General features: G+C 58.6%; 1 protein-coding gene across 1 annotated transcript; it reads left to right on the top strand.

Annotated features, from left to right (window-relative positions):
* Positions 1-4,806: 4,806 nt before the first annotated feature.
* NFATC1 (nuclear factor of activated T cells 1) lies at positions 4,807-101,733 on the top strand. Its single transcript, XM_065890548.1, has 10 exons — positions 4,807-5,041; positions 13,849-14,926; positions 30,647-30,806; positions 44,467-44,669; positions 46,514-46,686; positions 48,340-48,480; positions 56,283-56,338; positions 60,795-60,927; positions 72,070-72,735; positions 101,329-101,733. Exons 1-10 carry the CDS (start codon positions 4,951-4,953, stop codon positions 101,376-101,378), a joined length of 2,751 nt encoding a protein of 916 aa, XP_065746620.1. The 5' UTR covers positions 4,807-4,950; the 3' UTR covers positions 101,379-101,733.
* Positions 101,734-126,452: the final 24,719 nt, after the last annotated feature.

Below are 126,452 nucleotides of genomic sequence, written 5' to 3'. Positions count from 1 at the left end.
TGGGGCGCGCGGCGCTGAGCCCGGGCCGGCGCGCGTCCGCCGGGGGAGAGGCGTCCTTCCTCGGGAGACCCGGCCCCGCGCGGCGGCGCAAGACGCCCGCTCCTCCTCCCGCTCCTCCCGCCGCCGCCGCCGCCGCCGCCGCCGCCGCCGCGTGGATGCCAAGTACCAGTTTTCCAGTCCCTTCCAAGTTTCCACTCGGCCCTCCGGCTGCAGTCTGCGGGAGCGGAGAAACTTTGGGGCCCTCTGCGCCCGCCGGCGGCACCATGAAGTCGGCAGAGGAAGGTAAGCCGGAGCGGCCGCAGACCCCCGCCGCGGCCCCCGGGGGCCCCCGGTCCCGCGCCCTGAGCCCGGCGCCCGTGCGGCCCGCGCCCGTCCGACCCACGCCCGGCGGGGTCCCGGCCCGCGGAGGGGCGAGCAGGCCGGTCCAGGGTCCGCGCGCAGGGAGGGGCGCGGGCGGCCGGGCGCGCGGCGGGCGCGCTGCACAGATTGGGAAGCGGTGTCCCCCTGGTGTTTCCCCAGAGCAGCCCTGATTTCGTGCGCGCCTTCTTGCCAATAGGTGTCTCCTCTTCTCTAGCGCTGAGTGCGCGCACTTGGCCTTCGCTGGTGCAGCCTCGCGGCTGCTCCGGCTATAGAAACTCAGTTCAAATGCAGGCGGCTGGGGGACGGGGCGAGGTTAGGGCCGTCAGAACCACGAAGGAAGGACACTTTGGAAAGCAGCGAGGTTTCTCTGGGAAAGAGGGATGGCCGGTTTCTTCCCCCGTGGGGCAAGGCCCCAGGAAGACCAGCCGTACAGTGAGTTTGCGGGGGGGGGGGGCGGTGTTCTGCGCCCCTCCACGAGCTCAGTCGGTGGCAGATTCCTTCCAGGCGCTGGGCCCCGCGAACCGCTTCGTGTGGCGCTGCCCCGCCAGTGGCTCGACCCGCAGGACTAAAAGCCATCAAAGGAGCGGTCGGGCACAGCCCCTGATTCAAGACAGTTTGCAGCCTTAGAGACTTGAGAGTTCCAACCGTAGATGTTCCAGGACAGTTGGGAAAGAGACCGCCGAGTTTCAAGCTACTTGTTCATAGTCACGAAGATGGCATAAGTGTCTGCCCTGCCCTGAAGGCTGGTGATGGCGAGGCCGCCACTACTGACGGTGCGCTTGCGGCCCTCCCGCGTGCGGTCTTAGGTCCACAGTCCCCTCACCCGCACCCTCTCAACACCCCTCCCACCCCTGACCAAAGCAGCCCAGAGTTCCTACGGCGTTCCTGAAGGTGTCTGAAGATAGCCTCCGAAAGGGGTGAGAGCATCCTCGTCAGGGACCACGATGGAAGCTGGAGACACCTTTCCGAACGCCGTATCAACCCTGAAGTACTCTGTCTAAACTATTTTAAGAAAACTGCCTAGCCTGCCAGCGCACGATGAGTGCTTATACTTCGTAGGGCAGACACCGCCGTGGGGAGTGCTAGGAAGTAAATGCTGCTGTCTCCTGCACGATCTAATAAATGTGACGGCCCCTCTTGCATTACAACTGCACTTTTCAAAGACTGCCGGCTCGGGAGAACTTCCTTCTCTTTAGCAAACGTGAGCTCGAGACCATACATTCAATATAAGAACATCGGTATGGGGTCAGTGTCTTGATGTCTTATGTTATTTCTACGTATTTTCATCAAGGGAGGAAGATGTATCTCACGTTTCTCACCATTTCATCCCAGTTTAGAATATGTTGAAATGTAAACAGCAGGTAACGTTTACAGGACAAGCTCTTACTGTTAAAAAAGTTTTAAAAGTTGTCGAGATTTTGATTTTACATCCTTGACACTTATTTCAAAGTTTATTATCACTGCTTTTTAAAAATGTGGGTCTTTCAAAGTTTAGGTTTCTTTACTTCAACAGTCGGTGGTCTGTCTGCGATAGAGCATCTTTTTTCTCTTACGAGAGGAAAAGGCATCTATGGGGGCGGTGGTTATCTTTCAGGTCTCCAGCTTAAGAAAATACGTTTGAAGGTGTCCCTGCTAAGAGGCAGCACGCCAGGCAAGATGATGGCCTTTCACTAAACAGATATTGGTGTATTTATAAGGACCGCAGAATTAGGCTAAACAGAAAGTATGATCTAATCCTTCACATAGCCAGGCACAGGGTGAGAGGCAGGGCCTGCAGGTCCACGCCTGCCGTGCTGAGGCCCCCCCCCGCAGGCCCAGCTGGGCTTTGGTGGCCCATGTGAGAATCTCAGGGATTCCCTCCAGTGTAGTGAGCGTGCGGTCAAAGCTCGCTGGGCACTGCTGTTTGGGAAGGCCCTGTGCTCCTTCTTCTGTGTGCGCAACGCAGAGAGATGCAGGCCTCGTAGGTACGCCCACCCACCCATCGGGAGGTCGTTCCACACAGAGTGCCCGGGGCTCTCCAGAACGGAACGAAGCCCGCGCTGTTCTCCTGCCACTTAACTTCGTGGCGTTGTTTCCTAATCCAGATTAGAAAAGGCCCTGCTGCTCTGTCACACCCAGGGCTGGAGTTCTGGGCCCGGTGCACACCGGCAGCCTCTGACAGGAAGCGCCAGCTAAACGTTTCCATCAAGACGGGAGTGTCTGCTGAATTAGCAGATAGCTCCAAACCATTTACAAGACGAAAGGCACGGGGGTGCAGGGAAGAGGAGCAGTCAAAACACGGCCACCCTATCCGGTTACCTCGGTGGGGGATCTGCAAGTAGGTGGGGATCAGCTCGGCCTTAGGATAAAGCAGACCCAAGTCCTGACCCCAGGGGCTCGGGTGCACCCGGAAGGGTAAACCCACTTTCTCCTGGACAGAACAGTTGAGCGAGAAGTTTTAGTCTAAACAGATGGTAGAGGCTGTTGTTTGTGTGTACATTTTTGGTGGGGGTGAGAAGGTGGCTGAACTTAAAAAAAAAAAAAAAAACCCGAAAAGAGAGAAAATGAAATGTTGTGGCTTCTGAACGGAAAACAGAACTTCCATTTGCCTGAAGGTCAGCAAAAAAAGCAAACTAAAACAAAACAGTCCTCCAACATACATCGCAAAGATAGAACTATTATTAGAAACTAAATCAGGCCAAAGTGAACTATAGTTTATCACTGGAGAAAACCAGCGATTTGGAAAGGGTCATGAGAGGGAAAAGGTTTGGGGGAGGGGTCACGTGATTCCCAGGTTATCTGCTTCCGAAAAAAGCAATCCCCACGGGGCCAGAGGGCCTGCGGGGCAGAGAGCAGGACTCGTTTGATTAGCAGCGGAGTTGCAGAAACGCAGAAACGGACACTTGTGCACCCTCCTCCTTTCCCACTCGACCCCCCCCCCCCCCCCCCGCGCGCGGGTCATCCTCAGCCTCTCACACCGCCGTCTTGGCCACCATTCCCTTGCTCTTCCAGATGCTGGTGTCACAGGGTGCCAAGATTCTCGGGCAGTTAGAACAAACACCTGGGAGAAAGTCCTGGGGAGAGGTGGTGCTCAGGCGGGCCTAGCTTCTTATACTGCTGTTGTGCGGACGGGCTGCTCTGTGTCCCGGCCTTGGGTTTCACACCCCCGCCCCCCCCCCCCCCCCCGGGAGCTCTCCCTCAACCTGGGAAAGTTTTGGAGTCACTCACGGGCGGCTGGCAGGCTACTTGTGCGCACACAGGCGTGTGCACGCGTGTTTCAGGAATCTGAGGGACTAACGTGAACGGGGTCCCAAAAAGGAAGGGGTGCCAGCTGGGCATCAGCCTGCGAGTGGAAGGCCGCGTAAAGCAGCCTGGCCTCAAGGTGCGAAGGAGAGCGCGCTCCCAGCCCCGACCAACCTCCCACCTTCCTCTTTCGGGCTCTGGGGGCTGGAAAGCGGTGTTCCCTGTGTTCGTTGCTCTTCCGCAGCGGGTTGGGGAAGAAAGCTGCTGCTTTGAAAGCGAGCCCTGCGGTCCAGGGAACTCTACTCCGGGCCCTGGCTGCGGGGCTTCGGCTGGACGTGCGCGTTGTAGACTCGGAAACAACCGAGACGGGCTGATCCTCGTCCTACGAGGGGCCAGGCAGCTGGGAGGCCCCTCTAGGCACGTTCAGTAGGTTGGTGCGGCGTCAGCAGCAACTCGGGACGCAGGTATTGATCTTCGCGACCCGCTGCCTCCGGGTGCAGCCAGCCGGCACCGCTAGCGGTGCCCGCCTCCCCGGAGTGAGGCTGCAGGCGGGCGGGGGTCCACCGCCGGCTCCCGTCCTCGTCCGCCCCCAGCCTCTGCCCACCCGGCTCCGGCCGCAGGGGCGCTCGGGCGGCGGGGCGGACGGAGGTGGCCGGACCGACCCCGTGTCCCTCCCCCCAGTCCCCGGCGCACGCGTATCCCCCCGAGTGCGGACCCGGGGGGCACTCGGGGGTCTCGCTCGCGCGGAGGGGCGGACCCCGAGAGCCTCCTGGGGGCCCCGGGCGCGGGCGTGGGCGCCGGGAGCCGGGACACCAGTGAAAGGCGTGCGCTCCAGCTCGCGGGGAGAGTTTATTTAAAACTCGGAAGCCGGCGGCCGGCAAGCTGCTTGTTTATGTAAACCCGGAAACAGCGGGGGGAGGGGCGCGGCGGGGGAGGGCCGGGGGGAGGGGCGCGAGCGGGAGTCACGTTACCCGAGGACGCGCGGCCGAGCGCAGGGCGCAGCCGAGCCCCGGGCGCCTCGACCACAGGTGCCCGCGGCCGGGGCCCCGACCCTGGACCCCGACCGGACCCCCTCCAGGCCCCTAACCCCGACCCCGACCCCAACCTGGCATCCCGACCCCGACCCCGACCCCGGACCCCAGCCTGACTCCAGTCCAGCACCCCGACCCAGGCCTTGACTCCAGACACCGGACCCCGCCCGACTCCAGCTTAGATCCCGACCCCGGACCCCGACCCGGGACCCCAACCAGGTCCCCGACCCCCGACCAGACCCGAACCCCGAATCCGATCCCACCCCTGACCTCCGACCCCGACCCCGGACCCCTGACCTCGGACCCCGACCCTCTGATCTCTGACCCCCGACCCAACATGACGGGGCTGGAGGAGGACCAGGAGTTCGACTTTGATTTCCTCTTCGAGTTTAACCAGAGCGACGAGGGCGCCGCCGCGGCCACCGCAGGTGGGTCCGCGCGGGGCCGGGGCGCAGGGAGGGGGCGCGGGGCCGGGCGGGCCGGATCCGTGGCGGGAGGGGCGGGCCCGGAGGCGCGCCGCGGCTCCCGCCCCTCTGCCCCGGGGCGCCCCCCAGTCTCCCTTCCCCGACCCCCCGCGGCGCCAGGGGCGGGGGCAGCGCCCATAGCCTCCCCAGCGGGTCCAGTTGAGGGGCGAGCGGGGTAGCGAGGGAGGCCCCTTTGGAGTAGGCAGATCCCCCGGCCAAGTGTGCTAGGCTAGGGGCCGCACTCCAGCTGAGCCCTGAGCGCATTCCCGCTGGAGGGGCCTCCTCTTTAGGGCGGGGCGCCGCTCCCGCCAGGGGACCGTGTGCCAGGCCCTGGACTTGGACGTCCCGGCGGGGCGGGGGCCACGAGCTCCCCGAGTCTGCCCGCCCGCTCCCTGTGCCCTCAGCGCTGAAGCCTCCCTTCCCCACCCCACCCCGCCACCAGGAAAAGTTCCAATGGAACTAGCCTCCGGTACCTCGGACCACCACGTTCCCCGGGCCTTGCCTTTCTTTCGTTTTCTCTTCTCGGTCAAAAGTAAAGGTTCTACTTAAACAGAAGATAAAGGAACCCTCCAGCCCCCTGGGGTGTGTCTCCTGGATAAGAGTAAGCCCTTGAATGATCACGTCCCCTTTCACTGGAAGACCCAGTCTGTGCCTCGGGTCGCCCTGCGTGGAGGGAACCGAGAGCCCCCTCCTTGCAGCCTGGCTCTCCCCGACCTGTCTTTCTGCCCCCTGTCGGCCCTCTTTCTGTGTCTGTCTTCAAGATGTTCTCTCTGTCCCTGCCCACGTGGCGGTGAAGTGGTGAAGCTGAGCCCAGCACACTTGGCACTGGCGGGCGCCCGTCTCTGCAATGACTGTATAATATTTTCCTTATCATTCACTGCCCCTCTTTTAAAAGTGCAACGTCCTGCTCGTTTTTGTTTTTGTTTTTGTTTTTTTTCCGGTACGTGGGCCTCTCACTGTTGTGGCCTCTCCCGTTGCGGAGCACAGGCTCCGGACACGCAGGCTCAGCGGCCATGGCTCATGGTCTCAGCCACTCCACGGCATGTGGGATCTTCCCGGACCGGGGCACGAACCCGTGTCCCCTGCATCGGCAGGCGGACTCTCGACCACTGCGCCACCAGGGAAGCCCCCTGCTCGTTTTTTTAGAAAGTAAATGTTCCAACCAGGCCAAGGCTGCTTGGATCTGTCCTCCCTAAACGTCTTCTCTTTTCCACTTCCTCGGCTGTGCCATCTCCAGGCCTTTGGGTCAGGGGGTGACAAGGCAGGCGCGGGTGGGAGAGCGAGGCAATTGTCTGAACAGATCTGGGGCCGGAAGTGGAGAAACAGGCCCTGAAGGCCTTCTGCACTTGCTGGGGTTCGGCTGTCTGTGCGCAGGTCCTGGCGGGGCTTCCTGGGTTGTTTCCAGCAGAAGACTTTCTCCCTTGGTATCCAACCCCCTTTTCAGTCTATTTAGCAAATATCTTTGATGAGAGGCTTGGTGATGTGTGGACCACACTCCTGACCTCTTCAGGGTGTGAAAGCCAGTCCAGGACAGGGACTGCCACGCTCGTCCTGTGTCCTCAGGGGCTCTGCTGCCCGCTGGGTGCCTGGGAAGCTCCCAGAGTTGGGGAAGGCCTCACGGCCTCCCCTGTCTCTGCACGTCTGCTCCCCGCCGACGGCAAGCTGAGCAACACTCTCAAGGTGCGTTTTCAGCCTCACTGCCAAGCATACAGCCCCCACCCCAACCTCCAGGGACCACAGTCCCATTAAAGCCTCCTGCAGGAAGGCCTCTGGGGTGCTGGCAGCTGGGGCCCAGCGTTCACCAGGCTTTGGGGGAAGGGCAGCTGGAGAGAGCTCTGGGCAGAGATGGAAAGGGCTCCTTCCCCTTGTCATGGTGTCAGGAAGAAGTTGATAGAAAACATTCCTTCTTATCTATTTATGTGAGAAACACTCATACTTTTTTCTTTTTTATTAAGACTTTTTGAGAACAGTGTTAGCTTCACGACAGAACTGGGTGGAAGGTTTAGAGATTTCCCCCTCCTCCCACAGGGACGGTCTCCCCCACTATCAACATCCCTACCAGATGGTAGCTTTGTTACAGTCGATGAACCTACACTGACACATCATCACCTAAAGTCTGTAGTTTACATAGGGTTCACTCTGGGTGTTGTACATTCTATGGGTTTGGACAGATGTGTAATGACACGTGTCCACCATCATGGGGTCATACGGAGTGTTTTCACTGCCGTAAACATCCTCTGTGCTCCCCCTGTATCTCCCCCCCTCCCCCAGCCCCCGGCACCACTGATCTGCTCCCCGGGTCCACAGTTTTGTCTTTTCCAGAATGTCCCGTAGTTGGACACACAGTGCTCAGCCGTGTCAGATGGGCTTTTTCCACTTAGCAACACGCGTTTACGTCTCCTGCATGTCTCTTCGTGACTTGCTGGCTCTAGTGCTAAATAATATTCCCTTGTCTGGATGGACCCCGATTTATTTATCCATTCACCTTACCAAAGGACATCTTGGTTGCTTCTGAGTTTTGGCAATTATGAATAAAGTACTTTCTTCTTGTTCTTATTAGTTACTGACATTATATTGTAACTATTAATTATTAAGTTCATGATTACATTGTTATGTTAAATTCTTCAGCTCTTAATGGGTGACGGGAGTGACTTCACATTATTTCCGGAATGAACCTGGATAGAAATAAATGAATGAATGACTAATTCTGAGATCGATTGTGAAGCGAGCTGACGCAGAGCCTTAGAGATGATACTAAACCAAAAGTGGGCACTTTCTCAAAAGGACACGGCCAGCCCTGACCTTGGGGTCCCTCGTCCCTGTCACGATTTTCTCTGAGTTGAGAGCGGCATCTTCTCACCTGTCACCCTGTCACTCCCGCCTCCTCTTGCGCTGGGAAGCGTGGCACCCGGGTGTTCGAGGGACCATGGGTCCTGGGGTTCTTTCTTTCCAGAGCGCTCGGCAGGTGCGGATAGACAGTCAGCCACCATTTGTTGGGAGAAAGAAAAGAGAATTTTAAAGATAATCTGCCCTGGGCTGGGCTGGGCAGGGTGTTGCTTGCCCTCCCGGGGCGCTCCCGGCCCCTCTAGGGAGGAGGCTGGGCGGTGGGCTTCCGTCTCTGGGGAGCAGGCAGAGGGCCTCCTGCTTCTCTCTGGGTCTCAGGAAATAGCTGCTCTGCTGTCAGCCGGGCGGCGGGCGTGGCCCTGCTTCCCGCCCGCCCGGGGCTCCTGTTTTCTAAGTTATTTTGGCCGCCGGGCTGGGGACTGTTGCCCTGGCAACTGAGGAGGAAATGGGCCTGGCCTCGGCCTCCTGGCCTCGAGGGCAGGTCCCTCGCCGCCACCTTGACTGTGCAAGACGGCGTTTCACGGCTCCCGTGTGAAAGGGGGCATCTTCTGATGACGTGAAGACTTGGGGGCGTTTTTATTCTCAGTTCCCTCCTCAGCGGTGGTGATGGTGACGGCGAGGACGCCCCAGAGGCCCGCGTGTCTGCGCAGGAGGGCGCGGGGCCCGGCACCCAGAGCGCAGGCGGCCCCTTGGCCTCTTAGCACAGGTGACTGCCCTTGCACCTTCAGCTCAGCGGCCCCAAAGTTCCAGAGATGTTTCCACCAGCGGGCTGCTTTGTCCCAGAGGACGTTTTAATTCTCTGTGATGTTTGTCAGAGGAAGGCCACAGCGACTCATGGCCACGGGGTGTTTTTAATTCCTTAAACTCGGGGCCTGGGAAGGTGAAGACCTAAGGCAGTGAGGCTGGGGCGTCGGAGCCCATCCCCGTCAGGATGCAGGGGGCCCCTGTGAGGACGACTGCTTGTTGCCTCTGGAAGTCATCTCCCTGGCAGGCAGTGGGGTGACCGGTGCCCTCAGAGCTGTGTCTGTCTGTCACCCACGGGCCTGTCTCCTGCCCTGCCCAGTAAACAGCTCCCGACAGAAAGGTCCTGGCGTGGAGCGTCTCTTTTGTTTTGTGTTTTGTTTTGTTTCCACTACCTGCGGAGTATAATCTTGCCGCGAGGGCAGTGCCCACGGCTGGGGAGAGGAGGCCTGGCGGGGCGTTTGGAGGCCTGGCTGCCAGGCTGCTTCCAGTTCTATTTCTAGCTTCGTGTCCTACGGCTCAACCCCAGCAAATGCTGAAGGGGGTGTTCCGTACAATGAAAAACAAAGTCGCCATGACGGGCTTCCTCTCAGGGTCTGTGACGGACGGGGGACGCGGGCAGGGGCAAGGTGGCTCCCCCTGTCTCTGGTGAGACGGCCGCCGTGTGCGGGGTGAGGGCGCAGCCAGCAGTGCGCTCTGCGTCCCCCTTGAGGCCCCGGACGGCGCTGGGCAGGGGTCTGAGCGCTCGGGCACCTGCCGAGATGCAGTCGGCCGTGGTGGAAGGACACGGATCGACTTCTTCGGGCTTGTGCAGAGATGACGCGTTTGTGTGGTTCTGAAATACACGAGCTTTCAGAATGAGAGGAAATACTTCCGCCCCCTCTGGCCTTTTGAACGAGCTGAGGATGGAGCTCGCAGTGGGCGCTGGACCCACTGGGAGCTGATGCGCGGTCCGCGGGCTCCAGGCGCCCCTACTCCCCACGCTGGCGTCCATCTCTGCGCCTGCCCCCGCCGGGGACCTGGAGGCGGCATGGCTTCGGAGATGAGCCGCGCTTTCATGGACGTCCACTATATTAAGCCGTCTCGAATAAGCTCTCCCCAATATTTGCTTGGACGCCTGCGCTGTAAGGTGCTGAATCTCCTGGGCAGGCAGCCAGGCTCTGGAGGCAGCAGCAGAAACTGGGAGTCATGGGTGCGGAGCTCCCCAGTGGCCGCCGATGTGCCAGGCATCAGCCTGAGCGTCTCAGGGCTGTCGGGAAAGTCACTGGAAATGTGTTCATTCCAGGTAAATGTAATCCCTTTGAGTAGTTAAAGAATTCAGATTTGAATTACGGTTTAGGTAGGAAATTGAGTGGAAGCTGGGAGGGATGAGGGGAGGGGAGAGATGCCCCCCCTCAACCCCGGCAGGAAGGCAGGCCCTGGGCAGGCCGGGACCTACCTGTCCACGTTTTGTCCGAAAAGGGAGAACTTCTCTCACCAGACTGTGGCTGAGGTCAGAATCAAGTTCAGGCGCTTAAGGCTTTTGCTGTGTAATTCCTTTAATTAAGGAAAACTCACGCTTAGGTGGTCTTTTTTGTGTTTTAATAAAGGCTTATAAAGTCTTATGTTTTTCTCTTCCTCGTTGCATCGCGCTTATTGACAGACTTTGGTTAAATAAAGGCCCCCCTTCGGAATGCCCTGGGAGTCAGCGGACCCCCTGTTCCCCATCTCCCTCGGGGGGCCGGGGGCAGGGGCGGGCGCGCTCTCAGATCCCCGCCATGACTCGGGCTCGGGACCACGAATGTGGCTGAGTCCCGTGGGCAGGTGGTGGGGAGGCCCCACGCTGATTGCTAGGATTTTTTTGAATTCTTGGAATTACCTTCCTGCCAGCAAATGGTAGTTCAGTGATGGGATCAGCTGTATCTTTTAAAATAAATGACAGATTTGCATAATATTCTCTAGCTGGGCGGGAAGTATGGGATCTGTCCACTAACCCCCCTGCAAGGCCCCCCAAGGCCTCCGGGTGCTGGGGAAGGGGCCTGGCAGGCCCGTTGAGGGTGTGTGCGGACCCGGGCCTGGGCTCTGTGCACAGTTTGTATGTTTGCCGTCGTGTCCTGCCTGGGCTTCCCTCCTGGAGTCGTGACTTGTCTTTAAAATGAAGTCCGTTCTTCGTCGAATGCCGGATGGCCTGTGCACTTCACGTGGAGGAAAGGGCTCAAAGCACACGGTGACCACAGAAGCGAGGGTGCAGGCCTGGGGCACCTTCACTGCTCCCAGGATCGGCCGGTTCTGGGGCCCTCTTTCAGCTGGGGGGGGGGGGGCTGGCGCGTTGTCCCCTTGCGGACAGAACGTCAGGGAGGCACGGGGCTCGTGCCGCATCATGGCTGCTGCCCGGGGCTCTTTGTCCGCAGGAGCTGGGATGGGCCTCCTCCGTGGGCCGGGGAAGGCGCGCGTCCAGGCTGGTTCAGGCCGGCGAGTACCCTCTGGTGTCAGGGTGCAGGCAGAGGCGGGGCCCATGTGTTGGGCTGCGGGCCTGCGGGGGAGTCAGGGCGGGCGGGGTGAAGACCCCACTCGCTGAGGTGGAGCTGGAGAGCCGGTTATGAGAAGCCGCCTGAGAAATGCCAGAAATGCTGGTTCCGATGCTTTAGCTCACATGGCACCTGGATGGTGGGGGGCGGAGGGTGGGGCAGGGAGCCAGGGTCTCTGTAACTCACACTTGACCTTGGAACACGTCAAACGTAATACAGCTACTTGCTGAAGTGTCGTTACTGGAATTCCTGCCCTGGACGTATGGAATACGATTGGTTCATGTTCTGCTTACTGACCACGCAGCCCTCATCACAATCACACAACAGGTGGTGCTGGACACTCCAGCCCGTCCAGCCTGCTTTTGGTCGACATCTGACTTACCTGAAGCCACACAGGTACTGGGAACGGTTTTTTGTTTCTCAAGCTGGCAGTTCTGGTTAGAATGGTTTGGAAAGTGTTGGGCCAGCGGTGAAGGGAGACCCTCTTAGTGGGAGGTCTGTGGATGTGGCTGTAATGTCCGTGTAACGTACCACCGCGCTGTGGCCTGAAGGGGACCTTGGTTCTGCCCGGCGCATCGGCCAGGTGCCTCTGGGAAGAAACACACAGCAGCATTTAGGCTCCCACGGTAACTGAGAGAAGACTGATTCCGTGTTGACACCACTGCCGCCCCTGATGGGTCCTGCCCTCGCAGAGACGCCGGGGCCTCCTGTGGGATCCGCACCAGCCCGCTGCCGGGGTCCCTCTGGACAGCACTGGCCCGGCCTCCTCTGCGTCCAGGACCTCCGCTCACCCAGGCACAGGGTGGGGCTGAGGCAGGGGTGTCCGCACCTGTCCCGAGGGGTCACCGCGTGGCGGGCGGGGCCTCAGCGGCCTGGCCTGCAGCCCCCGTGCCCCCTCCTTCTGAGCAGTCTTGACTGTCTCCTCTGGCCATGCCTTTCCAGGCTTATTAACCTCCTGTGTGATTTTTGCAAAGACTGTCCTCCGATTTTTAACATTCTAGTACGGTTTTGGTGCTAAATGTGTCCGTGGGCCTGCGAGGGTGTTGGTGTGAGCGGGGGACCCGGCAGTCGAGGGGAGCTTCGCCCAGCAGCCCCAGGTGGGTCGGGCGCTGGCGTCGGGGTCCGGCCCCTGGTCGCGCCGCCCGTCCTTCCCTCTCGGGCTGAGGGGGTGACGAGGCTTGCAGGGGGCATATCCGCGGACCCGCCTGGCCCCCCTCCGCCCAGGCGCCGCCTCCCACTCAGAGCTTCTGGTTCCCTCCGCTGCAGTTTCGCTTCTCTCCCCCTCACGGCTCAGTCTCTCCCTGGGGCCGTTTGCAATCTGGACGACACTGATGCTTTCTCCCTAGAAGCCAGCCCGGCCTTGACCCCCGGGGCCTGTGTTCCCTCTGGGCCACTCTTCTGGGGAGCGGCAGAGAGCAGGGTTTTATGGGGCAGGGGGTTCAGAGTGTAAAAGCCAGAGCTTCTCGATAGCAAAGACGTAAGGGTCTGGGTTACCGGAGGGAGGTTGTACGCTCCTTCTGAAATAAGCCATAATGGAAATAGATATCCCCCTACTGGGGGAGCTGGACCCACTTCTGTTAACAAATCCGATGGGATGTGAACCTGTACTTTGAGGCCCTTGATTCTCTGGGGTCCGCCCAGGTGGGTTTCTGAAGCCCAGCGGAAGGGCGGCACTGTCAGTGGATGAAGCGTCTCCGGGCTGGTGCGCTTGGCCCGGGAGGTGGTGTAGGGTTTCCACGAGCAGCTCCATTATTCAGAGACCTGGGGAGCCTCAGCTCTAGGCACACGATAATGAGGTACCCACATGTTACAAAAGGTCTGTTCAAATTGGAAATGCAGACGTGTGGCTTTGCTGCTAAAAATGACTAATTATACTAGTAGTGACTTTTTTAAAACATATTTTACTGAGGCTATAATCAATATCTGATGATTTAATGTACGGCTGTACCTCAATATCGTCTGCTTCGTTTTTCCTGTAAAAGAAGGATTCTTAGGCCATGAGCCACCATCAGAAGGTACACGAGAGATCCCGGAACCGATGTGTTCGTCCAAAACCCTTGGGGTGTTTTCTCTGTCGCTGGCGATGAGTCTGTCACAGCGTCTTTAAACGTCCAGGCCCCCGTGTCTAAAACCCGCCCGCCCGTCTCTTGGTTGGACAGATGGAGCACCGTTGTGGACCAGGCACAGGCCTGGGCCCTGGAGGCAGGGGTGGACCAGGGTAGACCTGGGCGGGCCCGACGCTGCCCTCAGAGGCATGGGTTCTGCGGGTGCAGGACGTGATGGGGGAGATGGTGAACGTGAGGAACAGAAAGAAAGTGGGGGAGGGTGACACGCCTGTTGGGCTGGGGGCTGCGACTGGGGTAGGGCAGGTGGGAGATGTGATTTTTGAGAAAAAGCAGAAAAAAGTAAGGGGACCGGCGCTGCGGCTCTGCGGGAAGGATGTTTGCGCAGAGGGAAGCCCCGGTGGGCGCGTGTCCAAGTGAGAGGGCGGTGGCTGGAGTGGAGAAAGGAGGGGCCCGGGAGGGGCGCAGGGACCCTGCTGGAGCAGCAGTAGCGAGCCCATCTCGGAGGCCAGGCCCGCGGGGTGAGGGGTGAGGCCGGTCCCGGATCGCGGGGTCCCTGAGCATGTGGGTGGCGGTTCCGTGGCCAGCGCCTCATCCGTCTCCCCCTCCCTTCCAGAGCACTACAGTTACGTCACCTCCGGCATCGGCTCTGGCCTGCCCCTCTCCTCCGCCCACCCCTCGCTGCCAGCCCCGTGCCACGGCCTGCAGACCTCGGCCCCGGGCGTCTCCACCGCAGGCTACGGGGCCGCCCTGGACGGCGGGCCCTCGAGCTACTTCCTCTCCTCCGGCGGAGTCAGGCCCAACGGGGCCCCGGCCCTGGAGAGCCCTCGCATCGAGATCACCTCCTACCTGGGGCTGCACCACGGCAACGGCCAGTTCTTCCATGACGCGGACGCGGAAGACGTCCTTCCCAGCTCCAAGCGGTCCCCGTCCACGGCCACCCTGAACCTGCCCAGCCTGGAGGCCTACCGCGACCCCTCGTGCCTGAGCCCGGCCAGCAGCCTGTCGTCCCGCAGCTGCAACTCCGAGGCCTCGTCCTACGAGTCCAGCTTCTCGTACCCGTACGCGTCCCCGCAGACGTCCCCGTGGCAGTCCCCCTGCGTGTCCCCCAAGACCACAGACCCCGAGGAGGGCTTCCCCCGTGGCCTGGGGGCCTGCGGCCTGCTCGGGTCCCCGAGGCACTCGCCCTCCACGTCGCCGCGCACCAGCGTCACTGAGGAGAGCTGGCTGGGGGCCCGCACGTCCAGGCCCTCGTCCCCCTGCAACAAGCGGAAGTACGGCCTCAATGGCCGGCAGCTGTCCTGCTCCCCCCACCCCTCGCCCACGCCGTCCCCGCAAGGATCGCCACGGGTCAGCGTCACCGACGACACCTGGCTGGGCAACACCACGCAGTACACCAGCTCGGCCATCGTGGCCGCCATCAACGCCCTGAGCACCGACGGCAGCCTGGACCTGGGCGACGGCGTCCCCGTCAAGGCCCGCAAGACCGCCCTGGACCACTCGCCCTCAGTGGCGCTCAAGGTGGAGCCAGCCGGGGAGGACCTGGGGGCCACGCCGCCCACGTCTGATTTCCCACCCGAGGAGTTCCCATCCTCCCAGCACATCCGCAAGGGCGCCTTCTGCGACCAGTACCTGTCGGTACCGCAGCACCTGTACCCGTGGGCCCGGCCGAGGTCCCCGACGTCCTACACCAGGTAAGCGGGTCCAGGCAGGCGTGGGCCGCGGCAGCGGGTTCCCGAGGCCCGGGTGCCGGCAGGGCTGGTTCCTTCCGAGGCTCAGGGAGGATCTCCCGCTCTCCACGCCGGGTCTGCTGCTGTCCTGGCGTACCTCTGCCTTCACACCCCTCGGCCTTCTCCCGGCCTGTGTCTGTGTCCGAATCTCCCTCTGTCGGGACCCAGTCGTGTTGGTCGAGGGACCACCCCGAAGACCTCACCTTCACGAATTCTCTCCTTTTTAAAGGCCTGTCTCCAGGTGAGGTCATATCCGAGGTGCTGGAGGCGGCAGCGGGGTCAGACCTTTGGGGATAGGAGTCAGCCCGTCACAAGGGTTTACCGACACGTGGGCTCAGTTTTTGTTTTGTTTCCTATAAAACCAAGTGACGCCCGTGTCTGTGTTTTTGGCTTCCCTGCTCACACCTAACTGCCGTCACTGCACTGTCGGTGCAGATGGGACCTCGGCTCCGCGATTCCCCGGAGTAGCGCGCCCGCACCAGCCCCGCCCGCCGGCGTTTGGAAACAGCGCAGCCTTCTCCTCCCAGGAGGCGGGCTGCCTGGCGGGAGCCTCAGCTCCTCCGAGCGTCGGGGCTGCCGGTGCTCTGTTGGGTCCACTTACTCAGCCCGGGGTTTTTATTTTTAACTAAACAGCTTTCCCAACAGGTGGGCCGCTAATGACCCCTGGCAGAGTGCTTTCTGCTCCAGGATTTTTATCAGGCGTAGACTGTGCACACGGGCCTTCCCAGGAGGTGCACGGCCTTTGCCGTGGGGGCTGCGGGGGCCTCTCCAGGAAGAGGCGTGTGTGACAGGCATGCAGGCTTCTGCCTGTAGACTCAGGTATTCGAGGCTCAGTGTTTTCTTGTCCCTGCTCCCTTTTTTGGTCCGGCGGCAAGACTGCATGGTAGGGCCCAGTGCCTTCCAGCCGTTGTGCCCGTTAGATGAGGAGAGCAAATCGGTAGGGTTTCATTTGTTTCAGAATTTTCTCTGTTGTGCTCAGACCCTCTTTTTCTCCACGACTAAAGCACATGAGTTAGTTAGAGCGCCAGTGGGTAATGTAGTTCCAGGCGCCAAATGAGCACAGCTGAACCTTTTTGGAAGTTTGTGGCAAAGAAACAGTATGAGAGATGAACGTTTCTAAAGCGTCGGACGGTGAATACTTCCTTTCTGGTGGCACATTTAGGAGTCGAGAGGTAGAGAAGCAAGGATTACCGTGGACTGGGAATCAGAACCTGGATTTAATTCATAAATGTGGGAATTTTAAAAACCCATTTGGAGGCATTTTAAAATATAAAAACTGTTTATGCAAGGTGTCCTCTCTTTATAATTATTACTTAAGAAGAAGAAGGTTTTGAAGCTCACCTGCTCAAGCACACAGGCCCACACACAGTTTAGGACCTTCTCATTTTCATGGACCGTGACGGGGCGTCAGTTAACCCACATCATCACTGCAGGTGCAAAGGTAGCTACCGTGTCTCCAGGAGCTGCTGTGACCAAACCCCACAGACGGGGCGGCTTAAACAGCAGGCCTTTATCCCTCAGGGTTCTGGGGCCTGGAGTCTACGATCCAGGCACCGGCGTTGAAGTCCTTGGACCAGGACCACCCAGGGGCCTTGCCCTACCTTCACGGCCCCTGTAAAGACCCCACATCCAAGCGCGGTGGCCTTCTGAGGTCCTGGGGTTAGGACTCCAACCTGGGACTTTTGGAGGGACCAGCTCAGCCTGTGACCCCCGGTGGCAGATGGGGTGGCTTCCTCAGGACCTCAGCAACGGGGAACCTGCGGGAACGCGGGTGTTTCTGGGGGGTCGTCCTGCGTCAGGACGCAGAGCTGCTGCCTGCTGTCTGCTCCGGGGTCTCGGTGATGATTCCCTGGTTGAGTGCCCTGCTCCATTTATCTCTTGGTCCCAGAGCTCCGGGTGAGGTGTGACGCCCCCGGCGTTGCTGTGAGTTCACGCCAACAAACGCTGTGAAGGCACCACACTTCCCCCCGAGGGTCTGAAGTCAACTTTTCCCTCTGTTTTGGTTCCACATCAAAATATGTTTCCTGGTCCCTGGCGATGTGTTTCCGTGTGGTCCCGTCAGCTGGTGCAGGGGGTGGGCGGCTGGAGGCCACGGGAGAAGAGAGAGGTCGAGGCACTCACCTGCCGGGAAGGTGGCCAGACTTCCTGCCCACGGGGTCTCGGGCTGCCCAGCTGGGGTGCCCAGTGCTGCCAGGCTCCGACGTCTGGGGTGGACGGCTTATCGGGGCAGATCCACTTCCCAGCCTGTGGTGCGGCACCTCTGGGCACTTCTGCTCCTGTCTTGCCAGTGAAAGGACCTTTTTAACGAGAAGCGTGCAGTGTTATTCTCTTCCCAAGGAATTTGGGGGCCGTGGGCTCACCGCCCTTTTGGGGTCTTTTTGTCTGTGCAGCATGCGTGGCTCGCCCTGTGTGCAGAGCCTTCTGATGGGCCCACGGGGTCACGGAATGATGCTAACTTCTTTCCACGGAAGGTTTGTGAAACCAACAACAGTGTTGGATAGAAGTTCATGGGTTTTAACTAAGAGTTTAGACTTATTTTAGAGCCTCAGAGAATGACGCTTCTGCTCTTAAAGCTTTTGGGAAACGCAGGCGGCTAGTTTTAGGTGTCCCCTGCGCTCACGTCCGACAGGCCATGAGCCTCTTCAGGAAGGGGACGGTCTTCCCACCTCGCTTCTTTCTGCGGACGAGAAAGCGATTCCGCCAAGGATGGTGCCACGCGGCTCCCACGATCGGCCGTGGCAGTGAGGGTGGAGGTGACCGGCCGATTCCCGCTCCCGGTGGATTGCTTCTCCGTGGTGGCTTTCAGAGGACGTTGTATTGTCCCAAAGGAGCTAAAGTTTAAACGTCCGTTGGTTCAAGCGAACGTACTTGAGCGTCTGCCCTGGGCGAGGGTCCATATCCAGGGTCCTCGCTGTGTGTGTCCAGTGAACTTGTGTTTCCTTTAGAATAGGCTCGGGGAAAGCCCCAACTTTTGAGGTCTTAATGTCTCTGTTTGTGCCCGGCATAACCTCTGGATTTGCCTTTAAAGGGGCAAAGTTACACGAGGAATGTATAATACTTAAAAGGAAACTAGTTTTGGGCGTGCGGAGCATTTTAAGGTGAGTCTTTTGTGACATCAACAGCACACGTGTTGAATTAAACTCCTGTAGACAGACTTTGCTTTTGTGATTTGAGTACTTAAAGAGTAGACTTTCTTCAGGGGCGAGGGCACGCGATGAACAGGGTTACTTGGGGCTACTGGGTTCAGTGACCCGAGGGGCTGCGTGTCCAAATCAGTATTTCAGACGGGGTTTCTTTTAGGTTGTTGGGTCCGATCGATGATTTTAATAGCATCCATAACCTTTCTGCTGTGTCTAACTGTTAGTTTCCAAAAGTCCCATGAAACTACTGCTGACTCTGACTGCATTTTATAAGTTGTTTGAATATTTCAGAGCGTATCCTAATTTGGAATAAGATTAAATGAAGCTGGAGGCTGGTAACAAATCCAACTACACGTCGTCCCGCTGGGGCACCCCTGGCCCCGGCCCGTCTGCACTCGGTGGTCTCCATCGGGCCAGCCCACTCGGGCTTTTGGACCAGTCAGTCACTTCTGGGTTATTTTCTCTTTTCTGACCTGGCAAAGGATCCCCAGCCACATCATCTGAAGATCACAAGAGGAAGCTCACTGGGGACTCCCCTGGTGGTCCAGCGGTTAAGACTCTGCGCCTCCACTGCAGGGGGCTCAGGTTCAATTCCTGGTTGGGGAACTAAGATCCCATATGTGGCACGGCCGGAAAGTTAAAAAAATTTTTTTAAAGATTACCAAAAAAAAAAAAGGAAGCTCACTGATAGTGAGCTTTAAAAAGAAGACAGTTTGTGGGGAGGTCTCTGCACGGTCCCCCTGAGCACTTGCTTACAAGACCCAGCGCCAGGGTCACGTGTTCAGGCCCCACTAATAAGGGGTAGAGCTGGACTCACGCCGTGATTAGCTCACCCCAGAGGCGCCCCTGGCTGGGCCCCTGCTCCCCGTAGCCCTGACGAGTTTTCCCTCTAATCGGGGGGCGTTGGGGAGCCTGGGACCTTTCTCTGACGTCCGCGTCCTGCTCCCAGGATGCTGGTGGCGCTCGGGGAGGGTGGGAGCCCCGCAGTCAGAGGTCCTCACGAGGCCAGAGGCTGACCTTGGCCACAGGCCTGCAGAGGCTCCTGCAGGTGAATTTGGAGTCTGAGTGCAGGACCCGGGCTGTGTGTTTCTGCAGTTGTGCTTTCTTGCCGCAGGACTATGTGGTCTCAGAGGCCCAAACCCTCATCCCCGCGGGGCAGGCTCTTTCTGGTTTCCCAGAGTTCAGAGCTGACGCCAGAAAAGGTGCTCTGTGTACTGACTTCCAACTGGAAAAATTAGCCTTGCAGGTTCAGCTGTGATTTGTGGATTTGTGGCAGAGGGAGAGGCTTCTGCTCCACCTTTAGGGCCCTTCCCCTAAGGTGTACATGGAGGATGTAGGCCCTGATTTCTTTTTTTTTTGCGGTACGCGGGCCTCTCACTGCTGTGGCCTCTCCCGCTGCGGAGCACAGGCTCCGGACGCGCAGGCTCAGCGGCCGTGGCTCACGGGCCCAGCCACTCCGTGGCATGTTGGGATCCTCCCAGACCGGGGCACGAACCCGCGTCCCCTGCATCGGCAGGCGGACTCTCAACCACTGCGCCACCAGGGAAGCCCTGATTTCTCTTTTTGATGTTGTTCTATGAATGTCTATTTTTAGCCATGAAAAGGAGAAAGAGGATCTCAAGTACTTCTGCGTTCCTGGAGAGGATAAAATAATTTGAATCTTTGTGGCTTTACACACAGATGTTTAAGTCTAGCCATTGAGATCTACCATGTTGGCTGATTTTGTAGATAATCCGAATGCCCGCAGAGTTTCGGCTACGAAACCGGTCAGCTCCTGGCCTGGTCCTGCTCCCGCCGGGCCGTCCACCCATGTGCGTGTGAAGGCGGGGCTGCTGCGCTCAGGGGTCTCCTATCCCGGGGCCCCTTCCCGGGTCTCCAATCTTGAGATTTTCCAAACCGTGAGGAGACTCGACCAGGAGCAAGTGTCCAGTGACGACACGCACGAGTGACCACAGACACAACAGAATTGCTTTCTGCTCAGACATTTTCCCCCGAGGAGAGTGTGGGGTGCTCGTCGGGGACCCCGGGCACCTGCAGCACACCTGGGCCGGGCCTCCGGGGAAACGAGGGAACAGTCCTGCCGGAGACTGAAATGTAATTGTGAGGCAGCTTTAAAACTCGGCCTTCCGTGAAAATTAATGAGCAAAATTGTATTTATATGTCATGATGGGCTTTGCTTTCTAAATAAATGCTTCTAAAATACCTTCTGGGGCTTCCCTGGTGGCGCAGTGGTTGGGAGTCCGCCTGCCGATGCAGGGGACGCGGGTTCGTGCCCCGGTCCGGGAAGATCCCACGTGCCGCGGAGCGGCTGGGCCCGTGAGCCAAGGCCGCTGAGCCTGCGCGTCCGGAGCAACGGGAGAGGCCACAACAGCGAGAGGCCCGCGTACCGCAAAAAAATAAAATAATAAAATAAAATACCTTCTGGAAGCTGGGGCTTGACCCACAGCATTGAGCTAGCTGGTTTTCGGTAAAGAAAGCGGCCCACATGTTGTTTTTCCCTCTGAGGTTTCCCGTCCAGGTTCGTCTGTGCTCTGAGCGCCCAACAGGCACCGGCTGCGAAAGCCCTCACGGCTGGAGCACGGAAGCGGTGCGTTAATTACGCGCTGCGTTCCAGTGCTCTCAGCGACGGTGCCTTTGTCACTCTGGCCACGTTGTTTTACAGGCTTGTTGAGGTGGACGGTTCTGTCCTCTCCCTGCTCAGGCTTCATGTAGCGGGCTGCTTCCAGTATCTGACCGTTCTGCTCAAGCCTTGGAAGCCCCGGGGCCCCTGGGAACGCCTGATTTTCTTCCGGGAGTCACTTCCCACAGGCGAGCGTAGCCACCTGCAGGGCAATCACACCGTGATGATGCCTGTTTCCCCTGAGCCCAGAGCTCTGCAGGGCTGTCGGGACGTGCGTGCACTGTGGCCTCAGCATCCCTACCCGGGGACCTGGGCTCGGGGCCAGCGAGCTCACGGGAGGCGTGGTTGGGTCTCACTTTACAGATGGGGAAACTGAGGCACTTGGAAATTGCTAGACACAAAACGAAAGACAAAAGGTTGCAAGGCTCCAGTTGCCGAGTCTGGGGGTGCGGGACGTGTGTGGTCACTGCAGGGCTCGAGGCTGGGAGGATCCAGTGATGGCTGTGAGTCCCCCACTGCGGGGGCACGTCTCGGGGCTGGACATGCACCTGTAGGTGGTACTGGCGTCCCACTGTTTTATTTCAAGTCGGATGTTACGGGGGGTGGGGGGAGGCGGAGTCCGGGGTGCTGCGGTCACTCGCTCTTGGTGTCCAGAGAGCACGGCAACGGGCGTAACGCCCAGCGGGCTGTGCCTGTTGGGCACGGGGTCTCCTCTGGCCTGACCACAGGCTGAGCTCTGTTTCAGCGAGACCCTCGCTGGGGCCGTGATCTTCTCTAGTCCTCAGGGAGCAACGTGCCTGATGCAGGTACATTCCTGTAGATGATCTAAGAAGCTTATTTATTACGTCCTGAGCCCCTGAAGTCTGTTTTAAACTTAGAGTTTGGAAATGGAATGGTTACTAGTTCATGACTGTCCAGGTTTTCCTGTGGGTCCCCTATTAAAACAGATTAAGGGTGAACTCTGGGAGCTGCCCCCTGACGGTCCTGGCATCTCTGGGTAGAAATCAAATCCCAGTGTCAGTTTCATGGCTTATTTATGCCCCATCCTACACTAGCTTGGCGATTCTGTTTCTCGGTTTTTATAAGCAGTGTGGCAGGTATCATCTGAGCTTTCTCAAGCTCTGTAATGACTGGTTAGCAGCAGGCTCTAGCGGCATCTGAAAAGGCATTTGGGGCCCAGGAGCAGTCACAAACTCGCTGGCATCAGCCCCCTGTAACAAACATGAGGGTCAGTGGAGAAGCAGAAGGACCACCTAGAGCTCAGCTTCCCACGGGGGTCCTCACCAAGTAAACATTCCTCCACCCACCCACCCACCCTTCTTTCCATCCACCCATCTATCCACCCATCTACCCAGACATCCATCCACCCATCCAAGGCATGGGCCCTCCCTGTGCCCTTTGTTCCACTCCAATAGTGGACGTGAGGGAAAGGCGGCGTCCTCCCTTGTCTAGACAGTTCTGGTCCCCGGGGACGGAGGAGCTGGGTGCAAATGCAGTTGTCTAGTCTTGGGTCAGGAGGAGAAGCCCCAGTAGTTTGAGAAATTCCTCCAAAGTAGCTTATTTTCCACCTCAGCTGGATTTCTGGACAAGAGCTCTTTGTGTCCCACTGGGCTGCCCCCACATTGAGTTGTAGAAGCATCTGGTGTTCTTAGACATGTCTTCTCTCGGGAGAGGTTTTAGGAGTTGGAGGGCGTGTTTTCCTGGAGAACAGAGGGCCGGCTCTGTAAGAGGAGGGCTCCGCAGCGATGCTGCCCTCTCGCGAGCCGAGGAGGAGACCCCAGGTGGCTGTCCGCCCGGGAGAGGGGCCAGGTCCAGTCTGCCTGGGGGTCCTGGAGGCTGCCTGGCTCCCCCCGTGCAGGTGCAGGGCGGTGGGAACTGTCGGGATGCAAGTCTGGACGGCAGGGCCTGAGAGGCTTACGTGAAACTGGCCTGTTTTGGGGGGGGTGGCGTGGGGATGAGTGGTGCAGAGTAAGGATGACGGCAGTTTTCCGGAAAGCTGGAAGGAAGTCTTAGCCCCTTGGACTTCTCCACGACCTGTTCGGTGGAGCCACTGAAAGCAACGCATTCTTACGAAATTCCTGAATTGATCATTACGAAAACAAAAAGAATCTCTCCACGGTGGCCTTGCTGTCCTTGTTCTGAAAGTGCCAGGTCCATGACTGAGTTTGAATTGGATTTCTGAGCAGACCTGGGCCTGGCAGAGCCTCCGAGAGGGTGGAGAGCAAGCAGGTGGCCCTTCCTGGGCTGCCCGCCTCCCAGCACGCACCAGGCGCTACACCCCGTCCGTGCCCCCAGTCCCCGGGGCGTGGGGACAAGTTGGGGACCGGCCGGGAACAAGTCAGGGCCGAGGTGGCAGCAAGGAGGCATCTGGCACTGGTGTGACCCAGACAGGGCCTCTTGCGGGGGGGGGGATCCTGGGCCTCAGGACAGGTCACTGGCCGCAGAATCTCGGGGTACGGGGGCGCTGCCTACAGCACCCGACGGGGGGCTCCCTCCTCTCGCCTCACCCGCCTCCTTGCATTGTACTGCCCGGCTCTATCTCTCGGGCCCCTGTTCACCCACCAACGTCTTTGTAAAAGCACTTTTCCAGCCTCCAGGAGTGGTCAGGGCATCTCCTCCAGGCCACCATCCTCCTCGTGGCCAGTCCTGTCCCCGAGTCCCCTCAGTGCCATCTGAGTGACAGTGCAGAGGAAGCCGGTCCCAACAGCTGGGGGTGACCACCCAGGACCCCCGGGGCGTGAGTTCCTGTCTGAGGCCCGCCCCCCAGTCCCATCCCTTCCAGACCCATCAGACGTGCGAGGCCAGCCCCGAAGGACTTTGGCCTTTCGTGGATCACAGCCAGCCCCTCCCCAAGGGCTGTTCCCTGGGAGGGTAGGTGGGTGGGTGAGGATGCCACCCACGGCCCGCGAACCTCTGGGGGGTCATCAGCGGAGAGGTCGGCTTCTCCAGGGCGCCCTCCAGGAAGGCCGACCTTTCTGGCATGGGAGGAGCTTTCTCACCCATGCCTCTCGGGGGCCCCGGGGGGAGCCGGGTGGACCTTGGGGCGAGGTGTGTGGTCCCGGCCAAGCCTTGGCCCGCGGAGCCTTTGGCGGCCCGGAGACCCTGCTTGATTAAACAGCCAAGAACTGAGCTGATAACCTTTTTTAAAATTAGAGGGGAAAAGACAAAACAAAGCTAGTAAGTTAGGCGGCCATGGGCTCCCGACCCTGGGAAGACGTGTTACTTTAAAGTTGGGGTGATGTCCCTCCCCTTCTGCTCTGGTTCTCTCTCTCATTCGGGCGGACTTCAGTCCTGCCAAGTTCCGAGTTTGTAGCTTCAGCTCTTTTAGAAACAGAAGAGTCCTGAAAGCTTTTACAGTTTTCTTCTAAGTGATAATTCCATGTGAGCCTTAGGTCTCAGAAAATTCAGAATTGAAAGGATTCTACCCAAACCATCTGAACCAAAGAGCAGCCACCCTTCCCGGGTGTCTACACGGAAGGAGAACTCCACAGCACAGGGGCTTTGCTGAGGCTCTCGTATGCGGCACCTTGCGGTGGGATGTCCAGTGCACGGTGGTTCTCTGACGTTGAGTGGACAAGGCCTTTTTTCCGGGAGAAGGTTCCAGAAGGGCTCCAGGCTCGAGTGCGGCCAGTTTAGGGAAGTCGCTGCCTCTGACTCAGTCTCCGAGCTCGCCAGGGCGAGAACAGGAAGGTGAGAAAGTAGACGATTTGGGGAGTTTACAGTCCACATCCTTCAGGGTGGAGACTCTTCAATGCCGATAAACAGAGGGAAGTGAATCCCTGACAGCTCCCGGCCCTGGAACGTCACCGTGGTAGCTTGAGTGCCTGTGTCTCAGCTTTGCTCTTTCGCTCTGTATCACAGAAAACCAAACTGTACACGAGTCAGAGACTAGTCGTGGGCCGCCACGCCCACACCCAACTGACTGATTACTTGTGGTCCTCTTGCCTCACCTCATCACCCACACCCGTTACTTGGCGGTAAATCCCAGACCTCGTGAAGTCTTACCCATCGATATTCAGCGTGTCTTTCAGAGATGGGGGCTCAGTTTTAGAAACGAATCATGACACAGGTAGATACCGTACCCGACACTGATACGTGATTTAAGAGAATCCCTTGGTATCACCGAGCAAGTGTCCAGACTCCCCTGACGTACTTTCTCCGAGGTGGTCGGATTCCAACTCCGGGCCTCCCGACCGGCTCAGGTGCAGAAATCTCTGTTTCCCGCACTCAGCTGCGGGGGGCTCGGCAGGCCCCAGTCCGGGGCGCCTGACGCACTCCTCTGTCCCTGGCGTTCGCGGTTTTTCCTTGAATTGCTGCAGAATCGGGGCCTTGCTGGGGTCTGGCTCCGAGTTTTGGCGAAGTGGTGCGTGCCGTTCCCTCAGAGGCGGGTTCTGGCGTCTCCGTGGTGGTAGCAGTGGCCGATGAAGTGGTTTAAATGGAGAGGTCTGGGGTGAGCAGGTCCGGCCCGAGCCCCGCCCCGCTGGCCATCAGGAGCACAGAGGGGTGGCGGGGACTGACCGAGGCTCTCCGGAGCCCTGAGCCCTGCGATGACCTTGGTTTCGAATCAGTGCGAATGGCCTCCGTCCGTCTGTGTCCCCGCGGTCAGCCGTGCTCCAAGCCGGGTCTCCTGTGCTGGAGAAACATGTCATTGGCAGGCTGCACCCGCGGAGACTGGCAGGTCGGCTGGTGTCCCTGGGTCCTGCTCAGGGGCGGGCTTGGTTGGTATCGAGGCGTGTGCAGGCGGTCGGTGGTGCCGAGGTCAGGGCTGCGGTCTCATAAACACCTGCTCCGGGGCGGCACAGCTTTTGCTGAAGCGCGGGAGGCTGTCTGTGAAATCCTTTGTGTGCTGGAAAGACTGCCCCGGACTCGCAGGTACCCAGGGAAGCCCCGAGCAGGTGACCACAGTGGCCGGGCAGGGAGGAGGGGCCCCGGGAAGCTGGGGCAGGGCCTGGATGGGGGCGGGAGACACGGGCTGAGAGAAGTTCGGGTTCGTCTCGGGCTCTGCATGCCCGTGGGGAGGTGGGCTCCAGGCTCCAGGCCGTGAACTAAGCGTCAGAAAAGATCCTTCACCCTTTCCCCGCATGAAGGAAGCACAGAGATTCAATAGGACACGAAAGGCTTTCTGGTGGGAAGTGGATGGTGGCAGCAGCTCCAAGAGCAGGGGATTCAGATTGGGGCCCAGGGGGCTCCCCGATGGAGGTTGCGTGACTCCCTTCCTTGTGTCACACGAGCCGGCGTCTCCAGCCTGGAGGCCAGGCCAAGCCAGGCCGCTTAACACCTACTCACAGTGGGGCTCCTGGTGGCTCGGGGGGGCCGTGGGCCTGGTCCACCCCTCGGCCCTGGGGGCGGGGTGATGGTGCCAGTGGTAACGGGTGGAAACCGCAGGCACTCAGCGCCGACGCGGCACCAGCGTCGCTCCTCGGTGGGCGGGGGGGTGGGGGCGTGAGACGCGGCCTCCAGCCTCTTCTTTAAACGGGAGCAAAAGGAACGTGATTCAGGTCCTTACGTACCAAGTGCACAACAGCCATTTAGAAAAGCCTTCTATTTGCAAGAATTCCAGACTCACAGAGAGTTGCAGAGAGATCTGTGTCCTCTTCAGCCAGTGTCCCCAGCAACGACAAGTTGATATTAAGGACAGTGGCCGTCATCCCGGAGTGGCCTTTGGAGACCCCGAAGGAGCCAGAGTTGGGGTGTGGGAGGCCTGGAGTCCCACGTTGCCATTAGTCAAATGCGTGTAAGAGGTCAGGGGACGTTTGAGAGGCCTGGAGGCTTTCAGAGATGTTACCACTGGGGGTTCAGAGTGTCTCAGTTTATCGTTACCACGTGATGGGTGCGTGTTACAGGAAGATGCAGCCTCAGAGCGCCCTTCCCTGTGTGGTTTGGCAAAGATTAAATCCATCGGGCCCTGTGTTGGCGAGGCCGTGCAGAGGACCTGACCCCCGGGAGGTGTCAGGAGCCCCAAGTGTTCATGCTCTTTGACGGAGGCTGTGGATCTGTGCTGAGGAAATGACCAGAAAGGCCACCAGGATCTCACGCTGGATGTTCACACCTCTGGTACTGATAAGAGCAACAAATTGGGAGCAACCCACAGGTCCACCCACAGAGCACTGCTCAGTCATCTCCAGGGCAAGATGTGACGCTGAGATCAAACCATTTTTGAACAATGTGCAAAAATGCTCAACATGTGATCTTTACGTTCAAAAAGGCAGGGTATCACACTATGTATTTTATTTTGTTAAGATCTATCCCTTTTGTGTAAAAATACTTACAGATATACGCCCAGCTGTGGAGGCAGTTTCTCTGGTTGATTATGAGATACATACGTGTGTGTGTGGAGAGAATGAAAAGTAGCTTCTGTTTGTACAGATCAGCGGGATCTTAGATTCGAATTTAACCGCGTGTTGTCTTGGCTGCCCTGAGTGTGGCTTTTTAAAAAATCCAGTGAAGTTGGAGGTGAGTTTAAAGTTATTCAGCAGCCCTGGGCTGAGGCCATGAGAGAACTCTCCTGACGTGGTCCCCGTGGCGGCTCCTCTCCGGGTCATTGGTGACCCCCAGGAATGACGCTCGGCTGCGGGGCCCGTGAGGGGGTTGGGCTGGGACAGCGCAGCCATGAATCACCGTCCTCGCAGCCGGGGCCGCTGCGTCTTGGAACGTTCCTTCCAGTCTTAGGCCTTTTCTCTGAATCAGAGATACATTTACATTTTTTGTGGAGTTGCCAAACTCATGCTGAAAATTTCCAACCCCAAACAATAATTTAAATTGTCTGTATTACAGTATTTATTTTGTGGACCATTCTAACTCGAAACTGTGCTCACGCTGTGTTGCTGGCTTTGTCCGTGATTCAGGAGCCAATCATTTCCCCAGATCTATTCCTCTGTGGTGTTCAAGTGCAGGGCGGCTCAGAAGATGCTTGCCCTGCGCAGACGGCGAGGGATTGCACTTTCCATCCTTCCTTTGCTTCTCTTTCCGTCGCACACTCTCGTTTTTTAATTTCCTGGGAGTCAGATGAACCTAACTTTTATTTTGTTTTTCATTTGTTTCTTTTCTGTTTATAGCAGAGGACAGTGTTTTCACTTAGATCAACAGTATGTCTAAGATAACAGAACAGATTAGTACGTTGGATATTCTAAACGGAGACGTGGTCCGCTCCCTCCGGGCGGGGTGTGCTGAGCTGGGCAGTTTGTCTGGGGGTCGGGGCAGCTCCTGTAAGATGCTAGTTACCGAGGGCCGGCCTCGCGCTCGAAGCCCGTGGCTCGCTGGTCCTTCGTCCTGGCGGTGTGGCCGCATGTGTCGCTGACAACACGTCAAGAAAGCGCTTCTGAGCACCACAGCCCGGGAGACCGCTAAACGCATCGCGGAGCTTCGCCCACCGGGAAAACTCCCATTCGATTCTGCTTAGCGTTTCTCAGAAGCCACTGGCATTGGGGGGGCGGCGCTTCTCCGCCCAGCCCGTGACTTGGGCGCTTCCCTTGTCTGGGCATCTCGGAATCTCCGCGCACACACATGTCCGCCCCATTCTTCTTGGTCACATCGTCTTGAGTTTTCCGAGGCTGTACTTAGTGAGAACCGGGGGGCGGGGGGCATCTTGTTGCCATGGAGTCAAAATGTAGACAGCAGACGGGGGCCTGGCGGGTGGGCGATGAGCATCCCACCCGCCTGCGGTCTCGCTTCCTGAAGAAATCTGGGTTTAGGCTGGCCGTTGAATAGAGGGTTTTCAAGTGCAAGTTGGCCCTGGAATCGGACACGTAGTCTGGAGGAGGGGCTTCCCAGGGTTGGAAGGCCTCCCATGCAGACGGTGATTTTAGGGCCCAGCAGGGTGGACACGGGGGCTGAGGCACACACTCCAAAGCGGCCTCCGTGCCTGCACGGAGGTCCTGGCCCCTGGGGGGCGCTGGTCTTCCCCACCTCCACTGGTGTCTGACTGTCGGACACGCCCACTTCACTGGCGTCTGACTGTTGGACACGCCCACTTCACTGTATCTGTGGCGGATTCCAGTTAGGGTTTTACATTTCTCGCTGCGTCTACACAGATGCGGCCTCTTCTCACGTTCGAGCCTTTGATTTGCTGCTCGAAGGTCGAGCTCAGACCCACTGGGAGGCCCGTCCGCCCGGGTGGCATCGGGGCTGGCGGTGTCCCTGGGACCCAGTGAAGACTGTATAGTGGGATGTGGTGTGCGCGGCCTGCGTCCCGCCAGGCTCTCAGCAGCGCCGTGTGCTCTCAGAGGAGCCAGCGGGCGGGGCTGCAGAGCCCGAGGGTGGACAGGGTGCCCGCAAAGCGGATTCAGCGGTAACTGACGTGCGTGGCGAGATGATTCCGTTTCTACCGTCACTGGAAAACCACGAATGCCCCGAAATATACTGTCCTTTCCAGGAGTATTTTGCCCGTGTTTTAGAAATTGCATGTTTGATTCCAGTTCAAGCTGATTTCTGGGCTTTTTCTCCTTTCAAAAAGTACCTTTATTCTATCTATTGTTTTGTGTTTTAAAAATCACCCTGATTCATAGTCTGAGATGAGGCGGAGAAGCTGGGGGACGTTTCGGGGAAGCAGTGGACCGACTCCTTCCAGGCTGAGACGCCACGAGCACTGCGTCCGTGTGTCTGGGCCTCTAAACAAAACCCACCCTTCCCAGCCACCTGTTCCAAACAAGCCGCCGGCACGCACGGTCTCTCTGCTGCGTGCACGGAAACGGACGCATCAGCGACAGGCGGAGCGGGGCGAGGGGACAGTGGCGCCCAGACGGCGGAGACTCTGGGAGCGAGGGCACCTTCAGCGCTGTGTGTGGAGGGCGAGACCTGGGCGCCTCCCGTCCACCTCTGCGGGGGCAGGGCGTCCTCACACTGCTCCCGCTCTGCAGCCCTCCTGGCCGGCCCGGGGTTGGCTTCCAGACACCTCTGAGGTCTGACGAGCAGCATCTCTGTTGGGTCAGGTTCTGCATCCGAGAGGGGAGGGGGAGGGGCTGTCACCGTGGGGACCAAGAGCCGCCACCCCCCTCACTGGGCTCTCGTTGTAGAAAGGCAGTGGGTGGACCAGACCCCAGCTCCTGTGAGGGCCTGGCGGCCTCTGCCTGTGGACTGTGTCTTTTGGGGGGGTCAGCCTTTTGTCCTTTTACAGGGCAGGACCCTGAAGCATGTTCTGTAGGGAGAGCAGGACCTTTGGCCTCACGTGGACCTGGTTTCAGGTGGCAAATGGCCTCCATCTCCCATCTGTACAGTGAGGCTGTCAGTGCCCCAGAGATCTGAGGTTGTCGTGGGCCTCGTGGACCCCTCAGGCAGGGCCCGGCTCACTCCACCTCCCCTCTTCAGCCTCCAAGTGACAAACCCACCTTGCAAATCTGCCTTGGGCCCCAGGGCCGCTCCCTTGGTTCTGTGGATCTTTGTCTGCAGCTCACTCGCGCCCTGGGTGGGCGGCTGCCCAGGTGTCGTGCACGGAGCACGGGATGTAGGGGGCTGGGCGAGATTGCCACAACCCCGCCATTTTATCAGGGGCCCGGCGGCACCCCCGACGGTTCACTCCTGCCCGCAAACAGCGCGCGTGGGACAGAGGGGATGGGAACCAGGCCGCCCAGTTCTGAGGCCAGGCTGATAGAACTGTGATTCTGAAAAGGTCTTCAATTCTGGAGCCTATCTTATTAGGGAGGTTAAATAATTTATAGGCCTATCGTGAAGGAAGGAAAATATTTTAAGGTCGTGTGGGAAAATGTTTCCATCTTATTCAGAAGCTCATCATGAAGGCCTGACAAGGCTCTGGGCGTCCATCACGACCGGGTTGCCGGTGGCTGTGTCAGGCCGTTATCCTTATCGATGGGAATTTCAGATACAAGCCCGGCAGGATGAGCTGCTTCTCAGGGCCCCAGGGTCTTAGGTGGGTCTGTGGTCTGCGGGAAGCCGCGGCATGAACGTTTAATGCTCTGTGTTCCATTTCAGCCCGTCTCTCCCTGCCCTCGACTGGCAGCTGCCGTCACACTCAGGACCGTACGAGCTGAGGATCGAGGTGCAGCCCAAGTCCCACCACAGAGCGCATTACGAGACGGAGGGGAGCCGGGGGGCCGTGAAGGCGTTGGCCGGAGGACACCCCAGCGTGCAGGTATCCACTTGGCTCTGACTCCAAGTCCTGTCCCTGCTGCAGGGGCAGCAGCTGGGGCTGGTTTAACCCAAAGGCCACTTTGCGGTAACAGCTAACAGCGCCTTTCATTTTCTGTCTTTTTTAAAAAAATATTCTTATCTCCCAACCAGTTTAGCTAAATAGCTTATACACAGTCAAGCCCCAGTTTTCTCCTCAATACATAGAGTGGTACAATGGTACAGTATACAGTGGTATAAAGGTACCAAGCTCTGCTTGCCTCTGGAGCTCACAGACCAGCTGTACTCATTACACCTGAGGCTCCTCTTCGGTGGAACTGCTTTGGGGGAGCAGGCGATACCCTGAAGATTGTGGGGGCGCGACCAGCCCGGCGGGGTTGGGAGGACTCCCCTGGACGGTGTTGCCAGCAAGCCTTTATTCAACGGGGAGGCAGGACGGCTGTAGCATTTGCTTGTGTCTCCTGGTGGGTAACTGAGGGGACCTCGGTACAGCCCGGCTATTGCTGTGTCCTGGTGGACAATGCCCTTTATCCCCATGTGTCCCTGAGCAGTCATGTTCCACTCAGAACAGACGGGAAAGAGGGAAGAGAGAAGCCAAGGGGAGACAGTGTGTCCAAGAAGATGCCCTGGGCCACCTTGAGGGTCCATCTCGCTGCCTGGATGGTGGCCAGTGGGCAGTGTGGCCTGGGGGCTGCTGTCTAGACCTCTTAGTAGACTTGACCTTGGTGCTATTTCGTTTTAAGGTGTCCTGGAATAGGAAAATTTAAAAGAAAAGAAATATACCTTTGAAATAAAAGTGCTTTATTTTTGAGGACCTTTTCTTTAACAAATCTGTAGAAGTAAGTGTTCAGGGTTATTAGAACCAAGGACTGAAGCTTCTGCTGAGAAGCGCCCCCTCGATTTCTAATCCAGCTGCGTTTTGTCCATCGTTCCTGCTGCAGACGTTCCACAGCGTACACCACACTCTGGGTGCCGTGCACGCCACACACAGACGGGCAGAGGACTCCTCCTGGCGCCCCTGCTCTGGGGAGAGTCAGAGAATCAAATCCAGGGGCCCTCTGCCCTCTCCAGCCCCGAGGGGAATGGAGCCCACCTCTGCCCAGCCCTCTGCTCAGAAATAACCCCATCCCCCAGATCACGGATGGGGACAGATGGGAAGAGCGTGCAGCCCTGCTCTGCCCGCAGCCGCTGTTCCCCTCCTGCGTTGGCCGTGGCCGCCCACCTCCTGGGGCTGCTTCCCCAAATGTGGCCACCATCCTTGTAGCACGTCTCCCCACGGCCGTCAACAGAGCCTCGACCGAGGTCTCCTTGGGCCACGTTAAGATTTGTCCAAAGCGAAGTCCGTCTGCACGGCAGCTGCCTCTGGTTTGGGGTTTTCAGAGGCTACTTTTAAAGACTCCATCCTTTCCTCTCTGAAGCCTTGGACCCTTTGAGGCAGTGGTTCCCAAAGTAAACCTCCCCAGGGTCCCTTAGAGATGCGATTCTCTGGCCCACGCGCCCCACTGGGCCCTGGGTCTGCTCACCAGCCCCAGCACTGGAGTGCCGGCTGGGACCCGCCACTTTTCTTCTCAGCTGGGGACAGGAGGAGTGGGGACCTGCCGTGGGGTGTCGGGGCCGGGGCAGCATCGGGGAGGGGCTGCTCCGGCCTCACGGGGAGCCGGCGGGGCTCTGTCGGTGTGGCTCCGGGTGCCACTCCCCGGCCTCACACACCCCGGGGGAGATGGGTGTACTTGGCGTCAGAGTCAACGTGTTCAGAGCTGGTGTCCAGGCCGCGCCTGCCATCCCAAACCTGTCGCTCCCCTCCAGCCCAGGAGGTAAAGGTGAGCTCGCGGGCAGGCTGTCCTGCAGGCGTTGGCATTTGGTCACACGTGTCTCCTCATCAGCCCAGCGTCTCCCATCAGACCCCTGTGATGTGATCTGTGACCGTCCCCTTGGACGTGAGCTTGCCCTCTTGCCCCGGAACTGCAGCCGTACGGCGCTGACAGAGACGGTTCTCCCCCGTCTAGCTACGCCCCTGCCTGTCTAGTCCGCTCCCCAACCCTGTCATTTAGGGAATGGTGCAAGCCGGAAGGGGAAGCAGCAGGGCACCCCGTGTTTGTATTTGATTCCATTTAGATAAATAAAAATAAAGCTTGCGAGGGCAGGAGGGCGCAGAGACAAGTGCCGGTCCGCCGACGCGGCAGTCAGGGCCTGGAGTGTGCGGGGTGACACTGGGGCGACGTCGGAGGCTGTGCGCTCGACGCCGGTTAATACCCACTTGGTATTGGTTGGCCGCTTGACTAGGGAAACGCAGAGCGGGCTCAGCAGTGCCCAGCGGCCCTTTCAGGTCCCCTCCCGGGCAGAGGCAGGTCGGATAATGCCTGCGCTTAGCCAAGTCCGTGAACGGTGTTTAAGTCCCTTCCTGCTACGGTTTCCACTGGAAGAAAGTACGTTGCTGCTGAATGGAAAAGACATTACAAAGGTGAGGAAGTAGGCTGTTCAATAAGGAGAAATGGAAATAAAGCAGCAGAGAAATAATGGCCCAAAGCCCCCGTTTCTTGTCAATTACATTGGCGAGGGGCGCTGGCCCTGGAGGGCAGGGAGCCTTGTGCCACGTGGACACTCCTGTCGTGACATGCAAAGCGCGGGGCTGAGGCCCTGAGCGAGGGCCGTCCCTGTCCTTGGCCTGGTGGCTGTGGCCCTGGGGACAAGGGTGTGCCCCGCCTCTTCTGGGAGCCCAAGGAGCCCACCCCCTGCAGGGTCCCAGCGCCGTGCTCCCGTTCCCACCGGGCAGGTGTCTTGGGCACAGGGCGGTGTTGATCTCTCAGTGTAGACGAGATGGAGAGGACTGAGACTTGTGGAGGAATTCTGAAACTTGAAACCCCATTGGAAATACCTTAAGAGTGAATCCTCCAGAATTATTTCGAGGTCAGTGATGGCAGGATGGGAGAGGCTGCTTCTGGGTTTAAGCAGAATGAAGGCCTCTCCCCCTGCCGCACAGCTGAACCGCCAGAGGAAACCAGGCCCAACAGAAATGTCAGCCTCTATCAGCATTCCTCCTGCAAGAGGGTTAGGACTGGAGAGTTCTCTGATCTGTCTGCAGTAGAGGGAGTCTGTGTGCAAGGTGAGGTGAGCAGGTACAAAGAGGGGCTTTGGGGTTTGTTTTCTTTTTCAGTTAGTGGAGCACAAACTGGATAAAAATAGAATTTGCACATAATTGTAAAACAGATGAAAACAGAAAGCTCTCTCAGTTGCCGTGAAAGCCCAGTAACCACAGAGTTTTATTCTGCGCTGTGAGTTATTTTAGCACATCCTCCGACACCAGCGGCTCCCCGGAGCTCGGCCACAGGCTGATCCACATGTTGGGGAGACAGCCACTCCCACTGGCCGTTCTGCGGTCAGCTGGTCAGAGGGAAGCCGGGTTTTGGTTCCGGGGCGTCCAGGCCGTCCCTCGGAGCCGCCGTCACATGGAGCTCAGAGGAGGCCAGCACCCGGGGCTTTTGCTGCCCTTCTAGGACAGCCAGCTCATCGACCTGCTTCTGCATCCCCAAGCTTGTCGTGAAGTCAGGGGCAGTGGCCTTGTGTAGGACAGAGGCCCTGCCAGGCCCAGGGAGGACTCCTGCATTTCCCGAGCATCCAAGACGCAGGGGGAGCTGCCTCCACCTCCGCGGCCCCTCCTCTGAGTCTAGGAGACGCGACGAAATGCAGAACCTTCCTTCCGGGCAGGGTCAGGCTGCAACTTCAGATGAGGAAAGGATCTTGCGTTCACGTGGTCTTGTCCCCGTTTGCATTTGGGGACACAGATGTGTACGGGGCTTGCCCAGCATCGTTCGGGGGCTGGTGCCGGGAGTGAGCGTTCCAGACCGTCCACCACCCAGACTCTCCAGAGTCCTTAACGGCCCTGGTGGGTGTGCCCGGCGGGCGCGTCTGGGCCCCCGAGGCTGCTGTGATGGCCCTATCGGGTGCTGGCTCCCCTTGCCCGCGGGCTGGAGCTGGGTGGGCGCGGGCCGTCCTCCTCGAGGCCCCCGGCTCCACCGGCGGGTGTGCGTGTGATGCGGCCACAGCGAGCACCAGGGGCCCCGGGTCTGCGCTGGCCTCTGCTGACTTTGTAATGATGGGACCAGGGAGGAAGGGAGTGTGGGTTTCCCTGAACTTTAAAATTGTACCTTTTCCCCTACTGCCAAAGGATTCAGACACACGTAGAATCCTCCCGGGCGGGAGTCGTCCAGCTGGGGGCAGGGTGGAGTGTCCTGGCTCCCAGCACCCAGGGCCCCTCTTGTCATCGGTCCAGACCTTCTGCCACCTGCGCCCCGCGTGTGTGTGTAAATCCGTGGGCCGCTCTCTGGTTTAAGATGCAGGAGCCCCGAGAGCTTCCGCCGGGGATGCAAAGGCCTCTTCCAGCGGTGCCAGCAGGACAGACCGACCCGGAGCAGTCAGAGCGGGTGCTTCACACCGTTGTTCTGTGTCTCCTGAGCTGCAGGGCTCACAGCGACTCTCCGGTGGGATGAGTGCGGGGCCCCTTCGCCCCAGGGGCCAGGTGTTCTGGGTGCGTCTGGGGGCCCTCCCTCCAGTCCAGTCTCCCAGCCCGTCCTGCTGGCACCCCGCCCCGCGTCCGCGCCCAGCGCCCGGACGGCAGCCGCAGCTGGTTCCCTGCCGTTGCCGTCAGTGGGTCTGGGCTGAGGAGGGAGAGTCCCCCGCCTTCTCCCTGGGGAGGGAGAGCAGAGAGCCGTCGGGCTGCGTGGAGTTTGCCTTTCCAGTGTTTTTGCCGATAACTCAGAGTACGCGTCCCCAAAGGGGTCCCTGGGTTCCTGTGTTCCCTCTGCCTCCGAAGAGAAAGCTGCAGCTCTAGGAGGCCGTTTCCGTTCACTTCGTTTTTCTGCTTTTCTTTCCTGCTGTGTCCCCGGCTCCCTTCTACCCTCCTGGGCTGTTGACCAGGCCTGGCCGTCACTCTTCCCTGCCCGCTGCGCTGCATCCCTGGTCCCCTGTCCCGAGAGCAGAGGTCCCTTCCGGGAAGGTCCCCGGTTCCTGCCGCCCCGTGGGGGCTGGGGGAGTGAGCTGGGGGTCGTCACGATCTCTGACCCGGGGGTCAAAGGATGAAGCTCTGTTTACCCAGTTACCAAAATAACCTGCTCGATAGCATCTAGCCCGTCACACAGGAGGCCAGGCCTGTGTGAATAATTAATAGGTCGCAGAAACGTGAGACTCGGCGGGGGCCTGTCAATTCCTAAACAGCACTTTAGGTTTGTAATTTGTGTTCCTGTCAGTTATGAGTGACCAGTGTAACCCCTGTCAGGCCGGGTGACTGGCGGGGGGATGCGGGGACCACCCTGGCCCAGGCAGTGGGGACCGGGAGGCCGGGCTGGCCCGAGGGGCGTCCCGGCCCCGGCCTGGTGCCCTGCGTGGTGCAGGGGCCTCTCTTTAGGGTGGTCGGCTTTGAGGCTCACGTTTGCCCCCGTAGGCCAGGACAGGTATTTTTCTATTATGTAAGACGTTCGAGCTGGCACTGAGGAAGGAACACGCCAGGAACCAGTCATTCTTTCCAGATCGTTACAATCAGCCGGTCGGCTGTTATCACTTTTCATTTCCTGTAGCACCCCGCACCCCTGGGTCCAGAAGCATCAGCCTTTCAAGAAACAGGCTTCCTGGGGGTGGCTGAATGCTGCGGACACACAGCAGTGCTTTCTTTTATCTGGTGTCCACAGCACGTTCTGTTTTACCCAAAGCTTTGCTCCATTCTTTCTTACGGAAACTGGATTGAGACAGGATCGTTAACCTGGAAGCCAAGGTTTTCACAAAAGCCAGAGAAATAGATGCTAGTGGAAGAAATTCCTTGGGCCCAGTGAGGAGCTGAGGGTCAGAACTGCCCTATAGCAGCAGCCCTGCTCCAGCCCAGACCCCACCCCCTACCCCAGGAGCTGAGACAGCGCTCGGACGCAGGTCTGACCCTAGCCCGGACCCCGGTCGTCCGGCAGCCAAACACCGCTGACCTGCCCGTGGGGCGGATTAATCTTTCATGGGGCAGCTGGGCAGCGGACAGCTGCCCTCTGCTCTTCCAGCAGCGTCCGGGCAGGTGGCCGTTTCCCTCTGGGCCGGCCGCGCACACAGGCCTGGACGGTCTCACTCTTTGTAGACACACCTGTGTCGCGGGAGCCGCTGCCATTGTTCCCACGACACAGTGGGCTCTGCGGAAGCTCAGGGCACCGAGCGGGGGGTTTGCCATTTCTGTTCCCCCAAAGCAAAGAGGTGCCTGTGCCTGCGTGGTCTCGGTTAGGGTGTCCTGTCCCTGCGTGGTCTCGGTTAGGGTGTCCAGTGGAGTCGTACCGTGTCAGCACGAGAATACAGTGAAGTTGCCAGTGATAATAATAGGAAGGAGAGCTGGGATTTTGTTGCTGTCTGCTGACACACGGCACAGACACTCGATCTCAGGTACGGCACATTGGTTGTTAAACACCTGTTTTAGAGTTTCATTGGGCAGCAGAACTGAGGACAGCGCAGTTCAAGTTTTCCTGCAGCCGATACAGTCACTGGGGGATAAAGTCCGCGAGTAGCTCAGCAGTGGAAACCTTTTCAGAGCAATAAACAACACCGTCAGCCTCCAAAAATCTTCTAATTCAAGGGCTTTGGCTTCTGTGTTCCAGGCTGCGGGAATTCTAGAATAAAAGTCACCTCGGGCACAGAACCTCTGATGACTTTCCATAATTCTGCTGTGCTTTCTGCATTATCCCAGGGTGTTTTCCTGATGTCTTTTGAGGGCAGAGCCATGTGCCGGACCGTTTCAGTTCAGAGCTATGCGTCGGCACTGCGGCCCCATCGCAACTGTCAGAACATTCACACGTGGTGCAGGTGGGGAGAGGGGGGTGCCAGACGGTGTAACGGAGATAATGGTGAGAAACCACTGTCTTTGATAAAAATGACAAAATAGGAAAATCCGTGGCCCTGGCCGGCCCTCCCCTCTGACTGGGGGCTCCATGGTCTCCTGGGGGCCGCACCACGGGCGGCTGAGTCACAGATGCCCAGTACCCATGGCTGGGGGGTGGCCCGGTGGGAGATCCCCGCCTCGTTTGCTTCGGGACCGGGTCTCCCTCCCACTGGCAGCCCCCAGCCTGCTGCCCCGTGCAGAACCCTGTCCTTCGCCTTCGGGCCAAGCTCTCCCCAGGGAGGGTCTTCTGGGCGTCGTCCTCCTGGGGCACCGCCCAGCACAGGGACGTAGGGAGGTGCGCCCGCTGCGCGGCCTGCCCTCCGTGGGCAGAAGGAGGACGAGAGCCACGGAGGGCACGCCGGCCCGAGCTCTGGGGCCCAGTGTCTACGCCCGGCTCGCAGGTGGGTGGCTCCCGGCAGCGACCCCATGTCCAGGTCCTCCTGGGCACCCCTTCCTGCTGTGCTTTGCAGACTGCTCTGTCTCCGGGAGGCGCTCTGGATTTGGGGTGTGCTGGCTCCCTGAGCGCTGCCCCTGCCCCGCACGCAGCTGGGGAGCCGTGAGCACCCCGTCTGCACACTCGAGGGTGGGGCGGCCTGGCCTTGCCGAGCCGGACTTCCAGTCTCCTTCTCCTGCACGGGATGCTGGGCTCTGGCCAGCACAGGTGGCCAGCTCGGCCCTGCTGTGGGCCGGGCCCCGCCCAGCGGGACTCATGATCGTGCCGTGGCTGGCGGCGGTGGCCGTCCCCTCAGCAGCAGCTGGAGCCAGGGCAGGGCTGGCCCGACGGCAGGCCGGTGACCGTCGCGTGGGCATGTGGGTGTCTGGCGGGCAGCACCCTCAGCCCACACAGCGCCTCCGTCAGCCCTCGTCCGGGCCCTGCCCGAGGCCGCCCTTTGGGCGCTGGTGATAAACACCAAGGGCCAGGCCCTCTGCCTGCTCCGTATGCCTGGGGGGTGGCCACTGCCCCTGTCCGTCGTGCAGTGCTTCCAGTGAGTTCAGAGAGGCCGTCCCGGGGAAGGAGGGCTCGGGAGCACAGCCTTGGCCCTGCCCGCCTGAGGTCTGGTCTACTGTGAGCTGACCGCATGCCCTGGACCCGTCCTCCCTCCCGGGCCGGCGCGGGGTCGGGGGGGCAGGCGGCGCCCCTTGGGGAAAGCTCTCCTGTGGTTTTGGAGACCGAAAGCTCACACAACGCAGTCTCTTAAGTTAATCCAGTACTGGGAAAGTTGGGGTTGAAAGAAGTGGAGACAGCTTGAGCGCTGGATTCTCTCCTTCCTGCAGAGTCCCTCTGGGTGTTGTGTAAAGACGCACAGTTTACATCTGGGTTAAATGCGTGATTTCCCTTTAAATTGCCTGCTGCGCTGTGCGCAAGGATCTCTTGCTCGGTGTATGTTGGTCCCATCTCAAAACTTAGTGGAAAGTACTTTCCCTCAATTAACTGGTCCTTCGTACGACGCTCCTGCCACTGGGCTTGCGCTGTGGGAATTTGAGCACCGAGTAAATTTGGCGTCAGTCATTCCCTCTGCCCGTCATCCTGCCGAGCAAGTGCGAAGGTGAGCAGAGCAGCTAAAAACAAACATTTTTATGTGTAGGAAACTCACCAGGTCTTACACCTTGAAAATGGAATAGCACGTTTTGTTTAGTTTAGGTTGAAGCAAAGAGAGGTCATGGTTATGACAGGTAATTTTATTTTATTTTATTTTTGTGTGTGTGTGTGCGTTCAAAATACTGATTTATTTTAGGTGATGGGATGAAGGGTGATTGTTTCTTTTTTGCTTCTCTATCTACTTTTTTTTTTTTACATCTTTATTGGAGTATAATTGCTTTACAATGGTGTGTTAGTTTCTGCTTTATAACAAAGTGAATCAGTTATACATATACATATGTCCCCATATCCCCTCCCTCTTGCGTCTCCCTCCCTCCCACCCTCCCTATCCCACCCCTCCAGGTGGTCACAAAGCACCGAGCTGATCTCCCTGTGCTATGTGGCTGCTTCCCACTAGCTAGCTATTTTACGTTTGGTAGTGTATATACGTCCATGCTACTGTCTCACTTTGTCACAGCTTACCCTTCCCCCTCCCCATATCCTCAAGTCTGTTCTCTAGTAGGTCTGTGTCTTTATTCCTGTCTTACCCCTAGGTTCTTCATGACTTTTTTTTTTCTTAAATTCCATATATATGTGTTAGCATACGGTATTTGTCTTTCTCTTTCTGACTTACTTCACTCTGTATGACAGACTCTAGGTCCATCCACCTCACTACAAATAACTCAATTTCGTTTCTTTTTATGACTGAGTAATATTCCATTGTATATATGTGCCACATCTTCTTTATCCATTCATCTGATGATGGGCACTTAGGTTGTTTCCATCTCCTGGCTATTGTAAATAGAGCTGCAATGAACATTTTGGTACATGACTCTTTTTGAATTTCGGTTTTCTCAGGGTATATGCCCAGTAGTGGGATTGCTAGGTCATATGGTAGTTCTATTTGTTGTTTTTTAAGGAACCTCCATACTGTTCTCCATAGTGGCTGTACCAATTCACATTCCCACCAGCAGTGCAAGAGTGTTCTCTTTTCTCCACACCCTCTCCAGCATTTATTGTTTCTAGATTTTTTGATGATGGCCATTCTGACTGGTGTGAGATGATATCTCATTGTAGTTTTGATTTGCATTTCTCTAATGATTAATGATGTTGAGCATTCTTTCATGTGTTTGTTGGCAGTCTGTATATCTTCTTTGGAGAAAATATGACAGGTAATTTTATAAATATTATTTTGACAGATAGTAGAACGTGCCAGGGGCAGAAAACCCATGCAGTAGAATATGTGAAGTATTTAAATTACTTCTCTTAAAATGAACTTCATGTTTTCAATAATAGATGTTTATCTTCCAGGTTAGACCTTAAATATTCCCATTTTCACTGAAATGGCATGTTTTTAAAAAGGCAAAGTTACTCCCACAGTCCGCTGCATCCTACCAGCCGTCAGAGCAGGGCCCCAGTGTGAGTCCCGTGGGATTTGGAATTGTCATTTTCAAATCGTCTGACCCCGGCCAGGCCATGTGCCGGCCTGGGGGCTGGGAGGAATACGCCTTGGCCACACAAGAGACAGTCTTACCCAAAGACTCATTTACATATTCTTATATTAAATGTCACAAAATGGAATGCTAAGAGGCAGAATTTGTTTCTTCATCAGTCTCTGATTTTATTTTTACGTTTCCTGTTTTAAAAATGTAGGTCAAGTCTAGCACAGAGTACAGGTTTCTTAGGAGGTTCGTTAAATTGGCAAAAGACTGGACTCACGCTCCCCAGCAGGGAGAAGTTGGGTGGACCCGGCAAGCTGGTCTCGGTTCCCCCCTAACTGAACTCTGTGTGTGTAGAGATGCTCGTGTCCACACAGGAAAAAAACTCTTCAGTTCAGACAGGAGAGGCATCTTGTTTCTGCAGAATTAAGCCACGTGAGCAGGACCCACCTTGAAATGAGCATCAGGCACTGGGTGGCTCCTGGCAGGTTCTCTGTGTGGCGGCCTTAGAGCAGGAAAGGCTCTGCACTGGCCTCGAGAGGGGCACAGCAGGCCAGGAGGGCAGCGAGTGGGTGGGTGGGTCTCTCAGCAAACGTGACGCTTCCTCTAGTCCTCTGCTCACCACGGCCACTCGGGTTCAGCCGCAGGCCTGAGACCGACTCCCCTCCTCTGTGCACGCCCGTCAGACACTCATCTGGTCCATATGGGCCAGACACCTGTGGGTCAGTATGAAAGCTCGATTATTTTAATAGGAAAGAACCACTTTGACCATGAGCACATCCACGGGTGCTTGGGACCACGTCACAGATGAAAACGATAAAAATTGGGAGCCTGGCGCGTGGAACTCCTGCTGCCGCCGGGAAATAAGATCTTCCCAACCAACCACCGAATTCCAGAGCAAGTCTGGAGAGCGCGTGCGTGTGCGCGTGTGTCGGTGTGTGCTGCGTGTGCGTCCGTGCACACCTGTCCTACGTGGAGCTCCTGCTTGTCTCCAGAAAATCTCAAGGGTGACGTCCAGAGCCCCCGGGGGCCACTCCACAGCCTGTGACAAACACGGGCTGTTAAATATTAACCGGGTGCTACGGAATGCTCTGGAATGTCCACAGACACCGGACACCCGTGGTGAGCTCGTGTGGGAGCCTCAGAGCTGCTGGACATTCACCTGAAGCTGGAAATTCATTCATCGGGGGCTGCGGTCCAGCAGCGGTCAGTCCTGGCTCATGGCCTGCGGTGTCCTGTCCATAGTTGCGACACCATGCAGACCCTGTTGGCCGGGAGACGGGACGGGGCGGGGGAAGGAGCCGCTGACCCTGCGGGGGCCCCGCCCTAATAAGGCGCCACCTGGATCCCTCGTCTGGCCCGGCTGTCAGCCCCACCAGCGGCCTGGCGCCCAGGCACATCCTTCCCGGGGGCCCCAAGCGGGTGGCGCGCGGGCCCTGGCCCTCTGCTTGCTGAGTGCCCGTGAGGCTCCCGTGAACGGCCTGTCGTCGTTTGGGACTGTCTTTTGAGCTCTGTGAGGCTCCTGTGAACGGCCTGTCATTGGGACTGTCTCCTGAGCTCTGAAAATTTATAAGTGCTTCTTCAGCTCGTAATTAAGTGAAGTCAGCGCAGTAGCTGGTCTTTGTCAGCGCGGCTTTGATGAACGGTTCACTGCTGATTTGAACCACACTTGAAACAGCAGGCGCTCGCTTCTCTGGGTTGAAGAGACATTTGTTCCCAAACGCAGGGACGGAGGAGAGCTCGGGGAGGCCACAGTGCGGGGGGGGGGGGGGCGGGACGAGGCGGGCGCTGCTAACTGGATGTCGTAGAAGGAAATGGAAAACCAGCCAGAGCAGCATATAGTCAGTTCTCTGCATGGAAGACAGAGAGCGAGACACCTGGGCAGGGAAAGCGCTCAGCTCCCAGCACTGGACCTTCCAGCGGAATTCCGACTTACTCATCTGGACGGAGCTTCAGCTTCCATTCTAACGTCCCAACTTGGAAAAATGACCCGTAGAGACGGAAGCAGGATCTCGGTCACCGCGGTCAGCTGCAGCTGGACCGGAGGTTTCCCGTTTCTTCGGGTCACTGACACATGCCCCTCTTGTGCTCCCTCGGTCACCTGGCAGCCTGGCCCTTTGCGCTGTGCCCCGGCCCCCTCCGTGTCCTGAGCCAGTGCGGCTTGGAAGGTCTTGGTCATCCAGCCTGAGCTTCTTCCCCATGGGCTGTGAAGTGACCGTCAGGGCGCCTTCCCACAGGGCAGAGACGGAGCCCGGACGGGGCTCACGGGGCGCATGGACCCGACCACACCCCGCTGCGGGGCTGGTTCTTCCGTGGCTTCCACTCGGCCGCAGGGCTGGCAGGGGCTCGCGACCCCCTGAGAATCCCGCAGGGGAGCAGGCGGGTCGGGGGCCTCCAGGTGGCCTCGTTGGCACTGCCGTACCCGGGTCTCTGCTGCTGTGGAAGCAGTGACAGCACTCTCGGGGGCGGCACTAGTTCGGCCCGTCAGACTGTGTTACAATTGCTACCTGTTGTCAAAGCGGCTAAAATTAGTCCAGGGAGAGCATGACCACAACGCGAGAAGCAGCAGAGCTGTGCTGACTGAGCCTTTCTGCTCGTGGGGCTGCCCCTCTCGCGGGGGTCCTGCGTCGGGACCCTTGGGGGCTCTGGCTGGACACAGGTCGCCTGCCTCTGCAGGAGGAGGGGGTGAGCCCCAGGGGTCCTGTGGAATCTGGGCCTGGGCCTCGCCCTGAGATGCCTGCTTTCTTCAGGATTTGCCTCTTGAGTACGGTCAGCTGTGACCTGGACGGAGAAGGCGAGTCAAGTTCAGTTCTGAAAAGGACTCACCCCGAGGGAGGCAGCGGCTGGAGGTGCAGGGGCACGAGGAGGGCTCTGACCTGCGCCCCTGGTGGTCAGCCCGGGTGCGGCCAGTGTAGGTCCTGAAATGCGGGAGCAGCGCTCTCCCATGGGCTCCTGGTGCACGATGGGCTCCTTCCGGTTCCGGGGCCCGAGTCTCACTGGGTTTTGTGCCCACACACGATCTTGTCTTCGAGACCGTGCACCTAGCCGGCTGGCCCACACGATCGGAACGGCCACGCGCGGCCGCCCGTGTTGGGTCTGATGCTGGTGGCAGATGGACCACGACCTGGGGCTCCCCGCAGCCGGTCCAGGGGCGCCTGCAACGGGCACCAGGGCAGCCCGTAGCCCCCACCTGCCAAGCCGGGCCGAAAAGGGCTGATGCTGTTTGTATCTTGTCTGCAAGCATCCTGTTTGCTGGTTCGGACTGGACTGAGCAGGGGAAAGTGGATGGCGTCCTCTTGGGCGAGTGTCTGAATTCATCAGGGGAGGCTTGTGCGGACGGCTTGGCACTGGCCCAGCTTCGGGTGGGGCCCCACGAGCTGCTTGTGTCACCCGCGTGTGGGAAGAGGGGTGGCCTGAGGAGGAGGCAGTGGCCTGGAGAGACTGGCTCTGCTTCCCATCTGCCTCCTCCTGCGGGTCCCCGTCACTCTCCTGGGCACGGGGCACGTGTGCTCCTGGGATGCAGGTACATGCGTGCAGGTGTGCACTGCACGTCTGTGTGCGTGTGTCCCAGCGTGGGCAGCCGAGCGTTCAGAGCCGACTGTGGAGCAGAGGCCCCAGACTTTGGGGGCCGGGGGACCAGCCTCGGCCCGCGCACACTCCCCTCTGAAGCGGCCTCTGCACGGGGGGCACGGTGGGTCCGGGCGTGGTGTGGCACGGCGCTCACAGGCCTGTCCCCCTCTCTCCCCAGCTGCACGGCTACATGGAGAGCGAGCCGCTCACCCTGCAGCTGTTCATCGGGACAGCGGACGACCGGCTGCTGAGGCCCCACGCCTTCTACCAGGTGCACCGGATCACGGGCAAGACCGTCTCCACCACCAGCCACGAGGCCATCCTGTCCAACACCAAGGTCCTGGAAATCCCGCTGCTGCCGGAAAACAACATGCGAGCGATGTAAGCTGCATCTCGGGGGCTCGGGTGGCGCTTGCACGCCTGCGCGTCTCCCCACGTTTCCAGAGCTCAGGGGCCCTGGCGCCTTGGGCTTAACACCTCAGTACACGTTACAAATATTTATGGCGATGGATTTGTTTCTTCCTGGGGTCTCAGCCCCTGTGCATGCTGCCACTTCAAGCATCTCAGTTCCCAGCTGTCAGTACTTCCTCCGTGTGTGAACGTGGCACCCATGTATTTCTGTGACTGCACTGTGGAAGTTAGAGCAGTGGTCAAAAGGCAAACATTTAAACATTAAGAGGCCGGTATGTCTGAGTCGTATTTGCACTGAGGGTGTCTGCATCTCCGATGTAACCAGCTGGAACGTGCAGGTCAGATCTGACTCGGTAGTTTAGAGGTGAATTGGTTAACAAGCTGCAGGGCAATCTTCTCGTGTCCAAGTAGGGCTTGTGTTCGTGGCTTCCTGAACTGAGTGACTGCTACATGCATTTCACTCCTGAGCTGTGAATGCGGCAGAGAAAGGGGACACGGTTGTCCCACAGGACTTGCCTTCTCCTGGGGGCCTCTGGGGCGGGGGACATAAGGCAGGAACTCATTAGCACGGGGGGCCTGTTGGAGACTTCGGGGGCGAGTGTCTGTGGGGGGGCAGCACAGAAGCCGAGACTGACCCTGCAGGAAGGCAGCAAGTGCAGAGGCCCCAAGGCAGGAGTGATTCTGGGGCATCCGTGGGGCAGCGAGGAGCTCAGGGCTGTGGCGAGTGAGGGAGCGGGTGTGGAAGCCACATCCTGTAGAGCTTTGCGTGGGATTTGGATAAGTTGTTTGTAACTCATAAACCCTCTAAGTCAAAAACAAAGGGAGGGACTTCCCTGGTGGCGCAGCGGTTGAGAATCCACCTGCCAATGCAGGGGACACAGGTTCAAGCCCTGGTCCCGGAAGATCCCACATGCCGCGGAGCGACTAAGCCCGTGCGCCACAACTACTGAGCCTGTGAGCCACAACTGCTGAGCGCCCGTGCTTGCAACAAAAAAAAAAAAAAAAGAGAGAGATAAAAAAGGGAAGGCCTTCTCTCCATGTTGGCTTTTCGTGGATTTGGGGGAATTCATTCTAAATCCTTGGGTTTGCTTCAAGAGCTGTTATCACAGTTCCCTCGGACCAGGGCAGATGGTTTGAGAGAACTGCTGGTTCCTTCAGCAGCAGCCGTTCCTTCGGTGGCTGCATTTACCACAATACCAACCAACCCAGAGACGGTGTAGACACCACGGGACCGGGACTGGCCCCGGGCTCCAGGGCCAGGGCTTCCCTGCTGCTCCGGGCTGGGCTGTGGTCCTGACCTAGAGGCGTCATGCGGCCTCGTTTCCTTAGCTTCCGACAGAGGGAAAGGGCTGGTTTCCATCTGATGAATGACGCCTGGGTTGTTCTGCTGGAGTCTGGTGTTGAATGGAACTGTTAAGTTAAATGAAATTAAGTGAAATCATATGAGGCCCTAGAAAACTCAGGATCCTGAATTAAGGGGGACGCTGCCAGAATCTTAAGTGGAAGGAGGTTTTTGGAGCAGCCGGGGGAGCCTTCCCTTGGACGCCGCGTCCTGCTCTGGGGCATCCACGCGAGCCCAGGGCAGTGGGGCTGGGGCTTCTGGAGCCCTGAGCGTGTGGCAGCTCCTCCTGCTTGGGATCCGGGCTCCTGAGGCCGGGGCTGGCTCGTCTCCCGCTGCCTCGGCCCCAGCTCAGTTGACGGGTGGGTGTCTGGCCACCCCGGCCCCTGGGCAGGGCCGCAAAGACCCTTCGGTGAGCGGTCGCCCGGGCTGGGCCGGGGGTCCGGGGCTGAGCGTAGACTCTTGTTTCCGGAAGCATCGACTGCGCCGGGATCCTGAAGCTCAGAAACTCTGACATCGAGCTCCGCAAGGGGGAGACAGACATCGGGAGGAAGAACACGCGGGTGAGGCTGGTCTTCCGCGTCCACGTCCCGCAGCCCAACGGCCGGACGCTGTCGCTGCAGGTCGCCTCCAACCCCATCGAGTGCTGTGAGTTCCGCCCCACCCCACACCCCCGTCTCCAGGCTGAGCGGGGCCAGCCCCTGCCGCAGGTTTCCTCTCCGGTAGCACCCTGGTTCTCGTGCGCAGCCCCTGAGCTGTGCTCGTCCCACCACAACACCCACACCTTCCCGTGCAGTCACGGAAACCCCTGCACCCTGGCCAGGGCGCCCGCAGCTCCTGTGCGTGCGTGGTGTGAGGGCTGCCGCCGGCTCCCGGCACCTGCAGGAGGGCCTAAGAGGGAAAGGAGGCTTTGTCCCGAAGTACCGAGATGTTTGCCGTGACCGAATTTGACTTAATCCCCTCACGATTCAGGGAACTTGAGAAAGTGGCGTTTTGGCCTTGAAATCTGTTGGATTGAAGGGACCTAAATTTGCAAGCCTGCCCGTATGTAACTCAGGTCTCTGTCCCTGGTGGCCCTGGATTCACTGCCCTCGGTGTGCGTGGACGGGCCCCAGCGCTGAGACGCTTCTGGCTCGGATGCCCGTGACCGCGCAGCTCCTCCAGGAGCCGGGACCGCCGCGGCCTGGGGTCAGCTTCCTCTTGCAGTGACTCTGTTCGTTTTTGTTAGCGAGTCGGGTGACCGGTTCAGCTCCGCATGGAAACCCCGCAGTGCCCGCCCCTGACCCGGCATCCGGACCCGGGGCGGGGACCAGAGTCTCCACTGGCCACGGCCCCAGCGAGAGCCTTTCCACCCGCCCTCCTCCTTCTCTCATCTCTGAAGCACCGCCCCACCCCTCCGGTGTGGGCTGTCTCAGGACACCCCCCCCGACCTCGCGGCTCAGCCGCCCACCCGTCTCGGCAGGAACGTCCTGGCTCGGTTCCTCGGCCTCTGACCTGAGCGTCGGCCAGACCTCGGCGACGGGACGTCCTCCCCCGCAGCCCCTTCTCCTTCTCTGCTGTGTGGTCTTCACCTCCGTCCCAGCCCTCCCCCCTGCTGCTGCTGGACCCTCCCGTCCAGTCTCTAGAAGTCCATCTCCAGGCCGTGGGGTCTGCCACGGATGGCTCTGCCCCCCTGCCCCGAGGCCCCCGCCCCGTGAGGCGGAGCGGGACCCTCCCTCTCGGGTCCCCTGGCTGTTGGGTGACCGTGTCAGGACCCCTGGCTTGGCCTCACCACCTCTGCAGCCACACTTCTGCCTCCTCCTGCGTCTGGTCCTTTGCCCGTCCCGCCCTCCCAGACAGCCTGAGCTCGGCCACCTGTGGCCTGCCAGCCCCTGAGCCGGAGCCCGCTTCAGACGGGTCCCCACATCCCACCTCCTAGCTGGGGACGCCTGCTCTTCAGGCCGTGGCCTCCCCATCACCAGCAGGGCTCCCCACGGCTTCCCCGGGCCCTTCCCACTGGCAGTCAGTCTCCCTGGCAGAGCACGCCCACTCACACACACGCGTGTGCACACTCGTCACTGAGAGGTGAGCTGTCTCCACGTGGACAAGTCAGAGGCATGGCTGCCTTCCCGTGTCACTCTAACCTAGAGTAGGCTGTGAAGACACGGACCACGCGTGGTTACTCTTCTGTTCCGTGTACCAGGGACGGGTCGCTCTGCTCACCCAGGAACTCTTTGAAAGCAGGGTGTAGTGGCCGCCCCTGAGAGGGCCAAGCAGAGGGGCCTGGGCGTCTCACTCCCGTTGCTCTCCTGCCCCACACAGCCCAGCGCTCGGCCCAGGAGCTGCCCCTCGTGGAGAAGCAGAGCGCGGCCAGCGGCCCCGTCCTCGGTGGGAAGAGGATGGTCCTGTCCGGCCACAACTTTCTGCAGGACTCCAAGGTCATTTTCGTGGAGAAAGCACCAGGTATCTTCTTTAAAAACCAACATCGAGCCCTTGCTGTTTGGGCGCCGGTGGAGGTTGGCTGGCAGGAGGTGGGTGCGGGCGGCCACGGGCGCCGTGCGCAGTCCTGGGCCACTGCACGCGGTGCCGGCCGTAGAGGGGCTGCAGGCGCGGGGCCTCCAGGAGGCTGTGCTCTGCTGAGGGGCGGCCCGCGTCTGCCTGGCTAGCGGGTCCCTCCCTCGTGGGCTCCGACCAGCTCCTGCTGCCGGGCCTGCCCGTGCGGAGGCGTCTTCTCGTTTCTCAGAACCACAGACCGTCCGAGGCAGGCGCCTGGGCACGGAGCGGCCACGGTAGCTGAGCGGAGCCCCGCTGGGCCCGGAGACCTTGCTGTACCTCCGTGGCGCGCTTCAGGCCCTCGCCCTTGTCGGCACAGACCCTCGAGATGCAAAGGCAGATGCTGTTCCTTTAGTGACGGCGGCCCCTGGGCCGCTCCGTGTGTGTGTGCACGCCTGTGTGGACCCCTGCACGTGTGCTCGGGAAAGGGGGCTGCGGGTTGGAAGGGGAAGGGTCTCCTCCCTCTGGTGTCTGGGGAGCCAGGCAGTGAGCCTCTCGCCGTGCTGCAGGGGAGACGCAGGGGCGGCACAGCTCCTGCCCCGGGACGCCCGGCCCGACCACGTGGCCACGTGGCAATAGGGGAAGCGTGTGGACCTTCTGTCTCTCTCAAACTCCGGAGTTTGTTTTGGGGGCGGGTCCTTGCAGGGAGCTGGCCCCCAAGCGGGGGAGAGGCTCCTGTGGGGTCCGGGCCTGCTGCCTTATCCCTCGCCTTCTCTTTCCCAGTCACGGTCCCCCTCCCGAGCGCCGGGGCAGGGCTCGTGCTGAGTACCGCAAACCGCGGAGGCACTCAGCCTCCGTAATGGGGTTGATTTTGTACAGTTTGCAGGATACTTAAGTACTTCAATGAAAATGGGCTTAAAAAGTCTCACGTTTAACGCGTTCTGCCTGTACGATCGCGCGTGTGATTGGAAACTGTTTTAGAGGATGGAACAAACCCGACCGGTACAGTGGTAGGGGAGGGATCTGTGCTCCCGGAAAGCCCCCCTTTGGACCAGGTGGATTCGGAAACAGTGTAAGCTTCTGTGCTTTAGATGTGTGCCCACGCGTAGGGGGGGGCGGGGAGCCCAGGCCTGGTGCTGCGTCCTCACCGCGCCTTCACCGCGCACAGAGACGTCTGTGGCGGGAACCAGCCGGCGCCCCTCGCTGTTTCCTCGACCAGTCAGCCCCGACTTTGACCTTGGTGCCAGGATGGGACTGTGAGACGTCTCCTGACCCCCTCGGCTCGTCGTGGGTGCCCGTGGGGCTCCTAGGTTGGCGTGGCTTACCGTGGCCCGGTCACGGGGTCTTCACAGCGGCCACCCGCCTGCGGGCGGGAGCCGAGTCCTCGGATGTCTGGCCGTCGCCCTCACGTGGCCTCCGGGCCGCCCCGGCCCCGTGCAGGCCGAGCGCCGCCGTCGCTCGCCGTCACGTCGGGGCCCGTCCCCAGCCCGCTCGCTCCTGCGGCAGGTCTGCATCTGGCAGGCAGAAGGCGAGAAACCAGTAAGTGGGTGGAGGCCAGACGGCCCGTGAACACCGTGCGACAAGGGAGACGTGAAGACGCGGCTGTGCGTCCTGTCACGTCGTGCTTGTGTCCGAGCAGGGTTGTTGGCACGTCTGTGTGCGCACTTGTGCCAGTTCTGTGTTTGCAGGAGGGGCAGCTGTCCACACGCTTTCTGCCTCTGCCTTCATTCTAGCACAGCACGTGCCGACGCTGCCTGGCCGGCTGAACTGTCTCTGGGCTTCTCTTGGTTGATTTGCAGGGGGAGAAACCACTGAAGTCAATTTAGATTCCAAGCCTAATCCTCCTCTAGCTTGCGAGAGGCCGCCTGGTCTGCTTGAAGGTTCTTTCACCCCCAGCTTGGTGGCAGCAAGGCCGGCGCGCACAGTGAGCCTGGTCTCTGGAGCCGCTGGACGTGGGCAGTGGGCCCCGTGGCAGCCGCTGCAGGAGCAGGACTGTAGCTGCCGCGAACGTTGCCACGTCAGGCACCCGGGAAGCCGAGCTCCGCGTCACCATGTCCCCTCGGCGGCACTGGGCCGCGCTCGGAGCATCCTCAGTGTTTCAGGGTTCCTCCTGGCTGAGGCCCCGCCGTCACCCGTGTCCTCATCGTGGTGACTGAGCACGGTCCCCGCGGGAGGACGGCCCTCGGGATGTAGGAGCAAAGCCCCGTCTGTGGACGAGGGGCTCGTCACAAAGAGCCGTGGACCAGCCACGCTCAGCTCTGGCTGCATAAGGTGACAACTTTCCGGAACCGTCCTGTGATTCTCCTGAGGTCTTTGTGTCCAGCAAGAGGCTTCAGGGCCTGGCCTTCACGGTTGACAGCCGTGGCCTCCGTGTCAGATGACACCTCCCACGGTGGCCGTGTGTGTGCGTGGACACCGGCACAGGCTCACATAGGGGGCACGGCAGGTGCGGGACGCCACGGCAGGGCCACCTGCAGGAAGTGAGATGCTGTGCCCCGTCTCCCACTGAAGATCTGGGGGTCTCTCTTCAGACCTGTGCGCGGGGGACATCTCTGTACGCATGCGTGAGTGTTTGAAACAGCCTGACAAATACTTGAGAACACAGAGAGAGCGCCCACGTGGAGGGGAACTGCCGCTTCTGGAGACAGGAGAGAGGGAGGCTTCCGAGGTTCAGTTGCCGTGAACGTTATCGTTTCTTGATGCCGACGCTGAAAGTCCCCGCTGCGTGCAGCCCCGCCTGTTCTCTGCAATCCCCGGAAACTGTGTGGATCCTGTTTGGGCTGCTTCTGCGGCACGACAGACCTCACCAGAACTTGGCGGTTTCAACAAACAACAGTTTGCCGGCCCTCGCGTGTGGCGGACGCAGCCGTGGCCCCCGGGTCTCCTCCACAAGGCGCCGGGCACCCTCCGTGGGCTCCAGGCCTCCTCAAGGCCCAGACTCAGAGGGGCCGCACCGCACTGGGGCTCACCGGGTCCCAGCCTGCCCAGACTTGAAGGTAGGACACCCAGGGTGTAGACGGGGAGGGTCATTGGACACAGCGGGACCGCCCGCCACACGACTAGACCACCTCCTTGTCAAACCTCTTACTAAGGCCCCAGAGCCAACAGAGGCAGACCCCAGAAGAAAAGATTGCGTCCAGGGTCTCCTGAGACCTTAAAACGGAAGCAGGACTTGCTTCTTGCGGGGAAGCGTCTGGAGCCGGAGTCCACACTGAACTAGACGCAGACGTTGCCCGTTTTACGGAAGAGGATCGGAGTCGGGTCGTCATGGGGCCACCCCGGCTGGGTGGTGCCCGGCGGTCCTTTGGCTTTTGGGGTCTGGCCGCTGTGGTCGGCCTTTGCCGGGCGGCGTCTCGGGTAGGGCCTTGCGGGTCGGGGGTCACTCGCCGGTTGTCCAGCTGGCACTCAGGCTGCGGCCCCGCTGACCCAGGTGTTGGTCCCAGGGGTTCTGGAACTCGCACAGAACAGACCCCGCTGGCTGGTGCGCCGCTCACACCCAGAAGCCAAGACTTGGTGCGGGGGAGACGCCGTGTTCAGATGCTTCTGGCGCTGACCCAGGAAGGCGGGCGGGGAAGGTGCTGCGCGCCCACGAGGACGGCTGTGGTCGTGGGCGGCTGACCTCTGCGGGTGGGGTCTTAGGGTAGCCCTGGGCCGAGACGCCTCCGGGTGTGGGCTCGTGGGGCGGCGGGGGTGTGGGAGCTGCTGCCCCCTGGTAGCCCCAGCCTGCGACCTGCCTGGCACTGACCGTCCGGGAAACGGCCTGACCCCCAGTCAGCAGACAAGAGCAGCGGCTGGGCCCTTCTTGTCCTCAGAAGGCTCTTTCTCACGCTGCGGCCTCGGAATTCAGTGATCCTCCCATGCTTCTAAACTACACAGCATCTTGAACAGGCTTGGGAGGGATCACGCTACCCCGGCGCCTCTCCGCAGAGATGGGCAGACGGGCAGGGCCCTGTCAGGTGCGCAGGCTCTGTTGGCGTCAGGGGCTCGAGGGCCCTTCTCCTCCCGGCTCCGAGCTCTCCCCTTTGTCGGTGTCCCAGGACGCGCCCTAGCCCCTGTCCCCGGGGACCTCCCCTCCCTGCAGGGCTCTCCTCGTGGGTGTGCACGCGACAGGCTGGGGAGGGGAGTGGGCTACAGCTGCTGGAGCGCGCGGTGGGCTCAGCGTGACCTCTGCCCTCCCTGGCCTTCACGGCCCCGGCTGCACCTCTCCCTCCTCCCTCCAGGGCACGGCCACCTGCAGTGGAGGGTGCGGGGGTGTGAGGCCGGCTGTGAGCCTTGCGGGGGCTGCAGTAGCCAGAGTGGAGTCCTGTGCACGCGTGGGTGTCACCAGAGAGCCCCCTCGCCTTGGCCAGGCTCACTCGTCCCTTCCTCCGGGCACCTCCCCAGGAGGGCTCCAGAGAGTGGGCCCGGGTCCCTCCCGGGGAGGGGCAGCGGGGTGGGAGTGGGCACGGCGGGGGGAGCGGCTCCAGGCTCTGGCCTCTTCCGCCTCTTTCAGGACCATGTGTGGCGACGCCACGTGCGGCCGTGTGGGAGGATTCATTTTCCGTGTCAGCCACGTTGAGCTGTAACTCACAGACCGCACAACTCGCCCATCTAAAGTCCAAGGGCTTGGGTTGATTCAGAGCCCAGCACATATATCCCAGGACATTCTCCTCGCCCCAAAGAAGCTTCACCCGCTAGCCGTCACCCTTGTCCCCCCGCAGCCTGGCAGCCGAGGGCCGCTTTCTGTCTCCACGGACTTGCCTGCTCAGGGCGTCCTGTGGGCCCAGCTCCTCCACCCAGCGAGGTCCTTGAGGTCCATCCGCGGGAGCATCAGGACATCACCCTCTGAGGACCGGAGAGAGAATGTCCTGGTCATTGTTCGCCGTGCACGGCCGTCGGTGTCACGCGTGACCCTGCGGTGGCTCCGTGCGCGGGCTCCCGAGAGCACACGTGTGTTGCTCCCCTGGGCGCTCCTGGTGGGGGTGTCGGGCCTCAGAGGTGCCGCAGCGGCTGGACCTTCCCTCACTCTGGAGGTGCATCTGCTGGTCCGCGGGGCTCCGACGGCCGGAGTGTGCCACCACGTGTGGGTCAGAGGCGGCACCTCCGCCCCGGCCCTGCGGAGGGCCGGAAACAAGTGAGGCTGCTGGGGACCCTCGGGCCTCTGTCGGTGGCGCCCGCTCAGCCCTGTCCCATGGAGGCAGCTCCTCCCGAGGCGGCTGTGGCAGCCTCCTGGCCGTGGGTGGGGTGGGGAAGCCTTCCTGATGACTCACGCCGCAGGGAATTCCCTAATGATTCGGAATAGTTTTACTTCTGGGCTTGCGTGCAGTTTCCTGCTGAGAAAGCCAGCAAGTTCCTGATAAGGCTGGAACACAAAGGGCCGTTCAGGGCCGATCGCTTCCCTTCCTGGTAGAGGCTGAACTTGCGCAGGACGCCCAGCCGGGCCTGTGCAGAAGAGGCCGCCCAGAGGCCGCGTGGCCTCCCACCCGAGGGAGGCCAGGGCAGCTCTGGGGAGTCAGCAGCCAGTGGGGCTGCGGGTGCCGGTGGGGAGGGTCCCCGTGTGACGACAGAGCAGGCAGTCACCAGCCCTGGGCGGCTCCTCCTGTCTTGGCCCTGAGCAGGGCTGCGTGTGCACTTCTGACCAAGGAGACATTGGCCTCTAAGAGCTCACGCTGCGCTTGGGATCCCCAAGGCCGGCCCCTCGGCTGTGACTCAACCACAGAATAGAGACCTCGGGGCCAGAGCCCCCAGGGCCAGTGTGGCGGGGACACAGGGAGCCCTGGGCCTGTGAGTCGGGCTTTAGTGGTGTGGTTTGAGGGTCTGTACTTTCGGAAACCGTGCCGGTGGCCAGGCCCGGCTGGCTCGCAGACCTGGTGCGCACAGTGGGACCGCCGGCCCCCAGGCAGGCGCTGTGACAAGGACGGTGTCCCAAAGGCCCGGGAGGCCCTGGAGGGAAGAGACCCCTCCCGCCCTGCGTGTCCTCAGCGTGCACACCCCACCGCCCGCTCCACTCCATGCCTGTATTTCCCTTAATTTTTGTTCCACGGGTGAACCTGCAACGGCATTCCCGGGAGGCTGGTCTGGTCTCGGGCCCCTCCTGGAGGGCGGTGGTGGTAAGGTGGACGCCGGGTAATGCTGGGCGGCCTCAGTCTCCCCTCTCCTGATGGGAGGCCCGTCAGCCTCTGTCGACAAAAGACTGAGCGGCTGCCGACAGTTCAGGTTTTAGCGCTTAAAGCGGTTTTGGGAGAAAGGGACAAAGATAGGCTTTGTCATGAGAAAACTTGTTGATCTTAAAAGGCACCAAGGACACGGGAGCCTTGGTTACAGGAAGAGTAACTTCGATCTCCTCAAACCGGTGGGGGGCCCGACAGTACGTCCGCGTGCGCGGCAGGTCTGGGCTGCCTGCGGACAGCGGAGCAGCCCGCGTCCCGTAGCGCTTTGCAGAGGCGCTGGGATCCCCCCTCGTTTATCGGCCCAGAGTCAGGGCACGTCGTTCACCGAGTCCTGTTCTCACAGGGCTCTGGAGCGTTGGCTGCTTTGCAGAACTCCTGATGCCTTTAAGGGCGGTGGGTGTTCTTTCCGTTTCCTGTTATTTTTTCCTAGAGGAGAGATGGATGCGGGTCCCTCGGGCCTCCGGCCCATGTCTTATCACTGAGTGGGTCCATCTGGTGGATACTCAGCATGGGCACCTCCGCGTCCCGAGGGGCTGGTGTGGTCCTGGCACGTCCCAGCCTCTCTGTGACTCACATTTCCTCTCTGCTCCACCCTCCGCCCCTGCCCGGCCAGCACTGCCAGGGAGAAAAAGGAGATTTTGTCTAATTTATTTATAATTTAGGATTTGGAACACACACACATTTCTTCTTGGAAAACAGAGAATAAGCAGCAGCTCAGCCCATCCAGCTGTAATGGTTTGTCTGGGGAGCCGACTTTATACAAGATGCAGAGGAAGGAGGCCCCTGGAGAGCCTGACGTCTGTTAATTCAAAGTAACGGCCAAACGTGGTCCACAAACAGCGTGCCACCCCGAAGTGCTTCCCAGCTCCCAGAACAGGGCTCCGCTCCGTCACCCCGGAGGGCGGGCTTCCAGGCTTCGGCTCCCTCGAGGGCCTGGTCCGGGGACAATAAACCCTTTCTTTCACGGCACTGGAGCCTTTTCAGTTTTTTCAAACATGCAAACGCCACAGGGTGAGGTTAAAAATACCTTGTGTTGTGCATTTCTGTATCCTGATGCGCCAAAGCAGTCACAGGGCGGATTCTCTTGTTCACCCGGCAGTCCCCCTGAGCTGGGGCAGGACCCAAGGCTCCCGGGCCCCTGCTCCCGAGACACCGAGGGCTCTGTGGCCCCAGTCGCGAGGCCCCGCACCCCCCTGTATGCCGCAGGCCAGACTCAAGCCGGGTCCGAGTCCCCAGACAGCGCCCTTCTTACCCGGGTCATCCGCGCGCCTCCCGGGCTCGCTCCCCTTGGAGACCCGAGCATGGACCCCTCCCGGGGCTGGCGCCGGGAGTGCTCGCTGGCACGTGGCTCCTTCCTGCAGAGCGGGGGTCTCCAGGCCCCACCAGGTCCATGCTCTCGGGTTTGGGTTTGAGCTTCTCCCCAGGGCCTCGTGGCCTCTCTCCAGCCGGTCAGTCAGGTGTGGCATCCCAGTCTCACCAGCTGCTAGTGGGCCGGCCGGGCCAGGGTGGACCCTCTCATCAGAGGGTTCCCGCCCCGAGTCCCGTCTGCTTGCATCCAGGTGTGATTTCGGGGCGGTGCCCGGTCAGGACAGAGTAACGGACTTCTCGCGCCCTTTCTTGCAGACGGCCACCACATCTGGGAGATGGAGGCGAAAATCGACGGAGCCCTGTGCAAGCCGGTGAGTGCGGCTGGTGGCCATGGGTGGCGCTCTCTGGGCGGGGCTTTTTATCGGCGGCTCCTGGCCCAAGGCACGTGGCTTCTCCTTTGTTAAAACGAACCACTGATGAACATAACAGACAGAGCGAGGAACAGAAATGGTTGGGAAATGCCTCCCGACATAAGCGCTCTCGGGATTTGCAGCACGGGCACGACTCGGACGTGGGGCCACCAGAGAGGACAGGGCGCCTCGTGCGCTGCAGGCCCCCCACCAGGAAGACCAGGAGGCACTCATACCCCCGGGGCCTGCTGTCCCCTCTGGCTGCCATTGTCACCAGGGCCCCAGGGGGCCCGCTGCCCGCCCCCCCCACCCCGCCGGAAGGACCTGCTGTCCGGAAGGAACCTAAGCGCACCTTCCCCGCTCCCGGGCAGGTGGGCCTCGAGGTTCTGCCAGCATCCTTGACAGTGACCCCTCACTGCTGTCCTCCCCGGGAAGAGCCGGGACACAGACGTGAGGTCAGACCTCAGTGTGCTCAACCGGCTTGTCCGTTGGCCGGCAGCTGGGGCCCCTGCGGGGACGGGCGCCCGCTGCACACGCCTGACCTCTGAGGGGTCGCTGCGCTGGCCCAGGGCCTGCCTGAGCCCGTCCTTACACGTGGCCTCCCGTGGCCCTCGTGGTTGTTCACGCACGGAGGGACCTGAGGCAGAATGATTGTTTCTCGAGTTGTCGATGGAGGATGTTTTCTGTGTGAAGTCACTTAGCTGCTGCAGCTTTCTCTGGCCCGCCTTTCAGTCTGTGTCCTTGTGTTTTAAGCGGGCCCTTGCAGACAGCAAAGAGCCGGGCCTTGTGTTCTTACCTGCCCTCACAGCCTCTGTCTTCTCGTTGGGGTGTTGAGACCATTGTGTGTGAAGCGATTATTGCCGGGGTTGGGTTAACTGTGCACCACTGAGTGCATGTGTGTCCTACTTAGTCCCAGAAGAGCGGTAGAAACCTTCAGGTAACGTAAAGTACAGGCTAGCAGGTGACTTTCTGGAGACGTTCACAGACCTTCCAGGCTCTCTGCCTCGGCCCACCAGCCACTCCTGACGCAGGTGTGTGGATGCAGGGAATGGGGGTCACGGTTCAGAATCTCGTCCAGGTCAAGGACTGAATTTTTTCCTCAGGCTCCCCCGTGTGAACAGGGGACCTCGGGCTGTGGGCTTTGCCGAAGGGATCTAGGCGCCCTCTGCGCGGTGGCTGGGAGGACACGTGCTGGGAAGGAGGCCTGGGGCCTGCACTTCCTCCGCACGGGTGGCGCCGTCAGGAAGAAGCATCTTTCACCTGCGACTTAAGCTTTCTTTTCCAAGCACCGACCCATTTACCAGAAGGCTTTTCAAATGGTATCAGAAGGAGATGCTTCCTCCCTGGCCCAGGGGTGACACCTGCGTCCACGACCTCGCTCCCCTCAGGGTGTCCAGGCCTCTAACCTCACACATCCTCTTGGGCTCCTCCTGGCTCCCCCGAGAAAGTGCCCCGTCTCAGGCAGCTCCACTTTCTGACGGGGACTCTGGGTCCCGCAGGCCCAGCAGTCGCAGAGCCGGCCCTCGGGTTTGCTGTGACAGACACTGGCCACCAGCCGTCACCCCGAAACGGGGGCCCTCGGCTCCCAGTTCCAGCCCCACCGCAGGCCCGAGTCCTCTGCCCCCAGGCCCCAGTGCCGCCCACCCCTTCTCCCTGGGCAGGAAGGAGAGGCCTGCAGAAGCTATGCATCTGTTGGCATCGAAATAATTCTGCCAAGTTTGCATGTTCAGATTTTCCGTTGTTGAGTTTCCTTTTCCACTGTGAACAGCGCATGTATTAAAGAAAGCTTAACGGTTATCAGTCGTGTGTTCTAAAAGAAACGTAGGCCATGTGAATAATGGTGTGCTTTACGTTCACCGTTTCATCTTTCTTATCTCTTAAATGAAGTTTACTTTTATATATTTTTTTCTAACTATAAAAGAGTGTCATATTCACTGTGGAAAATTGGAAGATGTAGCAAAGTATAACCAAAGAAAACGCCTAGTGTAATTTCACCACTTGGATGTGGCCACCATTAACATTTGGGCATATTTCCTTCCATCCTTTTCCTGTCACGGGTGTGTATCTACATGTGCACACACATATATACATGTAGCTTATGTCGTGTGCACGTTTAAGACAAGGTCGGATTGTGCTGTATGTATAGTTCATGTCCTATCGTGAGCAAGTTAGACAACGGGTTTTCTTTTTTTTAATTAATTATTTTGGCTGCATTGGGTCTTCGTTGCTGCACACGGGCTTTTCTCTGGTTGCGGCGAGCGGGGGCTAATCTTGGTTGCGGTGCACAGGCTTCTTCTCGTTGCGGTGGCTTCTCTTGCTGTGGCTCACGGGCTCTAGGCGCGTGGGCTTCAGTAACTGTGGCTCGCGGGCTTAGTTGCTCCGCAGCCTGTGGGATCCTCCCGGACCGGGGATCGAACCCGTGTCCCCTGCACTGGCAGGTGGATCCTTAACCACTGCGCCACCAGGGAAGCCCCCAGACAGTGGGTCTTCTTAAAGCAGGTGACATGGATGTACTGAGTGCCGTCTGTAACCCTTACTCTGTTCCTGTCGTGACAGGTTTTCCTGTCACTGCATTTTCCTTCCCACCTCTACCTTACTGTGTATTCAGCATTAGTGCTCCCACGAGGACAGAACTTTGTCACAAAATTTCATAGTTTGTCTAGCATATCAGTCTGTGCCCACATCAAAACACAACCCTCCAGCCTCTTAGAAGCCACAGAAGCCGACCGCGTGACGTGGCTCCTTGCCCTGCTCAAGGCTCCTTGCCCTGCCGGACGCATCCCGGTACTTCCTGCAGCCGCTCCTGTTGATGCCTCCCCGCTTTGCCTCTGACCTCGGCTTAGGCAAACCCTCCTCCTTTCTGTCTCTCGTCCTGGTTCCTCCTGTAGAGATCGGGCTCTGGTCACCGTGGGCCGCCGTGTCTGCCGTCATGGCGCACCAGCTGTGTGCCGGGCGCCAGCGTCACCTGCAGGGTCGCCTCATATCATTGAATTCTCAGAAAACAGCCCCCAAGGAGTGTCTTTCTCTTCCGGTTCCCTGTGCAGGTGGTGGAGCTAAGACTCAGAGATGGCAGAGCCAGGGCAGAAACCCAGACCCGTCGGGCCCCAGCCAGGCTCCCGAACACGGGCCGCGTAGCTGGGGTGCAGACGCTCAGCAGGGGTCTGGCCGGGCTCACACCCTCACTCCCACTGGGTCCATCCCCTTGGGGTTCCTCTGCTCAGGCAGGAGACCTGCGTGCTTGTGGCTTCTTCCAAATGGAATGGAGCTGTTAGAACAATAGGGGCACATTGCCTGACCCAAGTGTGGCCCCAGGGGACGGAGCCCAGAGGGGGCTGCAGCCCGGGTCCCGGCCCCTCTGGCCCTGCCACTCGTGTGCCCTCAGCAGCAGGCATCTGAGCCCCATTTCTTCACCTGGAAAGGGAAGAGGTTGCCCTGAAGTTCTCCTCAGTTTTGGTTAGACATTCTTCAGATTTCATTATTAACAGGATTCAATCAATTTTGCTGTTAAATTGGGTAACAGGCTACAGTTACTCTAATTTAAAAAAAAAGGGATGCCATGGATTTTTCTTATACATTTTCCTACTTGCTAACCGAAATCATATGACAAAAAGCCTTGAAGAAACTTTCTGGATGTGAACTCTCCTCCCCGCTCCCTAAATCAAGGGCACCTCTTTGGCGCCAAGGACGGGCCCTCATGTGGACGCCCGGTCTCAGCACACAGACCCCAGCCTGCTTCCTTCTCCCACACGCATGCTGCCCCACGGCGACCTGTGTTTATACCTGTACTTGAAACGGCACACTTTTATAAACGTGTCGCTGACTTTTCGTTGAAAACGTGGAAAGGTAACAGCAGCTTCCGCAAGCCACCCTGATGCATCCATGCCTGACTGTCCGCCCCTCCCAAGTTCGCTGAGTCCGACTCTCCCGTCCCCTTCGATTTGAGAGGGTCATGGCTTGGGCTTTGGGCCGTCGGCACAGAACGTCTGCAGCGAGCACTTCCCCTGGGTCTTCGTTGCCAGTTACCTGAACTGCTGCTCCCGGCTTCCCCAGCAGCACCAAGTCGGTGAATGTGGGCTTAGTTTTCTGAAGGTCATGCCTTGGCGAGGGGGCAGAGGGGCGTGGGGTCTCGTGGAGACTTCCCTGCCCGATAGCGGGCCCGCTCTTAGCATCTGTGCTCATGGCTTCTCTCCTGGGCCAAGTCAGTGGCATCGTAGGTGAAGCCCCCCGCCTCCCTACCTCGCACACACCCTCAGCCCACCTTTCGGCTCTGCTGGGAGGAATCAGGGTCCCTGCGGGCTCTCAGGGCGGCCTCTTTGAAGGGGAAACCTGCCGTGTGTTTCACACTCCAGGAGGGCCTGGGTGTGTCTGTGCGTTTGCGAGATGCTCACCGCCCCCTCCTTCTGCCGCTTTCTCATAGAACTCGCTGGTGGTGGAGATCCCGCCTTTTCGCAACCAGAGGATAACCAGCCCCGTCCAAGTCAACTTCTACGTCTGCAACGGGAAGCGGAAGAGGAGCCAGTACCAGCACTTCACCTACCTGCCCGCCAATGGTAACGCTCTCTTTCTAACCCTAAATGCTGCGAACCAACCCACGGGGTGCTTTTCCTGAAAGAAAATCAGGAACCCTGACACGTGGTGGCTTCAGACCGTGTGGTCGCGCTGTACGCCCGAGCTGTTACCGTCCTGTTAGCAAGATCACGTCATCGGTTCCTTCCAGAGAAAAGTGAAGCTTTCAGTGTATTTTCCTTTATTACTCTTGGGGCTGGGGGCTGCATTTGGGGATACTTACTGATCATTTTGCTAGCTGCTTGCAGATATACAACCGCCAAGGGGGAAAAGGTGCAGCTCTTCTGTACACAGAAGCTGAGGTGGCCTCGGTGTGAGTTTAAGTTCTAGAGCTGTTTAAGGCGGAGAAGCAAACAGTTATAATGATTTTGCAGGTGCCTTTAGAAATAAACCCTTGTATGAAGCCTGAAGGCTGGTGGCTGGTGTGATCATTAACTAACAGTAATGATTTCTGTCCTCGAGCTGACGTCCCACAGAAAACTCTTGGTTGGATAATTGCATCTCCGGTGACCAGGAGGCTTGCACTCCCAAACACCCTTTACTCGACCAAAAAGCACCTCGTTCAGATTGTCCGCTCACACGCTCTGAGGATGGTTTCTTGGCCTGAAAAAGACCTGTTTACCTTCTCCGCTTTTCAGGCTGTTTTCTGAAGGAGAACAGCGTCGTGTGTTGTTTCGCTTCTGAACTAGTAGAAAGTTGTTTCTCGGTGTTGCCCAGACCCGAGGCCTGGCACCCGGGGCCCGTGCCACCCTCCTCCAGGCCGGCAGGGTGTGTGTCCAGAGAGGGCCGCGTCCTGATTCACCTGTGTCACGTAAGCACAGCTGTGCCAACAGTCTTGTTATACTGTGACGGCTGTTTTAAAAACTTGAGATTCATGTAACCTAGGAGGGAAACCATGCACTAGGACTGATTGCAAAAGCAGCCACGTCATCATCTTAGTAAAAGCAAGACGTTTTTGAAGGCTTCGGTCTTCTCCTAGTGTGAAATGTCACGTACGATAGACTAGGTGATAGAAAGCCCTGGAAAACCCGAGGGGATAGCAAGTAGAATCAACTGTTTTTCGGGCAGACGCTAGCCACGCCTGTCCAGGCTTGAATAACGTGGTCTCGTGCTCATCACGTCACGAGCGTGTACGTGAACGGACCTGCAGGAGTGTGCGTTGCCGTGGGGCCGTCTGTGGGGGGCCCCTCCGGGACTTCTGTGATGGGTACTGCACACTGCACTAATCCTGCCTGTTCTCGGATGTGGTACTACATTCCTTACAGCGGAAAATACTCAGTCTTTGTTTGGAAATGTAATGATCGTGTCCTGATTAAAATTCAAGCATGGGTGACTAAAAATTGAATACTTTAAAGAAAACCTAGGCTTATAAAGAAAAATTCCTTTCTAAAGCAGTTTAGAAATCAGCTCGAACGTCGTTTCCGGCAGTTCCTGCTCGAAGTTCATCTCCCGCTTAACACAGACACCCCCAGTCAGAGGGAGGGGGTCCGCACGCAAACCGGGTCCCCCTTTCAGGGGGGGTACCGAGGCCCCCAGAGACACGTCACTGAGATCCTGGGACAGGGCTGTCGAGGGGCCACCATCTCCCCCCAACCCTACAGCTGCCGTTCAGTCCTGCAGGCTCCCTCCCGCCAGGGGCTGACCTGCCCCCCGCTCCGCACCCCATCACCCCCGTGTCAGCCCAGCACACCCATCGCTCATGCTGTGCGGACCGTCACCCGGACCCCCTGGTCCCTCGAGCTGGTGACCCAGCCCCGCCCACAGAGCCATCCGTCCGTCCGTCCGTCCGTCCCTCCGGAGCATGGCTGTCTGGCTCTGTGGCCTGTGCTGCTCTCATCAGGCCCTGGTCTCCCTTCACTTCTCTCCTGGAAATCTGCCCCATCCCAGGGGGTCGAGGGGTCCGTGCCACCCACGCCCGAGAGCCCCGGCCCTGCCCTGCCTTCCTGGGTGGCCGTGCCCCGTGGGGCTGTGAGCTCCCTGGGAGCAGGGACCCCAGCCGGCCCTGACTCCGTGCCCGGATCGTGGGGACCGTCGTCCTGTGCTTTTCTTTTGTAAACAATAAATGCACCAGTGCAAGACCAGAACTCGAGCTCCCAGCTTTAGGTTTGGTGTTTTTTCTCGCGGTCGCTTCTGCCCCCTGCAGCTTCGGGCTGAGCCTTCACGTGGCTCAGCGGGTGGTGTTGGTTAGGGGCCTGGTGGGCCGGCCACCTCTCTCGCCTCCTTCCCACGTCTGGTCTCAGCCTGTCCTCACCGTCCGAAGCCTCCGCCGCAGAGAAGCCCACCACCCCGTCGCCCGCCGTCTCAGGCATCGCTAGTGTCATTGTTCAAAGCGGAAGGAAGCCCGGCTGCGGGTCTGCGCGGGGCCTGGGCGGCTGGGGCCGCTCCCCGTCTCTGGGGGCCGTGTTTGGGGGAAAGTCTCCAGGTGCGTGTAGGACGCCCTGAGCGAGCAGAGTGTGCACAGCGGGGGTTCCCGGCGGGAAGGTCAAGGGCAGAGCAGAGAGGACAGCCGGGCCGTTGCAGGAGAGGCCACGGACCCACCCACGTGCAGCCAGGGAGGTTTTCCTCAGTTTCTTGTTTGTCGCTGTCTGGGTTTAACCGCAGTCTCCCGAAAGAAAGCGTCCGCTCTCTCTAGCGCTGTGAGCTGAGGGGCCCTGGTACCTGTCACGAGGCCGAGACCCCGGGGAAACAGCCCCAGTTAAAGAGGGAAAGGAGCCTGCTCTGTGGGGAGCGGCCCCTGGGTTCGGGGGGACGACGACGTCCACCCTGGCTGTGTCCCCAGGGCTTCTGCTTCCGACGCTGCCCAGGGACCCCGGGACGGGCAGGCAGGGGCGGCAGCTCACACACTAGGGGGAATCCCAGCCAATGACTTCAGGGTCATGGGCCAAAGTCAGCTTGTTCCTAAAATGAGGAGGCCAGTCATGACAGATCCTCGGGCCTGGAGGGGCTGTCTGTCCCCCTGAGATGTTTCTAGCTGGTCCCCAGGAGTGCCTGCGGTGGCACCAGTCCCCCTGCCCACCTGATGCTTGGGGTGAGGGTCCTGGAGCTTCACCAGAGTCAGCCAGGGAGGCCCTGGGGGCGTTGATCCTGGGCCTAAAGCCCACCCGACACTCCCACCTGAAGGCTGAGGGGAGCCGGGTGGGTCCCGGTGCAGGCCGGCGGGAGCCGGGACGGGGCTCCCGCTGCGGCTGGTGGCACGGCCGCTGCCCGTGGGCCTTTTGGAACCTTCCTGAGTCAGCTCAGTGGTGTGGCGACCGCGTGGCGGTGAGCGTGCGTTGGAGGGGGACGGTGCACAGCTACGCGTGTTGGGCTCATGCAGGCGCTGTGATGCGCCTTCTCCTGGGAACTCCCGCGTCCCGGAGGCCGCTGTTAGTAAATTGCCAATTTTACGGGCGCTCTCGCTGTTCCAGCAGGAGAACGAGGGACCGATGTTTTCATTTCTTTCCACGTTAAACCTGCCGCCGCAGAGAGGCGGGGAATTGGCTGCCCCACCGGGCCCCCCGGGAGGGACGAGTCAGGGCCGGGCCGGGGCCCGTGGGGAGGGTTTGGAAGCCGCCCTTCCCCGCAGCGCTCTCCACGGGCCTGAGCTCTTCACAGTGTGTCTGGTTCGCACGCCGCTGGCCTTCCCATGAGGTGTCCAGACCCGGTGGCAGGAGAGCCCAGGTGTGTGAAGGGGAGGGGACTTCCCCTCTAAAGGCCGCCACGGGGTCAACTCTGTCGACCGTCCTGACAGACACCGGCCTGAGGCCCCCGACGCGGCCTTGAATCCGCAGGGAGGGGTTTGAGCTTGGAAGAGAGTAGGACGAGGGGGTGAATCGTGGGGCCTGAGCTGCTGGGAAAGAAGGCGGGTGCCCTTTCCGCGGGGGGGGCCACACCCAAGGCTCCCCCACCGAGACCGTCACCCGTGGCGGAACAGCGAGGAGGCGGGTGGCTTTGATCAGATACCTGAGGGCCACGGCCACCGACCGCAAAGGCAACGCGTGTCGGGAGTGAGGCCGGACCCCCAAGACGTCTGAGCACAGCCTTGCGGAGGGGAGACCTGGTGACTCCTTCCCCCGGGGACCGGGGCCTGCCCACGACAGCGCGCGGCGCGGGGGCTAGCCCAGCACGGCCCCCCGCCAAGTCACAGCCCTCGGTGCGCAGCTGCTCGGGTCAAGCCACAGGAGAGTGAATCACGTTCCCTTCGGACGCAGCGCTGGCAACAGTGGCTGAAGTCCTAGCAGCGCGTTTGCTGGCTCGTGCGGCCTGCTCTGCCCGGAGGCTGTTGCCAGCCTAGCTGCGGGGAGCCGGAGCCCCGGGTAAGGGCCCTGGAGCCACGGGGCTGGCGCCACAGACGGCGAGGCCGCCACACCCGCTCACAGCCCGCCTGCCGCGACAGAGCTGTGAAGCCGGCCGTCGCTCACTGTCTGGGCGCCCTCGGCCTCTGTCTCCCGGTGTCCACTCGATGCTCCCGCAGAGGCTGCCAGGCAGCACCCCCAGAAAGGCGGGGAGGACCCGAGAGAGGACAGGCCGCCCCGTCGGGCTTGGCGGGCACTGCCGCCACCGCGGAGCTGGGGTCTCAGCGGAGTCTGTGGTGTCTCGGTCGGGAGGTTCCTGCCATGCGCCCAGAGCCTTGTCCTCTGGGAACCCGAGGGCCTGGCGCAAGTGCTGGCTGTGCTGTGGGGGGGCAGGAGCTTGTCCCCAAAGGAAGAAACGCGGTCCCTGCCGTCACGCGGCGGTGGGGTCTGTGAGTCCCCTCCTCGCCCACCGGTCCATCCGTCCCCCAGGCCCCTCTTGGCCCTGGACGTGGACGTGGGTACCCGCTTGCTGAGGGTCGGCGGTGCAGGAGGCTCCTGTCGCCACGTTTCCTGCCTCAGAAAAGTCCTGCCCTGAAGCTACCCTGCTGGCGTTTGTGTCAACGGCTCAAATGCCGCGTAACAAACAGAAGACAGTCGTTCTCCGTTCTCCGGGGCTCAGAGCAACCTCTTCTGCACAGGGCGGTGGCCGCAGCTGAACCGCTGAGGCCTTGGTGGGAGGGGTGGGGGGGTGGTCACAGGGGGAGTCCTCGCCTGCGGGGGATGCTCAGCGCCCGTGATGTCACCAGACGTCTCTGCAGGTCAGGGGTGCCTCCAATCAGAGATGCGTGCTCACAGTCTGGCGGCTGCTGGAAGCAGCGCCGGGTCCGGGGGCCCCTTCCTGGCTCACAGACACCCCCTTCTCGCCATGTCCCCCATGTACAGCGAGACCCTCTCTCCCTCTTAAGACCACAGCCCTACGGCATCAGGGCCCCTCCAGCCTCGTTGAACCCGACTCCTTTCCTGATGGCCCATTTCCAAACACAGTCACCCTGGAGTTAGGGCTTCAGCCCCCGCGTCTGGGGGACAGTTCAGTCGGCAGCAGCATCCCTGGCCTGTCCGAGGCCAAAGAGCTGGGCTGTGGCCCCAGGCCTGACCCCTGGCCCCGCTGCTCCCTGTGCCAGCGGGTTGGGAAGAGGGAGGGCCCTGCACCGCTGTCCCCATGCGGGGGAGGCTCGGTGCCGCTGCCCTTACGGCTCATGCCACGTTGGGTCCCTCACCACCTCTTAGGTGGCCGTCACGTCTGTGTTACTGCTGGAAAAGCGAGGCCTGTGGGTCACGGGATCAGCCCCAGGGCCGCGCAGCCTGCGGGTGCCTGCCTGGGCTCTGAGTTCATCCACCTGAGAGCAGTGCAGACGTTCGCCCTCGTCCCAGGTGTGGCCACGTCTGTGTGTCCGTCCGTGTGTGCAGGACACTGGCTGTGCGTGTAGGAGGAGCGCCTTCTTTTCTCTTGGTGCAGTTTCGGGTTGGCCTGCTTTTCTGCGTCCGTTTTGCCTTTATTCTTCATTCGCCTGCGTTTGGACGCCGTGCGAAGTGCCAGGGATACGAATGTCTGTAAAACCCTGAGCTCCGGGGACTCACAGAGGAGGTTGGTGTGTCACAGGCGCATAAAGTCTTCTGAATAAAACAGTTGGGTTCCCGTGGTTCTGATACTCAAGAAGGCCGAGGCCCAAATGTCTCCCCAGTAGCTGCCAAGCAGTCGGCCTTGGCCTCCCCTGGGTCAGAGGACGGGCGTCCTGTGGTCGGACCACTGGGCTGTGCTCTTCAGGTGGTGGAGGGCACCCAGCTCCTCCTGCTTCGTGTGAGGGTCCTGGTCTGGGCATGAGCCCCAGGCGCACAGGTGTGAGGGGAGCCCGAGACGGCTGCTGTGCTCCACCTGTCTGCCCGGGGACGGTGGGAAGGTGATGGCGTGATTCACGAGAGACGGCGTCCTTCTGTGTAATGGCCGGCAGGCCAGGGTGTGAGCCCCGCTCCCCGGCAGGGGTCGTGTCACACTGCCCCCTGGCTTCTCCATCCACGTGGGATCCTGGGGGTCAGGCCGAGTTGAGGACCCCAGGCCTCAGTTCTGCCCCGGGTCCTGGTACCGGCCCAGGGCCGAATGGCCGTGAGCCGAGGGCCTCTGCTGCCCTTGTCTGATCTGCCAGTGAATCAGCCATTTGCAAAATCCACTGAACCCCGGGGTGAAGGGCAGGATGTGGGCGTGGGCACCCATTTCCACAGATGGATGTGATCTGAAAGGCGTCGGGAGGGCGTGCGGATGGGATGGGGCAGCTGTGCCTGGGGGCCACGTGGCCACCCCACGCCCTGCGGACAGAGCAAGGCTCACACTGCTTGGCCACGTGAATGACACGGCAGTGCGGCCGCGTCTGTGAACTGTGAGGACCTGGAGAGCGTCCACCCGAGGAGGTGCGGGTCTGGCGGGGGATCCAGAAAGGCGGCCGGACCTGCCTGGGCCTCCCCGATCCCACTGGGTGGCCAGCAGGCGGGCCCACGGCCGGGCAGGTCCCCTTCGTCCCCAGAGGAGGCGGGAGGCACCCTCTGCTTTCGGTGCGTTTAGACTCTGTAGGTGCCCTGGGGGTAGCGGGCGCATGTGCCCCGGGCCCCGCGTCTGCTCCACATCTGCCGGGAACTGCCCCCACCTGGCACTGAGGCGCTGGGGTCTCTGTCCTGGTCACTGTCCCTGGGCTGTGCGGCGCCCTCAGGGCAGGCAGGGTGGGGATTATCTCCGTTAGGTGCAGAGGAGTCTGTGCCCAAAGGGAGTTTGCAGTGGTGGCCTCGTGCTGGGGCCTCCAGAGGTGGGATCGGCCCACCACGCGGGTGCGGAGAGGCTGCAAATGCAGGGGAGGGCGTCTGAGCCGAGCAAGGAGGCCCAGCTCGGCTGGGTCACCAAGGACTCGTGCGCCCGCGAAGGCCCGGAGGCTGGGGTGGGGAGGGGTCCCGCCCGGGTCGAGTCTCCACCCGACCGTGGGAAGAATCCGGTGGGTCCCGACGCCACGGGAAGGTGACGCATTTCCTAAACCCTCGTCTCGCGCCCTCGGCCGGGTCTGGCCCACAGAGGCCCCCCAAGATCGTCTTGCTGAGACTTTCCCAGAAAGACCCCCAGGGCGAAGAGGGAGTGAACGCGGGTGCCACAGGGCAGCTTTAAACAGGTCGTAAACCACAGACATTGAAGCGGCGGGCAGCACAGACGCCCGATCGCTCCTGCCCTCGGGATCGCAGGGCCTGGGCTGGCCACGTGGCATGTAAATCAGGCCCACGGCCGTTTCCCCGGCTGCACCTCCAAAGCCGGCGGAGCAGACGGGGTGAGGGTTTATAAAGAGCTTGGGGGACCCTGGATGAGAGGGTCGAGCTGGCCCTCGTGCTGGCTGAAAATCCAGTGCAGGAGAGAGGCGCCCAGCAGGGCTTTAACTTAACCTGCTAGACACGTATTTCCGTAAGGTCGAGAGCTCTGAGCCTCAGTGCGCTGGTGCAGAACTTAACCCTTGCCATTCTGGACGCCACAGGCCACACGGGCAGCTTTCGAATCCCCCCCCCACCCCGCCCCGGGTCATATGGGTTTGTCAGGGCTGTTTTTAGTGGTAGCTGTGCCCACTGGCCGTTTCTGGATGATTCTGGCTGGAGGCTGCCCCCAGCTCTCCCCCAGCTCTGCAGAGCCATCCGCAGAGCTATATGTCCTGGAGCCATCCGCAGAGCTATATGTCCTGGAGCCATCTGCAGACCTATATGTCCTGGAGCCATCTGCAGAGCTATATGTCCTGGAGCCTGAGGCTGTAGGACCGGAGGCGGGGCCGCTTGCCCCTGGGAGAGGCCATCTTGCCTGTGCTGGAGCTGACGGCCACCTTCACACCCTGGGCGTTGTAGCGGGAAGCGGACGCCGCACATCACATGTTCTCTTACATGCAAGGACGTGCATCTGTGTCAAGGCTGCCCCAGGCCGCTCCCCTACCCCCAGCCCGCCTCCCTGGGATGCCCAACTCGGGGCAGGAGCCCGTGTCAGGCTGCACACAGAGCTTGGACCCAGCAGAGGCCCCTCCTTGAGGTGGGCTTCCACGCGGGGACCCCAGCCAGTAGGTGCTCGCGGCAGAAACCCCAGGCTGGGACTTCCCTGGTGGTGCAGTGGTTAAGAATCGGCCTGCCAATGCAGGGGACACGGGTTCCAGCCCTGGCCTGGGATCCCACACGCTGCGGAGCACCTAAGCCTGTGCGCTACAACTACTGAGCCTGCGTTCTAGAGCCCGTGAGCCACAACTACTGAGCCCACGTGCCACAACTACTGAAGCCCACGTGCCTAGAGCCCGTGCTCCACCACAAGAGAAGCCACCGCAAGGAGAAGCCCGCACACTGCAAGGAAGAGCGGCCCCTGCTCGCTACAACTAGAGAAAACCCGCACGCAGCAATGAAGACCCGACACAGCCAAAAATTAATAAATAAATTAATTCAAAAGAAAGAACCCCTGGGCCGCTGAAGCTGCTGTCACGGGCGTGCGGGTCGGGAGCGGAGAGGCCCTTGGTCCTGAGGGGCCACAAAGCTACAAGTGCTTCTGCACTCGCGCCGGGCCACGGGGCCACGGGCGCGCCGAATCTGGGGGCCTGGCCTGGGCTGTGAACAGCTCCTGTACCGAGTGCCCGCCCCTCCCCTGGGGCCTGCGGTCCCTGCGTCAGGGCACGTTCACGTGGGGAATCTTCACACTCTTGCTGCGGAGGAAGCCCTCGGAGCCACGGGAGACACACGCGGCTGCTGCCGGGACCTGTGGGCGTCTCCCCCGTGTGTGAGCCACACGGAGATCAGTGCCACCCGAGGACGGCGGACAGCGGCCCTTCTCAGTGTCCTGCCGGCAGCCAGCGACACTTGCCCTGGAATCCAGTCCTGCAGGGACTCGACCCCTCACGCAGAGCCCTAGCTGGCTGTGAGAGAGAGAGGGAGAGAGGTCCCTTCCCCAGCAAAGGACCGTGAGTGTGGGCACCGGGGCAGGCCAGGCCCTGTGGGTCATCGGCCTGGCTGGTGAAAGCAAACCCACACCCCCGCGGAGCACCCGGGGTGAGGACGCCCCGTGCGCCCTCCGCGGGCTCGCCTGCCCCCGCCTGCACTGCCCACACCCGCCATGCTGGGTGCGTCCTGTCCAAGAATGCTGGACACACCGGGCTCTGGGCATCCAAGGCGCCGCGCCCTACAGCTCTCGGCCCGACGTGACTTCGGGGACGAGTGGCCGACCGTGGCTCGGCCTGCAGGCGGCAGGGATACTTCCCGTGGCAGCCCCACAATGACCATCACCCGCGTGTTTCCTCCCTGCCCTCCAGCTGTCAGCGCCGCCCGGGGACCAGGCGCCTCCCTGCCCAGCGTGCAGACACGTCAGACGCGGGAAGAATGATGGGAAGCAGGGGCTGGGAAGTTGGCACAACGAGGGCAAGACTAAAGGAAACAGCTTCTCTGGGAATCCGGAGTCGAAAGCCCAGGGCCTGGAGATGCTCAGCGGAGTTACGTGCTCCTGCGTCAGTGGGTCTGGAGTGTCCCCTGGGTCCCAGCCACGTGGCTACCGTGCTGCCCAGGCGCCCCACGGACAGGCTTCGCAAGAGGCCGTCTTCCGCGTCACGGCTCCTGTGGATTCGCAGGCGCCCGGCTGTTACGGAAGAGATGTGCATCCTTGCTGGCTTGAGACCTTTGTTAGAGCAAAGCTGCGTTTGGGAGAGAATCTTTATTTACTTAAGGAGGAGGCTGGGATTGCGAGGGGCGTTCCCTCCGTGTGGCTGCCCCGGCCGCCGGGAATCCAGCAGCACACACACGAAGAGGTGAAAATATGATTAGGGGGGATCTGATGACAGCTCATTGCCCATCCTGCGTTTGCTACGGCAGCGCCGGGCATCTGTTATGAATTTAACTGCGCTCTTACCAGTCACTCGCGGGATAATCTGACCACCGGGATGTCTCCTGCAAACTGGTGTAAGAGGCAGGAACCAACGAGAAAACGGGACACAGGAAGTAAGCAAGGGCGGGAGTGGAGCCCCGGCCCCTGTGCAGACCCCACGGCACATCTGCTCACCTTCTCCCCGGCCCTCTCGGCGCCTGGTCGGGCCCACGGCCTGGAGGGGAGTGAAGGGGACCCTCCAGTGCCCATCGTGCCCTCCTCCCAGCCCGGTTCTCTGCACCGCCGGCTTCCTAGTGAGGGGTGGACAGGGCAGTGGTCTGGAAGCCGTCTGGGGGCTTCCGGCTCTGCCCCAGGAGCCGCGTGATCGCTGGTTGTGTGTTGTCTCCAGTGGAAACGAAGCAGCAGGAGGGAGGGGTGGCGTATTTGCTCGTGTGGAACTGGTTTCCTTGTCGAGCGGCTGAAGGCTTCTCTCCTACAGCAAATGGACACTCATCTTTCCTGTCAGATTTTTACTGACTTCCAAACGCCATCTTACTGTTCAAGTTCACCAAATGTCAGACGTTTATCAGATAGGGCGTCAGTAGCAGCAGAAATGCAGTAGTACACCCAAGTTAAAAATGTCCCTTTGATTACTACAAATCCGCGGGCCCTTGGGTCCAAGGCTTCTACTGCAGTTTGCGAATGGATTCTTACAGCCCATTAGTGCTGGGGGAGATTCCAAGGAAAACAGTGCTCTCGGTATGAGAACCAGCTGCAGCTTTCTGGGCCGATGACTCACACCCTCCTTTTAATCGGGTGGGAGAAGCAGGCAGGAGACACACAGGGACTCAGTCAAAGCGCTGTTTGTTTTCGGAGGGTATCCTAGCCACAGGCCCGCCCCACGGCTCCCATCTGCAGCTCGTGTTTATTTAACTTTTTCTTCTTTCTCACAGTTCCAATCATAAAAACGGAGCCCAGTGATGATTACGAGCCTGCCCTCACCTGTGGACCAATGAGCCAGGGCCTGAGCCCGCTCCCCAAGCCCTGCTACGGCCAGCCGCTCGCCCTGCCGCCCGACCCGGGCTCCTGCCTCGCGCCCGGCTTCCCGCCCCGTCCACAGAGCAGCGCCAGCCCCGAGCTCCACGACCTCTCCTGCGCCCCCTACGGCCCGGCCGTGGCCGGCCCGGGCCACGGCCCCCTCGGACTTCCCCGGCCAGTCGGCGGCGTCCTCGCCGGCCAGGAGGCGCCGAGACCCGCGGGCGTGCCTCCAGGGCCCCCCCAGCCGCCGCCCCCCGCCCCGCTGCAGCCACAGGTGAGTCCGCCGTCAAGTGGTAGCTGCTCCCCGGGGTGCCGGCCAGCGCTCTGTCCCCACAGTCCCTCCTCTCCGCTGCCGCCCGGGACCCAAGAGCCGACCCGCCTGCAGCCCTGCGGCCCCGCGCGCCCCCCCGGGATGGGCCACCAGCAACAGCAGCCGTCTGAGGTTCCGAGCAGCGCGCCTGCAGCCACCCGGCCCCTGCCAGCGCCCGAGGTGCGTGAGGACAGTAATCATAGTCTGGCCCCCATTCCCGTAACGGTCAAGCGAGAGCCTCAGGAGCTGGACCCGCTGGACCTGGACGACGGTAAGTGCTCGCGGGCAGGCGTGCGGCCGGCCCGGCGCCGTGGGCCCGCTGCGGCAGGAGGGGCGCGTGCACCAGCCGCCCAGCTGGGGCGCGCCTGGCGTGTGTCCTGCGGGACGCCCCTGCCGCCCTCAGTGGCCCCTGGCGGCCGGCAGTGTTGCCGCCAGCCAGCGGGGTCGCGCAGCTCTGCCCGGTGGGGGCCTGTGGCTGTCGACCCTCGGGTACGCTGTCCGCGGGGCGACACAGGGAGAGCTCTGGGCGCCCGGGTGTGCCGGCCCTGGCCATGTGGAGCACAGCGCCCCCGGGAGCTGACGTGCCCTGTTAGGAGGGGAGACCGCCCTGGCCTCGGCCGCGGCTCCAGCTTCTCGATGCCTAGTGTCCGAACCGCTTCTCTAGTCGCGTGAACCGTTTTATGTATTCGCACAGCTAAAAGTGAGCGACTTGCACCCTGTTTGGCTCGTGAGAGCACTTTAAGCACGTGACAGGCTTGTCGGAAGCTCAGTGATCAGACGATGAGGTGCCGGTGGCTCCCTGGACCGGGGCTCGGGTCCCAGCACGGCACCGGACTCCACGGAGACACGTTCAGGGTGATTTGGAAACCAGGCGTCCTCGAGACACCTGCAGTCAGGCTAATTCGTGTAAAAATCTGAGCCCCAAGGTCTTCCTATAAAATGAGAGCAGAAGGCACCTCGTCGAAAGATCTTCTTTCTCTTTCCTTTGGGAAAAGGTGCCTGGGGCCCCGTGATCTGGTGGGTGAGAGGTCACCCGGTGCTCTCGTGGGCCCTGCGTGGTTGGTCCGTCCGTGTGGGCACACAAAGCCAGCCTGGAACAAGGCAGAGAGAACCCGTCCCCCAGAGGAAGCCGCACTGGGCTGGTCTCAGAACCTCTGCCTGAGGGGCCCCGGGACCACACGTGTGCCCCGAAAACAGCGGGCAGACGAGCGCCGTCGGCGGATGCAGGGCCGGGAGAGCCCGTGGGGGACGGGGGCCCAAGCCCAGCCGTCTGCTCTCGCCCGAAAGCTGTGAGGCGGGGCAGGGCCTGGAGGAGGGAGACGGGCGCCTTCTGCGACCCCCGCCCTGACTCCAGCGGGACCACGGTGGAGCTTGCTGATGCAAATCAGACGTGAGGGCCAGTGTCCAACCTCAGACACAGGGGCCCGTCTCGGCCGGACCCTGGGGTCAAAGGCGGAGCCTGCCCTCGCTGCAGGCGCCGGGGTGAGCGGGGGTGGGGAGCAGGGCCTCCCCCCGTCCTGACCGCCGTCCCGTCCCCATCGTGAGCACAGGGGTCTGGTTAGGTGAGCCTGGCACCTCCTGGGCCGTGACCAAGCCCCTAAAGTTGCTGAGGGTCCAGCACGTGGTCCTCAAGGGAAGAGCCCCTGAACTCCGGGCGGTGCCTCTGAGCACTTCTGAGGGTGGGAGGGAGGGACCCTGGCCTCTCTAGGATCCCACCAGCACACCCTACAGAGGGGTCGCCTGCTTTGAGGGTGAGCGATTACAGAAGAAGAACACTTGAAAGCATGTGGCCTTGATTCAGGAAAGAGCAGGGGAGGCCCTGGGAGGGACCTCACTGCCCCCCGAGCAGACAGGGACCTGTGAGACCCTGAGGTCTGGGGTGGCCAAGCGGACGGGGTCCAGCCCTGTTGCTGGGCTGGGGGCTGCAGCCGGGCTTTCACCAGCAGGAAGGCCCCTGTGCTCCAGGCCCGCCTGCACCTGAGCGTCAGGTGGGGCGGCGAGCGGGGGCCCCGGGGGCACCTGCGGCCACTCCTGGGACAGCAGCTCCAGGGACTCGGTCCTGAAAGGATCCTCGTGGGCCCTGGTTTGTACTCAGCGTCCATCACCCGGGCCAGCTGTCAACGTGGCCTTTCGGTTTTGGCCACGAGAGCAAAGTGACGTCGGTTTTCTTGGTCAGGATTGGGGTCACGGTGTGAGGCTTCCCCAGGAAGCGGTGAACACGTGTCCGTGAATGTGCGTGTATCTTCACACCACCCCCACGCGTGACGTTTCGGTGCCACCCTGCTCGTCCCCACTTAAAGCCACGCCAGGGTGGAGCCCTGAGCGGCAAAGAGTAAACGCTGACCTGGCCCCGTGCAGAGTGGCCCCGACATGTCCCTGTGGGTGGACATCCCCTGCGTGGACGCTGCACCCAGCGTCCCCCCCCGAGCGGTCTTTCCCAGAGGGAGACCCCCGAGGTGGAGGGAGGCCTCGGGTGCACACGCCGCGTGGCCGGGAGGCGGCCTCGCACGAGCCCGGCTTCCCTGCGGTGGGGCTCTCGGGCCCGCGGGGTCGGTCTGAGCACACATGCTGGGGGAACGGCCCTGGACGTGGCCACTAAAAACTAAGGCTGTGGGGCTTCTCTCCTGGAGGTGGAACCACACGCCTTCCGGCCGGGCGTCCGTCCCCACTCAGGAAAGCAGCTCGTGTTTGTTGCTCTGAGCGGCTCAAGACTCCCCGCGCCCACAGGCAGTGAGCATAGAGACGGGGCCCAGCTCTTGCTAAGGTCTTGTGCTGGAAGCAGCAGGAAGCACGTCTGTTCTCGTGAGCAGGTGGCCGGAGCTGTCAGCTGCGTGCCGGGGGGCTCTGGGGGGACCTTCAGGCCGCGTTTCTCCGCCTGGGACCCGCTTGCTCCCTTGCTTACAGGAGCTGCGACGTAGACACAGGTCAGTCCCTCGCGAGTCCTCGAAAGACCGCCTAGTGCAGAATAAAGGCCCACGTGGTGGGCATGGGGACCTGAATCCCCAGCCTCCCCGGCCCAGGGGCTGAGGGGCTCCGGGGCGGGTTCTTACTGGTCCCTCCTGACGGGGATGGTGGGAGGGGTACGCCGGTGTCGTGGGGTGGGTGTGGGCCCCCGAGGTTCCTGTACAGCTTGGACGCCTTGAGTTGGCACCAGTGACCTGATCCTTGGCCGGTCCCACCGTTAAACGTTTGTGGTTGAGGGGTTTGAAAATTAGTTTGTTAAGAGGGACGATGTCCACACTCCCGCTTGTTCTGGTGGGGAGGATGGCGTGCCTCGAGGGCTTGTGTACAGAGCGCGGCCCCCGAGGCCCGGGTGGGAGAGGGAGCCGGTCGGCCAGGCGGATCCCTGGTTTAGAAAAGAGGCCCCTGTGAAAGGTCTGGAAGGGGGCCCGGGGAGGGGGTCATCGGCCTCACTCTAAGGCACACGCGACTTTCCTTGTATGTCTGGGTTTTAATTGGCAGCCCAGCCCAGGAAGGTGCAGAGAAGAGAAAATGGAGACGAGGGCGAAAAACTAAATCAGAAAACTAGACGCCGATTTTAAGTGACCTTGACGTTAAAAGGCAAAGACTTCGTCGTTGTCATTTACACCCAGGGAGAAGCGAGTAGTTGGGGTGGCTGACGACAGGGACCAGGGAACAAGGACCAGGAGGGGGGCGCAGGGGGAGGAGGGAGGGGGGCGATTCAGGCTGTGCACGGTGGCCCCTCCCCAGGCCTGGTCTCAGCAGGACGGGGTTGCTGGCGCCGGGGGCCGCTGGCGGGTACGAACTGCTTGTCGCCTGGGCTTTGCCCCGAGAGCCGTGGCGCCGTTCCCCCGGGGCAGGAGGGACCAGCCGTGCACCACGGCTCACACAGCGAACTCAGCCCCATGTCACTTGCAGGCACGCAGAGCCGTTGCGCGTCGCGACCCCAGGGTGACAGGTTAGGTAACATCCCGCCCGGCCTCGCCCCTCACCACCCCCGCCCTCAGGGCTCTCAGAGGCTGACAGGAGCCGAGGCTGCAGTGACTCTGGCCCTGGCTTGCTTCGTGGGTGCAACCACTGTGAGTCAGGGGGCGATTGGGGTTCCTCGGGCTTGTTTGTGATGCTAATGGCGCCAGGTCTGTGAGGGGTGAGAGCTTATCTCACATGTGTTCTGGTTTTTTATTTGGGTTTTTTGCTATCCAGGAACGTAGAATGAAAAAGGCAATAATAGGGTATTATGTCCAGCTCCAGAGAGCCTGGGGCATTTGGGGCGCGTAAATGAATCACTTAGAGACCGCAAAGCAGCCGTGCCTTACGCGGGAGCCACCCGCCCAGTCTGCGGAGTGACTCCCCAGATGTGGCGGGCTAACGCACGTCCCAAGTCTCCATTCAGCTCGAGGAGCAATCCGAGTGCACGGGGACTCGCCTCGGGTGAACCCCAACTTGTCGATAGGGTTTCTTTTTTTTCTAGTTGTTTCTGCTCTTCGGTTTTGTTTCAAAAGTGTCTGGACCATAAATAGTTCGCATTATGATTTATTCTTTACTTCAACAGTATTCGTGAAACATGCTCTCCACTCGGACTTCTCGATCGTGGCAGTACCACAGCGTAGCTTTTCTTTTACAAATTAGCTTCATGGGCCTCACTGATTTGGAAGGTAGATGAAATGTGTCATAAAAGCCACACGTGAGCCATTCCGTGGTGTGACTTTTGGGACCTGCCCCTCGCAGAGCTGAGCTACGCGACCGCACAGCGGCACCCCTCTCCGGGTGATGGGCTGTCCTTGACCGACACACGTGTGAACGTGGGCGGCTCACACACACGCGCACGGTCGTCTGTGTGCCGCTTGCGTACCTCTGCTGGAAAGCCACTGTGAACGTCCCTGAAGCTCGCAGTTTACCCAGCCAGCGTTAACGTGAAGCGGCCCCGTTTTGCTGACGTGGGGATCCCCCTTTGCGACCCAAGCGACGCCTCCCGGGGTGCCGGTCTGTCTGCCACCGTAGCAGCCCCTCCGCGTCGTGCCCCCGCCCTGCGGCCTCGGCCGCGGTCGGCGCTTTCGGTCCCCTGCAGGGGCTCTCGGGTTTCCACAAGTCTAGATGTCATTAGAACAGCAAGCAGGTGGAGCAGGCGGCCAGGACCGTGTCTGCCCCGCGTCTGGCTGTGCGTCCCCCGCGTCCCCCCTTCTTTCCTGAGCCTGGGCTGCTCTGGGGGAGGACACGGTGCTTTCCTCATGGAAAGTCTTACTAACCTGGCCCAGGGCCCGGCTCTGAGGCCTTCCCCGCTCCTAGTGATGATGGAAAGAGCCTGCCTTGCAGGTCAAACGCACGGGCGTGTTAACACTGCGGACGTGGGCTGCTACCCGGGGGCGGGAGGACGCACTCAGCCGTGCACGCGGTTCCTGAGGGTCAGTCCTCAAGGCCCGGGCCCCTGGCGTGCCACCGGAGGCAGCGCATGCTGGTGACGTGCTGACCCGCAGGCTTTATCTCCCGAGGTGGAGTCCACCGGGGCCGGGCTGGAGCCGCCACCCGGAGAAGCGGAGCCCCCGCCCGCTCACTTCCACCGCGCGCCCCCCAGCGGCGGTGCGTGCCTCCCGGGCGCCGGAGTCCGTGTGCACGCGGACTCGGGGCTGAGCTTCCAGGGCCGCTGTGCCTCCAAGTGGGTCAGACCGGTGTGCAGGCTTGGGCGCGAGTCTCTGCCTCGTCCCCGACCAGGTGGACCCGAGCGACAGCCAGTGATTGGCGGGAGCGGTCGACCCCTGCCAGCCCGCCACGGGCAGCGCTCGAGCACCGCGCGTCTGCTGCGCCCTGGGAGGTGTGTGCTCGCCGCTGCGGCCACGCTGCAGGGCAGCAGCCGTCAGGATCTGCCTCTGGCAGAGGAGGAGGGAAGGCAGGGACTGCTCTGAGGTGTCCGCTGAGTCAGGGCCTCTATAAATAGGGCACTGCCTTTGGCCCCGGGGACACAGCTTGCTAGGCTAGGACGTTTGAGAGTCTCCTGCAGCTCGTATGACACTGCAGCTTAGGTGTCCGAGGTTCGGGGCGCCTCTCAGTTGCAGGATGTAGACGCTACCTAGAAGCGTGGACTGCTTTGACTTTCTAATCAAGTCTTCTCCAGCCCAATTATTTTCTGTGCACTTGGAGGGGAATTTGGTGGTTTGCTTTCAGCTAACATTCACCTTCTCCCTTAATCCTAGGTCTTAGCTGATTTCCTTCTGTAGATGGGAGAGCTGTTTGACGTTCTTAATTGGAGGGAAAGAAACAGGGGAGAAAGCAGAGGGAAGAGCTAGAAAGGTCTTGTGGCACTAGAACCACTTAGGTCTACTTGGTGCCGGAAACACTGGCGATGGAAGCTGGCGCTCAGACCTGGCTGCGTGTGGGGCACTTGGGCGCCTCGTGGTGCGTTGTCTCCAGTCTCGGGCAGGCTGTGAGGGTGGGAGAGCGTTGGCAAGTGAGCGCGTCAGGACTGTGACGCAGTTTTCCCGTGTGGCAATACTTCTGCAGAGGCGAGCATCTCTCCAGGGGGATTTAATCAGCTCCGTCTCCGTTTCAGACCAGGTTGCACAACCTTGGCCTGGTCTCTGCGTTTTCTCCCTCTGATGCCATACATTTCAAAGCGCTTTCTCGCTGAAGAACAAGCACACCTGACAGATCCTCTCAGATCTGTGAGCCACACCTAGCACACGGCTGTACTGTGTTCACCAGAGCCTGAAGCCAGAAGGGGGGTGTCCAGCAACACAGGAGCCACGTTCAAAAGCCCAGGTGATGACGGACCATCAGGGCTTGGCGTCTCTGGGGAGAGTGGTGACCAGGGCCACGGAGGGCTACGACTCCCTCTGCGGGGCGCCTGCGTTTCCACGAGAGCAGCCAGGCGCGTGGCGGCCCTGCCCTGGAGTGCCACGCACAGGGTCGGTGGCGTGGCACTTCTAAGTGACCCCTGATACGAGTGCCCTCTTCACGTGGAGTCCTGAGGGGCAGAGAGTGCCTGGTGCAGCCGTCCATCACGTCCAGGCAGAGAAGAACCTGGATAATTGCTATTGGAGTAAGCGTCTTCCCATCAGAGCTGAGAAGGCTGTTCCCAGTCCAACCTGACACATCATTGCCAGCACACAGAAAACCCAAATGGCGAAAACAGCACCTGTGTGTGGCGTTTGGCTCCTTCCAGAGTGACTTTTACATATAGTCTCTGTTGACGTATTCAGCCTCACAGCAATCCCGTGAGTGGGCAAAACTGCCGATTCAGCCCCAGCTGACAAAGACGGAGGCTGAAGCTTAGAGAGAAATGTCACTCGACCTGCTCAGGACACAGCTGGTGAGTGACGGGACCAGGGACGCCACCTTGATCCGCCAGCCCTGATTTCAACACTGTCTGTCTACTCTCAAGGCTGAGCTGTGTTATTGAGCTTTTTATTTTAGCCCACTAGAGACGTAGTGAGCAAAGGCCCCTGCTCAGAAGTCTAGCTTCCAAGTATGAATTGGCCTTGCAAGCCAAAGACAAGCTGGTATATTTTTTTCTTCATCAGAGAACCTCTGGTTATTTACTGAGGCACTTTTGATGACCCAAGAAGGACTGGAAGACAGGAAGGACTTCCAAAATGGTGGAGAGAGGACCTCACTGAGAGAGCACCCCCTAAAAAGCAGCAAAAACAGTGACGAAACTTTCAAATCAATTATCCCAGAGTCTGAACATCAACCAGAGGCAGAAAAAACTGAAAAGCACTTATTCAAGGGAAACTGGACCTTGGTAACGAACGTGGGATCTGTGGTGCTGTAATTTGGGGCTACTTCCGTCCCGCCTCCCCAGCTCCATGGAGTGTAGCCGTGAAAAGCCAGCAGCTTCACTGACAGTGAAGGAGATTGGCCTCTTTGGGGCTCTGTTAAAAAACCCCATCCCCACAGCACAGTCAGTCCTTTGGTCGTGAAGCTCCCTGGAAAAGCCTCGTTCCCAGGGCAGCATAAAAAGTAGCAGATGGCTGGGGTCATGCTCATTGGAGCTGCCCAAGGCTGTGATCTCAATTAGGGCAAAGGAGCCTGGCCAAACTAGGTGACCACGGGGGATTCTGAAAAGCCCTGACATGCCCCTGGGGGTCTGGAAGGCTGCACACGTGCACATGGATATGTGCACACTCAGGAAGACCGCACACACGCATGTGGGTGTGTGCACGCTCCGAAGACGTGGGCGAGGAGAGGGCCCAGCCGTTCACCTGTGGCTCCTTCACCTCGCGACCGTACGAACAGGAGTGAAGCCCAGGCTGACTGTGAACTGAGGGCGTGTCAGAGGCGGCCTTTGCACACATATCTCCTCGACAAAACAGGGAGGCCTAATGGTTCAAGGCATGCAGAGAAACCAGACTGATCCTTGAAGGATGCTAACCTGAGGGTGACCCCAGGAAGCCAAGCTTAAAAATAAAAGCAAGACTTTTTTTAAAAAAAAGTGGAACAGAGAACTTAGCAGCTACACACTGCAGAGATACAGAATCTCTGGAATTAGTCCAGGAAAGTCACTAATCAAATAAGCAACAACTAAGGGAAGAAAAGAATCCAGCAATAACAACAAATCCTGGATGGGGGGGGTGGGGGAGGGAGCTGATTCCAGAGTTGCTACGGTGTACTATCGCTAACGTCCAGTTTTCAACCAAAAAGTTATGAGACATGCAAAGAAACGTGAAAATATGCCCCATACACAGGGGAAGAGGCAACCCGCATGCAGTGGACAATGCCCCCGAGAGGGCTCAGGTATTGGACTTCGTAGCAAAGGAAATCAGCCACCATAGAGATGCTCGAGGAACTAAAGGGAACTGTGTTTAGAGAATTAAAGGAAAGTGGGACAACTATGTCTGACCAAGTGGAGATACATTTTCTAAAAGAGCCAAGTAGAAATTCTAGAGTTGAAACGTACAATAACTAAAATGGAAACACATCAGAAGGGCCGAACAACATTTTGGAGCTGACAGAATACAAGAATCAACAGACTTGAAGAAAAGTCAATAGGTTATCCAGCCTGAGGGATAGAAAGTAAAAAGATGAAAGAAAATTGAAGAAGTGAAACACCATCAGGCATACAAATGTGTGTATAATAAGAATCCAGAAAGAGAGAAGAAAGGGGTAGAAAAAGTATTTGAAGAAATAACGGTTAAAATCTTCCCAGATTGGAAGAAAAACATTGTAGACATCCCAAAAGGTCAACAAATTCCAAGTAGGATAAATTCAGAGATTCACATCATAGCCAAACTGTCAAAAGTCAAAGAAAAAGAGACAATTCTAAAAGCCACAAGAAAAAACCAAGTCATCAGGTACAGTATGTGGAATCTTCAAAAAGATCAACAGCTGACTTCTCGTTAGCAATCATGGAAGCTGGAAAGCAGTGGGACAGCATCCTCGAAAGCGCTCAGAGAAGACGACTGGTGGCCAAGAAGTTTCTGTCTAGCAAAACTAGCCTTAACAATAGAGGAGAAGTAAGCAAAGACGCCATAAGAGAATGTAGTGCCATCAGACCTGGCCTACAGAAAGTACCAAAGGGAGTCCTTCAGGTTGACAGTAACTCAGATCCACATGAAGACGTAAAAAGCACTGGTAAAAATAATTACATAATTTAATAAGCATTCTAAGAAAGCGTAAGACGATAATTACAAACCTGTGCTGATGGGCTTATATAAAAATGTCATTCTTGTGACAATGACAGTAGAAAGGAAGGAGTAGGGAAGGAAGCTATATTGGAGCAGTTTCTATATATTATTAGAAATGAGTATTAATCTGAAATAGATATTAAGTATATTGTAACCTCTAGAGGAGCCACTAAGAAAATGTTAAGAATATATGTAGTAAACAAAACAAAACAAGACCAAAAAAAGCATTTAAATGATACACTGGAAGAAGTAAACTTAGACCCTTACCTCTCACCTTACACGAAAAAGTTAACTCAAAATTGATCATGGACTTAAATGTAAGAGCTAAAACAAAACTTTTAGGAGATAACATATGAGAAAATCTTTGAGACCTTGGATTAGGCGAAGATTTTTTTAGATATGACACCAAGAACACAGTCCATAACATTTAAAAAGTGATATATCAGACCTCATCAAAATTCAAAATTTTTGTGCTTCAAGAGATACCATTAAGAAAAAGAAAGACAAGGGAGTTCCCTGGCAGTCCAGTAGTTAGGATTCAGCGCTTTCACTGCCAGGGCCTGGGTTCTACCCTGGTCAGGGAACTAAGATCCCACAAGCCATGCAGCATGTCCAAAAAAGAGACAAGCAACATACGAGACGAACGTATGATAAAGGGCTTATATTTAGGAAACGCAAAGAACACATATCTCAGTAATAAGACAAAAAGCCTAGTCAAAAGCTGGGTAAAAGATTTAAATAGACATTTCTCCAAGGAAGGTATATGAATGGCTAATAAATACATGAAAATATACTCGACATCATTAGTCATAGGGAATGCCAATGAGATACCATGGCATACCTATTAGAGTGGCTGTAAAAACTAACAGAGACAATAGCAAATTTTGGAGAGGATGTGGAGAAACTGGAACCCTCACACATTACTGGTGGGGATACAAAACGGTGCAGCCACTTTGGCAGTGTCTCAAAAGTTGAACATACGTTTGCCCTAAGACCCAGCAAGTCTGTGCTTGAGCATCTACCCAACAGAAATGAACACATATGTATGTGCACACAAAAACTTGGGCACAAATGTTCTTAGCAGCATTACGTATAATATCCAAACATCTGAAACAACCTAAATGTCCAGCAACTAGGGAATAGATAGAAAAAGTGTGACATATCCATCCAATGGAGTATTATTCAGCCAGAAGGAGGAATGAAGTACTGAGTCATGCTAGGACATGGATGAACCTTGAAAACATTACACTGAATCAAAAGGCCAGACACAGAAGACCATGTATTATGGTTCCATTTGTATGAAGATGTCCAGAAAGGCAACTCTCCAGAAGCAGCCAGCAGCCTGGCTTGGGGATGTTTCTGGTCTGATCTCTTATGCAGGTTCATTAAGTACAGTTTTGTTAAAACACAAAAGGAGAAAAGTGCTTTTGAAGCGAAGGCTTGTGTGTGTCGTGCACGTTTCCCTCTGTATGTGGAACACGCGCAGCCGTCTTTCAGGAGTGTTGGGAGAAAATTCTAATTCTGTGTTTATATGACACAAACATAACGCTGATGGGAGAGCTTCTCTCATGGAATAAAAATGTGTGTGCTTCTCGTTACTTACCTGTTTAGTTAAATTAAGGATTCTCTTCATCAAAACGTGGGCCGCATGCAGGACCAGCCCCAGACGTTTGCTGACCGTGGGTGACGTGGGTTCTTCACGTAGGCTGGGCACACAAAATCTTGAGTCCCTTTACCTTTTTCAGTTTGAATTTTGACACAGCGTCCTTCCTTCCTTCCAGATTATAATGTGGACTCTTCCACACAGTAAAGAACAAAGAAAGTCTATTCCCCCTTTTAAAACATCCGCCCTTATCAGGCCCGGGGGACCCGGCTAATCACGGCCTGGTCCTGGGACAATGAGCCCAGCTGGCGGGCCAGGCCCACCCCCCTCCCCAAGGACGCGGATGCCTATCGCTCCCAGAAGCCGGTGGCCAGTTTTCTTTTGTTCCGAAGCAGGGATAGACAGTGCTGGATGCAGTCCTTAGCCGGGGCCTGGGGGGCTTTATCGGCCCCAGCCTGCCCTCCCTCCCCACGAGGTGAAGGCTGCCCCATCTCTGCCCTATCAGGCCCCACAGCCTGTTATTTCAGATACGCAGGAAGGGTGCCTGGAAGAGCCCTGGGCGACAGCTAGAAACGTCTGTGATTCCCCCAGGCTCGTCAGAGGCCTGGCAGGAGGGAAGAGGGGGAGATGCCGCCGGGGTGTCTGCAGCAGACGGGGGCCTCGGCTGTGAACCGCTGGCCCGACGGCTCCCTCTGCTGCCCTGCCGAGGGTAGGGGCTCCGGGGACAGCCCTGTTTTAAGGCCTGCCCCGTCCTTTCTCCATAAGGCGGCTTGGCTGGCCTGCTAGTCTCGAGTCTCTGCAGAGAGTTTCAGCAGATATGAGAGCTGGGCCCCAGCAGAGGCCTCAGGACTGACATCTCGCCTCTGACTGCGTTTGAGGTCGGAACGTCCTGTGCAGACACGTGCGGCGTCTGCTCCGCTCGGGGACCAAAGTCTAGGGAATGAGAAGGTCACCTGGTGAGGGGCGGGGAGAGCACCCTCCTTCCCCCTCAAGGGTTTCCTCTGGAATCGGTTTTTAGGGAGGAGCCCAGGTAAGACAGCTGGCATCCTCGAGTGTTTAGGGAGAGAAGTGAGACTTAAGGGCATTTCCTCTTAATTACTGTCCCTGGGCGAGATTGGTCAGGGAGGGACACGGAGCGTGGCCACGTGTCGGGGCCGCTGTCCGGAGGGGGAGGCCTGCCGTGTGCTGCTGTTGGCACGGCTCCTCGCTTTCACAGCGTCAAACTTAGAATCGCCTTTGTATGCGCGTTCCTTCTTTTTCCACAGTAGCTGTTGCCAGCAAGCTGTAAACTACCCTATATCACTCAGATTTAAGAACCTCAACTTTAAAGCAAATTAAACTCTTGTTGACATTGTAATAAAAATCAGAATGGAACCGGGCAGCTCAGGAGAAGCGAAGTTGTTATTTTTGTGGATTTAAGATTGTTTTCTGGGATTCGCAGGCTCCCAGCACAGCGGAGTGATTTCCTCTTGGCAGACGGTCAGAGCAGAAGAGGCGGTGGATGTGGCTGGAGCGAGGTGGCCGCGCGGGGCGTCACCTGGGTGTTTGCTCTGGCGTCGGCAGGGGTGCTTGCAGCCGCCCTGGAAAAGCCGCGGCCGGGCGGCTGGTCCGCGTTGGAGGCGGGGTGCTGCACAGGCGGTTTTAATGCGCTTTAGTCTGAGGAAAGAGCTCAAATCCTGTTGTCAGAGTCTGTCTGTTAACTCGGCCTTCGTGCTGGACAGAAAGCCGCGGCTGGGAGCACAGGTCATCGTCCTTCAGAGCTCGTCCACCGATCAGGCCACGAAACGCGGAGCAGCCGCCGACCCCAGCTGTAGCCTGCGATGTTCTTGTGACAGCGTCCTTCCCTCGCTGGAAACGGTGATTTCCACTGGATCACACGCCAGCTTTCCATCCTGCGAGCAGTTTCCTGCCGTGACGCTGCGGAATCACAGAGCTGCAGGGAGACGTGTGGATAGAAACTCCGCGATGGATGAATGTGACAAGCTGGGTGGGCTCCCTGTGGATGGGCTTTGACCTGGGCTCGCGGGCAACCTCTCCCCAGCATCGCACCCCTGCCCTCACCTGCCGTGCCCTCTTCGGCGTGGCGTCCTGTTTCTCTCTGCTTTCAAGGCCGGGTCAGCTCACGACCTCTGACTCATAAACAGGCCGACATCCACCGGCCACCACAGTCGGCTGGAGCTGTCCGATCGCCACCGTTGCTAAGTCTTCAGAGCCGGCATTGGGGTCACCCAGACGCCCTGGCTCCTACCTGCCCCGCCGGGACACGGCGACACAGCGGGCAGGAGCCGGGCCATGGGGCTCCTCGCTCCGCAGGTGGCGACCAGCACTTAACTAAGTGGTAGGAAGATGAGGAGGAGACTTAAAAATGCAGGATGACATTCCTTCACGGATCCCTTCACTGTCACTGGCTGGTTAGAGGACCCCCTGGATTTAGAAACATGTCCTGCTCCCCACGGGAAATTTTACAGACGCTTGTGGGATTTTTTAAGGAGTTTTCATCCCTTTGCTTGTATCAGTGACCTCCGCTGGACCAGGGCTTGCTAAATACACAGTGTTTTGATAAAACGTCTTGCCTGTGCTGTTGTGCAGGAAGCTTGTCCGACAGCTCATGGAGCAGCGGACGGTGGCCAGCAGGGAAGGCGCGGAGCTCAGAGCCCCAGCTCCTGGCCTGAGACTCCTGTCCCTTCATCTCGGATCTCTTCATGCCCTGTGACGGAAATGGGCCCTGATTTATCCTTAAGCTCACTCTGAATCCCACGTGAAAGTCCAGCACGGCTCAGGCGTAGCGATGACCCCTCAAGGTGCCCCCATAAGGCCTCGTTTATCTTCAGTCTGAGTTAACACTTACTGTGAACTAATGTTCTACATAGTTTGTTCTCTACGTACTATTTTCTTTCTTTTTTTTTTTAAGGACATTATTTCAAGGCTTCTTCAGAAGTCAAATTTAGATAAACAGAGAAGGAATTAACGCTAAATTTCCAAACACACAGCTCCGCCCCAGGGACAGGAAGATGATGTGCAGGTTACTGTGGTTGTAACTTCACAGCTGGGCGACAAGTGCTCTGACCTTGCCCAGACTCAACCTCGGTGAGGCTCCTGCAAGGGATTAATTCAACCTTCAAAGACGACGGAACCCAACCAGTATTTGCAGATTGCTTGCTCTGCTCTGGCATTGCAGGGCTGTCGAGACACGTGATTGGATCAGACTCCTGACCCCTGCGAAGTTAGAGTGGGGTCTGGGAGAGCAGGTTAAACAGCTAAATAGTATTTAAAATATAAACAACAATTCAGGATGACAAAGCAGGGCTCCAGACAGCACCCGATCAGCTGCCAAGTAAATTACGGAGGCCAGTGATTCCAGCGCTCTTGCTTTTAGGTTTGAGGGACTTAGAGATCATTTCAGGAAGGACTTTTCAGAGATGGGAGCTAAGCCTCAGAGGCTGTCTTCTCTACCTCAACTGGCATCTCTGTTTCACGTGGGAAATGCAGTGTCACTGGGCCTGAGGCCTCTGAAGGACACATTTCCAGCCCTGGAGGTGCCACGTCTGTCGAGTTCAGGAGCGGTCAATTATAGAACTTCCTCCAGAAACCGGCCTGTAAGACCCTTCCCATGGGGATGTGCCCCTGGTGCCCCCCACCCCCCGGTGGTCCCCGGTCCACAGGCCTGTGCGTCCTTTCCGGGTTCTTGCAAGTGTCGTTAGAGCAGCTGTGCCATTTCTCAGGCTGAGAAGTGGACTTGGGGCAGGGTAACTCTGCAGGGCTGCTCGTTTGGGTAAGCACCAGGGGCACGGCGTCATTACATAAAGTCGATTAGAGTGCGTGCATGCCGGTCCTGTTGATTTGATTTAGAGCTAAGGAAAGCTCCAGTAATCTGCAATTACAAGAAACTAAATGGCCCTTTATACTGAAGGCAACTTCCATGGCACCTAATATACTTTGATGAATTACTCATTATGTGCAGTGTTGGAATAGCTTCTGTAAAGAGTCATAATTGGATAATCAATACAAAAATGCAGTCTTGGTTTTTGCCTTTTTCCTACTCCCAGGTCAGTATGTCCTGAGGATTATGGGGCCTGTCTCAGTTGCCCGAATTTTCTGACTCCTCGCCTCCCTGTCTATCGGCCTGTTTTTTTCCAAATTAGCAGTTCTGAGTCATTTGCCAGCTCGGTATTGCACACTTTCTTCACGCCGTCTGTGGTTTTTCTGTTCAGATCTTTACCGAGTGAGCAAACAGGATCTGCCGTCGGTTACTTTTGTCAGCACTCAGAGGTACAGCGTGACCCTCGCGGCGGCCTCGGAGCCGTGGGGAGGGGCAGACTGGCCGCACGGAGGCAGCGGCGGGAGTGGGCTGGCGTCTGGTCTCGGGGGAGTGGTCGGCACGGGCTGGGGGCTGCCCGGGGGGCAGGTGGGCTGCAGGCACGGGCCCTGCGCACCCTCCGTGACGTCCGTCCTGCGCCTACTCGCGCCGGCCGCGGGTGGGGCGCTGGGCGCTTGGCCGGCAGCGGTGCTTGGTGCGCAGGTGACCCGTGCGAGCAGGCGGACGGGGCGGCCGCCATGTTCAGGACCCGCGCGGGGCTCGGCAAGATTCGGGCCGGACGGTGGAGCCCAGGAGAAGGCTGGGGCCCTGCTACCGCGTGGCGGCCGTGTCTGAGTCCGTAGGGACGGCGTGGGAGCCGGGAGCGTGCACCCGCACCCCTGACGGTGCGCGGGGGGGCGCAGGGCTCCCGAGGCCATGCTTTGGACCTTTTGCCGAAATTGAACTGGAGGCGCTGCCCTGTGAACAGCCAAGGTGTCCACGCCGCGCCCCCGCTGCTGGCCTCGCCCCGAGCCACCGGGCCCCGAAATTCTTAGTTGTCCTTCCAGAGCCGCCCCGACGATGCCGGGCCCGGACCACACCCACGCCCGGACTGTCCTCCGCAGCCGCGGAGGGCGAGTGCTGCTCTGGGCAGGGACGCGGGAAGGGGCCAGGGCGGCGTCCGCTCCCCACAGCCGAGGCCTTGCGGTCCCAGCGCTCGCAGAGCTGGAGCCCTGACGGACGCACGGCCCTGGCGGGCCTGAGGCCCCGCGCATGCGGGGAGGACGGCGGAGGATGGTGCGCTCGCGCGGCCCCGCAGGAAACAGCGAGGCCCGGTCGTCGGATCGCGGCCCTCTCCCCTCCGCCCGCGGCTTATGCAGCCTAAGTGGACGTGGTCTCGCAGGAATCAGTCTAGGAAAACGGGGAGTTGCACCAATAATAATTTAAAATACTACTTTAAAAGCAGTATCGCCTGCAAACTATACCGATACAAGTGAAAATCTCTGCGTGTTACTTTAGTTCTTTCCTCAACGCCCCGGGGGAGCCGGGCTGCTCCCAGTGGCCGAGCGCAGCTGCGCCCTCCCTGGGCCTGTGGTGCAGCATCTCTTCTCAACGATTTGAACGATAGTTTAGAATATTTTGAAGGTGAGAAAAGTGTGCTTTTCTGTCCACCGGGGTGTAGGCGTGGCCTTTACGGCAGCAGCTCTGGAAAATTGTCTTTAAGGTAAATCTCTTCTGTGGTACCGAAGGTTTCCTGTCTGCCCCCTGTCCATCCTCCAACTAGCCCAGGGCCCCCCAGACTCTCGTGGGCTCAAATCCAGTCGCTGGGGATCGACTTAGAATGTTCAGCGGGTCTGGGTGGGCCTAAGCGTTGGCATCCTCCCAGCTCAGGCGGCACGAGGACCCGGCCTGGGCAGCGGGGCATGGCCGGGGGTGGGGAGCAGGGGGTGATGGCCGGGCAGAGCGCGGGGCCCTCGTGTCCCTGTCACCGCAGGACCGTGGATGCTGAGCCAGCCCATCCCCAGCTTCTCTCTGATCGTGGTGCTGTTGCTGAATTATGAAAATTCCAGATGTCTGCTGGGGCAGAATGGACAGCGTAAAGGGTCCCACAGCCCCTCACCCTAATTCAAGGCCGGGTGCGGGGGGGTAGTATGGCACTGTCACTGCATCTGCCACCTCGTGCCAAGATGTTTAAAAATCAGTCCCGGACTCACATCTTTCACCCTGTGTCCCTCAGACACAGGCATCCTTTTCGTTTTTTTCATTTGTTTTGGCTGCGCTGGTTCTTCGTTGCGGTGCGTGGGCTTCTTATTGCAGTGGCTTCTCGTTGCGGAGCACGGGCTCTAGGCATGCGGGCTTCAGTAGTTGTGGCTCGCAAGCTCAGTAGTTGTGTTGCACGGGCTTAGTTACTCCACGGCATGTGGGATCTTCCCAGACCAGGGCTCGAACCCGTGTCCGTCGCATTGGCAGGCGGATTCTTAGCCACTGCGCCACCTGGGAAGTCCGACAGGCATCCTTTTAAACGGCCATTTTTTTACACGATCACACCTAACAAAACTGATGATGCTCGGGTGAGGTGAGGGTTTAGTTCAAGGTCACGTTTAGCTTTGAGGTGTGGTTTCTTTTCCTGTGGACCCAGGGTCTTCCTGTGCTTCCTTCACAAGCAGCATCTTCTGACCAAAACTGGCGCCAGGTGGGGGGTCGGGTCCCAGGTGGGCCCAAGTGCCCCAGGCTCGGAGTGGGCGTGTTTGACCTCACTGTCCCTTCTGATGCCCCACAAAGTAAGACCAGCCACGTGGTGTGTGTCTTGGGCCTTAGGGCGCCCTGACGTCATGTGCCCGCCGCCAGAGCAGGGCCTGTGCTCCCGTAGCGGGGTGACGGGGGCAAACCTGCCAACCCACGGTGGCTCCTCGTCCACGTCCATTTATTCTATTTTATTTTTTAATTAAAGAGTGCTTTTAAATTTGTTATTTATCCAATTCTGTTAATCGTTGGAATAGGAATTTCATCACTGGGGCAGTGTGTTTTCTAGCGGCACAGAGCAGGCCCTGGAAAAATGCTTGTTGGTGATTTAATGACCCCAGCGAGTAAAGCAGAGTGAGTTTGGCACAGATGAAATAATGGCGCCGGTCACATGGAAAGCATTCACTGGCACACACCAGTGGGAGGCCCGGGGACGAGCCAGGGACCCTCCCGGTCAGGTGGCCGCCCCCTCCCCACGGGCCCTGGAGTTTCCACGCGGGGCGTTTGCATTATTTGGCGTGTTCAGGCTAAATAAGGAAGCAGCCACGGAGGTAGGACAATTATTCTGTTTTAATGGCTGGCAGCTCCACCTAACAATGGTGTCCATCAGAGCCAAGCCTGCATCCAGCTGGGAGGGTCATATTTTATTAAAACCGTGACTTGTCGTCATGCAGTCCCTCCGCTGTCCCATTCTCTCCTTCCAAAAATAGCAGGCCCCGTGGCAGTGGCTTATTATGATTAAAAAGATAAAAATAAGTGAAGGCTGAAATAGGTCCAGGACACCCGAGGTAACACGAGAACTTACTTTTTAATGAAACTTGAGAAACTGTTTTATTTTCCACTGCTTCACAAAGCATCTCTGGAAAAAAAAAAAAAAAAACAGAAAAGCAGAAAAGGACTTTAGTGATGTTGCAACTCTGCGTTTTCAGAATTACGGCAGTTGTGATGCGCTCGTGGCAAAATCACCATTTTCAGCCCAGAGCCTCTTTCAGCCCGAGATGGGTGGGCAGGGGCTGCTGGTGGACCAGATGCGGCCACACTGTGGACACAGAGGCCACCGGACCTGGGAGACAACTGACCCGGGCCCACCTGTGGGGAGGCGGACTTGCCAGGAGGCCGCCTCTTCTCAAGACACTAAACACCCACACGGGAGCCAACACCTCGCGTCTCCTGCACCTGAGCTGACGCCCCCTCCCAGTGGCACCGGAGCACATGCTTCCCTGGCTGTGCCCTGATCTCTGAACTGCGGCTTTAATCGCGTTGAATCTCGGCTTAGCTCACGTCCGCTTTGCTACCCTGAGTGAGAACTGAGTGTAAGTGTGCAGTGCAAACGGGGACGGTGTGTGTCCATCACGTGGGGGCACATGCGTCCCAGCGGTAACAGAGTCACAGCAGTGACAATCCGTACATCCATTAGGATTCTCAGCCACTGTCAAAGGGCTTCCTTATCCAAGAATCATTAGATTTGCAGGCTTAGCACAGCACATGGCATCTGGAGACTTCCTAGAAGTCAGCTCTTTAAGAAAAGATTTGGCCTGAGACATCTTTACTTCTGTCTACTTCAGCCAAAGGTGTATTTTCTGGGAAAGTTAGCAAATAGTTTTTTAAATTATCTTTTAGTTATGAGAATGGGAAAGAATGTCCTTCCTGTTTCGTTTTGCTCTTCAAAAAGCTATTTTGGCTTTCCCTTAAAAATAAAAATGTTTTTGATGACTTGTCCTCTGGAAGAATATGCACTTTTCTGTCCCTCGGAGGACAATGGAGCGGGCAAGTGCCATGCGTTTATTTCTGTGGTGTTTAATTTGATGGTGAGCTTTGATGGAAAGAATCGTGGGACCTCGTGCAGCATGTGGTGGTGTGTCGGAACGGGGACGGGGACAGAACTCTACGGGGCCCGCAGTGGAATCGCCAAGGCCTTCTTTGTTCCCTGGATTGCTCTTGTTTAAAGGACACCGATGCTTTAAAGAAAATCGTTCTCTCCATAAAAGCAGCATCGCAGAACGTTGTAAAGCCATAAATGGAAAAAATGACAGTATCCCTGCTGGGCTGGCTAGTTTGCTAAGTAGCAGTAGATAAATACTGTTAGTTTTTAAAAATTCATAGCACAATTCATTTCCTTATTGGAACTGACATAACTATTGGAAAAGAGAAAGATGCTTTAAAGTGTGTTGTATGTAGTTAAGTATGTAATCATGGAATTTGGCTAATGTGATAAGCTATATCAACAAATATGTTTTTTTTTTTAATTCACACAAAGGTATTATTTGTAAAGTATGGTCCTTATCCGAGTTAATTAAGCTTTTTTTTTTAAGCGAAGATTAAACAGTGTGGCTAGGTTAACACTGCTGAACTAGATTTCTTATTCTCTAACCTCAGGCCCAGGCCTGAGAAACTAGGATGATGTCAGTGTGAAGGCCAGCTGGAAGATTCTAGCACCTGCTTCTCCTGGCCCTTCCTTCCCCAAGCCCCGCAGGCAGGGCCACGTCTCTGCTGGGGTCCCGACAAGGGAAAGGGACAGAGCCCACCGCCCGCTCCCAGCCTGGGGCCAGGCACAGGCAGCTTTCCCGTTGGTTTTCCCGGTCGTCACTCACAGCTGTGTCCGATGAGAGACTAGCGACACTGCCGGTTCTCTGACCAACGAAAGGACATGGCTGATGTTCTCATTAACCTGAAAACCCTACACAGATACTGGTTCTGATAATAAAGGGATCCACACACACGTTGTCAGAAATAAGGAAACTGAAAGAGTGGAGGTGGCCCTGTCCCTCATCCCGCTTTGTGTCTTGTGGTTGAACCCAGACTTTGCATTAACTTCAGACCAGGGCGGCTGCCACTCACACGCCCAGTCGTTTTCTCTTTTTCCGACAGTTGGTAGATTGAAAGTTCACCAGAAGGTGCTAGAGCACTTGTCTTCCCTTTACCCATGCAGGATGGCGAGCCTGCTGATGGAGGCTTCTCAGCGGCCATCCTGCCACATCGAGACAGACCGAGGGGCTGCCCTGTCGCCAGCCCCTCTGCCCGGGCTGCCCCCCCAGGGAGGCCCCTGCCGTCCCCGCTGTGTGAGCACTGGTGTGTCTCCTGCCCTCTCTGGTCCCATCCAAAGTAAGAATCAGAGTAGTAGCTGCCCCCCAGAGCTGGGAAGATGCGGGGGCATGCCTTTCCCAGCACATAGAACTCTAACCCAGGAGGAATCTGTTTCTCCCTCTGACATGACTGAGGAGTTCCCTGATCCTTGGGGCAGAAAGGGGCCTTAGTCAAGCCTCCTGTTTTCACAGAGAAAACCTCCAGGCCCCACAGGGGCAGGACAGTCTCAGGGGGCCTTTGGAGGCAGAATGAGGACAGAGGACAGAATGAGGAAAGGACGGTGGCCTTTGTCCAGCACTTTTCCCACAGCGTGTTCAGGGCGAAGGCCTTGTATCAGGTTTTCTAAAGGAAGGTCACAGGCTGCTCACACGTCTCTGAGTGATGGTTTGAACGATACAACGTGGACATGGCAAGAACTTAGGTCTGAGAGAAGTTGAAAAAGTAAAGGATGCTTGGCTTCGAGGTTGCCCACTGGCGTCGGAGGAGCCGGGGCCCAGGTGCTGCCCAGGGAAACCGGGCCAGGCCGTCTTTAAAAACAGCTCCACCTTGAAGCCCTCTTGTAGCTTCTGTCGCTCCGTAGGGGTTGCTTTATATTTTGACTCTGACCACGTGCTGTCCTGTATTTCCTGGGGTGTCGGGGACCTGCTGGGTGTCAGGACCCTGGGCTTTCCATCGTAGTCATTCTTTCCTCTCGCAGAGCAAAGTGATATTATTATCACTGTGTTCCAAGTCCCGATTATTTAGAGTCGAGCACAGAAGTATTACTATATCGCTTCTTCACTTAGAGTAAGGGAAGCGGGACTGTTGCTGATAAAGTCCTGGGACCGATAAGGCCGTGACACTGGCTGTGAGGACCCGCCTCGGGGCTGGGAGGGTGAGAGGCCCCCCGCAAGCCACGGCCCCCGCGCTTCGACGGCGGGCCGCTGCTGCTCGGATGTCAAATCTGAAAACCAAGTCAAGTCGGGTAGAATGGTGAGAAGAGAAGAGTGAGAAGCTCGCCAGGCCCCTCGGCGCGGGGCAGCTCTCAGAGCCTCCCCGGGCTGCTCATGTGACAGGCTGGCGCTGCCGTGGCGTTGGGGTGACGTTCCTGAGACGGCGGCCAGCATGCCCCCTCCTGGCGCCGGTACCTGCGCCAGCAGGTTGGTACCGACCAGCTCATCTGCCGTCGGTTTTAGAGCCGGGGCCGTGCTGCTGGCGTGTGGCTCCCCCAGGGCAGGGGAAATAGTCCTCGGTCACCTGCAACTTGTCCTCCTTTTTTAAAAAAAAGTTTCTGAAGCACGTAAAAGCTATACAGGAAAAATGACTGAAAGAAAAGGTCTTTTTAGCTCAAACACAGCACTGTGTGTGTGTGGTGGTTGGTGGGTGTGTTGATGTTTTGTTCTGTTGAAAGAGAAATGTGCACAGAAAAGGAAAGCAGTGACTGTGCCCTCGCCTCCCCTCGCGTCTGTGTTCTGACTGGCTTCGCAGCGGAGGACGTGAGGACCAGGGACAGAAGGGACCTGGGGGTGGGGGGCAGGCCCAGGAGGAGGGGATGAACAGGCAGGGGTCCCGAGGGCTGGGCTGTGCCCGTCCACCTTTCCCCTGCGCCTTCCCGACTTTCCCAGTAAGCACTGAGAAGAGAGCAGTTCACGCCGGCCCTGTGGGTCTGCCCGTGGAGCCGGGAGGGAGCAGCCTGGAAGCTCCCAGAGCCGCGGGGCGTGCAGGTGGGGAGGAGGGCGGCCCCGAGTCCCGATCTCAGCTTCTCCCCTGTCACTCAAGGGCAGCGGCCCCGTTCCCACTGGCCAAGCCTCCATCGTCACACTGCCTGCCTTGTCTTTCTCGAGGGGTTGCTGCGGAATCAAGAATGATGTACATGCGCGGGCTTAGAAATGAACACTGAAGGCTGCGTAGGTGTTGGGTAAATCCGTGGTTTGTTCATTCCTTAAGATTTGTCTCGAGATCCCTAGTTTAGCATTCAGAAACGTGGGAGCACTTTGCTTAAAGGTTAGGCGTCGAGAGGGGAGAAATACATAAGAACTGTTTGGACTCCCAGTCCCTTTTAGGTTTGCGCTGTTCTCAAGATAGTCACACAGAACCCACACGTGAAACCTGAGAGATGAACCATGGATGTTTCACTACAGCGTGAAGCTCTGACGCCAACTGTTCTCCAAGTGCGGCTCAAAAGAAGAAACTCAGATATGAAAGTACAAATATTTGACTTTAAAAAGGACGTTTCCCCTTATTAGTTAATTTACATGCTCATTTACGAATAGCAGAGACATCTTTCTATAGTGTCAGGAAGGATATTTACAAACGTCATGCAAGTACAGGTGAAAAGCTATGCCTGTACTTTGTACATGCTAGTTTGGGTATTTTAAAAAATGCTAACTTCCTTTTCTCTCAATTCCAGATTTATATAGAGAGGTGGATTTGTGTGTGTGTATCAGATATACACATAACACCCTGCGTACATACCCCAGATTGAAACAACAGTTCAAACTGACACATGAGTTTTAGAAAAAAAACAAGAGTTTCCACCTTAGGAGCATTTTAGAGAAAAATTAAATATAAGGGAAAAAACCCTTCTTATTAAATTGTGGTATAACAGCTCACCACATCCTGTTGCAAGGACATCTGACGTGAGGCAGAGCAAAGGTTCCTCTTTCAGGTTCCTGACGATCCGTGAGGGTCACATGTTACCTGCAGTTCAAGATACTTCTGTAAAGATAAAAAAAACCTCTGTGTCGGTGGAAAAGCTGAATAAGAAGATGGAAATTATCAGTAGAGAGAAGACATTGTGGGAAATCGTAGGTGTCATCGGCACAACCATATCAGAGAGAGAAAGCCACCCCCAAAATCACCCACACAGAGCCCCGCGGCCGGGACTGATACGGGCTCGGACCCATGACCTCACGGAGGGAAGATAGGATGTGGCTGGGAGGCGGCGGGGCCCCAGGACCCTGTGCTTCGCACCCTCGCCCACCGTCAAAGGCCCCTCCACCTCGGCAGCCCTTCCCTGATGTGGTCTTTCTTTATCCATCTGTGAAATGGGACCGTCATGGCTTCCCTACAGGGTTCCTGTCCAGATTGTGTCTCTAGAAGAGAGTGAGGTCTGGGCGTCCACTCTCAGCCGTGTGGACGCTTGTGTGAAGCGTCATCTGCCATGGGGCTCCTGGCCGTCCAGCTTCACTTTGGGCAGCTGCCCGGCTCAGGCCCTGCGGCGCTCAGGGAAGATGCTGGAGGATGTTTGTGCGTGTGGGGTGGTTCTTGAGTCTGTTCCTAAAAGGAATGAAACCCTGTGACTCCAGCCTGACCTTGCCAGGTGTGGACAGCAGTGGGTCCAGCTGACAGGTTGTCCTCAGGGAGGCTCGTCAGATACCACTACTGGCCCACCGTGATGGGCAAGAGCTTCAGCTGCCCTGGCGCGTCCCATGCCGCTCTCCTGAAGGCTCCCGACGGGGCCAAAGGAGGACAGGGCCGAGCCTCACTCAGAGAGTAGCCACGCCACGGCCTGCGTCTGGGCCCAGAATGTCCAGGACACATCGAGCGATGGTGCCGCCTCCTACCACCCTGGGCGCCCCCTCCGAGGTTCAGGTGCCCCAGTGGGTAGTAGGGGGAAGCCCACTTCTGAGGCTCCTTCCCCTTTTCTCTTGTCAGACAGATGTTATTTTTCCTGTGGTCTGCATAACCCTGAGTAACTAAAAGATTCGCAGCTACTCTGCTGCTGCCTTACTACCCCTCAGGCCTCCCTCCCAATTCCCCTCATTATTACTCCTCAGGCCTCCCGCCCAATCCCCTTCATCATTAACCCCTCAGGCCTCCCTCCCAATTACCTTCATCATTACGCCTCAGGCCTCGTTCCCAATTCCTGTCATTATTACCCCTCAGGCCTCCCTCTCAGATCCCTTCATTATTACTCCTCAGGCCTCCCTCCCAATACCTGTCATTATTACCCCTCGGGACTCCCTCCCAATTCCCTTCATTATTACTCCTCAGGCCTCCTTCCCAATTCCCTTCATCATTACCCCTCAGGCCTCCATCCCAATTCCCTTCATTATTACTCCTCAGGTCTTCCTCCCAATTCCATTCACTATTACCCCACAGGCCTCCTTCCCAATTCCCTTCATCATTACCCCTACAGCCTCCCTCCCAATTCCTGTCATCATTACCTCTCAGGCCTTCCACCAATTCCTGTCATTATTAACCCTCAGGCCTCCTGCCCAATTCCTGTTATTATTACGCATCAGGCCTCCCTCCTAATCCCCTTCATTATTACTCCTCAGGCCTTCCTCCCAATTCCCTTCATTATTACCCCTCAGGCCTCCCTCCCAATTCCCTTCATTATTACCCCTCAGGCCTCCCTCCCAATCCCCTTCGTTATTAACCCTCAGGCCTCCCTCCCAATCCCCTTCCTCATTACCCCTCAGGCCTCCCTCCCAATCCCCTTCCTCATTACCCCTCAGGCCTCCCTCCCAATCCCCTTCCTCATTACCCCTCAGGCCTCCCTCCCAATCCCCTTCATCATTACCCCTCAGGCCTCCCTCCCAATCCCCTTCATCATTACCCCTCAGGCCTCCCTCCCACTCCCCTTCATTATTACCCCTCAGGTCTCCCTCCCAATTCCTGTCATTATTACCCCTCAGGCCTTCCTCCCACTCCCCTTCATCATTACCCTTCAGGCCTTCCTCCCAATTCCTGTCATTATTACCCCTAAGGTTTCCTCCCAGTCCCCTTCATTATTACCCCTCAGGCCTCCCTCTCGGATCCCTTCATTATTACTCCTCAGGCCTCCTTCTCAATCCCCTTCATTATTACCCCTCAGGCCTCCCTCCCAATTCCCTTCATCATTACTCCTCAGGCCTCCCGCCCAATTCCTGTCATTATTACCCCTCAGGCCTCCCTCCCAATTCCCTTCATTATTACTCCTCAGGCCTCCCTCCCAGTTCCCTCCATTATTACCCATTAGGCCTCCCTCCCAATTCCCTTCATTATTACCCCTCAGGCCTCCCTCCCAATTCCCTTCATCATTACCCCTCAGGCCTCCCTCCCAGTTCCCTCCATTATTACTCCTCAGGCCTCCCTCCCAATCCCCTTCATTATTACCCCTCAGGCCTCCCTCCCAATTCCCTTCATCATTACCCCTCAGGCCTCCCACCCAATTCCTGTCATTATTACCCCTCAGGCCTCCCGCCCAATTCCTGTCATTATTACCCCTCAGGCCTCCCTCTCAGATCCCTTCATTATTACTCCTCAGGCCTCCCTCCCAATTCCCTTCATTATTACCCCTCAGGCCTCCTTCCCAATCCCCCTCATTATTACTCCTCAGGCCTCCCTCCCAATCCCCTTCATTATTACCCCTCAGGCCTCCCTCCCAATTCCCTTCATCATTACCCCTCAGGCCTCCCTCCCAATTCCCTTCATTATTACCCCTCAGGCCTCCTTCCCAATCCTCCTCATTATTACTCCTCAGGCCTCCCTCCCAATTCCCTTCATCATTACCCCTCAGGCCTCCCGCCCAATTCCCTTCATTATTACCCCTCAGGCCTCCTTGCCAATCCCCCTCATTATTACTCCTCAGGCCTCCCTCCCAGTTCCCTCCATTATTACTCCTCAGGCCTCCCTCCCAATCCCCTTCATCATTACCCCTCAGGCCTCCCTCCCAATTCCCTTCATTATTACCCCTCAGGCCTCCTTCCCAATCCCCCTCATTATTACTCCTCAGGCCTCCCTCCCAGTTCCCTCCATTATTACCCCTCAGGCCTCCCTCTCAGATCCCTTCATTATTACTCCTCAGGCCTCCCTCCCAATTCCCTTCATCATTACCCCTCAGGCCTCCCTCCCAATTCCCTTCATCATTACCCCTCAGGCCTCCCTCCCAATCCCCTTCATCATTACCCCTCAGGCCTCCCTCCCAATTCCCTTCATCATTATCCCTCAGGCCTCCCGCCCAATTCCTGTCATTATCACCCCTCAGGCCTCCTTCCCAATTCCCTTTATCATTGCCCCTCAGGCTTCCATCCCAATCCCCTTCATTATTACCCCTCAGGCCTCCCTCCCAATTCCCTTCATTATTACCCCTCAGGCCTCCCTCTCGGATCCCTTCATTATTACTCCTCAGGCCTCCCTCCCAATTTCATTATTACCCCTCAGGCCTCCCGCCCAATTCCTGTCATTATTACCCCTCAGGCCTCCTTCCCAATTCCCTTCATCATTGCCCCTCAGGCTTCCATCCCAATTCCTGTCATTATTACCCCTCAGACATTTTTCTACCCCTCTTGCTGGTCTTACTAGAATCAGATTTCTGCTCTGGGACTTTCACTGTCCTCAACCCTTAGTGGGAAGGCAAACCCCAGTTCTGTGTGGTACGATTGAACTTTCACGCCTCCTCTTCATGTGGGACCTTGTTTACCACTGTTCCCACCGTGTAGGGCCTGCTTTGAGGTTTTGACTCTAACTTCTCTTCTGGGTGGAGGTGGCCCCGCCGCCTCCCTTCCCCCCTCCCAGTAGCACCTGCCACCTGGTGGGAGGGACTCTGGCCTATGTGTGGCCCCAAACCTTTCACTTTTCTCAGAACCAGTTAGGAAGCCCCACTGGGCCCATGACCTAGGCTGCTTTAGGACAAACGCGACGGTGGCCATGAAAGCACCTTGTAAACCGTCGCTCGCTGAGTGATACAGGGCGCAGGGCCCTGTGGTTCCAGTGCTGTCACACCTCGTGTGTGGGTCCCCCCGACACACACCCTGTATCTTTCTAGTACGTTCCACACGTTTGGCCTGAGACAGAGACACCCTGCGTGCAGGTGCGGCCTGTCCTGACCCAGACCAAACCCCCAAGAGACGGGACGTGTGAGTGTTCTTGTCAGAATGTTCTTTCATGGCGACGTTCTGCAAGGTGTGGACGGGGCCGTGCCTCTTAGGGACACACAGGCTGGACCCGTGACGTGGGGGAAACAGGAGCTCTGGCCCTGGTGGCCCGAGTCCCGCCACCCCATGCCCCGGGCGGCCGAGTGGCACAGAGACGGCCCACCACCCTGGAGCTGCCCGTGCCCTGGGCCTCGTCCTGGCCTCCTTGGTGGCCGGGGAGGCACTTGGCCGGGTGAGCACAGTCCCTCCGCTGTTTACCGTGCGAGGCAGGGCCGGCTGCAGAGGACATGTGGTGCACGTCAGGTGGCCATGTCGGTCAGGCGTGTCCCCTGCAGGCCGCTGCCCGGCTCCCCCTTCCCGCGTGCTGGCGGCCCCTCGGGAGGAGCCCGGGTCTGGGGTCCGCAGGGCGGGCTCCTGACTGAACCAGGGCCAGCACGTTCTGTTATCAGTTCCCGTGACACAATTCCTGGTTCCCCCGCTGGGCCTTATTATTGTTATTCTTAAAAATAGGTGGGGGGGGGTGTGTTGAAAGGCAGTTTAGGGAAGGGAGTGGGCTCGGGAAACGCACTCCACTAATTGCTCCAGGAAGCCGCCCTTGGCTGGGCGGGGGCCCTGCAGAAACACACGGTTTATCTGGCAGTAGAGGGAGCCCAGGCAGTTCCGTGACGCAAGCACGTCCCCACCTCTGAGCCCTGCGAGCGGTGGTGACAGCCTCTGGGCAGCATTTCCCCATCTGGTGCCGTGATGGGGGGCAGATGCCGTGCAGGTCACTCCCGTGGCCTTTGCCAGCTCCTCTCACTTCCCCTCCGGCTGCCAAAAATCACAGGCCAGTCATGGACACGAACAACGGGACAGACGTGAAGGAAGAGCCCCGAACAAAGGGAGGCCCAGGCCCGGGAGACCAGCGCTCCTCCCCAAGCTGCCCTGGCCCGTCTGACCACGAGGCCACGGAGAGGGGCCCACGGGGCGAGGACTTCACCAGGGTGCTTCCGCTGCGGGGATTATCTTTTGGTTTCGCAAACCTGCGGGAGCACAGGCTGCGCACCGGCACCTGGGTCAGTCGTCGGGACCTGAGTCCTGCCGGCTCAGGACACCGCGTCCTCTGGGGACACCTTTTCACAGGCTGAACATAACTGACTGATGGAATTTCTGGTGATTTATGTAAGCTCGTATGCAGAGTCCTGTCTCTCTAATGCTCTCTATTTTTGTTTTCTTGCAGTAAACGAGATAATACGAAACGACCTCTCCAGTACCAACCTCCACTCGTAGTCGGCAATTGGGACTCTCAGAAGCTGCGTGGTGTTGATTCGACGGTGACAACTGAGTCAACAGACTGAACTCACACCTGGTACCACTCGGAACTTCCACCTTAGTGAAGGCTTAGATCATTCGTATGAAGAAGTAGCTCAAGGAAGGAAGGAAGGACCACTCCATCTTCTGAAGGAAAGTCATCTCAATAAGGAGACGAAGGTGGGTGGGTAGGGGAAGCACAGAAGACAGACCGTGTGATGTGCCCCTCGTGACCGCAACCCGACGTGGCAGCCTGACCCCAAGCGTACCCTTCAGGCACCCCTGCATTTCATACTGGAAGTGCCTTATTTAAGCAGACCGCAGCAGCAGGGCATCGTGGAATTGAGCATTGAACTGGCTACCAGGAGAGTATTTGTGAGAGCAAAAGCTGTAGAGACATTTCGTCATGAGGCTTCATCCTATGTATAAATTAAGAGAATACTGGCTAGCCGGGCACGGTGAGGAGAACCTAACACGTTAGCCGGGCACGGTGAGGAGAACCTAACATGTTTCCTACTCTCTTCACCTTTTCCTGGGCTGTAATATACAATTCTGTTGCCTTACTCGGTGCATTTCAGGACTCTTCCAAGGTGTCATCTCAGCTCTTTCATGACTGCCTTCCCTACCCTGTGTTACTCAAGCCTTAGGGCTGTTCATTATAGCATGTTAGGATTTTGTTTTTAATCTGGCTTCGAACATAGCACAGGTAAGTTGAATAGCACAAGGTAGGTTACTGGACAAAAAAAGAAATCTATCTGTCTCGGGATAGATCTTGCATTTGCATGTGTGTACATCTATAGCCGTGTATTTATGTATGAACATAACGGAGGTGGTGATACTCACTCTTCGCCCAGCAAGGGCGTCCATGTCAGCAATAACCAGTATCCATTCTGGAAAATTCACCTGGGGCTCCAAACCCAGCTTCCCAGCCACTTCCGAGGGGGCGTCACCCACCCCCCAGGAGGTCTGTGTGTTTTCCTCTCCTGCAGTTAACCAAGCACTTTAAAAGCCGGGAGAGGTGCGTCCACAATACCGTCTGTTACCAAACAGCAAAATTGGAAAGAAACTATAAATAACGTTACAGAAGGAGTGTAATATATTTGTTCAGCTGTAAGATTATTATTTCACAGAAGCCTTATAACTCTGCTTCATCTAAGGAAACGATAACCAAAAACAGCGTTTAATATGTGGTGACTGTAGTGTGTTTCCAGACTAGTTACTGTTACCAGATAGGTTAGTGTGAGCTTTACTACTGCATTTTGTACCCTTAACAGCTTATTACGCATTATTGCTAGCAGTGACCTGTCGTTTCACGTAACCAAAAAGCATGGTTTTAACGAAAACATGTTTAACCTGATAACTGTGCCTTAGGAGCTCACGCCCCCCTCCTGGAACTCCGCTGAATCGAATGGCACCCTCGGGGGAGGTGACAAGTCCTGTCACCAGACTCGGCGTTTTGGTGGGGAAAGCGCTCTCCCACAGAAAGAATTATTTTGAAAATGTTCTTCTGTACGATCAAGTCTTACTGTTTTTTTAAGTCACAGAACCGAAAGTCTGAAAGCCATATCTGTAACATTTGCGCATTACTGTGAAGAGCTGAAGATATATGGCTTCGTGTACATATGACCCTGCCTTCCCGCCTGAAGCCCTGCCCTGCATTTAGCCTCCTAGGAGTTGCATGAGACATTTCTCGGGAGACTGTCCTATGGAAAGGAAGTGTTTGATACTGTGTTAGCTCTCTTTGTAGTTAGAAAATCGATCCAATAAAGCAATATTTTTTTGCTGGACAATCGTAGTTTGAGAGTGATTCATTCTGCGTGTGGAAACTCCTTCTCTGTTCTTAAGCGCGTTCTCTGCTGTAGGTCCGTGTACTTCTGTGTCTGTAAGAGGGGCTTCCCGCTGAGCAGTGTGAGGGGTGTGTCTTTCCTGCTTCCACGTCGGGGAGGCCGTCAACATCTCTGCCCAGAGATGGAGCCTGGCGAGGCCTCCCACGCTCACAGGAGACCCGCCATCGCCGTACAGGACGAGGCGAGTGGCCGCCTGGCTTTGCCGTCTCCTTCTGCTTCTAGCAGCACCCTCCCTGCCCCTACCCCCAACCCCTGCCTCAGGCTTGGGTGGGAGAATAGCATCTAGTTGTTGATAAAGCAAGGGTGACACCTGGAGCTTCTCTAGGGATGAGTGCCCTGAATTATGGAAACAATATTTTGCATTCAGGACTTTCAAACCGCAAGAATTCCTGTTTCTCTGGCCAGAAGGTTTACAGATTGAGGTAAAGTCCTAGAAGAATCTCATCAACGCAGGTAGCAACAGACTCTCCCAGCCCGTTTCTGTGCCGACGTGTTTGAAGGGAACCCAACGATAATGTCCACGGGAGCTTAGGGAATCGGGGACACACGCAGAGGGCCTGGTGGGGATTGTGGACAAGGTGCCCTCGAGCCCCCAGGTCCGTCTGGAGAGCTGGGCCCCAAAGGGAATCCCGGAGCCGGGGGTGCAGAGGAGGGCAGACCTCCATCCGCCTCTCTGAAGAGTGTGCTGGAGGCGGTTAGTTCCAAAGTGAGTTTTTACAAGCCTACCCCCGTTCCCAACAACAGCATTTTATATTCCAGAAATAAAAATGTACATTTATAAAATGATGGTTTCTGCAGAGGAGGCTGGGCTTCTGCGAATACCCATTTACTTAGTTTTTGTTTCTTTTCTGTTGCTCTTGAATAATAAGGAAAGCATCCCCACCAGCTTGTTTCCGGCAGGCAGCTACTGTGTTTTGCTCAAGCATATAGACCCGGAGCGTCGGGTCACCTCCCGCCCGCGACGTCCGGGGTGAACTCGGCCCTGCAGAAACCGGGCAGGTGCGGCCCCAGAGCCGCTGACGCGGGACAAGCGGGGCAGCCTCAAGGGGCTGCCCTGCTGACCTCCCCTCTCTCCCCCTCCCGCGCTGCCTGTGGTTCCAGCCCAGCCCCAGCCCAGGACGGGACAGTGTGAAGAAAATCCGCTAAACGTCAGACCAAGTGCGGCCTGAGAAGAGCTCGCCGTGGGAGTACCCCTGTCTGTCCAAGCGCGCCCCTGACCTGAGGAGGCGGGTCCCGGCTGGTTGGAAGACTTCCTGCGGCCCCCCGACCCTGTCACCCAGACAGGCCGCTCCCTCCCCGCCACCTAGGATGTGTGGGCCCCGCCCTGGCTTCGAGGAGGGACCCGCGGGCCCAGCTGCTTCGATCCCGTGGATCCCCGCCGTCGGCCCCAGCCAACGATACTGCAAGGAGGGGGTCTCTGCGCCACTCTCATTACATATTCCTTCAGAAATATGTTCCGCGTTGCAATAAATAAACTGCATTTGAGTTGATGTGTTTGGGGAGAAGAAAGAAGAAAGACCGGAGCGGCTGAAGCGGAGAGAAAAGGGCCAGATGTGGGAGAAGTCCTTGCTCCACTGTTTTTTTTCAATTAAGGTAAAATTCACAGAAGATGAAATGAGCCGATTTAAAGCGCACAACTCGGGGCATTTGGTACATTCACAGCGTTGTGTGACCACCACCTGTGTCCCCCAGAAGGAAACCCTGTGCCTGTGAGCCGTCACTCCCCACCCCGTCTCCCAGCCCCTGGGAACCACGTCAATTCTGCGCGTGGGTTTGTACGTGCTGGATGCTTCATGGCCTCTTTCGCGGGGCAGAGTGATTTCAAGGTTCACCCACATCACGGCGTTTATCACAACGTCATTCCTTGTGGCCAAATACTATCCACTGTGTGGATGGACCACACTTGGTGTCCATCATCAGACGATGAACATCTGGGCTGTTTCCACCTTTTGGCTACTGTGAGTAGCACTGCTCTGAACATTCGTATGTGAGTTTTTGTTCAGCCCCTGTTTGCAGTTCTCCGGGGTACACACCTAGGAGTGGAATTCCCGGTAATATTGTAATTGTGTGTTTTCCTTCTTGAAGGACTGCTTTCCCTTGTTCAATTTTTAGATTATCAGTCCCTGAGACAGACTCTGGGTCACTAACCCAATCTGGAATCCCATATGTGAAGCACGTTGTATTTATAATTCTTTGTGCCAAAACAATTACGCTAACTATAAGATGACTGCGTGTTCGTTGATGCCCAAGTAGCATGCAGCTCTCGCCCGTGCCCTCTACAGCCTCTTGGGTGGAATCACCCTGTCCTGGTTCCTGCCAGGAAACTAGGGCCTCTGCCTGTGAGACTGAGTTGTCCAGGTGGTGCCAACCAGGCCCCAGATTACACGTGTGTCTTTCGCTTCACACGTCCAAATTCCAAGAGCGGAGAAAAGCGCCTCACGGGGGCCACCAGTGCCTCATCCCGTTTCTTAAAGAATGGAGCTGCTGCAGGCATTTCACACGACCTCCCTGCTGACGGTGGGATCTGCCACAGGGCCCTTCTGCAAACAGAGCTGCAGATACCCCCCTCACACACACACACACACACACACACACACACACACACACACACACCCGTAGAATCTCCCATCCTCCAGCGGCTGCTGTGTTTTGGAGGCTGTGACCACAGGTCTTCAAGCATCGTGACCTCCGCGTGGCTGCAGGGCTGCAGCTCGTGGTCATGACCTTAATTACCAGGGCACATTTGTCCTTGGCAGCCACTCCTCGTTTTTTCCAAAAAGGATGAGGAAAAACACTAATGAGCATCTGTTGGGGTGGGGGGGGGAAGGTTAAGTCACATGCGGGAGGTGGGAGCTGGGGCGTGTGAGCCCCCATCCTCAGCCGCCTCTGCCCTCACATGCGTGTCGTTTGTGCTCGGGGTTTGTTGAGCTTCAAGGATCCGTGGCTTTATGGTTTTCATCAGAAGTGGAACATGGCAGCCACGATCCCGTCCAATGTTTCTACCCCGCCTTCCGCAGCTGTAGTCACGCACACGTGGCTGCGTGAAGTCGGTCCACAGTCCACCAACGCTCAGTTCCGCAGACCTTTTCTGTTTTGCTTTCCTCAGTTTCTCGTGCTGTGTCCTCTTCCACGGCATCCAATCCCCTGTGGCTCTAGAGTGTTTCGGTCCCGACACTGCAGCCTTTAATGCGAGAAGCTTGGTTTGTTAACATGTTCACTCATTCCTCTGACTTCCTGAACGCGTAGGAGGTAATTATACCTGTGTCAATATCCTCGTTTGCTGACTCCGTGATTGGTGTGATGTTTAGTTGATGTTCATTGACTGATTTTTCGTCTCATTTGGATTGTAATTTCCTGCCTCTTTGCATGATCAGAGGTCAGACATTGTGAATTTTGCCTCACTGAGGGCTGGATATGTTCTGTGTTCTTAATGAATGCTTGTTCTGGGATGCAGTTTAAGTCACTTGGAAAGTTTTGATCCTTTTGGGTCTTTTTAGCTTTTAAACTTTGTTTGATGGGACCAAACCTTGTTTGATGGGAACACTTAGGCTGAGGCTAATTTTTCCCACTCTCAGGGCAAAACCCTTCTGAGGACACTCCTCGATGCCCTGTGAAGTATGTTCCACCGTGTGTCAGCCTTGTGTGGGGACCGAGCATCTCTCCCTTTAATCCTTTAGGACCACCGCTCTTTACTAGAACTTGAGGGGACTCCCTCCCATGCCTGTGTGGGTCAGGACTCATCCACAGCCTGAAGACAAACCCTCTGCAGGTCTCCAAGCCCCCTTCTGGGCAACCCGCTCCTCTGCAGTAACGCCCCTAAGCTTTGAGCAGCCTTGGCAGCCCTGCCCCGCCCTCTCGTCTCCTCAACTGTGGGAGGCTCTGCTGGGGTCCATCTCCTCACACCGGGGACTGGAAAACCCTCTGCAGGCCCCCGCCGGCTGCCCCTCTCAGGCATCACTGTTCTTTGTTGCCTGATGGCTAACGTCTAACACATGTTTCATATATCTTTTCCATTTTTCACCTTTTTGGGTGGGAGGGTAAATCTGGGCCCTGTTAGTCCATCTCGGCTGAAGGCAGAAGTTCTGACGCTTGATTTCTCAAAACTTCTTTGGTAGGCCAAATTTTAATCAGAGAAGTAGTCAATCTTCCATTTTCCCTGCGTTTTATATCATATAACAATAATGCTATTCACATAAAAACTACACGTCTAGCCAAGAGAGTGGCTCGTGATCACCAGACATGCCTCGGGGCCTCATATAATTTTAACCGGAAGGGAAGGCGTCAAACAGAGGCTGAAAAACGGCCTTAGCTGCCAAGTATGCTTTTTACTTGGAGGAAGAACAAAAGAGTCCTGGTCGTGGCTTTTCAAAATGCAACAGAGAAGAAAAAAACGTATCTGTGTTCAGGTGGCGTGAGACCCTTCTCACACGGCCCTGGTGTCCTGCTGTCCCTGTGACAGGAAGACAGGAAGCTCACAGCCGCGGCCTCTCCCAGGTCAAAGCCGCTATCAGGCTCATCCCAGACGACACGGACCCAAGACTAACACAGTGGGCTGTCGGCGAATCTAAGCTTCACACCCAGAAATGAGGGTCTGTGAACTTCATGGGCGCAGCTACCTTTTGTGTTTTCATGTCCTGTGCCTGGAAAACAATATCAGCTGAGACTTCGTCCGTTTGGAATTTGGAACAATTAGACGTTAATGGTTTTGGCTGGTTCAAGTTCACTTTTAGACTTTCTAGTGAGAAAGGGGTTTGCGAGCAATTTAATCACTTAAAAGAAGAACGTAAATGGCGTTAAGGTCTTTGGGAACATTCGTTGTTTGCATACAGATAAGGCTGCTAATTATGATTTTTTTCCTATTCATTGTAGTAGGCCCAGCAGGACTTGGACTTGAAAATATACCATTAGTAATTAGTTCCTGTAACTACATATACTTGAAAGGAATAAAGTAAATTTTTTTAAATTATAGCCTCTAATCCAAACCTCTCACTAATTTCTACTCACTCCACTTAATCTAGATAATAACAGTACAAGGTGAATTCCCTGGCGGTCCAGTGGTTAGGACTCTGGGCTTCCACTTCAGGGGGCACGGGTCCGATCCCAGGTTGGGGAATTAAGATCCCACAAGCTGCACGGCACAGCCTAAATAAATAAATACTTAAAATTTTAAATTAAAAATAAAAAGAAACAGTACATGGCTCACGTACATGATTCAGTGACACTTGCCAAAGCTATGTCCAAATGCGCTCGACGTCATTTGATACTCAAAGCCATCCCGTGAGGGAGGTGAGACAAATCAAACCCCCGGTCGACAGGTGAAGTTACTGAGGCCTCGGGGGAGGAAATTGTCTCTGTTAACTTGTGGCTTTCTCCCTGTGCTTATGCTTTGAGGAGAGAGAACTGACATCCATCCACACATCCACCCACCCATCCATCCACCCATCCACCCACCCACCCACCCATCCACCCACCCATCCACCCACCCACCCACCCACCCACCCATCCATCCACCCATCCATCCATCCACCCACCCATCCACCCATCCATCCACCATCCACCCACCCATCCATCCACCCATTCATCCCCTGCGCCCCACCACCCCCCATGTTTGGTGACCCTCCTCTACTGGGGCTCAGGGACCCCTCCTGCTGCCCCCCCCACCGTTGTGCCTAGATTTGGGTTTCTTTGCATCTGATGGTTGCAGTTTCCTGACAGCTATGAATCCTGGCTGGGGCAGCTGGCCCAGCAGGTAGGTTTCCTTCTGCCCCTGTGTCCATCAGCCGTGCTCCTGTCATCAGGCCCCCTAGGCCAGGCCATCTCCTCCCATCCTGGATGTTGGTGACAGATGGCCTGGTATTCCCCTCACAGGGATTTCCTAATTATTCTTGGAGCCAGAACCAAGCGGAAGATGGAGGCAACGCCTGTGGCCCCCACTGGCCTAGCCACCTCTGCCTGGAACTTCCTTGTGGCCAGAAATCTGGAAGGTGGGGCCTGCGGGGGAGAGGCCTTGGGGGAGGGGTGTGCTTGTATACATCAAGCTGCGCATGTGGGACACGTGTGCTGCTGTGATGAGGCCGTGGCTGCCAAGCTGAGGGGACTGTGGTGCTGGGGGTTAAGGGAGGGGACTGAGTAACTCGAGGCCCCATATCTGTAGCACTTCGGGGCTTTTAGCCTGAGTTACCAGCAATGGCACTTTGACAGCTTTCTAAGTTTTCTGTGTTGCCGTACTTGACATTCACAGTGACCTGGAAGCTGTCTGCAGGCGTCCCATACCTGATATGCAGCGGTGAGGCGTGTTCGGAGCTGGTCCTGGAGAGACCCACGTGCGGCCAGGACAGGTCTGCACGCGCTCAGAGCTCTGCCATCCGCGCTGCCGTGTGCTGGCTGCTTCTCCCTCTCAGCCCCCGGCCCTGCCCGAGGTCTCCCAGGTCAGCTCTGCTCTAGGCCTGTCGTCCCCAGGGCTGGGGCAGGGTGGGTGGCCAGGCCAGCCTAGGGGCGGCAGCTGCTGTATCGACACGGGTTCTGCAGGTGAGCGGATCCGGACCCGCGCTTTGTCCTGCGGCCCGGGATCCACGCAGCCCAGCTTCCCGCGCGCGCCGGCTGTGTGGGCGCCTGGGGGTGCAGCTGCCCCTCCACAGAACGTTCTCCCGGGGCTGAGCTGAGCTGCCATCCTCCAGCCCACGGAGGTGGGAGCGCCAGGCTGCTCTGGGGAACAAAAACGGCCACGTCTGGTTGCAGAGCTGGGAAAGGCCTGCCTTTATCCTTAGGGTTCCGTGGGAGTTAAGGGTTCGAGACCGAGTCACGTGGCAGCAGGCGCTGGAGGTGGTGGTCTAGTGATACATCTGAGGAAAACCTCGGACAAAAGAGGTTTTAACCCCCATTAACCAGGAAGCCCATTAACCACATCATTTATTTCCTGATTATTCCATTAAGCAAAACTTTCTGGATTATGTTTTGATGGGCTTGTGATGAAATCCCAGGCAGTGTTTCTTTAAGGAGGAGGAGTTGGGGGCCGCGCCCCCTAAACGGTGGAGCTGCCTGCCTCGCTGGCTCAGCTGGGAGGTTAGCCAAGGCCCCAGCCAGGGCAGCGAGGAGATACAGAAAGATGCTTGAGCACACAGCTAATCAGGGGGACCCAGGGCAGAACGTTTGGCTCCAGAGGGTGAGTGGAGACGGGCATGTGGAGGACGGGAAGCCGCTCAACCGAGGGGCGAGATGGGAGACGGGGTCTGGATCCCAAAGCAGGAGGCGCCCCGGTTGTGGACAGCAGTCAGCACAGGCCTCGGACACTCCCGGGTCACAGGGCGTTTCATCGCAGGCCGCGTCCTCATTAGAAGCATTTGTGTTTGTGCCGGGACGCCTCTGGGCTCTGGGAGAGTAGTCTGGCTTTGTTCAACCCGTGGGATGTCTCGTCCCTGCTCTCAGTAAAGAAGTCATCGCCCACAACTGGGGGGCTGGCCCTTGGCGACTGCACGCGGGGACTGGAAGGGACCCCAAGGCCTGAGCACAGCAGTAATCATATCTGCCGTCCCTGCTCGACAGGTTGAGTCCCAGGGTGTGTGGGGGTGTCCGAGTGCCCAACGAGGGCCGGGCTGGGAAGGCGTTATTACAAAAGAATATGTACCCAGGCCCTGGTCTCCAGGAGCCCCTGAGAAGGGGAGGAGAGCCGGGCGCCTGAGGGAACGGTGGACCCTCACTCCCAACCACAACCCGACAGCTGGGTCTGCGCACACGCACGGGGGGTCACCAGCCACGCCCGAGGGACGGGGGCTCCGGGCTCGCACCCTCTCCCTCGCTTGGCCCACACCTCCAGACGCTGTGAAGAAGCACGGATATTCTCACAGGTTGCTACGACCTAACGGTTTTATTTCTGTCTGTACGTAGAGGACTTACCCTCTCCGTAGCCCTTTCCCTCGCTGGCCGTGCCATCTGCGGGACCACGCCGGCCTCAGCCCCCTTAGGGGCCTAAAGCTGAGCGCGTGCTGCTTCCAGGCGCCTCGGGTTTGTCCAAGTGCCGTTTCCCTGTCACCCAAACTCGACGCCCTCCCGTGGCCCCAGAATCACACTCTCCTGGCCACCGGACCCCACCTTGTTCCCCGTGCGCACGAGGCCTCTGCCAGGGACGCCCCTGGACCCGTGTGGGTGGTGAGCCCGGCCGGGCAGGTGGGACCCAGACGTACCAGAAGCCGTGGGGAGAAAGGGGGGACCTGGGCTTAGGGTGCTTTGGGCCGAACCGCGGGAGACGAGTGTGGGAGGATTCCTGGGGGCTGGGGACTCCAGGGAAACACATCGACGGCGCGTGCCGGCTCACTGCTGACGGCCCGCTGTTGACCAGACAGTGGTGGCCGCTCCTGGAGCAGACCCGTCAGTGCCTTTGCTCCCAAAATCTGGGCGCGTTGTCTCCTGTCTTTGGTCTTGGTGGGTGCATCACTTTTGGTACTAAAGTGGTGGTCTGCAAAGCAAAATTGCCGTCGCTTGTAGCAGGGCTTCGGCTGAGGGGTGCTCTGTGTCACCACCTTCTGAGGCCGAATCTCAGCTTTGCTTCAAATGTGGGTTTAGGACATCGAGGTCCTGTGAGGCCCTGTTTAAACTGTAAGATCTACACAAGCCTCCAGGAGGCCCGTGAGCCTGGGCGTGGCGACAGGACAGAAAGAGTTGGAAGAAGAAGACGCCCGCCCCCCCGGACCCTGTCTGGCTGTCATCCCCCCGACCCCCGACCGCAGCCCCTCCTCACGAGATGCACACGACGGCCACGCGTGTGGCTCGTCCCCTCGCCGGCAAGGACGCGAGGCCGAGGCGGGCGGTGACGCTCCATCCTCACAGATGCAAAGGGACCTGTCCACCCTCTTTACAGCGGAGGGCACTCGGCCCCGCAGAGCCAGCGACTGGCAGAGCCGCCCGGGGGGAAGGGCTGCGCTGGGTGGCGTGGGTGTCTCCATGGTGGGGCCCCTGCTCTGTCCCAGAGGCTTCCGTGACGAGGCCCTGTCCTCGGTCATGGGCGACTGCGGCGTGAAGCCCGGGGCACGTGGCCTCCGCAGAGTCCGCTGCCCGGGAGCGAGGCGCCGGGAGCCTCACGTTCAGCACACCATCAGCCGAGGCCAGCTCACGGGAGAGGAGACGGGGGACAGACAGCGCCCGCTGTCCAAGGGGGCAGCTTAGCACCTGCCCTTGCATTTGAGAGAACGCAGATCCCTGCTGACTCAGTTAGACGTCCACAACTCCTTCTCTGCGGCTGAGAAAACAGGTGCTGGCCTCGAGGGCCACTCAGACCATGTTCTGTCACCATGGAGCAAAGCGTACAGTAGCCTGGGGGGTGACAGTCTCAGGCCCCTCTCGTGTGGCTGACAGTGGAGCTGACACCACATCTTCTGGGCTGTGTGCTGTGGCTTGTGCCCCGTGGACGGAAAGGCCAGCAGGCAGGTGACCCTGTGACAGGAAGTGCCCGAGGCCACCGTGTCCTGTCTTCCTCTTTGAGAGAAAAAGCCAAAGCTCCGGGGCTGCCGCACACCGTCATGCCCTCCCCCGGCGTCATGCCCTCCCCCGGGCAGCCGGTGGCCTGTCCTCCGTCAGCAGGACCCCCCATGGGACTCTGGCGCGGCCGTAGCGGGAACGCCGCAGCCGGCTGAGGCCTGCGGGGCTGCTGGCCGTGGGGCCCGAGTGTGAGGCAGGGATTTTCCTGACAACCCGGCGGAAGGGAAGCTCAGGCCCTGAGAAGCGCATGACAGCACGGAAGCCCCCCGCAGAGACTGGTTTAGAGGCTGAGGGGCAGGGGCGGGGTCACAGGTGCCCAGGGCCGGTGGGGAACAAAGGAAGGAGAGGTCAGGGGTCCTTACAGCACGTGGTCCAGCTCAGACCCGGGACGGGACCTGCAACAAGACCTGCGACTATGGCCACGTCCGACCAGGGCTGCCTCCAGGGCCCCTCAGATCCTAACGCCGCAGCTCGGGCCTCCCGTCACTCCACCCTCAGCCTCGAGACCACCCATGGGCCCCGCACAGGGGACCCACCTGGTCCCCTTGCCCAGATGCCCTGGTCAGACGCCTGTCTCCGACTGGGTCCTCCCTCCACCTGGGCCCGGCCGGCCATCCCTGCCTTCTGACGGGAGCCCCCCGGTGCCAGCCAACCACCCACCTGGATTTGTGTTTTCAAGAAGGCGTTGTTTATTTTATCTGCTTCTGGTTCTGCCTTGCCTGTCCCTTGTCACCTGAATTTCCTGCCAATCCTTTCAGCACCTCCTGTTGGGACCTGCCCAGTGTGTCTGGCAAATTGGTTCCAATTAGCGTGACTGTAAACCCGGTGGGTACACAGGGCCTCACACCCAGGTGCCTGGTTGGGCGGGAGAAAAAGCAGGAAGACAAGGCGGGAGTCACTGGAGGCTGTCACCTCCCTGGGCTGCCTGCACCAAGTCCCACAGCCAGCAGCCTAAGCGCCTCACGGGACTGGGGGCTGGACGCCAAGACCAAGCTGTGGGCAGGCTGGTGCCTTCCGAGCCGTGGGGGGGCACCTCTCCCCAGCTTCTGGTGGCCGCCTGAAATCGCTGGGGTTCCCCATCTCTGTCCGTGTGGTCATGTGGCCTCTCCCTAGGTGTGCCTGTGTCCAAATGTCCCCCTTTCACAAGGACACCACTCGTGTTGGGCGAGGGCCACCCTGCTCCAGCCCGAGCTCGTCCTAACCAGTCACGTGCAAAGAGGGGCACCTTCAGGGGCCCCGGGGTCGGACTCCAGCGTGTGCATCCGGGGAGACACACTCGGGCCCCGGCGGAGGCCTGCAGTCAGCTGCCGGGCTTCCTCCTGCTTGCTGTCCAGTCGCCAGCAGGGCCTCATGTGCCACTCCTCCCCCCTCCCCCCGCGTCCCGCCGCCTCCGTCCAGGCCTGGTCCAGTCTCCCCAGGGTTTGGCCTCCGCTTCCCCAAGGACTGTCTCCTACCGACTGTCCCTCCCTTCTCTCCTTTTGTCACCGAGACAAAATATGTTTACATTTCCCTTGATAACAAGACTTAATTCACCACAGTGCAAACTGAAACTAGTCCAGTTTACACAGAAGATAACAAGTGTATTCTACTGCGTGATCTGTCTTTAAAGCCCTCATTTAACCTAAGAAAAGTGAACAGCTGGGCAGGATTTCTCTAGAAAACTACAGAGATGAAAGCTGGCCCCCGTGGACCGCTCAGGCACGGTTCGCACCCTGACCCTGGGGGCCTGAGTCCGTCCGCGCCCACGCCAGGAGCAGAGGTACTGCAGGAAGAGCCACGGCGGGGCTGGACGCCCCGTGTTCGCGCCGGCTCTGGGCCGGAGGCACAGGGATATTCTCCGAGGTTCTCGTCCCTTGGCCCTGCTCTCTGGCTCCAGGGTTGGCAGCCGGCCGTCCCCGACTGCCTGAGGCTGGACAGTGTCCTGTTGCTTTTGCTTTAAATCCTCTCGTGTGCTGCGTGCGCCCTGAAGACGCGGCCCGCACCCTGCCGGGCCCCTCGCAGATCTGCCCACCCACGTCCAGAGGTGTGCCAGCTCCAGGGGGACCGGGAGCCCGCCCGACCCGCCTCGTGGGGGGCCCTCTGCCCCTGACGGGGCACTGAGCCTGTGAAGGCGAGGCCTGCAGAGCCCCACAGCTGAGGCCTCGAGGACCCTGCGTGGACTTCCCGGGACTTTCCACGGTCACCCCCTCTGTGCGGCCGGCTGTCCTACCCCCAGAGCTCCCCGAGCCCCACAGCACAGAGCAGAAGGCTCTAGGAGCGGGCCGTGACTCAGCCGGGGAGGAATGTATTCCTTGGCATTTGCTCCGAGGAGCTGGAGTTGGCATCGCCTCTGAAAACGTGGGAGTCCAGGCCGGATGGCTCTGCGTCTGTCACCTCCCCCAGGGCGGGGAGGCTTCAGAGGCCCCGGGGGCCCACGTGGGCCCGGCCCTGGGACCTGCTTCTCCAGGGCTGGCAGGGGAGCTGCTTCTATAGGATTAACAGCAGCACCTGGGAAGCTGGGGAAGCAAGAGAAATGGAAATTCAGGGTGATTTTGCCAAAGGCCATTTAGGGTTCTGTCCTGTGACTTTAAAATTAGGTTAGTGAAGCACCTCCGACCGGTGGGCCCCGCTCCAGCGGTCACACCTAGGGAGACACCTTCAGCGCGGGGCGGCTTCTCCGTGACCGTGTGACTGGGCGCCACCCGCTGAGTCACCGAGTCTGAGCCCCACGCCTGCCCCGCTGCGGGAAACCGGCTTCTCCCGAGGCGGACCCGGCCTGACCCCGTCTTCCCACAGAGACGCAAGCTCGTGGAAGCTGCCTTCCGCAGTAAACAGCCCATCCCAGGCTACTGATCTCTGAGTGAACGCGTAGGCGAATAAAGCAACGAGGGAATGAAGGAGAAGCTGCGCTGGGTGCTGGGAGAACTGGGAACAAGAGGCTCAGGAGAGAGGCCCTGCTCCAGCAGCAGTTCCCCTCGTGACCACGCTTTCCGTGTTAACTGGCAGTAAAGTTTCATTCCCATAACTCATCACCGTCAGGGCGACACCCTGGACCCAGTGGCAGGTCTAGGCCCTACACAAGAACACGAGTTCAGGCTCATTTCCCCAAACCACCTCGTGTCCCTTCCTGTCCCTTCAGGTGCCGCCTGGCTCCACGCACTGTCCCCGCTCCACCTCTGAATCCTCTCAGACCGCGCCGAGGTGCGGCGGCTGGCAACCTCAAAGAACAGCGGGGTCTCCACGGCATGCATGCTCCCAGCCCGTTCTCCGCGCCCACGGAAGACATCGCTGGTTGATCCCAGCATCCTCTCCCACTGAGCCCAGACAGAAATGAGCCTGGCGCTCCAGGAACCGCTGCCCAGCAATCACATTCAGACACTGAGAGAAGGCCTCTGCCCTCCCGCCTTAAGCTAACGGCTTGAAGAAGCTGATGGGATTTCAAGCCTCTGCTGGAGGGTTGTCCTCCTGGCCCCCTCGAACCACGTCATCCGAGAGAGCTCGCTTTGCCACCGAGGACCCTTAGAAATTCCAACATCGCTCTGATCTGCTGATTCACGCAGCTGACTCTCCAGGTGGAAATCCGTCTCCTTATTCGAACGTGTGGCACAGCTGCCTCTAGCTCAGGCGCCGCTCGCCATTGTCAGAGGCTGACTGAAAGCTGCAAGGCTATCTCTTCCCGGGGGCTGTTCAGTTTCGTGTGTTTGTGCAGTTTGGCTTGAAAAACGAAGTGAGGAGTTAGCCCAAGTCCAAACGCAGCACACGGCCACGTGTAACTGTGAATCCCTGGCCGATCAGGAGGGTGTTGCCCCTTCCTGGCCCTTCGGCGGGTGTTGGGTGAGCCTCAGAAGGCTGGCCGGCGGTCCCCGGACCAAGGCACCCCGCCCGCACCCCACCGATGAGTCTCTGCCCAATGGCCTCTCCCTCAGTCCTTGGCAGAATTCTGTGAGATACCCAGGAGTTTGGAACTGCTGTTTAAGCCACACCTTGTTTATCTTCCTAAATGCTAAGTGGTAGATGGAAAGCACATTTCAGAACACTGGATGTTCCTGCGAACACGGACACGTTTCTTGATTTATTCCCAGCTCTTGAAGCAACAGTCCTTTTGAGGTTGCCGCAAGTGGGGGGGGTCACACAGTGGCTTCCACACTGGAGCCCTGCCACCCACCGGGAGGCAAGTGATTTCTTCTCCTCCCCACTCTCTCCTCCCCTCCTTTTTTTTTTTTTTTTTTTTTTTTGCAGACAAAAAAGCTGCATTGTTTCCACTTGGTGGTGGCTTGGGAGGCCCCGTGGCTGGAGGGCGAGGCTGGGGCAGAGGCCCCACCCAGGGCTGGGAAGGCCCCTAGTTGGCTTGAGATACTCGTCCAGTCGGTCACGGAGCATGGTCAGGGGGCTGCGTCTCCCTGGTTCGGGGTGGTTTCGGGAAGTCACGGAGACAGGTCTGCAGGCAGAGCCGGCTGTCCCGAGCAGCTGTCCCGTCTGGCTCGGTGTCTCCCAGGCCAGGGCAGCTCCGTGGTTTCTAGGGTGAAGCCCCCTCACCCCGAGACAGCGCTGCACCTGCCGGGAGACACGTGTCCGGGAGACACTCTGTGGCCAGCTTGCGGGAAGACTGGCCGCCCCCTGCGGGGCCTGGAGAGAGGTGGTCCAGGAGGATCATTCTTGGGGATCTGGGGGCCCATGGTGGTGAGAGCCAGCAGCTAACCACGAAAAGGGTGTTGCTGGTCCTAGAAGCCAAGAGGACGGCCCAGGGGCTGCGTCTGGAGGGGAGCTGAGTGGGACCCTCGGAGATGGCTGAGACCGCCGGGCGTTGGGGCCAGTGACTCTGAGAACCAGACCCACTTTTTCTCTGCACTGGAGGCCACAGGTCCCCTGCTGCCTGGGTACAAGGCTGCCTAAATATTGAAAAGTGTTAAATCTAGCTTGCAAATTGTATAAACTATGCCTTCATAACCACCTGAGAGCCCAGCTTTGAACTTAGAATTCTCGGTTTTTCTCGTCAAAGTGGCAGCAGGGGAGCAGGGCAGCAGGGGAGAGACCAGGCTCAGGTTCCCCATCTGCTTTCCTCAGCCTCATTCCCACTGACTTGACCCCGGTCCACCTGTCCAGCTGACGCCGCCCTGGCTGTGTGGTCTGGCAGGCGGACGATTGGGGAGGGACACCGATGGTCTGCAGGGGTCAGGACGAGGGTTAGGGCTGGCTTGGGGCAGGCCGTTCTCTCCAGGAGGGGCCCTCCCGCCTGAGGCCACGGGGGTCCTGGGGGAGGGGCTGCCTGCCCCGACGGGGGGTGAGCGGGGCCAGGTGCCCCTCGTTTGCTGGCCATGGTCACTGGTGTTCGGGGCCCTTCTCTCCCCAGGTGCCGAGGCTCAGCGAGAGCTTCTGGAAGCAGCACGCAGGGTGAGGGAGGTGCTGTCACGCAGGTCTGTAGGAGGGCGGGCTTGGGGTTGCCTGTAGGCAGAGAGGCACTGGGGCACAGTGGCCGAGCCTGTGCCCGGCTTACTGCTCCTTCCCTGCCTCGGCTGGAAGGGTCTCCGCCCTCTCGGTGGCCCGGGGCAGCATCTCTCCCACCTCCTGGCCACCTGGCCACCCCGTGCCCCTCTGACCATCCACAGACCACTGTGTCCGGACGTCGCCCGTCCCCCGGACTCGCCGCTCCCCAGCCTCCCGACGCAGCTCAGATCCCGCCACAGTGCCCTGGGCACAAGGCAAAGCCCAAGCCAGGCTGACACTCAGACGTGGGGCGGGGGGACATCGCTGGCCTGGCGCCATCAGGAATGAGACCCAGGCTTGCGAAGGGCGGGGCGGGTCTAGGGAAGCAGGTTGAGCTCCCGGCACCAAACAGCCCCCGTTGTCCCAGGGGGCCGCCCAGTTCACTCCCCTGGGGACGGGAACCCTGGCCCTCTGAGATGAGCCTGTGAGGGGATGGAACAGCACAGCCCAGAGCTCCGGGCCGGGGCGCCGAGATGCTTAGTGGCGCTCAGCCGGCCGTTCCTAATTGCCTGTGGAATTGAGGACTGATTCTCAGATACGACCCCAAAAAGTGATTCCACCAAACGGGCTGAAGGCGCCGCTTCCTCTTCCATCCGCGGGTGGGGGAGGGGTGCCGCTCACACAGACCCCGTCAGGCTGCGCGGGCAGCGCCGATGGACGGGTCACCCCGGCCTCTAAGGCAGCGCAGCCACGGCAGAGCATCCGAGCCGGGGGCAGGGCCTTGGGCAGGACCACAGCCCGGGCCTGAGGCCTCACCGCAGGGCATGTGGGTACGGCTGCACCGGGCCTGGCACCCATGCGGCGCCCTCGCGGGGACCTGCCCCGCGTCCCCAGAGTTCACTGCTCGCCACGGTCACCTGGGCCCGCCAGGGGCCTGTGGGTCGGCTGTTAGGGTCCCGCGGGGATCTGACTGGGCTTTTCTGTGGGCTGCGTATAACATTTGTGAGCGCGAGAGAGCGGGAAGCACAGGGTCGGGTGCGGGTGGAGAGCTGCTCAGGACGCAAAGCTGGTTGCACAAAACACAAAGAAAAGAGCGCCGCCGCCCTCTGCCTCACTTCCGAGGGCTGCAGGGCGAGGCCCGCACCGTGGTCTGATCGCACCCCGTGATCTTCGCCGTCAGGCCTCTGGCCTCTGTCTGGGTGACCCCGTGCTGGCCGTTAGCAGCAGTTCCGCATCGCATAGCAGTGACATTGCACGGAGTGCACGCTGCCTGGGGGGCGTCCAGGTGGTGAGGACGCAGCACGGTGGTCCCCGTCGTGGCCCCGCGAGTCTGCACCAAGCAGGAGGGACCGCACAGTATGCCGGGCGGGGACATGATGACGTCCACTACGGCAGGATGTGGGAAGCCAGTCGGTAGCCTTAAGCCTAACTAAAGCATCCCGCACTGCGGGGCACGGCCGCCCCAGTGTGGATCCTCCTGTGGGGCCTGGACCGGTGGGCCGTGCCTCGAGGAGAAACCAGGGACACCGGGTGGAGCCAGGGCCTGTCGGGGGCCTGTGCAGAGGCAGCAGACAGCTCCTCAAGGGCGGCCAGGCGACCGGGCTCTGCCCTGCCAGGGGCAGCGCCAGCTTCACGGTGGCCGGAAGCAGCAGGGCAGTTTCAGTGACGACCGGGACTGGGCAGCTCTGACTGCAGGAGCTCTTCCTCATGCAGCGAGCCGCTGCCCTGGAATTCCTGCCGTCGTGCAACCTCTGTCCTCGGGGCAGATGCGCCAAAGGACTCCCTTCCCCACACTCTCCTCTACCCTGCAGCTGCGTCCGAGCTCCGTCCCGGTGGCTTCGGTCCAGAGCTGAGCACCGGCTGGAAATTTGATGATGTCAAGACTGTTATTAATTTTCTGTGTGGTAATAGATTTCTACTAACGTTCTTTTTTAAAATCTTTATTTTTCAGGGAAAGCTACCCAAATATTTATGGATGAAATGTGAAGCCTGGGATTTCTGTGGCTGGCGGGCAGAGGGCACCAGGCTGGCCGTGGAAGGGGGCCCGTGGGGTCTACAGGGCCGTTCTCTCTACCGTTTCCGTTCTCACTTGTCTGTAATATAAAGTCAGAAGACGGGCCCGGAGCAGACGCTCCCAGTCTCATATCTTGCGTCTTGACTCTGAGAGCCGGAAATGCAGGCTCCTCGGGGCCCCCACACCATCTGGGCTGGAAGGAGGACCACCCAGCCCCCCACGGCCAGGCTGCTGTCGCCAGGCGCCCGTCTCCCACTGATCTATCTTCCAGGGAGGGGCCTGGACCACTTGGCGTTGCCCTCACAGGGTCCCTCCTGGCTTCGCCGCTCTAACTGGATCCGGTCAGCACGGTACCTGCCGACGGGTTAGGGCCCCAGACTGGTGCCTGGGCCGAGCGTAGTGGCTGCATGGTGGCCTTGACGCTGCCAGCCCAGGAGCAGAGGCCTCAGTTTCCGAGCGACACACGGGAATCGTGTTTTGGGAGGGAAGAGAGATGTGATCGGCGAATAGCCCTCCCCGCACAGGCATGGAGTCGAGGGCAAGTTCTTGGAGGAGCTCAACGTGCCCCAGAGTGTGTCCACGCCAGACACGTGTGCGGCCAGCGTGTGTTCTATCCAAGCCGACGCATGTGTGGACACTCCCCGTGTTTCTCTGATGTCCACTGCAAGGGTCCCTCCAGGGAAACTATGGTTGGAGCTGGGGACACGGGGACAGCCGTGGCGCGTGGAGGGGTGGACGCCTGGGGAGGGGGTGCTTAGCCCAGGTCTAAGCAGGTCCGGCTGCACCTTCCTCGTTCTGCCCACATTCCGGCCGCCTTTGCGTCAACACGCCTTGGCCCTGGTAACTGCGTCTCCCCCTTCTCCTCATCAGAAAAGGCCACGGGCAGCCTCCGAACGCCCCTCCTCGCCAGCCAGGGGCTTCCCAACCTTCTTAACCGAGGCCAGTCCCGTGAGAAATGGCCCTGCTGTCACAACAGCATACACAGCACAGGCAGACGGGAGACAACCTTGCCAGGTGAGCAATTCCCCAGCAGAAGTCAGCGTCTGTTGCAATCGTAGAAATGGACATCTCTATTCTATTTTTTAATGCTAGCTAGGACTCATGACGTTGATTCCACAACCAGCTAATGGGTGGTGACCTGCGGTTTTCAAGTCGCCCGCAGCCTGGCTGAGCTCACGAGGGAACTCTGTCTACGCTGGCCTGATGGCTGCCGCAGCTGGACACCCAGCTCTGCCCAGGACCTGCTGACCCGGGGCGGCCGTCCTCTCCTGTGAAGGTGCCTGGGGGACCTGCGTTCCTTTGCCTGAAGCTCTCCTCTGTTGTGGCCACAGACCAAGACGCCATCGATAGTACACCAGACAAAGCCCAGCAGAGCCTCAGCCAACTGTTACGGGTGACTCTGAAAATGTTCTTTTATTTTTTTAACTGCATTTTCCAAATTGTCTCCCATGGATCAGGTTACTTTTAAAACCAGAAAGAAAATCAAGGTTAGGAGAGAGCAGGATAAAATGGGGCCACTGCGGAGTCCGCCCACGTTTCACGGGACAGCGGGTGCCCGGCTCGAGGCGAAGCCTCCGTCTGCGAGGGCCCCATCCGTCCCGTGAGGCTGGCCCCGGTCCTGGCACACCTTCCCCCTGGGACGCGATGGAAGAGGAGAAACAAGACGGTGGCCAGGCTGCCCGCCCGTGTCCCCCGGCCCAGGCGGCCTCTGCGTCGCAGCTGAAGCCTGGCTGGTGTGAGCTCTCCACTCGCAGGTGGGCAGGGGCCTCCCCTCGCTTTTCCTCGGGAGCCTCTTCACCTCGCCTGCACCCCAGCCAGGTGAGCCGTGTCAGTGCCTCTCAGCCGATTGGAGCTTCAGGCCGCTACCCCACGACTGGGCTCAGGCCAGTCTCCGCCTGGAGTCGCGGAGCGCCTGCGGCCACTCGGCCTTCAGTGGCAGCGACGGGGTCGCCTGCGTCCCGAGCAAACGTGCTGCTCCCGGAGCTGAGTCGGCCGAGGGAGTGCTCGGCTCACCCCCTGAGAGCGGTGCACGGAAGAGGGGCGTCTCTGAACCCTGGCCTCGGAGGCAGGAGGGGTGGAGGGAGAAAGCAGTGCCGAGGCCCCATGCCGGTCCTGTTTCCCGTCTGTCTTCTGCCTCATTGTCTGCAGAGGCTGAGAGGACAGAGGGCAGCCCCGACGGTTCTAGGCCGGGACGCGGCGGTGTAGCAGAGGCCGAGAAGTGGAGGGGCAGGGGACCCTAGGGGTGACCAGGACACAGAGAACCTAGCAACAAACACAGGTGGATCGATCTGACTTCATGAAAATTAAGAGCTTTTGTTTATCAGAAGACACCGTTCAGAAAGTGAAGAGGTGCCGCCACGTAGCCAGGGATACTGAGGATGCAGAGAACTCTTAGAAACCAACGTGGGAAGGCTGACAGCTCCATCCTCCAGTGCGCGGAAGATCTGAGCAGGCCGTCCACACAAAGCCGTCGGGCATCCAGCCAGCATCTGGAAAGGGACTCGGAGTGACTAGAGGTCAAAGGGCTGACGAGCACGTGGGTGTGGAGCACAAGGGGGCCACAGGCCCGACGGAGGCGCGAGCGGGCAGCGCCGCTGGGAACCGTCCGGCGGCCTCCACGCAGCTGAGCCCGCGGGGCTCTGTGCCCATCTGCTCGGCTATCGGTGCACACCCCACGGCACGGGCGTGTGCCCACCGGGGATGTGGGGGGCCGTGTTTGTAGAGTCTTGTCTATACAAAGAGCCAAACGCTGGACACAACCCACATGTCCACCAGCAGCAGAACAGATCATCAGTTTGGTGTGTCCACACACGGGACACTACACGGCACGGAACGAAACCGGCCCCTTCATGCCGCGGGACGGCTCTGACAGGTCAGCTGAGAGCAAACAGGCACAGTGGCCCGAGTGTCGGGAACCGGCAGAGGTGACACACGGTGACCGAGGTCAGCACAGGGGCTGACTCTGGGTGGGGCTCGGGGCCGCCTTCTGAGGTGCCGAGGACCCTCCGTATCTCGATCTCGGTGGAGGTTTCAGGGCGGACACTCATGTGAACATTCCCCAAGCCGTGCACCTGGCTGTGCCTCTGTCGTACCAAACGTCAAGCCTCACAGGCCCTGGAATCAGGCCTCCTTGGATTTGAACCGGGGTCTGACCCTGCTCTGCTCCCGGACTGCCCTGGGCCTCGGTTCTCATCTGGGCAGTGGGGTGGCAGCAGTGCCCAGCCCAGATGCTGTGGTAAGGATAAACACGGATCAAGCTTGGAGGCCCGACTGCCCCGCGGAGCTCAGGAAGCGCCGCTGCTTCTCCAACTGTTCGGTTGTTCATTCTCTCCAGGTGGTCAGACTTGTTTGCCCTGGGCTGGCGCCACCCCCGCCCGTTTCACATTCTTCCCCATCACATGGCCTCGTGGCCTCATGTTTCACTCATGCATCCAATACCAGGTCTCAGGAAGTAGCCCGTCTGCAAGCTTTCTTTTCTGTGCAGGCTTTAGTTGCTGTCACGTATGGTGCATAAACATTGCTTAAAAACCTGGCACCAGACACAGCTGCGCTTCCACGTGCTAACAGATTAGGTTGACCAAAGGGTCCCAGTAAATATTAGAAACTGGACACAAAGCTGAGTTACAGGATGAGATTTTAATTTAGAGCTTCTTGATATACTAACAATTTCTTTTCAGCACGGAACTGAGAAGTGTCCTACATCTGGAGAATCAGGTTGTATCCATCTCCAGGAAAATCTCAGAGCAATGCTTCTTCATAATTAACAAACCAAGATTCAAGCCAACACATTTCCAAGGTCCAAACAAACACCCAAGTTAATCAACCCAAACAGAGTGACACAAATCTAGTAAGCAGGAATCCAGCAACCCCGCGGGAGTCAAGGCTTCTAATGGGGTCTCCTCACATCCCCCAGGTCCGCTTCACGCCCATGTGGGGGAAACGCCCGCTCGCGTAGATGTACCAGCCTTGCGTGGTCTTTTTGTGGCATTTGCCGTGAATCTTATGTTGTGTCTTCAGGTGTGTTTTGACCAAACAGCATCAAGACGCTGGATAGGAAACATTACTGTGTTTCCACCCCAGGATTCCAGGAACGGTCACCCCTGCAACCCCTTATTCTTTGGGGAACTAGGTAGTTAGTCCTAAATCCCGTGGGTGGTGAATAGTATGACTGTGCTCTGTGTAAATGCACACGCGTGGGAGGAATGATGTCTGCAGGGTCCTTGTATTTGAAGCGGTAGATGAACAGAAGTGAGCAAGCGGGAGGTCCCTTTGGGCCCCAAACGGCGCCTCGATGACGTGACTTCCGGCTTTTTTGGCTGGGCACCTGGGGAGGCACTGGGAGAGGCCATCGACATGAAGGGAACTGGACTCGTCCAGGCCGGAGCCAGACCCGCTGAAGACAGAGCATCCCCAGCCCTCGCAGGGGCCCCAGGGAAGGGGGCAGCAGCGGCGAGCGCAGGGCGGACGCTGAAGGTGCAGAGGGCGTGCGTCATGCGCCAGTCTTTTACAGCAGCTTTTGGAAGCCACGGGTTACTTGACCATTGTAAGTTTTATGCTTATTATGGAGGGTAGCACTCACAGCTGTCGTGGTCACGGTGTGAAAGCTCACGGGAGCGGGAGGCCGGGCTCTCGTTTTCCGTCAACCTGGGTATCTGTCTCCTTCCTGCACTGGAGATGGGTGAGAACGGGGGTGCTTGGCCCCCATCTCGGAAGCCGACGTCCTGGAGGCCTCAGCAGACGCCATGGAGGGTGACCTGCCACGACCGACGGCCCGCGTCCGGGAACAAAGGCGCATGGAGGTTGCACGGGCCCGAGAGCGCCGTCCTCCTGGGCGAGGGCGGGCAGCGTGGGAGCAGCGTCCTGCTGGCATGTGCCCTTGGCCACTGGACGCGAGACGGGAATTAACCGTCCTGCAATTTGTCGTCTGGCGGGGTGCTTCGATACTTGAGAGACGGGATCTTTATTTCAGAAACGCCGTTCGGTCATCGGCCCCATTCTTCACTGCTCTAATTTCTCCCAGAATTATAATTAGGAACGGTTTGAGCGAAAAGGAACATGCAGTCTCGAGCGCCCCAAAATGACTCACCGGAGCCCACTGGGTCCTCTTTCGGGAAGCGGCCCTTCCACTCGCCGGTGAGCTGGCCTTGCTGCAGGGCCTTCTTGCTCTTTCCTTCTATCTTTCACCACTTTCCATCTTCCCTCCTAGCTCTGACTGTCTGAATCCAGACCCGCTGCCTCAACCCCTCCTTCCCAGCTGCCTCAGTGAGACCCACAAATGGATTTGAGAGAGGATCAGGCACTCCATGCTGACCATGCAGGGCTGACCGGCACTGGGGATGCTGCCAGGCCGCAGGAGATGTCTTGCTTGCCATGGCCTTTGGAGAGCACCACATAACAGAAATTGCCCACCACGCGAGAATTTGCACCGTGGAAATTGGACAACTCAAGGCTTTTTTCTCCAGAGAGCCAATGGCTGAACATTTTCCAGCTCTGCTCTGCCTATAATATGAGAGGAAAATAGACAGAAAAGGAAAAGAGTAGGAACACAGACAATGTAGGGGGCAGGGGAGAAAACCCTAACGAATATTCAGAAAGATAGAAAAAGACATTTGCAGTCACACAGGAGGGAGAGGCTAGGTTAGAGGGATTATTCAGAGTTTAAGAAAGAGCTCTTGGAAATTAGAAAAAATGAAGCACAAATAAAAATTCAAAGGAGGAGTTGGAGGTAAAACTGAGATATCCTGAAAAGTAGAAGAAAAATACAAAGAGGAGAAGAAAGAGATTCAATGAATTAAAGGATCAGGGCTGCCTGGGGGCTCAGTGGCTGAGAGTCCGCCTGCCGGTGCAGGGGACGCGGGTTCGCGCCCCGGTCCGGGAGGATACCACATGCCACGGAGCGGCTGGGCCCGTGAGCCATGGCCGCCGAGCCTGCGCGTCCGGATCCTGTGCTCCGCAGCGGGAGAGGCCATGACAGTGAGAGGCCCACGTACCAAAAAAAAAGATCAGTCCAAGAGGCCCAACATCGAAGTAAAGGAAGTTCAGAAAACGGAGGGCAGGATACAGTCAAAGAAACCATGCAAGATGCTTCCACAGATTGAGGCGTTTCGTTTCCAGACTGAAAGGACCAAGTTCCTGGCCCTGTGAGTAAAGCACGCCTGCTTGGAGACCCACCCTCGGGACATTTTGGAGTTGAGAACTCTGAGATAGAGACCCCAAGAGCTTCCAGAGAGAACGTGCGACTTCCAGAGGGTCAGGAACGGGAATGACACTGGGATCTTAAATCGCAACACGGAGCCCAGGAGACGGTGGGAAATGCCA

Source organism: Phocoena phocoena, chromosome 13, assembly GCF_963924675.1.
Source record: "Phocoena phocoena chromosome 13, mPhoPho1.1, whole genome shotgun sequence".
In the NCBI taxonomy this organism is placed as follows: domain Eukaryota; kingdom Metazoa; phylum Chordata; class Mammalia; order Artiodactyla; family Phocoenidae; genus Phocoena; species Phocoena phocoena.
This window is presented reverse-complemented; position numbering and strand designations above follow the sequence as displayed.

Excerpts from the sequence above, each read along its gene's own strand:
- NFATC1 (XM_065890548.1), top strand. The coding sequence starts at position 4,951 with ATGACGGGGCTGGAGGAGGACCAGGAGTTCGACTTTGATTTCCTCTTC. Across the intron at positions 14,927-30,646 it reads TCCCCGACGTCCTACACCAG|CCCGTCTCTCCCTGCCCTCG; the intron begins GTAAGCGGGTCC and ends GTTCCATTTCAG. Across the intron at positions 56,339-60,794 it reads ACGGAGCCCTGTGCAAGCCG|AACTCGCTGGTGGTGGAGAT; the intron begins GTGAGTGCGGCT and ends GCTTTCTCATAG.